At 37.5% G+C, this 141,126-nt stretch overlaps 17 protein-coding genes across 25 annotated transcripts in view; 9 read left to right on the top strand and 8 right to left on the bottom strand.

Moving 5' to 3' along the window:
* LOC139192663 (uncharacterized) overlaps window positions 1-279 on the bottom strand; it is a 1,551-nt gene extending 1,272 nt beyond the window's left edge. The window contains exon 1 of the mRNA XM_070814978.1: window positions 1-279. This exon is cut by the window's left edge and continues 1,272 nt beyond it. The gene's annotated coding sequence lies outside the window, so the exon portion shown is untranslated.
* Window positions 280-7,092: 6,813 nt separating this feature from the next.
* LOC139187653 (uncharacterized) lies at window positions 7,093-8,076 on the bottom strand. The gene has a single exon (XM_029095458.2). It carries the CDS (start codon window positions 8,074-8,076, stop codon window positions 7,093-7,095), a length of 984 nt encoding a protein of 327 aa, XP_028951291.2.
* Window positions 8,077-11,948: 3,872 nt separating this feature from the next.
* On the top strand, window positions 11,949-15,235 carry LOC103403002 (probable carotenoid cleavage dioxygenase 4, chloroplastic). Its single transcript, XM_008341797.4, has 2 exons — window positions 11,949-13,024; window positions 14,046-15,235. Exons 1-2 carry the CDS (start codon window positions 12,331-12,333, stop codon window positions 15,143-15,145), a joined length of 1,794 nt encoding a protein of 597 aa, XP_008340019.3. The 5' UTR covers window positions 11,949-12,330; the 3' UTR covers window positions 15,146-15,235.
* LOC103403004 (uncharacterized) lies at window positions 14,553-16,419 on the bottom strand. Its single transcript, XM_008341798.4, has one exon. It carries the CDS (start codon window positions 16,417-16,419, stop codon window positions 15,463-15,465), a length of 957 nt encoding a protein of 318 aa, XP_008340020.3. The 3' UTR covers window positions 14,553-15,462.
* Window positions 16,420-17,254: 835 nt separating this feature from the next.
* On the bottom strand, window positions 17,255-18,515 carry LOC103403005 (uncharacterized). Its single transcript, XM_008341799.4, has one exon. The coding sequence runs from the start codon at window positions 18,388-18,390 to the stop codon at window positions 17,395-17,397; it is 996 nt and encodes a 331-aa protein (XP_008340021.3). The 5' UTR covers window positions 18,391-18,515; the 3' UTR covers window positions 17,255-17,394.
* Window positions 18,516-31,886: 13,371 nt separating this feature from the next.
* LOC103431920 (uncharacterized) lies at window positions 31,887-32,936 on the bottom strand. The gene has a single exon (XM_017331350.3). It carries the CDS (start codon window positions 32,934-32,936, stop codon window positions 31,887-31,889), a length of 1,050 nt encoding a protein of 349 aa, XP_017186839.3.
* Window positions 32,937-41,495: 8,559 nt separating this feature from the next.
* Window positions 41,496-44,601, bottom strand: LOC103402999 (serine/arginine-rich splicing factor RSZ21-like). Of its 3 annotated transcripts, XR_011577009.1 has the most exons (7): window positions 44,251-44,601; window positions 43,978-44,080; window positions 43,775-43,863; window positions 43,351-43,585; window positions 42,855-42,983; window positions 42,498-42,698; window positions 41,496-42,368 (listed from the first exon to the last, which is right to left on the bottom strand). XR_011577009.1 is itself a non-coding variant. In XM_008341792.4 (6 exons), the coding sequence occupies exons 2-6, from the start codon at window positions 44,064-44,066 to the stop codon at window positions 42,692-42,694; spliced, it is 549 nt and encodes a 182-aa protein (XP_008340014.1). In that variant the 5' UTR covers window positions 44,067-44,080; window positions 44,251-44,601; the 3' UTR covers window positions 42,439-42,691. The 3 variants fall into 3 exon arrangements, 2 of the variants coding, with proteins under 2 accessions (XP_008340014.1, XP_008340015.1); XM_008341792.4 differs by lacking the exon at window positions 41,496-42,368 and having other exon boundaries at window positions 42,439-42,698; XM_008341793.4 differs by lacking the exons at window positions 41,496-42,368; window positions 42,498-42,698 and having other exon boundaries at window positions 42,851-42,983.
* Window positions 44,540-49,256, top strand: LOC103402998 (putative potassium transporter 12). The gene is made up of 9 exons (XM_008341791.4): window positions 44,540-45,202; window positions 45,673-45,901; window positions 46,008-46,256; window positions 46,561-46,611; window positions 46,768-47,028; window positions 47,150-47,202; window positions 47,297-47,411; window positions 47,540-47,794; window positions 48,056-49,256. Exons 1-9 carry the CDS (start codon window positions 44,942-44,944, stop codon window positions 49,114-49,116), a joined length of 2,535 nt encoding a protein of 844 aa, XP_008340013.2. The 5' UTR covers window positions 44,540-44,941; the 3' UTR covers window positions 49,117-49,256.
* A 13,313-nt stretch (window positions 49,257-62,569) lies between these two features.
* LOC103402997 (potassium transporter 6-like) lies at window positions 62,570-67,740 on the top strand. 3 transcript variants are annotated; one of them, XM_008341788.4, is made up of 9 exons: window positions 62,570-62,924; window positions 63,443-63,518; window positions 63,661-64,150; window positions 64,436-64,489; window positions 65,213-65,473; window positions 65,561-65,613; window positions 65,816-65,939; window positions 66,028-66,282; window positions 66,463-67,740. In XM_008341788.4, exons 2-9 carry the CDS (start codon window positions 63,480-63,482, stop codon window positions 67,515-67,517), a joined length of 2,331 nt encoding a protein of 776 aa, XP_008340010.3. In that variant the 5' UTR covers window positions 62,570-62,924; window positions 63,443-63,479; the 3' UTR covers window positions 67,518-67,740. The 3 variants fall into 3 exon arrangements, with proteins under 3 accessions (XP_008340010.3, XP_070671270.1, XP_008340011.3); XM_070815169.1 differs by having other exon boundaries at window positions 62,621-62,740; XM_008341789.4 differs by having other exon boundaries at window positions 62,689-63,062.
* Window positions 67,741-69,558: 1,818 nt separating this feature from the next.
* LOC139192969 (uncharacterized) lies at window positions 69,559-69,909 on the top strand. Its single transcript, XM_070815912.1, has one exon. It carries the CDS (start codon window positions 69,559-69,561, stop codon window positions 69,907-69,909), a length of 351 nt encoding a protein of 116 aa, XP_070672013.1.
* A 315-nt stretch (window positions 69,910-70,224) lies between these two features.
* Window positions 70,225-70,716, top strand: LOC139192968 (uncharacterized). The gene has a single exon (XM_070815911.1). The coding sequence runs from the start codon at window positions 70,225-70,227 to the stop codon at window positions 70,714-70,716; it is 492 nt and encodes a 163-aa protein (XP_070672012.1).
* Window positions 70,717-88,340: 17,624 nt separating this feature from the next.
* On the top strand, window positions 88,341-93,231 carry LOC103402996 (probable alpha,alpha-trehalose-phosphate synthase [UDP-forming] 9). The gene is made up of 5 exons (XM_008341786.4): window positions 88,341-88,536; window positions 88,868-88,941; window positions 90,049-92,118; window positions 92,237-92,510; window positions 92,614-93,231. The coding sequence occupies exons 3-5, from the start codon at window positions 90,134-90,136 to the stop codon at window positions 92,935-92,937; spliced, it is 2,583 nt and encodes an 860-aa protein (XP_008340008.3). The 5' UTR covers window positions 88,341-88,536; window positions 88,868-88,941; window positions 90,049-90,133; the 3' UTR covers window positions 92,938-93,231.
* A 1,642-nt stretch (window positions 93,232-94,873) lies between these two features.
* On the top strand, window positions 94,874-98,779 carry LOC103402994 (uncharacterized). 2 transcript variants are annotated; one of them, XM_017323794.3, is made up of 8 exons: window positions 95,012-95,515; window positions 95,846-95,926; window positions 96,037-96,213; window positions 96,758-96,928; window positions 97,224-97,436; window positions 97,525-97,613; window positions 97,903-98,363; window positions 98,438-98,779. In XM_017323794.3, exons 1-8 carry the CDS (start codon window positions 95,383-95,385, stop codon window positions 98,460-98,462), a joined length of 1,350 nt encoding a protein of 449 aa, XP_017179283.3. In that variant the 5' UTR covers window positions 95,012-95,382; the 3' UTR covers window positions 98,463-98,779. The 2 variants fall into 2 exon arrangements, with proteins under 2 accessions (XP_017179282.3, XP_017179283.3); XM_017323793.3 differs by having other exon boundaries at window positions 94,874-95,515; window positions 97,903-98,779.
* A 366-nt stretch (window positions 98,780-99,145) lies between these two features.
* Window positions 99,146-101,257, bottom strand: LOC103402993 (uncharacterized). Of its 4 annotated transcripts, none has more exons than XM_008341784.4 (6): window positions 101,021-101,257; window positions 100,748-100,924; window positions 100,504-100,671; window positions 100,210-100,407; window positions 100,026-100,123; window positions 99,146-99,928 (listed from the first exon to the last, which is right to left on the bottom strand). In XM_008341784.4, the coding sequence occupies exons 1-6, from the start codon at window positions 101,088-101,090 to the stop codon at window positions 99,332-99,334; spliced, it is 1,308 nt and encodes a 435-aa protein (XP_008340006.1). In that variant the 5' UTR covers window positions 101,091-101,257; the 3' UTR covers window positions 99,146-99,331. The 4 variants fall into 4 exon arrangements, with proteins under 4 accessions (XP_008340006.1, XP_008340007.1, XP_028952358.1 ...); XM_008341785.4 differs by having other exon boundaries at window positions 100,504-100,665; XM_029096525.2 differs by having other exon boundaries at window positions 99,146-99,932; window positions 100,504-100,665; window positions 101,021-101,254.
* Window positions 101,258-101,819: 562 nt separating this feature from the next.
* Window positions 101,820-112,821, top strand: LOC103402991 (AP-1 complex subunit gamma-2-like). The gene is made up of 18 exons (XM_029095408.2): window positions 101,820-102,222; window positions 104,458-104,760; window positions 104,931-105,072; window positions 105,997-106,170; window positions 106,669-106,848; window positions 107,298-107,452; window positions 107,747-107,837; window positions 107,984-108,147; window positions 108,378-108,432; window positions 108,642-108,764; window positions 109,021-109,116; window positions 109,642-109,769; window positions 109,910-110,014; window positions 110,080-110,339; window positions 110,910-111,152; window positions 111,245-111,420; window positions 111,836-111,940; window positions 112,309-112,821. The coding sequence occupies exons 1-18, from the start codon at window positions 102,191-102,193 to the stop codon at window positions 112,402-112,404; spliced, it is 2,628 nt and encodes an 875-aa protein (XP_028951241.2). The 5' UTR covers window positions 101,820-102,190; the 3' UTR covers window positions 112,405-112,821.
* Window positions 112,822-116,278: 3,457 nt separating this feature from the next.
* Window positions 116,279-117,960, bottom strand: LOC103402992 (RING-H2 finger protein ATL47-like). Its single transcript, XM_008341783.3, has one exon. It carries the CDS (start codon window positions 117,443-117,445, stop codon window positions 116,342-116,344), a length of 1,104 nt encoding a protein of 367 aa, XP_008340005.3. The 5' UTR covers window positions 117,446-117,960; the 3' UTR covers window positions 116,279-116,341.
* Window positions 117,961-134,488: 16,528 nt separating this feature from the next.
* Window positions 134,489-140,586, top strand: LOC103402989 (threonine--tRNA ligase, mitochondrial 1-like). The gene is made up of 20 exons (XM_008341781.4): window positions 134,489-134,881; window positions 134,979-135,216; window positions 135,299-135,358; window positions 135,830-135,919; window positions 136,143-136,217; window positions 136,350-136,478; window positions 136,576-136,665; window positions 136,945-137,033; window positions 137,122-137,218; window positions 137,296-137,382; window positions 137,756-137,840; window positions 138,139-138,233; window positions 138,459-138,491; window positions 138,586-138,672; window positions 138,787-138,879; window positions 139,240-139,332; window positions 139,431-139,655; window positions 139,853-139,924; window positions 140,170-140,241; window positions 140,353-140,586. Exons 1-20 carry the CDS (start codon window positions 134,757-134,759, stop codon window positions 140,446-140,448), a joined length of 2,031 nt encoding a protein of 676 aa, XP_008340003.3. The 5' UTR covers window positions 134,489-134,756; the 3' UTR covers window positions 140,449-140,586.
* Window positions 140,587-141,126: the final 540 nt, after the last annotated feature.

The raw sequence follows: 141,126 nt of genomic DNA, 5'->3' as shown, positions 1-141,126 counted from the left end.
CGTATTTGTTTTCAATCCAAATGCCGGAAATAAACAAGTATGCATGATTAAAAATGAAATTTACGGAAAGCACTTCTCATCTAAAAAGATTTATTGAGCAAGTCAATCACAATGGATTGAGAAGACTTGGTTTGGTTTCAACACAATGGGCATCAAGTCATTGGCTTGGTTGGTATTTGACAATGATACTATACCTGTTGGGTAATGAGGTTTCAGCTTCCACCCATTGACATTTGACTTAACATTGTCCGAAAAACGAAGGAAAAATTATTGAGAAACCGTTTTTTTAGACCATTAAGTGAAAGCAAATACAAAGGTTTACTTAGGAAGCACTTGAAATTTAACGTGGACCTTACAAAGCTCTTTTGGAGCGGCATGACGATTGGTATATAAGAATTGAGGAGCAAAGGAATGAGGGTGATGTCACAAGACTTTTACTGATGCATCATCTCTTGAAAGGGAGGGCCAACCAAGAACGTTGGTTTTTTAATTTCAAAATGTGGTTTTTCGTTAAAGTGAACAGTATAAGGACTATTTCGTTAAAGTTTCCTTAAATGAAAGGAAATCTTGAAATCCTACAGGTGGAGGTGGGATTCTTTATAGCCTTTTTTTTTATGCATATCAATATTCTGAAATCCTATAAAATCTCTTATTCAATGAAGTCCTTCAAAATATATGACTTTTTGAATATCTATAGATTTGTATGAACTCTTTAAAAGTCTTTTAGAATTCTAGTCAACTACACTTAGATTTCGATGCATTGATTGCACCATGATTTCAAAGTCTTTTAAAATCCTCCTTTGCAATCCTAGTTGACTGCACCATGGTTCTAAAAAATCTCTTTAAATCCTTCTAAATCATAATTTGAAGACACCCAATAAGGGTTTCAATATGCTTCTTAAAAAACACTTTTATGAACTTATGAGCATAGTTTTTTTCGACAGAAAAAGCCCCGAACGAGCCCTCAATCGTTAAAAGTTCTCTTAGGGGAGTAATTGTTAGGTTTAACTAATCAGAATGGTTCCACTTAGTACTAAGATTTAGTGGTATTTCTCTTCACTTGTAAGTGAGAGGTCTTAGGTTTGATTTTTGTCAAAGGTGAATTTGAACTACATTATTATTGCTTACCTATTGTGAGACTTAGCCCACACCGAGTTTAAATAATATCGTTTGTTCAAAAAAAACTAACCAGAATGGTGCATCACATTTTTAAATATATTAATATATTTATATTAAAACCTCTCACTTGTAAATGAAGAGAAATACTATTGAATCGTAATCCTGAGTGGTTGGTACATCACATCTTTAACATGGCTTTATTATTTGGTCATTTGTTGCCCGACTTCTGCATATTTGAGCCCAAAAGAAAACAGGTCTAATGATAAAGCCCAAAGTAAGAAATATGGTAGCCCATTTGTTTCCAAAGCATTCTGGACTAAGGAGGCCCAATGTGCTAACGTGGAATCTGAAACTCGTGATGAAAATACAGATCTTGAAGCTCCACTTCCAAATGAACTAAAAAGTTGCAGCAAAAATGTTAATACAATATATGGGAGAATAAATTAATTGTGATCTCGCAATTCACGATATTCAAACTTAAAACTTTTTATTTACAAGTAAAGAGAAATATCATTAGGCTGTATCTTTTCAGCTCATTAAATCCCACATTTTGCAGTTGCGTTACCAAATCACGTGTACAACCCACATGATCACAAGAAACACACAACCTTTTAAAAAAGAGAAAAAGTAATGAAAATAGCTTGAAAACTTTGAATTTTAATCAAAATGACAAAAAAGTGTTGTAAGTGAATAGTATCAGGAGTGACTTTTTAAAGTAAAAATGTTATTTTCGTTAAAAGTGAACAGTACCAGAAGTGTTTTGTTAAAATTCCCTTAAAAAAGTCCTTCCCTCCCGTTTGGGACCATTTTTTTCTTTTAAATTGAGTCTTCTTCTTTTTAAAATTGAAGTTTCAGTCCCTCACTCTACACGTGAGTATAGATTTACAAAGTGAAAACATAAGCACTTGCCGCTCGTAATATGTTTGGATGAGAGAAATAAACTTAAAATTTTAACAAAAGTCAGAATTTATGACTTGACATGTTCATAAATATAGAAATTTAGAATTTTCGCTTGAAAAAAAAGAAGTTGGAATTTGGAACCTCCAATTTCCAAGTTTATTCTATGTAAATAGTCGTTAATTCTAAACTTCTCTGAGAGAGAGTTTAAAAATAAAAAAAAATTATGTATTCAATTTTTAGAATGAACTGCAAAACATTAGGCAACAGGATCTTAAATGCACTAGATGATCATTACAGAAATATAAACTGCCTCACTTAAGTTGTCACTTCTTATTACATCCTTTCATTCAAATGTACGATAACAGAAGATCACAAGGCATTCTCTTATGATTTTTAGTGTCTCCCAATTTTATTTATTTTTATTAAAAGTATCTATTTGTCTGTTTCTCAAAAAAAAAAAAAAAAAAAAAACTAAAAAATCATAATCCAAGATCTAGAAAAGTTGATAAGAAAAGACCAAGATGAATGTGACACAAGTTCACCAAAATTCAAAATTAAATGCACTCTAGTGACACAGCAACTAATTGTATCCTTTACTGTTGTTTTCGCTTTCTATATCTGCAATCAATATCCTCTAATGCCGTTTTCACCTTTTATATTTTCCTTGAAGAGAAAGTTATGAGTTTAAATATAAAGATAATAAATAAAAGATTATATTTAAGATTTGTCCTGGCAAAGATTGTAGTGCCATTCAAAAAGGTTTATTGACAAACAAAATCATGCACAAGTTTTTCTTGGAATTTAGACCCATGGGTATCTGTTTGGACCCAAAATTACATCATCGGCCCGTGCAATCAAGATTGTTGAGTAAGCATAACTTTCAACCGTCGGATGGAAAAATGAAGATAATTTTGTTATTAAAGGATAATATTATGGTTTTTATCATAATAATTATCTTTTAATATGAATTGTCTTGGCATATTCTTAAACATGATAGATAAGATGCAAATTATATTTCCAAGCAAGCAGTATAGTTCAAATGGACTTGGGGTTCTTGTTATTAGATTGGAGCAGCATGGTGCAGGATGTATGGTTTTGGGATGATGACGAAGTCAAGATAATGATGCAAATTGGAATGTCATTGTTGCATGGGAATTTGGACTATAGAGATCCACATAAACTGCAATTTAGGCATTTAAATATTAAAACCAATCTTTGGATTAGATTGGTGCTATGCAAAAGATAAGGAAGGAGGACAATAGGCTAATAAAGTTTTACACAAACAGATGGATAAGTCCTCCAATAAAGCACGTAGCATTGAGGGAAGGATATGCATGGGGACAATAATTGGGTACTCCCTGGAGAATACTTAACTTACTGACTATCCTACATGGCCCAATACAAATTTAACACATGTCAAATGAATTTCACCCCAAACTCTTCCTATTTTCGTAACCAAACAAGCACCATCTTATTCCTCCCTTCTTGCCGTGTAGACAACCCACTCTCTTCTCCGGCAATTTCGCCTCTCTGCTCCCCGGTGAGACCAACACCTATCTTCTCTGGCGAGACCAACTTTAAATCCCTTAGTTCTCCGATGAGCCCACCCCAATCCCTTTCTTCTCAAGCGAGCCCACCCCCAAACCCTTTCTTCATCGGCGAGCTCGCTCAAATCCCTTACTTCCCCAACAACAAGGGGTGGGTTCAAAAAATCAAAAACGGAAAAAAATCAAAAACCAAACCAAACCGAAATCGAAAGAACCGAACCAAATTGAAAAAACCGAACTGAACCAAATTCTTTTGGTTCAGTTCAGTTTCGGTGGTCTGGAAACCGAACTGAACCAAACCAAATTAATTAAATTTTTATTATTTATTTAATTACATGTTTTGGGTATTATTTTCTAAACCCAAGTTGTAAGCCCAATGTGTTGCCAAACTTTAAGCCAAAAATATTAAAAAAAAAACCTTTAGAAACTCTAAACCCTAACCTATTATTTTTTTCTCCCTTCTTTTCTTTCACCCTAGTTTATTCAAGTGATTTTGCCAATATTCAAGCAATTTTATTCTCATGCACCAGTTGCTTTAAACTTTCCCTTAAATTTATTCACTGTTCTGTGTGATCTTATTTTACTTCCAAAGGAATATCTAGTGGAACACACAAGATTTTACAACAATTTGGATCCTCACAGCGTAAGCGTGAACTCCATAAAACCTAGGACACCAACTAGATTCCTTAGTTCACCACAATATTCATTGTTTTAATGGTTGAAGCACATTTAACAGTCAAATGTTTAAGTTGCTACACACTTTGAAGTTTCTAGAGGTAAAATTGGTGATGTTAAGGAGAGTAGCTACATCTTTATGCATTTGTCAAGTTTAACTTATGTTATGATTGTGTTGGAGATGTTAAAATTTTAAATTTCAATTTTTGAAAATAAAAAACCGAACCGAAAAAAACCGAAAAAAAAGAATCGAACCGAAATTTTGGTTTGGTTTCGGCAAAAAACGGAACCGATTTGAACCCTACCAGCAACCCTAACTCCACCCATATCTCATTCGACGACCTCAACTACCCCAACCATTCTATTCGTCGGTGAGTCCAACATCAACCGTCTCTTTGACGATGTCCCACCTAGTCCTCATTGACATCGATCCCACTCCAGTCCTTTTTGATAGGGTTGTTGTTGGGGTGCACGGAGAAAACAAAGCTTGAGGGTGAGGGAGATGATTGATGTTTGGTTACAAAGATAACCAATGTTTGGGATGGTTTTAGATAAGAGAGGTTGGCCTATCCTCATTGGCCCACATTATGAAGTCAGTAAATTGGGTACTCGCCAGTGAGTACCCAAGTATTGTCCTATGCATGGTACGATACCATCAAATATCAAAATTGTTTCTTGGGGCCATTATCACAAATGCATGTGGTCTACATCAAGGATTTGGGATTTTGATGTCGTATATTATGTGGAGAAGGTGGTAAAATCCCGATTGAACTTTACAAAGTTACTAGGCCGTGCTAGGCAAAAAATGAAACCTATAAATACAAAGGCAGTGGCAACGGGAAAGCCCCTCCAATTCAACACACAAACTGCCATGCACAAACTCTCGCTCTACGCGAAACCTCTCAACAATCTTGAGATTTTTATTTTCTTCTTCCCGTCGACACATCTTCAGTTTGGATAAACAACACTGTAAAGGCAACTGGCGACATCTTCAGTTTGGATAAACAACAATGGAACCGTAGAGTCAGCCGATTAAGGAGCATCTTTAGTTTGGATAAACAACATTGTTTCTCGGCCGATTGATTACCTATCCAAGTCTTGGTACAAGAATTTTTGAGTTCTTGTTAGTAGAGGTCATCTCATCAACATTCTCGGTGAAGTGAGGTGTTACTAGGTTACTACATTCGGCACATTGAAAATCGAATTTGATATTGAACTTCGCAAATCTAGTAGCCTTGTCTTTAGGCTCTAGAACCCGAAGGCCGAGACGTGTTCCTTCCTCAGTCGCAATTGCGAGATCAAGAAGTCAGCAGCGCGCTTAACGCAACATCAACACATTTTACTCCCCGGCCAAGCTTGGTCGATAAGTTGGCACGCCCAGCACACAACTGAATGACGTAGTTAGCTTATTAATTACTCGGCATGCGTGCCATGTAGGCTTGATAGTTTTTAGGATCAACAGTATCACAACACATTATTCCCAAGTAGAAGATTGATACTTAGATATTAGTCCAAGTATTATACAAAAATTGTTGATAAGAAAATGACCAAGATGAATGTGACAAGGGTGCCCCCCTAAATGCAATATGGTTTGTTGACACACTTAACCTGGCTACCATTCATTTTCCTTTCATGTATCTTTGATCCAAAGTAAATGGTCCCAAATCAGAATGAGATTTTTAAATTATGTTTGGTACTCTATTTGAATTCAGTTTTTTAAATTGAAAAACATCTTTCAAGTTTTAGGCTTTAAAAACTTGTTAGTTATGAATATTTTTAAAAACTGAACTCAAGTCTAACTTAAGAAAATAGTTTTTTTTTTTTTTTAACACCAAAAGCAAATTTTTAGAGTTTTTAAACGTAAAGCTCACTCTTTTTTTTTCTCCTTCCTTCTCACTCTGGATATCTATATCTCTTTTTTTTCTTCTTTCTCTCTCCACTTTGTCTCTCCCTCCTTTGATCTTCCCTCTTCATTCTCTTTCCTCCTCTCTATCTCCTATTTCTCTCCTCTGATCCTCTCTTCTTTTTTTTTTCTTTCTCTCCTGTCTCCTCTTTCTCCCTCTCCTCCGACTCCTTATCTTTGGATCTTTTTTACAGTTTAAGGTTTAAGATTTGAAATCATTTTAAATTTCATACCAAACAAGTTTTTGAAGTTGTTTCAATAGATGTTCTTAAAAAGTGCTTTCAGAAATGACGAAATTTTTGTAATAGGATACCAAACAGGTCCTTAGCTATCTCCGGTTGTATATTTTTTTGTTTTTGTCACCCTTATACGCTACTTAATCACATAACAAGAGAGATGAAATTAACTATCCTCATATGTATATTCTGACACGCTCCAAACCCGATATCCCCAAATATCAGGGCAGACACGTGCTGGCCGACACCCGAGGGTGACGAAGCCATTAAAAACATGCATACCGATAAACTATGTAACTAGAAAGAAATACACTAGTGCAGAATTGTGTTCAAAGCATTCAACTAATAAAAAATAAAGTGAAAGAATTATGATAGAAAGGTACTAACCTTCTTTTGCGAAGAAGGTGATTGACGCAAAAGCAAAGTGAGGAACACTTTCAGTAGCATCCAACAAGCAGATTTGTTGTTGCCGAGCACCTCCTTAAGCGTAGTTGAAATAGTTTAATCCAGAGCAATGGACCATGGAATAATTTGATATATGAATTGCTGTTCCCAATTGGGATTATTGGAGCTGCAGTAGTGATATCAACAGTGTTTTCGAAGATCGTCTTTCCTAATGACTAGTTACAGAGATGGTTATATATATGAAATCTTGTTTTTGCCTCCATTTAATCTTAAATTAGATCATATTTTCCTGCAAATGCGTGACTTTTCAACGGGTCCGGACATCAAGTCCGTCGTCTGGCGGAACACAAACCTCATACGCCGTTTTGGCATTCCAACCATTGTCTCCGAAAGCTTTACCGCCTCCTTTCCTCCACAAGCTCTGCCTTTTGCAGCTGTTGAAGTAAACCACGAAGACAACCCACTTCATCACATTCAAGATGCAGAAAACTCCCGCATGAGCAACAACTCCGTTCCTCCTTCCACAGCATGCGAAAAACCAGCACGACCCTCTTAAAGCGAGTCCGAAAACAGAGAAGACGAGTGAAATAACAAGTCCTTGACACCGTCGCCGCTCGCTACCTCTGATTAGAGAAGCTGAGAGCATCAATGCATTGGCTCCATGTTTATCCTCCAGTACTGAAATCACAATTGCCATGTTCCATATAGAGCTCCATTCTAAATATTTTGCCAGCAATGCCATACAAGCTGCCCTATAAAACACTCCAAAATACATATTATATTTACCCCCTAAGTTCCTCAGTATTACATAGTAGATTGATGCTAACCATGTTGATCCAAGTAGAGTACAAGTTGAGAAGAAAAGAACCCAGATGGACGAGACGACGGTGCCTCTCAAACCGGCTCCGGCTCTGATCGCCGGTTTTCGCTTTGGACGATGGCTCTTTGATGCCGAATCAACGGTGACATAAACGGAGCAAAGCTCTAGGAGATGAAAAGGCACAAGGTAGAGAATTCCCAGTTGGATCAAGTTGTTCGAAAATATAACGATCGTTCTTGTGGCTGTATGGAGCAGCGTTTGCCAATGGTACCCGAAGGAATCGGGGTGTTGATGGCGTACGAATTCCGAGATTCGGACCAGGGTTTTCTGGAGCAATAGTTCATAGTAGAGTAAGAAGCAGAAGAGAGGGAGAGAGGAGAGAAAGATGAGCAGAATAAAGTGGGTATTCTTGCAGGTTAAGTTAAGAGGTTGTTTCAGTATGTCAAAGAACCCTAACTTTTGCTTCACCATGATATGGTTGCTTTCCATATCAACAACCTTCACTAGCTACAAATTAAGCAGGGGAGGGGATGCTTCATTACTTATATGAAGAGGAAGTGATTTCCGTCCAAGCGCATTTGTTTTCAATTCAAATGCCGGAAATAAACAAGCGTACATGATTAAAAATGGGATTTGCGGAAAGCACTTCTCATGTAAAAAGATTTATTAAGTCAATCACAATGGATTGAGAAGACTTGGTTTGGTTTCCACACACTTGGCGTCAAGTCATCGGCTTGGTTGGTATTTGACAATGATACCATACCTGTTGGGGAATGAGGTTTCAGCTTCCACCCATTGACATTTGACTTAACATTGTCATAAAAACAAAGGAAAAATTCTTGGAAGACCGCCTGTTTAGACCATATTTTATAAACTGTATAAAGTGGCGGTTGATAATTGAATTCCATAAGTGAAAGCAAATACAAAGGTTTACTTAGGAAGCACTTGAAATTTAACGTGGACCTTACAAAGCTCTTTTGAAGCAGCATGACGATTGGTATATAAGAAATGAGGAGCAAAGGAATGAGGGTGATGTCACAAGACTTCTACTGATGCATCATCTCTTGAGAGGGAGGGCCAACCAAGAACGTTGGCCGCAGAGAATGATTGATATCCTCAGTGAAGAAGACTTCAGTGTGATTCAGAAAATAGAGGGATTAAATGAAGGGAAATCTTGAAATCCTACGGGTGGAGGTGGAATTCTTTATAGTCTGTTTTTATGCATCTTATTCAATGAAGTCCATCTAAATATATGACTTTTTGAATATCTATAGATTTGTATGAACTCTTTAAAAGTCTTTTAGAATCCTAGTCGACTACACTTGAATTTCGATGCATTGACTGCACCATGATTTCAAAGTTTTTTAAAAATTTCCTTTATAATCCTAGTTGTCCGCACCATGATTCTTAAATCTCTTAAAATCCTTCCAAATCGTAATTTGACTACGCCCAATAAGGGTTTCAATATACTTCTTAAAAAATACTTTTAGTGAACTCATGAGCAGAATTTTGTTCAACAGAAAAATCTCCGAATGAGTCCTCAATTGTTAAAAGTTCTCTTAGGGGAGTAATTGTTAGATTTAACTAACCAGAATGGTTCCACTTAGTATTAAGATCTAGTGACATTTCTCTTCACTTGTAAATGAAAAGTCTTAGGTTTGATTCTCGCCAAATGCGAATTTGAACTACATTATTATTGTTCACCTATTGTGAGACTTAGCACACACCTAGTTTAAATAATATCTTTCGTTAAAAAATAAATAAAAAAAACTAACCAGAATGGTGCATCACAATTTTTTTTAATATATTGATATATTTATATTAAAACCACTCACTTACAATTGAAGATAAATATTATTGAATCGTAATACTGAGTGTTTGGCATATCACATCTTTAACATGGCTTTATTATCTGGTCATTTGTTGCCCGATTTCTGCATTTTGAGCTCAAAAGAAAACAGGTCTAATGATAAAGCCCAAAGTAAGAAATATGGTAGCCCAATTGTATCCAAAGCATTCTCGACTAAGGAGGCCCAATGTGCTAATGTGGAATCTGAAACTCGTGATGAAAATACAGATCTTGAAGCTCCACTTCCAAATGAACAAAAAAGTTGCAGCAAAAATGTTAATACAATATATGAGAGAATAAATTAATTGTGATCTCGTCATTCACAATATTCAAGATCTCTTATTTACAAGTAAATAAAAATATCACTAGGTTGTATCTTTTCAGCTCTTTAAATCCACACATTTTGCAGTTGCGTTACCAAATCATGTGAACAACCCACGTGATCACGAGAAACACACAACCCTTTAAAAAAGAGAACTTTAACGAAAAACTCTCGGTACTGTTTACTTTAACGAAAAATCCATTTTTACACTAAAAAGTCAATCCTAGTACTATTCACTTTACCCTTTATTTTATCCTTGTCGTTAAAACTCAAAGTTTTCAAACCATTTTCATTAGTTTTCCTTTTAAAAAAAAGTTCTTGCCTCCCTTTTGGGACCATTTTTTTTCTTTTAAATTGAGTCTTCTTCTTTTTTAAATTGAAGTTTCAGTCCCTCACTCTACACGTGAGGAGAGATTTACAAAGTGAAAACATAAGCACTTGCCGCTCGTAATATGTTTAGATGAAAGAAATAAATTTGAAATTTTAACAAAAGTCAAAATTTATAACTTGACATGTTCATAAACAAAGAAATTTAGAATTTTCACTTGAAAAAAAAAAACTTAGAATTTGAAACCTCCAATTTCTAAGTTTATTCTATGTAAACAGTCATTATTTCTAAACTTCTCTGAGTGAGAGTTTAAAAATAAAAAATAAATAAATAATTATGTATTCAATTTCATTGTTCTTTTTTTAAAAATGAACTGCAAAACATTAGGCAACAAGGTCTTATATGCACTATATAATCATTACAAAAATATAAGGCATTCTCTCATCCAAATTTACGATAACAGAAGATCATAAGGCATTCTCTTATGATTTTTAGTGTCTCCCAATTTGATAAGAAAATACCAAGATGAATGTGACGCGAGTGCACCGAAATTCAAAAATTAAATGCACTTTGTTGACACAGCAACCAATTGTATTCCTTATTGTCGTTTTCGCTTTTTATATCTTCAACAATTAGTATCCTCTAATGTTGTTTTCACTTTTTGTATTTTCCTTGCGGAGAAAGTTACGAGAGTTTTAAATATAAAGTTAATAAATAAAAGATTATATTTAAAATTTGCCGTGTGGCAAAGATTGTAGTGCCATTCAAGAAGATTCATTGACAAACAAAATCCTGCACAAGTTTTTCTTAGAATTTAGACCCATGGGTATCACAACACATTATTCCCAAGTAGAAGACTGATACTTAGATATTAGTCCAAGTATTATACAAAAATTGTTGATAAGAAAATGACCAAGATGAACGTGACAAGGGTGCCCCTCTAAATTCAATGTGGTTTGTTGACACACGCAACCAGGCTACCATTCATTTTCCTTCATGTATCTTTGATCCAAAGTAAATGGTCCCAAAACAGAATGAGATTTTCAAAGCATGTTTGATACTTTACTTGAATTCAGCTTTTTAAATTCAAAAACATCTTTCAAGTTTTAAGCCTTAAAAACTTGTTGGTTCGGAATATTTTCAAAAACTGAACTCAAGTCTAACTTAAGAAAATAACCTATTTTTTGAAAACACCAAAAGCAGGTTTTTAGAATTTTTAAACTTAAAACTCACTTTTTTTTTTCCTTTCTCCTTCCGTCTCACTCTGGAGTCTGGATATCTATATATCTCTTTTTATTTCTTCTCCTTCTCTCCTCTAATCCTTTCTTTCTTTCTTTCTTTCTTTCTTTCTTTCTTTCATGTCTCCTCTTTCTCCCTCTCCTCCGACCCCTTATCTTTGGATCTTTTTTACAGTTTAAGTTTTAAGATTTGAAATAATTTTAAATTTCATATCAAACAAGTTTTTGACATTGTTTCAATAGATGTTCTTAAAAAGTGCTTTCAGAAATGATGAATTTTTTTGAATAGGATACCAAACAGGTCATTATCTATTTTCGGTTGTATATTTTTTTATTTTTGTCACCCTTATCACGTTACTTAATCACGTAACAAGAGAGATGAAATTAACTATCCTCATATGTATATTCCATGTGTCTACCACTCTCGTCAAGGTACTTAGTCATATAGTCACATAACTCTTATCACGTTATTTAGTCACGTAATGAGAGATATGAAATTAACTACTCTCATATGTATATTCTATGTGTCTACCGCTATTGTCAAGGTACTTAGTCACGTAGTCATCACAAAAGAGATGATATTAGCTATTCTCATACGTATAACTCATGTTTATTGCTCTCATTGCATTACTTAGTCACATATTAATTAGAAATAAACTCAACTATCCGACTATACATCCCATGTGACAAACGAAAATAATACACCATAAATTGTAGATTCTCTCCAAAGCACGGCAAAGGATATGAAATTATTACCTGGATATGGTTTGGTTTGAAGTGTCCTAGAACCATCCGTTTGGGAAGTGGCACATATATAGCAGAAATGTGGTCCCTCTACTGTACTTGTGGCCAGAAATGCTTTCGTCCTCACACACCATGGAAATATCCCAAGCTCCTAACACCCCTTATTTATTCCGACCTACAGATCTACCATTTCTCAGCAAAATCCAACTGTTGGGTTTTGTTGTGAAGATCAAAGATACCAGATATGGATGCCTTCTCTTCCTCCTTTCTGTCTACGTTTCCCACTCAAAGGATATCAATCTCTCCTGCCATAACATCCCCCAGGCTCAGCAGCATTTCTGCTGTCAGAATTGAAGAAAGACCCACCTCCCAACCACCAGCTTCAAGGCCGCCGCCGCCGCCGCCTCCGAAAAGCACTCCACAGCCTCCGCTAGAGGCGAAGACAGATCGTGCACTTCAAAACAATGCTTCAACTTTCACTGCGGCAAAACAACAAAGTTCTGCGCTACCCGCAGTGATCTTCAACGCTCTGGACGACTTCATCAACAACTTCATAGACCCTCCAGTGAAACCCTCAGTGGACCCCAGGCACGTGCTCTCCTACAACTTTGCTCCGGTTGAGGAACTTCCGCCCACGGAGTGCGAGATCATACAGGGCTCCCTGCCGCCGTGCCTCGACGGAGCCTACATTCGCAATGGCCCGAACCCGCAGTACCTTCCGCGTGGGCCCTACCACCTGTTCGACGGGGACGGAATGCTTCACTCCGTTAGGATCTCTGGAGGCCGGGCGGTGCTTTGCAGCAGATATGTCAAGACCTACAAGTACACCGTTGAGCGCGACGCCGGCCACCCTATTCTTCCCAACGTCTTCTCCGGCTTCAACGGCCTCACCGCTTCCGCTACACGTGGCGCTCTCTCCGCTGCCCGCGTCTTTACAGGCAGGGTCCGCAATACCTTATAACAAAAAATTTAATTTATATTTCTTTCTTTCACCAATAACACTAATATTTTTTGGACAATGGTAGATAAATTAAATTTATAGATTAAATTATTACTTAGGTTTTAATTGGGGTGCTTATTTTATATTAGTAACACATCATTTGATTTACAAATTTAGTACCTAATATTACATATTAAGAAGTAAAAACGTTAAACACTTAAGTAATAATTTAATCATTAACTTTTATGTTATTTAATTAATAAAATTTGACTACGAATTTAATCTTTTTGGCACTATCCGAAAAAATATGCATAAATAGAACTAAATATAATTTTGAGTGAAAATGTAAGAAGGAGTACACTAAATAGACAATAAATTGTGTAAATAAATAAATATAGTGTTATTCTATAATAAGAAACAAGCACGTTAATCGACATTTAATTAATAATTAAATCATCTACAACCACATCATTTACTTTGTAAATATAATTTAAAATTTTAATCTTCCTATATTATCCTCAAAAATAACATTTTTGGCCTGACAAGTTGTCCCTGCTATGTTTCTTGAAACGAAACGACGTTTTTTCTTTTCATCCCAGGTCAAAAAAAGGCCTTGTGTTTTTTGTTTTTTTCCTGAAAAACAAAAAGCACAGCACAACGCCCCAGCCGTCAAGCAAAGGGGCGGAATCTCGCTCCTAGGCTGGAGGTGCGGCCACCTCTGTTTTAGGGTAGTGATTGTAAAGCCTTCTTTATCTTTAATTCTTTGATTTAAATGTCACAAAACAAGAAATTAGTGCACCAAGAGAAAATGAAAGCGGGAAAATCACTTGCCACACTTTAATTACTCCATTACTAAGTTACTTATTAACACAAACTAAATTATGAACCTAATTCCTACTATGATTCAAGTGTATAGATTGAAGCTGTTACTGTCACACAAGTTTTTGGTCTTATTAACTTCGAACATTTTACACGTAATTTCTCTTGATACAAATATTAAAACGTTACTTTGTCTACAGGCCAATTCAATCCTGCAAATGGCATTGGTCTTGCAAACACAAGTTTGGCCTTCTTCGGCGACCGACTTTACGCTCTCGGCGAGTCCGATCTCCCGTACTCCCTCCGCCTGACGTCCGACGGAGACATCGAGACTCTGGGACGCCATGATTTCGACGGCAAGCTCTCCATGAGCATGACAGCTCATCCGAAGGTAGACCCAGAAACGGGGGAGGCATTCGCCTTCCGCTATGGCCCTATACCGCCGTTTCTAACCTACTTCCGCTTCGACTCGAATGGCGTGAAGCAGCCGGACGTGCCGATATTCTCCATGGTCACTCCATCGTTCCTCCATGACTTTGCAATCACAAAAAAATATGCCATATTTGCTGACATACAAATTGGGATGAACCTTATTGACATGATCACTAAAGGAGCCTCCCCTGTTGGTTTGGACCCTTCCAAAGTGCCGAGGATCGGAGTCATTCCGCGGTACGCGAAGGACGAGTCGGAGATGAGGTGGTTTGAGGTGCCGGGTTTCAACAACGTACATGCTATCAATGCATGGGATGAGGAGGATGCTATTGTGATGGTGGCACCAAACGTTTTGTCAGCAGAACACACAATGGAGAGAATGGAGCTTGTTCATTCTTTGGTTGAGAAGGTTCGGATTGATCTGAAGACGGGGATTGTGACGAGGCAGCCGATTTCAACTAGAAATCTGGATTTCGCCTTGATCAATCCGGCTTACTTGGGGAAGAAGAATCAGTATGTGTATGCAGCTGTGGGTGATCCCATGCCTAAGATATCAGGAGTTGTGAAATTGGATGTGTCTAATTCGGAGCACAAGGAGTCTATTGTGGCCAGCAGGATGTTTGGCCCGGGGTGCTACGGGGGCGAGCCGTTTTTCGTGGCCAGAGAGCCCGAGAATCCGGATGCGGATGAGGACGACGGGTATGTGGTGTCGTATGTTCACGATGAGAAGGCCGGGGAATCGAAGTTCTTGGTGATGGATGCCAAGTCTCCTCAGCTTGACATTGTGGCTGCTGTGAGGATGCCCCGGCGGGTGCCTTATGGCTTCCATGGACTCTTTGTGAAGGAAAGTGATCTCAACAAGTTGTAGTTTCATATGTCCCCACATTGCAACATAGTAAAATGCTACACAAACAATTATAAATATGGAATATATTGCACATCGTTTACCAAATACAAACAGTTGAGTGCTAATAACACCGATATCTTTTGGATAAAACCCTACACCTGAGCGGGACGATGTTGCACAACAGTAGTACAAGGGCAACTTAATTATATGAAACTTTTTCAATCAAAGTGATACATAAAACGATACAAATTGAGCCAGAAGACCTAGTTTATCTGCATAATGTGAAAACTGATGGATTGCTGTTCCTAACTGAGCTTTGGAGTTTCTGATCATGAAATTCATCCACAGTTTTCACGTGTCTTACCCTTCATCGCCAACTTCTTCTCGACAGCCCGGTTCTTGCAATCGCAGAAATATATCGTGCAGGCCACCCACTTCACCACATTCCCAAAACAGAACAAGCTAATCTCAGCAGCGAGAGCAACATAATTAGTCCTTTCGTAGAAGCCGATGTATATGCCAGGCAACCTTAAAATTGCTTCCCAAGCAAAGAAAACAAGCATCAAAAGAATCCCTTTCCACTCACTACCGCTGCTAAAATATATCGCTAGCGCAAACGCCTTGATTCCATGTGTCCCCTCCAACACTGAAATCACAAGACTCACATTCCACAAAACACTCCATGCTAAGTAAATCGTAAGCAGTGCTGTAAATGCCGGCCAGCACCAAACAGAAAAGTACAGTCCGTACATTATTGGCTGGAAGACAACACAGTATGTTGCGGCTAACCATATCAATCCGAGAAGCATACAGGTTGACCAGACAAGAACATAGACAGATGTAACAAAACTGCCCTTCAATCTTGTTTTGTCAAAGGGTATACGTAGCATTTCCTTGAGAGTCTTCGTTGGTCTCTCTTCTTCATAGATCTTCGATGCCAAATCAACGATCAAAAGCACGGTGCTGAGCTCTAGGAGATGGAGAGGCACAAGATAGAGAAGACTGAGATGAATGAACCCAGCAGAATAGTCTTTCATTTTTCTGGCTATGTCAAGAGGTACGAGCCAATAGAAGTCGAGATCATCGGGGTTTTGTTTTAGAATTTCTGAGATTTCGACCATGAATTTTTGGAGAACAGATTCATAGTAAATCATGAAACAGAAGAGAGGGAGGGAGGTGAGGATTGCGAAGACAAAAAAATTGGTGTTTTTGGCAGAGATTGCAAGAGCTTTTCGGAGAATTCCGAAGGCTTCTAGCTTCGGATTCTTCACCGTAAGGTTGCTTTCCATCTCCATACTTTCACTTCCAGGCTCAATCCACAGAGTTTCAAATACAACTGTGAGTTTCTAAATGAACATGAAGTCTTTCTGTAAGCAATTAGCAATGGGGACAAGTCCAAGTCAAGACTCAAGTCCACACAAACCAACCACCATCCACCGAAAGTCTCTTTCTTGATGGTTTCAGCCTATTGCATATTTGAAGGAGAGCCAATGGTGGACTTGACTTGTAGACTTTAAAGTTTCGTTTGTGACTGGTTTTGTAAAAAGCAGTTTTGTTCATAAGCGTTTTTCTAGAAATGCTTTTGATAGAAACATGTTGTAATTTTTATTAAAATTCAAGCACTTGGAAGTACTTCTACAGAAGGCTCCTCTGCTAGCCAAAAGCACTTTTATTTCAAGTTTTTCTGCCAAACTTCGAAACTCTTTTGATTACCAGAGTACTCTTTTAGCTCTTCTTGAAACACCCCCATTTGTTTCATGATTAATAAAAGTAATAATATCATGGCCCCAGAGCTGTTAATTTTCACATGTAGAGGAAGCCATTGGTTGATGACCTACTTTGTGGAAGAGCCACATTTCACCAGTTCTCACCCCTTTGCACTTCTGTGGAGACCTTATGCTGCACTTCATAACTCAGTCAGTGTAACAGTTTTGCAGTTACTAGTGCTGTAGTGATTGCTGGGTGCTTTGAAAATCTGATTAGACAATACATTCGCCTTAGCAACGAGGCTGCGAATGGCTAAATTCTTGCTATTTTTTACTCAACAGATTACTATCTGGCTTAGTTTGGCATCTCCTATCAGAAGGGAGCAGCTTGTACTACTTGCTGGAGAGTTTAAAAAATACATCATTTGATGGAAGAATGCATCCAGTTGAAATAGTATTTTTGAAAGATTGCAACATCTTCACAATTCCAAGAAACACATATTAACTAGTACCAACAAAAAGAAGTTACAAATTTAGCTACAAGACTTTGGATAATGAGGATATTCATCCAATGCTTTCACCTCTCTTCTTGGCCTGCATCTTCAATTTCTTCTCCAACGCCCGGTTCTTGCAATCGTAGAAATATACGATGCAGACAATCCACTTCAGCACATTCCCAAAGCAGAACAAGCAAACCTGCGCAAGAATACCACCAAAATAATGCCTGCTTTCGTAGCAGCCGAAATAGATGCAAGGCAGCCTCAAACTTGCTTCCCAGGCAAAGAAAATGAGCATCAAAATAAACCCCCTCCACTCGCTTCCGCTGCTCAAATATATCGCCTCTCCAAACACCTTGATTCCGCTCCCTCCCTCCAGTATCGAAATCACAATGCTCATGTTCCACACCGCACTCCATGCCGAAAACATTGCCAGAAGCCCTACAAATGCTGGCCAACACAGTACGGCATAGAACAAAGCATCGAAATGCTCGAAGTTGCGAAAGACAGCATAGTAGGTTATTCCCAACCATGTCAGCCCCAGCAGAGTACAACTTGACAACACAAGAACATAAAAATATGTTACAAAAGTTCCCTTCAGCCTTTTTTTGTCAAAGGGTTTTTTCACCATATCTTTGAGAGTCATCACTGGACTCTCTTCTGTGTGTATCTTGGATCCCAAGTAAACAATCGGAATCGCGGTTACGAGGTAGAGGATATGGAGAGGCACCAGATAGAGAAATTCCAGATAAAATAACTCATTGGGAAAATCTTGGTTCAACTTTCTTGATATGTCAATTGGTATTGACCAGCTCAAGTCGAAGTAAGTCAAGTAGCCGTTGATGTCGGCGTCTCGTGGGGGGTTTAGGATTTTCGAGGTTTCAACCATGATTTTTTGGAGATGGGGTTCATAGTAAGTCAAGAAACAGAAGAGAGGAAGGGAGGCGAGGATTGCGAAAATAAAGAATTTGATGTTTCTGGCAGGGATTATAAGAGCTTGCCTGAGAATGTCCGATGTTCCCAGCTTCTGATTCTTCATAACAAGATTGCTTTCCATCTCCATGGCTTCGCTTCCAAGCTCAATCCCCTCACAATGTAAAGTTTCTGATTGAGCTGTACACAAAAAGAGAGAGTTTCCGAGTGAGGGGGAAGTCTTTCTAGATGACGCGGATGATGACTAGTCAAAGGGTGGACTTGACTCGGACGACTTTTCATTATCCTTTTTTCTTTAAACAAACGAGGGGTACACGGCATGGCGTGAAACTGTGCTCTAACTTGCTTAATTATACCTATACCTACAAATTACTGGTCACATTTTATGATGTAGAACGAATAGTTGAGTGGATTGAAGACGAAATGGAGAGGGAAGGAAGACTAAGGGACACAATAAAAAATTTCAAATTTGACGGACGACTTTTCATTATCCTTTTTTCTTTAGACAAACAAGGGGTGCATGGCATGGCGTGAAACAGTGCTCTAACTTGCTTAACTACACCTATATCTACAAATGACTGGTCATATTTTATGATGTAGAACGAATGGTTGAGTGGATTGAAGACGAAATGGAGAGGGAAGGAAGACTAAGGGACGCAATGAAAATTTTCAAATTTTGCGTCTAAGCTCCGATTTGAGCCTATGATACCTTCCCATAACTTGTTCTTCAATGACTTATGCTTGTAAATGATTGTTAGCTTGTTCTGCGTTATTTTACTAAGAAAAATATACAAGTACATTCTTTTGACATGAGTGATATTAAGAAATGAGAGAATCAAATTCAAGACTTCATATACAACAAGGAATGGAATTAGTGAATGAGCTACAAGTCCGTCAAGATTCTTTTGAAATTAAGTAAATTAGGGGATTATAAAATCTAAATTTTTCTTATCCCCTGCCCCCAAGTTGCCAATTTTTCGGTTCTTAGCCATTGTTCGGTTAACCTTGATTTTGTTTCTTCTTTTTTTTACAAAGTAACCTTGATTTTGTGTCTTAAGCTTAATAATGATATCCCCGTTTTTCCTATACCCCCATGTCCTTGGCCTAGTTTGATGACACGTGTCTATACTTAACAGAACGTCACTTTGTCAAATGGTATTCTAGGTTCGAATTGCAGATACAAGAGTGCTACATTGAAGCCTATACCAAATTCATATGAACATTTCCAAGCAAATTCATACATCATCAACGAAAACAAAATAAAAAATCTTCGGAAATCGAGCCAAAAGACTTAATCAACACAACGTAGAAATAAGCAAAAGCAACAAAAAAAACTTCAACATAACGGATAAATTTATTGAGTGAAAGCCTATAATACATACATACGAAAATGCAGAAGAAATATTTTGACATAGATCTAGAGAAGACATCATTAAAATCTCTTAAAAGAGCTCAGAGGAATGGATCAACGCCCCACTACTAGTCAGACCGATATTGTTTCTCAACTTGCATCACACCATCTACATAGCACGGCAGATGTGAGGATGTCACTGCACAAGGACTCGGTGTAATTAAGGAACAGATCATTTTTTGTATAATGTAATTTATTTTGTCAATTCAGCAATGTGATATTTTCAATACGAACTGGAGACGTTGTTGCTTGATCTTCAGAATTTAGTAGGACAATCTTTTTGCAGTCGTAGTAATAAACTGTGAGAAGCTCCCAAGTAACCACCTTCCCCAAGCACCACAAGCTTGTTTCAAGGAAATAATATGCAATTATATTTCGATGATACTGAAATGTCCATCTGCCAAGGAAGCTTGGTAAATTGAACCTTCCAACAGAAAACAGAAGCATAAAAACCAACCACCCTCTTAGCATCTTTCCTTTGCTTAACTCTGATGAGGCTGTAATGGCTTCAAACAATCCTCTCTTCTCCTCTAAGACGGAAACTGATAAACCTAATTCGGATAAATCTCCAAACCCTAACGACCAGTCCACGTCAGCACCACCAACTCCACCACAACCTTCCCGCTGCAATCTGCAACCGGTGTCCTTGCTGCCCACGATGCAGCAACCAGAACACAAGGTGCAGAAACCATGTGATAGTCTTAGCTGTCAAGGAATGTTGTATCCATGTGCAACATTCTTTTTGTCCAAGTTGTACAGCTAGTCGGTTGCATATTGCAGCGGGAAGGTTGTGGTGGAATTGGTGGTGCTGACGTGGACTGGTCGTTAGGGTTTGGAGATTTATCCGAATTAGGTTTATCACGCCCCCTCAAGCTGACGGGGCGTTGACGAACATGAAGCTTGGAGATAAGATAATGGAAGCAGACAGACGACAAACCCTTGGTTAAAAAATCAGCAATTTGGTCTGTGGTAGCCACATAACCAACTTCTATTTCCTTGCGAATGACCTTGTCCCGGATGTAGTGATAATCCACTTCAACATGGCGCATGCGAGCTTGATAAACGGGATTGGAAGCAACATCAATGGCGCTGATATTGTCACACCAGAGACGAGGTGGCTGTAATGGAAGACATAAATCACGGAATAGATTGCGAAACCATGAGAGATGGGCAGAAGTATAGGCAAGTTGACGATACTCCGCCTCTGTGCTAGATCGGGACACTCCACGTTGCTTTTTCGAACTCCAGGAAATTAAATTATCGCCAAGAAATATGCAGTGACCGCCAGTGGAACGACGATTATCAGGGTCTCCAGCGTAGTCAGCGTCAGCGAAGGCAGTGAGAGTGAGAGGACTGGGTTTGTAAAGTAAGCCGTGATCATGTGTGCCTTTCAAATACCGTAAGATGCGTTTGACTGCAGCCCAATGCGCAGTAGTTGGAGAGTGCATGAACTGACACACTTGGTTGACAGCGTAAGCAATATCAGGACGTGTAAATAGAAGGTATTGAAGGGCGCCCACAACATTGCGAAAAGAAGATCCATCTGAGAGAGGCTCACCATCATATAAACTCAAGCGTTTACCACTGGGAACTGGCGTGGAGATGGGCTTGGCGTCAGCCATATTAGTTTTCTGTAGAAGCTCCAAAATATACTTGGATTGAGTGAGATAGAAGGCAGAAGGCGTCCGAGAAACCTCCATCCCCAAGTAGTGTAAGGGTGTTGGGAAGGGTAAATGAGTGATGGGGTGTGTGAATAAAAGAAATGCCAACATGAGAAATGTGCAAACCTGATCCATCCACCACGCCATTAACATTGTCAGTGCCATTGTAGGGACGAGGATTCGAAACTTGATTCAAATCATAAGTGATATGTGCATTGGCTCCAGAGTCAAAAAGCCAGTTTTGAATGCCAGAGGGAGAGGCAGATGCCGGAGACGGTGCAGCAGCAGCATAAGCTTAGAGACGTGGAGCAGGAACACGTCCTTCATAGGCCATATTGAGGCGATTGAAACAATCGATTGCAGAATGGCCGTGACGACGACATATTTGGCATTGGATACGGCCACCAGATTGGGTTGGAGAAGGATGAGCACCTAGAACGCCATTATGAGGGTGTCGGAGTGGAGGAGCATGGTGTTCCTGTCCTTGAGGACGAGGAGGAAACTGGCCACGGCCTCCATTGAAGTGACCACGTTCTCCGCGAGGAGCACCGCGACCACGGAAAGGTCCTGAACGACCTCTTCCAGCAGCAAGGGCAGTGGGCCCATTTTCAAACATAGTATAAAGCTTTTGACGTCTCTCGGCACCAAGAAGAAAAGCCTCCAAGGCACTGTAAGTGATGGCCTCATCCCGTGCTTGTGCAGAAGCAACAGTACTCTCATAAGCAGGCCCAACATTATTTAAAATAATGGCAACAAGATCAGAGTCAGTCACAGGAGAACCAGAGAGGGAGAGAGTGTCAGCAAGACAATTAATACGATCAAGAAACTCAACAATAGAGGAATCACCATGATGGGTATTCATAAGCTCACTACGCAATTGGAGGAGGCGGCCAGTAGACTGAGAAGCATACCTGTCACGTAAACAAGTCCATGCAGAAAGAGAACTTGTCTTACTAATAAGAGAGGCAAGAACTGTGGGATGGACCGAACTGTTGATCCAAGAGAGAACCATAGCATCTTGCTGAATCCATGCATCAAAGTCAGGATTGACTTTATCAGTGAGTTGGCCGACATCATCCTTCAAGAAGGCAGGAGGACATGAGTTGGTTCCATCGACAAAAGACACCAGATTCCTGCTGCGAAGCAAGGGCAACATCTGGGCATGCCATAGGGGATAGTTGGTACGATCCAACTTTATAGTCAGAAAATTGGAAGTATTTGGAAGAGAGGGAATAGCAATGGGATTTGAGGGACTTGAACTGGACGCCATGAGAGAAGAGAAAAAAAAAATTAAAGCTTTTGGTCGTTTAGACTGTTAGCTCTGTGATACCATAATGAACTTGGTATTCAATAATTGTTTTCACCTTACCATGCTGCAATGGACAACAGATTTTATATACATACATTGTTACATACGCATGCAATAAACAAATGAAATGCAAGTGGTGTCCTTGCTGCCCACGATGCAGCAACCAGAACACAAGGTGCAGAAACATGTGATAGTCTTAGTTGTCAAGGAATGTTGTATCCATGTGCAACATTCCTTTTGTCCAGGTTGTACAGCTAGTCGGTTGCAGATTGCAGCGGGAAGGTTGTGGTGGAATTGGTGGTGCTGACGTGGACTGGTCGTTAGGGTTTGGAGATTTATCCGAATTAGGTTTATCAGAAACAACAACGCTTAAGTTCCACCGCACGCTGTGCTCTAACCATTTCGCAATGGCCACACCGTAAACTATCCAATGCATGGTCAGGCCGGAAAGCCGGGAGTGCCTAGTTGGGCAACCCGATTGAACTAGCCGGAAATGCCTAGGTGGGCAGCACGATGGAACTAACGGCCTTGCGTAATGCCAATACTGAATAGCACTTAAAGAAAGAGAGCACAAGAGGGAAATATTGAACCATGTAACTGAATTTCGAAGAAGATTTTGCAGACCGGTCACTGACCTCACATTGCTAGTATAGATTGATGAGGCAGCATGGATGGTTGTGAGAACAATGAGGAAGTTAAGCAAGGTTAAAAAGGTAGATTTCTATACTTTTAATGGTTACATTTAGAGTCATTGCATGGTCAGAAAGACTTCTTAGCTGATCTATTGCCTCATAGATCAAAGTAGGCTGGTAGTCAAAGGGCAATTTTCGTAACAATGTCAGGCAGAATAGTGGAAAGGAAGTGATCAATGTTAAGATTATGAAATTGGGATTTCGAAATGGGATTTTCATGGCGGATTCGATGATACCAAAGGTGCCGAGAAAGCATCGCTTCATCTCAGAAAATCTTGGGTTCTCCATTCCCTCAGCTGCACCAGTGCAAAGTTGGAGGCTTGTGGATCTTGTATTGCTTCCTCTTCAATATATATGAGTATTAAATAAAATAAAAACAGTAAGTTTCCGGTTTTATTTCGATAATAGCGGTAGAAGTCTAGCTGGTGCATCTCATCTTATTTTTCGGGGTGATAATCCAAAGCACATCATATGGTAAATTAAACTTAAGCGTTCTTGAGTTTTGTAATGTCCCAAGAGTGAGGACAAAGAAATGACACCATTTTTTTTAGCACTTTTAACTTTTCTAAACACTTGCAATTATTTTAGTCTAAAGAAAGCATTGCAATTGGCACTGTTCTTGACTGTTCATTGTACCTGAATTTCACTTTATTTACGAGGCTGCCACTGAGTCTCTCTGCCGCTCATTTTCATGCCGCGTGTTGATGATCGTGGGAAGGCAGGGGTGCGATGGGTCTGTAGGGTTTCGAACGGGTTGGCTGGGTTAGAGACTTTCATTTCCTTTCTTTGTGAGCTGCAGTGGGACTCGATGAGAGCATGCCGTCGGGAGAGAGAGCGAGTGAGCAAAGAGAGAATAGAGACAGGGAGGGAGAGAGATAGAGATTTGGTGAGAGGAAGGCATGCGGCTTGCAGGCAAACAGAGTCACAGGGGGTGTACGATTGGAGGGAGAGAAAGGGGTTGGTTTCGAAAGCTCTACCTTAGGGTTTAGGGTTGTTCCTGCAAGATTTCAACAGCGTTTTCCCTCTTCTCCACTATTTTCCTTCATTCCCTTTTCTCTAAACCAGAAAACTAGATTCCTCTTCTGGAGTCTCTCCCAGTGTGGAACCCCCGCCACCACCAGGCGCCACAGCTGCGTCAAAGGTTTGCGTGTTGAATTTCACATCAACGGCATCTCCCTATAACCTAGGAGCTTGGTTCGGATCGGCCGATTCCGAAGGCCCTACCATCGAGGTTAGTCTGAAGCGATTCCTATCTTATTGACTTATTGCATGTCAAAATCTGCTTCAAATTTGTGATTTAATATAATTGGGCTTTAGAAAAAAATTTATGATTTTGTCTAATCCAATTGAATGATTAGAAAAATTTTCATTAAATTTTTGGGTTCCTGGGGGGTTCTAAATCGTGATGTTGAGAGAGCTTGGTTGCTTTAATTGCTAATGAAATTAGCTCCTAAACGTTCATAATTTGCCTTTTTTATGTTCATTCTATATTTTCTTTGAGTTCAGATATATTTGTGGTTTTTTTTTTTTTTTTTTTTGTGATATATTGCTGATGCCAAAATATTATATTTACAAGGACAAAGATAGCAAGGTTCTAAATCAAAATTTTATCCTGGTTCTGCTGCTGGGTTCACTATTAGTAAAAGGCACATGAAATATGGTATTGATTTCAGAGCCTTTGATTTCTCAGAATGTCTTCATATATCGAATGTCATATGAATTTAGTTGTAGTTAATTTGTCAAAGTTTGTTGTTGTTTAGCTTTTTCAAATGGCAGCCTTAGTATTTGCCCAGTATTATTTGTGAATTCCAAACTTTGCTTATAATTGTAGGTATGTAAAAGCTGCCAATTGGATTTGTTCCCCAGATGATAATGGCATACTAATGTAATGGTTGTTCTTTTGCTTTGATGTACGAGTAAGAAGATTGTTTTGCCCCTTATGTATCTTGCTTCTTTCTGTTCCACGAAGTTGCCAAGAAAAAAAGTACTTTGTGATCGTTTTATGGTGATGTGTAGAAAAATTTGTCTTTTTTTCTTTGTATTAGCAACCTATTACCCCTTCATGAGCATGTTCAGTTAAGAAACTTTAGATTTTTCTTCTGTTTAATTTCTCATCTGATAGTTTCAATATTAATAGAGTCCAATTAACATCCATATTGGAATGACAATCGAGAAATGCAATGACATACTTCTAATTCCATCCTCATTAAGTGTCTTGGTAACAATCAAGAATTGAATGACATGTTTCTCATTGTTTGTTTCTGTTACAGATCTACAAAGGATGATGAAAGCATTTCGTCATTGATCTTTGGAGAAACAGAGGCATGCATATAAAATATGTAATTACCCAGAACCTTTGTTTCAGTTGAAGCATGTCATCAAAGAGAGTAGTCAATTAACAGTTGCCAATTGATATTAGGTCTTAAATATAATTTTAGCTTTCATTTTTTTTTTTATAAATTAAAACTTTTTACAGAGTTTTATTTTTATGTAGATGGGTGAAATATATATATATATATATATATATATATATATATTGTAATATTACTTTGATTTGCAGATATGCCATTGCAGCAATAGTACATATATTTTCAATTTAAACATCCTATATATTTTCATACTGCATGTTGTCTGGGTAACCTCAAACAGATATGTCAAACATTTTTTTTCTAATTTGTTGTAGTGTTTCCATTTTTTGGTGCAGAGCTCCACGATTGGCTAGAGTGAATCTTGGTATCTTCATATGCATGCAATGTTCAGGGATCCACAGTAGTCTTGGGGTACATATATCAAAGGTATAATTTTCGGTTATGCAAAAACTTCAAATTCGTTTTTTTATTTGTATGGTACTCAATTCCATATTTTATGCGTTATGCTAATGAGTTTCGGTTCTATTTTTCCCTGCATTATTATGATGATTTGGATGCTTTTGTAGGTGAGATCTACCACTTTGGATACATGGCTCCCAGAGTAGGTTGCATATATCCAATGTAAGTACCAATGCTGTTTTACCAGCTTCTTTCCATTCTGGTAGTAAGGTCATTACTCTGTCAAGCAAGGTTGCACTGAGAGTGAGAACACCGAGGGCACACTCTCTTACCCTCACTGACCCACATTAAAAAAGAGGCACATTATGTTTGCACCCTATTTTCGCATATCTCTATAAATTTAGCTATTTTTTATCCAGTTTTTTTTTTTCGTTAAGCTTTCATCTTGCTGTTAATTTAGGTGTTTTCTATCTGTGTTGGTCCATCTACTTATACTTTTCAAATGTTGGTTCATCTTATGTTACATATGAAATGATAATTATCGCACGAGGAGAAGCAGAGGGCATTATTGCAAATGCAGTGGAGAGTTTTCGTAATAAGCCACAAGAGGGCCTAGAAGTGAATTCAAAGAAGGTTGGCTATACAATAGATTACTCTCTCTCTCTCTCTCTCTCTTCCCCCCCCCCCCCCCACAAACACAGATTAAATTACTATAAGTTGCTTACAATAGATTACTCTCTCTCTCTCTCTCTCTCTTCCCCCCCCCCCCCCCACAAACACAGATTAAATTACTATAAGTTGCTTAGTTGCAGTTGATTGGATGTATTGGTTAATCTTAATTTTAGTCCACATAAATTACTATGGCTGTGGAAATTGAACTAAAAAGTACATTTCTTTTTTAAAATTGAATTTTTTTTCCTATATAAGACTTTTCGTTTCTCGATACTAAGTCTAAAATAGAGATTTCAGAGCAAAACATTGATCCAGTATAAGTGAGTTGTGATTTTGTAGTTTATTTATGTTTCCAGATAAAATCTACGAGATTAGAAAGAGAAAAAGGGCAAAGGAAAGCTATGGTGACTCTCGGAAGATGGTTCAAGTCTCTGTTGGAGGTACATTGGATTTATGTTTATTACGTGTTTAGTACATTGTTTGGACTATAGATTTGGATTGAACTCAATGTTGTCCATGTATATAAATATATGTGCGTAAATATATTTTTGTGTGAATATATGTGTGCATATAGATTTATACATTGTTAGGACTAATAATGTTTGTGCTGTTGGGATTTTCGATTGGGATTGGGGGCTAACAAGGACTAGGGATGTTGGATAGCATCTTAATTTATATGGGAGTTGATCTTTTCTTCTCTGTGAATCAGGATTGACGATTTCATTTTGCACAGGCCATACTGATTAAAGATGCTATGGTGTTGTCAAAGATAAACCTGACATATAAAGTTGGATATTTCAAAGTTGCATGTTTTCTGTTTAACCATTTTGTTTTTCCTACTTCTTCAGTTTCAATCTTACTTTCGACTACTACTTTTAAGATGTTGTTTTGGCTAGACTTTTGGATGAGGCCAGTCCTGCAAATATATAATTTTCTCTTCTTTTACCTAAGATATTGATTTTTTTTGTCATTCATCGGTTTGAAGAATGCATTTGATCTGCTTGAGCATAATATTCTGATCTCAAACCACTTTCACAAAGCTGATTTATTATCTACACGTGTGCTATTTTCATTTCAAATTGTGACTGCTATTTTGCTTTTCCCATTCTCATATTCCTAACAAGTGACCTCTGAAATTTATTGCCTATATCTTTTCGAAGCGCTTCAGGTATAAATTCACCTCACACTTCCTTGACAGGGGAGAATCAGACCATTGAGTGGGCTATACGACTAACAGTTGCTCTGAACATTGCCAAAGCATTAGATCACTGCAGCAGCGAATGCCGCCCATTGTACCATGATTTAAATGCATATATGGATCTCTTTGATAAGGTGTTGTCTCAAATTTCCTTTCCCAAACGATAATTAATAAAATAGAGGACCAATTAAGTCTTTGAAAGACAAATTTCTTTGTCTACGTTGCTGAGTATTTGGAGCTTGCAACTTTCATTGGTTATTATATTTGATTGAGTTAAAGTTGGATTTCTGGATTTTGACTTTTCCATTTGTTTCTCTGTTGCAAAGTTGGCTTCATTTCAGTCCAGTAACTCTCTAAATAGGTCCAATAACTCACTAAATAGGCAAGTCAAGAAGAATTCAGCATTGCACGCCTTTTTTGGTATGCTGTTTAAATCTGTATGTCATTTTATTCATTCTTCATGTTTAACTTTGTTCTGCAGGCTTCCTATGGCTAACTTAAGCATTTAAGTTATTCATTTGTTAAAGATGTTAGCTATTTTGGAACAGTTTGAAAGTTAATGCATGACTCGATGATGACTTTTAGCTTGCCCCACTTTTCTTTCACGCTCTCACTTCATTCATGTGCTGAGTCATGGTTTAACTGTCTAAATTCAAGAACTTAAAATGGCCAGCAGGCTAAAAAGTGATTAGATTTTGAGATGCATTTTTTGGTTTCTCATTATTTCTTTGTTTTGTATTTTTCATTTATTAATGTTCTTTTGGCAGCTTATTTGATTGTATTTGTGGTTTCCCGGGGACGAACAAATCCTCTCCTTAAACGTCGATTCTAGAAGAATCACATTTCTGATGACCTCTGGGAGAGAATGATTAGTTGGAGGTTTAAGCTTTTGATAAGATACAAATTGAAACATTATTTTGTGTTTGTGTGTTTATCTCTATATATATTATTATACATATGTGTAATCATTTGCTGCTCTACTTAATCATCATATTTTTTATTTGGGTTTCTGAAGTTCCGGGACGAGTTCGCCGCGACCAAAATTGATGCCTTACTTCGATTCCAAACTCTCCAAAGCTGCCTTCTTTATAGATCATCAAAGCAGTGCTGAAATTCTGAGAAGGTATATTTAGAAACAATTATTGAGTTTTACCAAAAATTTTGCTCATTTTTTTTTCTTCATTTTCTTATGAAATTTAGGTTTTTTGAGTAATGGGTTAGGAATTAATTCTTAATCAATAATAGGTATTGTAGTTGAGCTGCAAATAGTGTTGAAAGTATTAGATGATCTTAGTTGCGTGAGATTATTGTGTTTCTAATCCACCTAATTCATTTCAAATAGTGGCGATTCTTGGTGTACCTGAATAACCCATACTAAGTTGAATGTATATAAAAAGCCAAGCTGCTTATCTTATCGACGTCATTCACTCATGTATCCCTCTGTTCATTCATGACAGTTGGTTCCCGCCGCAACGCGCGGGCTTATTATCTAGTTCTAATTCTATTTTAAGGTTAGGCTAGGGCAAAGTGTGCTCGCCCTTGCACCCAAGTTTGAAGCCCCTTCGCTATAGGTTAGAATAGAGTTGATTTATGGTAACACGTATATACAAAGACGCACAAATTCACGAGATGAGAAATGTTACTGGAAGTAATACATTGTTTTCACATAAATGAACGCAGAAAAAGGAGCATCTATAAAGTCTTGATTGCAGTTTCTAGTTCTTGCATGTAGTGCTCATTCCTCAACAGCTTCCACCTCTCTTCCTACTTCATCGCCAACAGTTTCGACATGCTTATCGTATTGCTCGCGAGTTTTCACTTCTCTTCCTACACCAACACATTTGACACATTCATTGTTCTCATTGAACGCTCGATTCTTGCAATCGTAGAAATATACCATGCAGACAACCCACACTTCAACACATTCCCCAAGCAGAACAAGCTAATCTGTGCAATGATCCCATTCTCCTTTTCATGCATGCCAAAGTACAAACATGGCAACCTTAAACTTAATCCCCAAGCAAAGAAAACAAGCATCAAACGAAGCCCCTGCCACTTGTTACCTCTGCTGTAAGAAATAGCCAGAGCTAATGCTTTAGTTCCATGAACCCCATCCAATATCGAAGCCACAAGACTCACGTTCCACACCGCACTCAGCGCCAGATACCGTGCTGAAGCGCCACCAATGCCAGAAAACACAGCACAGCAAACAATACATGGCACACAAAGTTCCTCAAAATAACAGTGTAGGTTGTTGGTGTACATATTAGTCCAAGTAAAGTAGAAGTTGATAAGAAGAGAACATAGAGATATGCCTTTGAGCGTTACGTTAGAAAAGGGTTTATTTACCATGTCCTTGAGAGTCATCGTTGGTGTCTCTTCCGTGTATATAGTCGATGCCAAGTCAAAGATCGCAATAATGCTTCCAAGAACTAGCCTCTAGGAGATGGAGAGGCACCAGATAAAGAAGACATAGCTGAATCAACTGATGAACAAGCTCTTTGTTCAGTCTACTGGTTATATTAGTTTTGCTGGGCCTGCTGGAAAAATGCTGTAGCGGTAAACTAGGGGTTGCTTTGCATTTTCCAAGATTTTGACCAGGAATTTTGGAAACAAATTTCATAGTAGACCATGAAACAGAACAAAGGGAGGGAGGTTAGAATCGTGAAGATGACGAAGTTTATGTTTCTGGTAGGGATTTATGTTACTTCGCCATAAGGCTGGTTTCTGTCTCCATGCTTTCGATTCATAGCTCTATCCAAATACAATGGAGAGACTTTGTCAAGGAATTCACATGAAGTCTTTCTTGATGGCGTTTAATTGAAATATTAAGATATAAAATTAGTAATAATTACAAGGAATGGTTCCTAAGAGCATAACACCTTGATATCCTCAAATTAACTCGGACGCAATAGCCAACAAGGATCTACAAAACATACATTCAAGAAGAAGAATTTTTTTTAATAGAAACTACTACATGTGTAGTTTTACGCATCACAATCTTCTGGACGAGAGATTCTTATTGCTTTTTTAAGAATTTATAGCGACCTTATTGTTGTGATGATTCTTGCAAATCGCAGTAGTAAACTGTGAGAGTCACCCAAGTTATAATCTTCCCCAAGCACAAGAAGCTTGTGTCAAGGAGATCATATGAAGGTATACATGTGGTAGTACTGATATGTCCATCTGGCAAGGAGGCTTGACAAATTGAAGCTCCAAGGAGAAAACAGAAGCATCAAAAGTAACCCTTTTAGCCTGTTTCCTTTGCTTAACTCTGATGATGCTGAAATGGCTTCAAACAATCATCTCTTCTCCTCTAAAATGGAAACAACAATGCTTAAGTTACACCTCGCGATGTACTCCAAACATTTCGCAATAGCCAAGCTGTAAACTATCCAATATATAGCCAGGGAAAGCTGGGAGGGTCCAGTTGGGTGGCCTGATGGAACTAACGGCCTTGTGTAACCCTCCACAGCACTTAGAGAAAGATAGCACAAGAGTGAAATAGACATCAATGTAAGCATACGCTCGTGCCACCTTTTTTTTATTGGTTACTGAATTTCGAAGAAGATTTCACAGACCGAACATTGTCCTCTCATTACTAGTATAAATTGTTGAGGCGGCATCAATGGTTGTGAGCACAATGAGGAAGTTAACAAGGGTAGAAAGGAAGACTTTCAGAATTTAAAAGGATAAATTTAGAGCCATGACAATTGATGGCATAGACATAGAGTGTGTGGTGCGGGAAATATGTATGTACAAAAAAGATGTGGTAAGACTAGCATTTCTCTTAAGAAATTGCTAGAAGAAAAAGCAGCAATTACAAACTTCGGAATCAGTGATCTTATTTCTTGATCTAAAAAACTAATGGCGAGCGGACTTCAAATTCCCCCAACAATTTAGCTTAAGTTTAGTTTAACGTAGAGTATTGCCTGTATCAAAAGAAGTCACGGCCGCGGCCTTTTGGTGACGGTTCTTACAATCGTAGTAATAAACTGTGAGAACCTCCCAAATGATAACATTCCCCAAGCACATGAAGATTGTGTCAAGGAAATAAAAAGCAAAGATAGTTGTAAATTCCCGAGCAACGAGGGCTGGAAAATTGAACTTTGCAACAGAATACAGAAGCATAAGAAAGAAGCCTCTTAGTCTGTTTCCTTTGGTTAACTCTGATGAGGCTGAAATGGCTTCAAATACTCCTACCTTCTCCTCTAAAATGGAAACAACAACGCTTAAGTTCCACCGTGCGCTGTAATCTAACCATATCGCAAAGGCCAGGCCGTAAACTATCCAATGTATCTTCCGGAAGAGCCGGAAGAACCTAGTAGGGCAGCCTATCGGGTATAACGGCCTTGCGTAATGCCAATAGACAACAGCAGCCGAAGAAAGATTGCACAGAAGGGAAATAGAGAAGAATGTAAGCATACGCTCGTGCCACCTTTTTTTCATCACTGAACTTCGAAGAAGATTTCGCAGACCAATCATTGACCTCTCATTGCTAGCATAGATTGTTGAGGCAGCATGGATGGTTGTGAGTACAATGAGGAAGTTACCGAGGGTAAAAAAATACACTTGCAGAATTTGAATGGCTACATCTAGAGCCCATGAAATATCAGAAATCATAGGGTTGGAGTGGTAAGAAAGACTCGTTCGCAGATTTATTGCGTGCACAATCAAACTAGGCTGGAAGTCATAAGGCAATTGGTGTATCAAGGTCAGAAAAAATAGTGGAAGGGAAGTAATCAATGTCAAGATTATGAAATTGGGATTTCGAAATGGGATTGTCAGGGCAGATTCAATGATACCAAACGTGCCGAGAATCCACTGCATCACCTCAGAAAATCTCGGGATCTTCATCCCCTCAGTTTCACAACTACAAAAGTTTGAAGATTGTGGATCTTGTGTTGCTTCATCCTCTATATGTACTAGTTTTTCGACAAAATCGAACGAGTCTAGCTGGTGCATCTCATCTTCTTTTTCGGGGTGATAAGCCAAAGCACGTCATATAGTAAATTAAACTTAAGCATTCTCGAGTATTGAAATGTCCACAGAGTAGAGGACAAAGAAATGACACCATTTTTCTTAGCCCCTTGTAAACGCCTGCAAATTTTAGTTATATTCTAAGGTTAGATCAGGACAGTGCCGTCCTGTCCCCTGTGCACAGTGGCAAGGAGGGTTGGCAACCGAAGCTCCAAACAGAATGCGGAGTTCTAAGTTTTACTTCGATTACACTGTTTAAGGGCTGGTTTGGTATTGCTGTGCTGTGAGAAGCTCATTTTTGCTGCTTCACGTTTTCAGCTTTTTTTTACCCAAAACTGTGAAAATAAGCTGTTTTTAAGTGTTTACCAAACAATTTTTTGAGCTCAGCTTTTTTTTATACCCACTTTTTATAAAAGCACATCAGTGCCAAACCAGTACTAAGTCTAGCCGGCTGACGCCTCCCATTTTCTTATTTGGGATTAAGAACCAAAGCATACTGGAGTCTCCACAAAGTACAGGACAAGTTGAAATACATAAGAACTATAAATCATACAAGCTACTTTGAGAAATACATAATTTACATCAATCTTCTTCTATCGACAACTTCGTATCCTCTATTCTCTTCTAGATAGGGCAATCTTTGTCGATCTCTGCGGCAATTCTTGCCATTATGATACTCCTTCCTCTTCAAGTTATAGGGTAGACCGGTATAGGTTTTAGTAACATTCTAGTTGACAATGGTACACGTTCGCTAATTAATCGATTTAAGCAGTTATCATCTTCCCCACACAGTGATTTTACTCTACGAGATCTTAGTGTTAAAATCCTAGGAATTTATGGCAACCCTTTGTGACGGTTCTTACAATCGTAGTAATAAACCGTGAGAACCACCCAATTCATAACCTTCCCCAAGCACAGGAAGCTTGTGTCAAGAACATCATATGCAATTACACTTGGAAAAGTGCATTTTGCAATGAGGGTCGGAAAACGGGAGCTCCAAACACAATACAAAAGCATCAAAACGAACCCTCTTCTTGTATTTCCTTCGCTCAACTCCGCTGCATCTGAAAAGGCTTCGAAACCTCTGTTATCCTTCTCTAAAATGGAAACCACAACACTCAGATTCCACCAAGCGCCGTACTCCACCCATTTATCAAAGGCCACAACAGGAACCACCATGTTTATAGCCTGCAATAACCTGTTTGAGCAGCTTGACGAAAGCAATGGCTTCGCGTGATGATGCCAATAGTAAACAGAACTTAAACAAATGTGTGACAAGAGGGACACAGTCAAGAATGTAAACATGGGCTCGCGCCACCTTGTTTTGGTTATTGAGTTTCGAAGAAGATCTCGGAGACTCACTTTCCACCTATCACTACTAATGTAGACTGTTGAAGCAGCATATATAGTTGTGAGTGCAGTGAAGAAACTAACAAGTTCAGAAAGGTACACTCTCAGAAGTTGAATCATGTGACCTTTGGGGTGGTGAGTAAGAACTCTTAGCTGAATTGCCGCCTCCTCCATGATCAAAGGAGGCTGGCTAGAAGGCAATCTTGGTACTAAAGTCATACAAAATAGTGGAAAGGAGGTAATCAGTACGAATGTTATGAAACTGGGATTTCGAAATGGGATGTTCGCGGCTGATCCGATCACGCCAATGGTGTCACGAAACCACAGCTTCATCTCGGAAAATCTTGGGATCTCCATTCCCTCCGTTTCGATACTATGAACTGCTTCCTCTTCAGTATATATGGAAGTCTTGGGTAGTGCTGTGATACAAAACGTAGGATAAAAAATCCAGTTTTATTCTCGATTGCAACGGGAGAAGTCTAGCTGTTGCTTCTCATTTTCTTAATTTGGGATGAAGATCCAAAGCAGATCATGTAAATAAAGTTGCTAATGCACTCTTAATTCACTGAAATGTCCAAAGAAGTAGAGGACAATGGGAGAACAGAGACAAACATAAGACGTAAGAAGGCAAAAGACACCAACTCGGAAAAACAAACACAAAATCCAAGAGAACCTAATGTCACGGGATGACTCTTTAAGCCTTCCGCCCGTGCGGCACTTAGACTTGAATACCTCGACGAACAAGCTAAGTAAGCCTTCGAAGCCTCGCTTCCCCGGATCGAATCACAAAGAAAGCTAAGATAGCTTGGAGAATGCTAAGATCACTTAGAAGATGGGAGAAAGGAAGCTTTGTATTGAAAGTTAAGAGAACTTTACAATTGCTTACAATTCTTGGATGGTTTGGCCAAATGGCCTTACCTCCTATTTATAGGCCTAAGTCACCTCCTCAATGGAGGGTTCTAGAATCCCCTACTTACATCCAAAAATATCTAGCATAGTTCTAGATACAACTTGCCTAATCTAGATTATTCTAGGTGAGGCTTAAATATGTACACTTGTGTGGAATGTTCCGGAATGCCCTAGATTATCTTGAATGCTCCGCCACGTTCTTGATTTCTCCGGGACGTTCCAGAAGCTTCCATGAAGACATGGCTTCATGGGCTTAGATATATGATGTCTTGGGCATTTTCTTTGTTTTTAACATGCGGCCCGTGACATCCTCCCCCACTTAAGCCGTCGACGTCCTCGTCGACTCTTGCCTCTCGAATGTCTGAATCAAGTCCTTATATTGCCATAAGGACATCTCCTTCTCCCATGTTGCTTCGGAGTATGGTAGCCCCTTCCATTTGACAAAGTACTCCACATGCTTTGGTTGTCTTGGTCGCACCACGACACGCTTGGCTTCAATGCTCTCCACTTCTTTGTCAAATGCCTCCGTCATCAAAGGGGGTGCTCGATGAGACTCACCTCGACTTGGTTCCTCATTGTCTGCATGATAAGGCTTCAAGTTGCTTACATGGAACACCGGGTGAAACTTGAGGCGGGGTGGGAGTTCCACAACATACGCGGCTTTGCCAACCTTCTTGATGATAGGGAATGGTCCCTCATATTTCCGCAACAAGCTCTTGTGCAAGCCACGAGTACTCTTGTGCTGAGACGCATTGAGCTTCACAAAGACTTGGTCGCCAGTTTGGAACTCCACATTCCTTCGCTTGCGATCCGCCCATTTTTTCATCTTCTTTGAAGCCTTCTCCAAATGAGCTCGAGCAAGTTCGTGGGCTAATTGCCACTCCTTAGCGGTTTTGAAAGCGGCTGGATTATTCCCCGTGTAGCCAGTCACGACCGTGTTCGGGGTCAAGGGTTGTTGCCCTATAGCCAACTCGAACGGACTTTTCCCCGTCGACTCCGAACGTTGCAAGTTATAAGAGAATTGGGCAACATCAAGTAACTTAGCCCAATCTCGTTGATTGGCACTAACATAGTGCCGCAAATAAGTCTCCAACAATGCATTAACCCGTTCCGTTTGTCCATCAGTTTGGGGATGAAAAGCTGTGGAGAAGTCTAACTTCGAGCCAAGTAGTTTGAAGAGCTCCTTCCAAAATCTACCCGTGAAGCGAGCATCTCGATCACTGACTATGCTCCTCGGAACACCCCAATACTTCACCACATGCTTTAGAAACAAGCGTGCAGCTACTTCGACTGTGCACTCCACAGGTGCAGGTATGAAAGTGGCATACTTGGTGAATCTATCGACCACGACGAAGATAGATCCACATCCATCAGACTTGGGCAAATGTGTGATGAAATCCATGGTTAAACATTCCCATGGTCTTGATGGGGTGGGAAGTGGTTCCAACAGTCCTCCCGGTTGCCTTTGTTCCACTTTGTCTTGTTGGCACATAAGACAAGTCTTCACGTATGAATCTACATCATCCCGCATTTGTGGCCAATAATAAGCATCGCTCACCAAAGCCAACGTGCGGTGAGTGCCAGGATGTCCTGCCCACATTGAGTCATGGCACTCCTTAAGGATTTCTTTCCTTAAGCTTCCCCACTTTGGGACATAGATCCGCTTGCCTTTGGTGTATAGCAAGCCGTCCTCAAGCCAAAACCTTCTTGTCTTCCCATCCTTGACAAACTCCACAATGTTCTTGGCTTGGACGTCATGTGATAAACCTTCTCGGACACGGCCCAAGAGATGGCTTTGCGGCTTGAGTACCGTAGCCATTAACTCTACTCGTCTACTTAGAGCATCGGCCACCACGTTCTCCTTTCCTTGCTTGTACTCTAGCTTGTAATCAAACTCCGCTAAGAACTCTTGCCACCTTGCTTGCTTAGGTGTGAGCTTTTGTTGGGTTTGAAAGTAGCTAGTGGCAACGTTGTCCGTCTTGATGACGAATGGGGTACCAAGCAAGTAATGCCTCCAAACTCTAAGGCAATGGACGATGGCGGTCATCTCCTTTTCATGGGTCGTGTACCTCTTCTCGGCATTGTTTAGCTTGCGACTTTCATAGGCTATCGGATGTCCCTCTTGCATCAACACTCCTCCTATGGCAAAGTCGGAAGCATCAGTGTGCAACTCGAATGGCTTACTAAGGTCGGGCAACCTTAGTACAGGCTCCTCCATTAGGGCCTTCTTCAACCTCTCAAAGGCCTCTTGACACCGGTCCGTCCATTCCCATGCCTTGTTTTTCTTAAGAAGGTCTGTTAAGGGTGCCGCTATAGCTGAATACCCTTTTATGAATCTCCGATAGTAGTTGGCTAGCCCCAGAAAGGATCGTAGTGTTGGTACCTTGGTCGGCGGTTCCCACTCTTGAATGGCCTTGATCTTGCCCTTTTCCATCATAAGTTTCCCCTCCTTTATCTTGTGGCCAAGAAATTCTACTTCTTTTGTGGCAAATGAGCATTTCTCCTTCTTGACATAGAGTTCATGCTCCCGAAGGGTCTTGAACACTATGCGCAAGTGCTTGACGTGCTCCTCCAATGTCTTGCTATAGACAACGATATCATCAATGTAAACCACGACAAACTTGTCAAGATAAGGATGGAATACCTTATTCATCAATGTGCAGAATGTTGCGGGGGCATTGGTTAGACCAAATGGCATGACTTTATACTCGAACGCTCCATATCTGGTCACCATCGCCGTCTTCGATTCGTCTCCAGGGGCTATCCTCACTTGGTAGTATCCCGATCGAAGATCTAATTTTGTGAAGTACCTTGCTTCACCAAGTTGATCGAATAAGTCGGCGATCAACGGAAGTGGGTACTTGTTCTTGATGGTAATCTTGTTCAATGCTCTATAGTCGATGCACAACCTTAGGCTACCTTCTTTCTTGCGTTGGAACAAGACAGGTGCACCATATGGGGACTTGGAGGGTTGGATGTAGCCAGCATCAAGCAGCTCGTTGAGTTGCTTCCTCAATTCCTCCAACTCGGGTGGCGACATCCTATAAGGTGATTTGGAGGGAGGCTTAGCACCAGGCTCCAACTCAATTGCATGGTCGACCTCTCTCCTTGGTGGCAACTTCTTTGGCAGTTCCTTAGGCATCACGTCCGCAAACTCCACAAGGACGTCTTCCACTTGTTTAGGCAAAGGCCCGTGCTTCTCCTCCCCTTCATTCAACATTAGGGTTGCAAGAAATGTGGCCTCGCCTTTCTTCCAAGACTTGGCAAATTGAATTGCCGACAAGTGCTGGGTACACTTCTTGGCTTGCCTTTCCAATGGCACCAAGCAAGGTTGTCTTCCGTCGGATAGGATACAGAAGACATTGTAGAATGGAATGGGAAAGGCTCGTACCTTGTCCATGAACTCTAACCCAATGACTACGCCATAGTCGTCCATCTTGACTACGGTGAAGTCGATTGTTCCCTTCCATGTGCCAATGTCTACGTGTACATTGCGCGCAACTCCAACAATGGGGGTGGCAGCGGAATTTACCGTCTTCACGCTACCGGGCTCCTTGGTGACTCGGAGGCCAAGCCTTGTGGCTTCCTCCGACGTCATGAAGTTGTGTGTTGCTCCCGTGTCCACCAACACACGCGTCGTCTTGTCACCAGTCTTGACGTCGACGAACAATGATCCTCCCCCAACTTGAGCCTTAGGTTGTGGGAGGGTTGTCTGGATGACATTCAGTAGACGGATGCATCCCATCGTTGCATCGTTACTCTCCTCGGCCTTATCCTCCTTGAAGGTCATGGCCTTAAGGGCCTTCTTTTGTGGGCAATCTCGCATCATGTGAGGGCCGTCGCATAGGTAACAAGTGGGTTGCCAAGGCTTACCTTTGCCTTTGTCATGCTTATCGGCTTTCTTCTCCTTCGGTTTGCTTGTCTCGGCCTTGTCATTCGGCTTGTGTTCTCCCCCACTTCTCTCATGGTTACCCCTCTTCCCCGTGGACTTGGAATCACCTTGGTGGCTTGATTTAAACTCAATCAAGGATTCGGCAGCGGCAATGGCATCAGACAATGTTTGCACGTGTCTCCTTTGTAGTTCGAGTTTTGCCCAATTTTGCAGTCCACTCATGAAGTACATGAGCTTGTCTTCCTCTAACATGTTGGGCACCTCGAATAACAAGCTCACGAAGGCGTTGACATAGTCTTTGACGTTCCCCGTTTGCTTGAGCCACCTTAGTTTCTCCTTGGCTTCGTACTTGGCATTTTGGGGATAGAAGTGCAACATAAGATCTTTCTTAAATTCATCCCAAGTGGTGAGAAAGAACGTACCTTGCTCAATCTCCATGCTCCGACGACGCCACCACATAAGGGCATTGTCAGCTAAGAACATGGTTGCCGTTGAGATTTTGGACTCGTCATCTTCAAGCTTCAGGTACTTGAAGTATCGCTCCACGTTCCACACGAATGTGTCGAGCTCCTTTGCTTCCCTCTTCCCATTATAGGATTTGGGTTTAAAGGAGTCGATTACCTTGGAGTCCAACGCCTTGATTTCCCTCGACCCTTGCACGAATTGCTTCACGACTGCTTCTTTACAAAACGCCACATCTCCCTTAAGTTCCCTTGTGTCCTTTATCTCTTCTTGAAGCATCACAAACCTTGCCTATATGTTGTCAAGGTGAACCTGGACTTCCCTCCGCATCTTGTCTGCCATGGTGTTGAGGGCGCCAAGGAGCTCATCTCGTAGCCCTTCCACCAAGCCACGCAGTTCATCCTTACCATTGTCCACCATGGTTTGGATTTCCTCCTTGTCAACAACGTCCTCATCAAGTCGAGTATCGAACTCGAGTATGGTTCGTTCCACCTTCTCGAGTCGCTCTTCCATGGTCTCCATCGATGCTTGCAAGTCCTTTAACTTTGGCTTGCTCTTGGCAACGTCTTGGACCTCGGCAGTACGCTCCCTTAGATCGGAGACTCCGGACACCATCTCTCCACTTGCCATATCCTACTTTCCTTCAAGTGATTCACGAGCTTGGCTCTGATACCAGCTGTCACGGGATGACTCTTTAAGCCTTCCGCCCGTGCGGCACTTAGACTTGAATACCTCGACGAACAAGCTAAGTAAGCCTTCGAAGCCTCGCTTCCCCGGATCGAATCACAAAGAAAGCTAAGATAGCTTGGAGAATGCTAAGATCACTTAGAAGATGGGAGAAAGGAAGCTTTGTATTGAAAGTTAAGAGAACTTTACAATTGCTTACAATTCTTGGATGGTTTGGCCAAATGGCCTTACCTCCTATTTATAGGCCTAAGTCACCTCCTCAATGGAGGGTTCTAGAATCCCCTACTTACATCCAAAAATATCTAGCATAGTTCTAGATACAACTTGCCTAATCTAGATTATTCTAGGTGAAGCTTAAATATGTACACTTGTGTGGAATGTTCCGGAATGCCCTAGATTATCTTGAATGCTCCGCCACGTTCTTGATTTCTCCGGGACGTTCCAGAAGCTTCCATGAAGACATGGCTTCATGGGCTTAGATATATGATGTCTTGGGCATTTTCTTTGTTTTTAACATGCGGCCCGTGACACTAAGACCCTTTGGGGCGAGAAATATTTTTTGCGTGACAGTAACACTACTACTTGGTGTGACTTATGAGTTTCAATCATTGCGACAGAATTTACGATGACCTCTTCCTAAGGCATATTTGGATCGATTACTTTGCATCCATCTTCTTGTACGGCAACATTCGTCTCTCTGACGAATTTTGCAATTATGGTAGTAACATGTGCAAACCACCCAATTCAAAACCTTCTCCAACGATGTATGAAGCTAATCATGCGTAAGTCTCCAATCATCAATCAGAGGAGAGGAAAGGAGGTGATGAAAGTGAGGGTTACGAAACTGGAGCTTTTGAAGCACGATTCCGATGGCTGATCTGATTCTATTGCAAGCACCGGATAAGAGTGGTTTCTTGGGATATTCCATGAAAATAATAAAATATAATACACATTCGATTCGTAATTATTTGCAACAGAAAGAGATCATCTCCGAATCTCTTCCACCAAAGCCACCAGATCAAGTGATCCGGGCATTGAAATTTCATCCAACGGCCCACCTGTTTGATCCCTTAAATGCTATAATAATTTTGGACTGTTTGATGAAATTTCAAAGGTCCGGATCACTTGATCTGATGGCCTTGGTGGAAGAGATCCGGAGAAGATCTCTTTCCATTTGCAACATCCACTAACATCTCAATGTTTTCTTTCACTAATTCCCATCTAAACAGTTTATGATTCCAAAATTCAAACTTTCAGGATCTTTTATCCACTCAATCTCAATCCGGATCATCAATTTACAAGAGTCATCCAACACAAAATAAATTAAAATAAAATTGGAAAACAATGACTTGATGGATGCAGGACACTATTTATCATGTCAACTTTGACAAAGTAGGCAAGCAGCTTTACCTGATGAGACATATTATGGTAAAATACTTGGTATCCTATATAGCCTAGCCGTGTGTGGTCGGTCGAAGCACAACCAGACGATTGCAGTGACGAGTCTGAGATGGTGATGAATGATGGGTGTGAAGGACTCCACAATTCACAGCAACTCAGTAGATTAACCAACCACACTAACTGCACTCTAAAATTACTACCATGGATGCTCTCAACTTTCAATTACCGACCGATAATCAGACTCGAGAGGGGGGAACACCAACAGGGCAACAGCTTCACCTTCTTCAAACAGCAATCAGCAAGTGGAGAACTAACAAGATAAGGCCTTACTATGATAGAAGCACTGCAGATGATGATGTTGATGACACTCTAACATGGTCAGATGCAGCCAAATTTCTCAATGAAAAAGAAGGAGACTAACGTGCAGGTAGATGTGCTGCAGAAGTGCTGAGATGGGGAAGGCGATAAAACAACTTCATCTTCTTGAACCGGCTAATAAAAAAAGTGTGTTCATGAAGCTTTGTTGTAGAAGAATGCAATAAAAAGTGTCGTGTGCAACCAAAGTACCAAAGGTTATGGATATTCCACTTCCACTGAACAATAGGCAGGGGCAACGACAAGAAGAAGACTTTGGTGGATGCAGAGCAGAGATAGGAACCGTGAGCTATAAGATGCAGTAAGTGGCGAAACGAAGCCGTTTTAAGCCGAAAATACACCTCAAATCAAAACAAACAAACTTTAGGAACATCTATTGCAAACAATGAAAATCCAACCACAAAGAAAGAGTTCACACAAAACCATATATAAACATATATAATATGGCAACTTCAAAGTAGGAAAGCAACCTCTCATTTTTAGTACGCTGAAGCAAGAAAGTCGACGCAAACTGGTGTCCAAGCCATCCAATCCAAGTTCCTAATAAAACCCATTGTGTCACAACATCAACATAACTAACATAATTCTTGTCAACCCTATTATAACTACAATATAGCAGAGATATCATCCTTTCAAGTAATCCAGCAGTTGCTCCAATTCCAGCTTAGTCCCTGCAGAGACAAATAAGCAGATGCACTAAGCTGTATCAACAAGAAAAGAAGTCACACAAAGCCCTAACACTTTCAAGTTTCAATCCAAATACACTCTACTTGTTTGAGCTTATATCTTTCACCATTTTGTAAAAACATTGTACAGCCATGACTTACCCATTGACATAAGGTGAAGCACGGCGAGCATGGCGATATGGAGGAGACCTGCTGTAGCTGCGTCCACGTCGAGGAGGTGTGACACTACGGCGTCGTGGAGGTGATCTTCTCCTACGTGGACTATAACTCCTGCCAAAAAAGAAATCATTTGTGTAACAATTTCAATCTTTTGTATCAAAACAAAACATTTTCAATTCCCAAGTCGAAAAACAGTAGGAATCTTTTGTTCCAGATCAAAAAACTTGGCAAGCACAAGGCAGTCAATGTATCGAATTCCCAGGTCGACAAACACTCAGGAACAATGTATCGAATTTTCCATAACTCTATTCTAAGTCAGCTGAGACACGCATACCAAGAATGATGCGGTGAATCAGGGTACAAGCAATCCTCATAACCATTGAAACCAACAAAAGCATAAAGTGGAAAGGCAACGGGTCATCAGAATACAGAAGCACAATTTTAACACAGTTGAGTTAAAAAAGAAAGATGATCACACCTGCGCCCATAGCCATCATAACTAGGACTTCTGCGGCGTCGAGGGGATGGACTTCGGCGCCTTCCACCACTCCCTCCTCGTGAACCAACACGCATGCGACATTCTCGAGCAAAATGGCCAGGTTCACCGCACTCATAACACTTTAAGTCATCTCCTCCACCGCGCCCACGTCCACCACCACGGCCTCCACTACCCTTAGAATTGTGGGAAAGCTCCACACGCCACCCATTTTTACCTGCAGACAAAAAATTGGGACATACGAACCCTTGCACTTTTACCAGAATAAATGAAGATATTACGATGATGCAAATGATAATGTGGATCATAAATAAGACACACAAACTCATAACTTAAAGTTGCAAAAGTTAAACTAAAAACAAATTAACACACACAAATACAGTTAGAGAGGGATAATTGGGCAAACCATCCAAAGCTTGAACCGCGTCTAGAGCATCCCTGCGATCGTCGAATTCAATAAATGCATATCCCGGCGGTCTTCGTGCAACCCATACACTGTCATCAATTTCATAAAAATAAACCTTAGCAACACAAATCTTTTCGAACCTTACAAAATTGATCGCGAGTCGTTAAGACAACGAAAAACAAGAGTAATGCAGCAGAAAATACTTGCGAAGAACACCGAACAGCCGAAATTCATCTTCCAGATCCCTCTCGTTCACTCGAGGATCCAAATTCCCAACATAAACCCGAGTCATCGTCGCAATACCACCTTCAACCCAACAAAATATACATATATAACGCACAAAATTAATCCAATAAAAACGATTTCTCATATAAATTCCAGAAAGAATCCAACTTTCCAGGAAAAAAAATCGAACATATGGAAAGTTTAATGATATAGGCGAAACGAAAAGCGGGAGACATATCGTTGAAAATTACCTTGAAAGAAACCCTAGAGTTTGTGAAAGTTGATCGATCGGAGCGACAGGGAAACGAATTGGGTGCTCTGCGCGTGGAATCGCAGAGCTCGAATAAACCCTAGAAACCAGAGCCTATTTCCCCGCGTGTTCTTCGTCGGCTTGCACATTCCTCTTTTAACCTTAATGGTGAATTTCCTCTTTCAACCTTGTCTGCGAGTTTCGAGTATTACAAGCCCAACGGGCCCATTATTGGGCTTATGTGTAGAGTTATCTGATATCGAGGCGCGTAGCACTTTCGTTTACACGATATACGATGAATAAATATGATTAGAAAATTTTCGAGATCGTCACATTCTCAGCCAAAGAATCCGATCAAAAGAAGCAAGATAGTACCTATAAAATATGAAAAACGCGAGTGAACCCATGATTATGGCCCAATAGAGATTAGAATCCATCTACTCATTCGGCTGAAAAGCCGAACCAAGATAAAAGAATGGTTTGTTGTCATCATGTTGGTGATGTACGTTTCGGTACTCGAACCCGCTGTCGCCGTACTCATCACTCCTCACTCCTCACTCATCCGCCAGGCTCAAACCTCGGCAGGCACGACTAATAACCCACAACAAATCATTCAATTTCCTGACCAATTGCTGAAGCTAGAGTAAAAAGATTGGATTTTTGCATGTGGGTTCTGAAGGACTTGTGCAAAAATGGCAGAAGAAGATGGGATTGTGGAGAGGAGTGAGAGATTGGCGGGAAGAAGTGGGAGTGGGGTCGGGAGTGACTCGAGGTGGGTGGATGGGAGCGAGGTGGACTCGGAGTCGGCGGCCTGGTCGTTGCCTTCTGAGAATGGAGGAGGCGAAGGTGGAGAAGGGTATGGAGGATCTCTCAGGAGGAGGCTTGTGAAGAAGCCCATTAGAGTTGATTCTCTTGATGTGGAAGCCATGGAGATTGCTGGTGCTGGTGGCCACGTAATACCACAATTACTTTCGTTTTTCTTCCATTTTTTGTGAAATTAGTGAAATTTATGTGCTTTTAGTGTTTTTCTTGTATGTGTTACTTACTTTTATATTCATCAAAGGGTGTAAGATTGATAATTTGGTATATTTGGAATGAAGTAGGTTACTTTGCAGACGTGGGTGTAGCCGCATCGACTAGAGCGGAGGTGCTTCCCTATGCACCCGAGTTTGAATCCTCGTCCTTGCAATTTAGATTAGTTTGGAGTAGAGTATCGTTTGCATCAAAAACATAATCTTTATAATATGGCATTTATGTTACAACGTGTGAACCCCTTCTTTAAGAAGTTGTATGTCAGCAGAATCATGATTTGCTACTCCATATTTGCTGACAAAATTACCTTGTCTCAATTCTGTAATGTAAAGAGTTAGAAAATGCTACTATAATACTATCCATGTAAGACTAACTTAAATTAATAAATCAGGATCATTCTGTTTGGAGCACTCTTCTGTTAGGATTCCAGACTCTTGGTGTGGTCTACGGTAACGTGGGAACGAGCCCTTTATATGTCTTTGCTGATGTGTTCAGCAGGGTGCCGATCGAATCAGATGTTGATGTCTTGGGAGCTTTGTCACTAGTGATGTACACAATTGCGCTTATACCTTTAGCAAAATATGTTTTCGTAGTTCTCAAGGCCAATGATAATGGAGAAGGTAGGCACTTTTTCGTTTCACAATTATTTTGTCCTTAGTTGCTTGGTAGTAATATGGTCACGTGAGTACTTGTTAACCTGTACACGATTCATGTTTCCAATTGTAGGAGGAACATTTGCATTGTACTCACTGATATGCAGGTATGCAAATGTTAATATGCTGCCAAATCGTCAGCCAGCTGATGAACACATCTCAAATTATAGGCTCAAATTGCCCACTCCAGCATTGAATAGGGCTTTGCGGATAAAAGAAACTTTAGAAAAGAGATCACTCTTGAAAACTATCCTCTTGTTGTTCGTTTTGATGGGAACGTCGATGGTTATAGGAGATGGTATTCTAACCCCAGCAATATCAGGTACATTACTCGACTGGGCTTGAGGTGGAAATTCATGATATACTTAGCCAACGAAAATATGTCTAAGCTGTAGTTACTGACATGAAATTACATTCCTGTTAACAGCCATGGATTTTTCTGGCATCGTTTTCAAGTACCTCTTCCTTAGACAGGAAACCATAATGAGGAAGTAGGACTTTTCGTTAAATCTGGCTGAAACTGTGATATTGTGCACAATCATTTTCATACATTACATACGAGTGTCTTCCATTGTATCTGTGTAGGAGAGTATACTGATGTACTTTCTTCTTTTTGGTTGTCATAGTGATGTCTGCTGTGAGTGGCCTGCAAGGTGAAGTGCCAGGTTTTGGTACAAGTGAGTATATTTTTCTTTGTCTGATTGAGAATCTGTGGTTCATTTGTTTACTGAACTATTTTTTTTACCTGGGATGGAATTGAAAGGGTAAAATAAAAATAATAACTAATGAGTTGTGGACATTATGACCCATTATCTGATTGATCTTTATTGCAGATGCTGTGGTTATTCTTTCGGTTGTAATTCTCCTACTATTGTTCAGCATACAGCAGTTTGGGACTGGTAAAGTGGGTGTCATGTTTTCTCCAATACTTGCTTTGTGGTTTTTCAGCCTGGCATCAATTGGAATCTACAATTTAGTGAAGTATGACATTACCGTCCTGAGGGCATTCAATCCTGCTTATATATATTTTTTCTTCAAGAAGAACGATAAGGAAGCGTGGTACGCTCTTGGTGGTTGTGTTCTGTGCATAACAGGTATATCTTTCCTTTAAAGCCTGTTAGGTTTTCTAATGAGAGCCATTTGTTTTTCCTTTTTTCAACTTCTCCTATGGATTATAGTAAAGAAAACTTCCCAAATGTGGTTATGCTATTTCAGGAGCCGAAGCTATGTTTGCTGATCTAGGACATTTCTCTGTGCGAGCCATTCAGGTTGGCCAATGCATACCTTCATCTCTCCCTTGAAGAATAGCTTCATACATTTTATTTTATCGAAAGCATCGTATAATCTATACATCTTGTGCAGGTTGCCTTCAGTTTTGTGGTGTTCCCCTGCCTTCTCTTAGCTTACATGGGCCAAGCTGCCTATCTGATGAAACACACAGATTCCTCGGCTAGAATATTCTATGATTCTGTGCCAGGTGACACTTTCCAACATCTTGGCTACCATTCTTCTCAACTCTACTCTTATTGTTCCGTAAAGGGGCATCTCTCTTTATTTGGTTCCTCAGTTTGAAACTTACGGTTCCTCAATCTTGTGAACAAACAGATAGTCTTTTCTGGCCAGTCTTTGTGGTAGCTACCCTTGCTGCGATGATTGCCAGCCAAGCGATGATATCTGCTACATTTTCATGTGTTAAGCAATCAATGGCTCTCGGATGCTTCCCAAGGCTAAAGATAGTTCACACCTCAAAGAGGCGAATGGGCCAAATTTACATCCCTATTATCAATTGGTTTTTAATGATCATGTGCATAGTTGTAGTTTCCATCTTTCAAAGCACCACAGAGATTGCCAATGCATATGGTGAACTATCCTTTTCCTCTCCTTCCTATAATATTTTCGATATGCAAAGATATTCCTATATTTGTAATGAACTTGGTTTAACATTCATATTCTGATTTTATCACATGAAATTCTATATGCCGCTAGGCAGGAATCTTGTGCTTATATTCTTCACAACAATATATATGAGATTTATTAGTCCAACAGGAGTTGAGCTAACAATATATCAACTATAAATGTGTACTGATAATTTTGCTAATACAATTATATTTATTCACGCAGGAATAGCTGAAGTCGGTGTCATGATGGTGAGCACAACCTTGGTGACACTTGTGATGCTTCTCATTTGGCAGACCAACTTGTTTCTGGCTTTGTGTTTCCCGCTCGTATTTGGATCGATAGAGTTTATCTACTTGTGTGCGGTTTTATCAAAAACCAAAGAGGGTGGCTGGCTGCCTCTTGCCTTCGCCTCTTGCTTCCTCTGTGTGATGTACACTTGGAACTATGGGAGTGTGTTGAAGTACCGAAGCGAGGTCAGGGAGAAGTTATCCATGGACTCCATGACCGATCTTGGCTCCACACTAGGGACTGTGAGAGTCCCGGGAATTGGATTGCTGTATAGTGAGCTTGTCCAAGGCATCCCATCCATTTTTGTGCAATTCCTTCTTAGCCTTCCAGCTATCCACTCCACTATAGTTTTCGTCTGCATTAAGTATGTCCCTGTCCCAGTGGTTCCTCAGGAACAAAGGTTTCTGTTTCGAAGAGTTTGCCCGAAAGACTACCATATGTTCCGCTGTGTAGCCCGATACGGTTACAAAGATATCCGGAAGGAAGATCACCATTCATTTGAACAACTTCTTGTTGAAAGCCTGGAGAAGTTTCTGAGGATGGAAGCTCAAGAGATTGCCTTGGAGAGCAATTTAAATGACTCAGACTTTGACAACGATTCTTCCAGCTCAAGGGATTCGGGAGTCCCAGGAGGCAATGAGATTGAGGAACTCAGGATTCCATTGATGCGCAATGGAAGATCACAAGGGGTAGGAGGAAGATCAACCTCAGAAGAAACTGCTGCCGCTGCAACATTGCCGTCCAGTGTGATGTCATCGGATGAAGACCCGAGTCTGGAGTATGAGCTCTCTGCACTTCGAGAAGCAATGGACTCAGGATTTACGTATTTGCTAGCGCACGGAGATGTGAGGGCAAAGAAGAAATCGTTTTTCTTCAAGAAGTTAGTCATAAACTACTTCTATGCATTCTTGAGGAGGAACTGCAGAGCAAGTCCTGCAAATATGAGTGTGCCTCACATGAACATCATGCGAGTGGGAATGACTTACATGGTCTGATTTATTTATTTTTACTTGCAGAATTTATCTCATTTTATTCAGATTACTCTACTGCATGTTGCAACCTCTATGCGAGACACTGTAACAGAATTATTACATCATAAACATTAACTACGACACTCAGGTGACGCTATCTCAAATCGACTCACCACACCATATATGGTTTCATGTGATTTGTTTGCGATACCGCCACCTTAACATGCCAGGTGAAAGTGATTTTTTTTTCTTCTGTCGGTCTCTTTGTGTTTCCTTCTCTTGGTTTTAGTTCCTTTTTTTAAACACCAACCAAAGTAGTTCTTGCCGTACAAGAAGACCACTGTTGGGTCAATTTTTCTTGTCGGCCTTTAGGCAAAAGCGGCAACTTCATTTTCTTGGTGGAAAAGTATCGACCTTTAGTATAAAAAATAAAGAATATATTTGTGGATAAATATATCAGAGCCACATTCTCTCACGGATCATATTTGGCTACTCAAAAGATAAGTAGAAACTCCTATTCAAAACTCTTAATGTTTTAATCACAGAGTTTTGTGCTTATGATTAGAACCGTTTACATTATAAATCACTGTAAATATCATATCTGCAAAAAATAAATTAAAACTAAGGTCATTTAGTCAATCTATTGTAGCAAATACATAGACGATTTGTAATGCTTTTACCAATATTGTTCATTTGTTTTTAAACAATTTGATGATTAAACGACCTTAGTTTTAATCAATTTTTTGTAAATACGATCTTTATAGGATTATTTATAATATGAACGGTTCTAATTATAAACACAAAGTTCTATTAATTGACAACGAACAATTTTGAAGAATTTTGAGTATGAGTTTTTACTCATCTTTGATAAGAAGGCGGACGTCAAAAATGGATTTTAATAAGGATTTTAATGTAGCATTTACAAGAGAAACACATGGATGCTACTTTATGATTCTTCTCATACAGTAGGGATTTAATAAGAAGGCCGACATCAAAAATGGATTTTAACAAGGGAACTTTAACGAAAAGCTCCTGGTACTGTTCACTTTAACGAAAAATCACATTTTTACACTAAAAAGTCAATCCTGGTACTATTCACTTTACCCTTTATTTTGTCCTTATCATTAAAACTCAAAGTTTTTAAGCCCTTTTCATTAGTTTTCCTTTTTAACAAGGCCAACTCAATGCAAGGGCTTGCTTGAGGTTTCTTATCGCAAACATTCATTTATATTCGTAAGAACTTTGGTTAAAAACGCTTTAGAAAAGCTACTTCTCAAAGAAACACTCGGCATAAGACTACTTGTTTGGGATTGCTTCAAGGTTTATTAAAGTGCTTCATAAAGTAGCATCCATGTGCTTCTCTCGTAAATGCTTCTAAGACCTATACTGATAGATTTTTCTGCCAAACCAGTTAGAAGCATTTTTTAATATTAGAAAACACTTTTAGTTCTTCTAAAAACAATCTCATTTCTAACTGTAAAAAGTATTTTAAAATCACAATCATATCAATTTGCTCTATCAAATGTTGTTTTTAATGCTTTCAGTTATTCTAAAAGCATCTTAAATAAACCGTCTTTAGTGGAGTTTACGCGTACTTAAAAAAGAATGAAAGTGGAGAGCATGTCGTAGATGGACAATAGACGAAGATGAGTCGGGTTTGCACTTTACATCATCAATTAGATTGGGGACCAGTATTGGACTCGTTCCCAGTCAATTAGATTGGAGAGCATGTCCTAAAACGTTACGAAAGCACACTTGAGAAACGTTAGATACTTAAAATTGTTTTCTTGTTGGTTTAATTTTCATCAGAAATTCCTGAAAACTATTTTTCTGAACTGAAATCCTTGAAAATTGTAAAGAATTATTGGCTGCACAAACTAATGTGACGCTGGTTACATATCAAACTCATGAGTTTAATAAAATTTTCAAATGAGATACAAGCAAAGCATTGTAAATAAGATAGTTACGCATACAAATTTTTTGGACAAGCTTATAGAAGGTAGACTTTGACAATGACTTCATAAAAAGATCGGCAAAGTTGTTTGGGTTCAGTTTGTTTGACTTCAATCTCCTAACGCTCTAATGATGTTATGTAGAGGCAATATGCTTGGTGTTGACTTCGTTGATGTACCATGTTTTGGTTTGGTTGATACATACATCATAGTATTCATGGATCGTCATTAAGACTCAACCATGGATGAAAAACTAATAGTACTTCGGACAATCTCAATAAGAGCTCTCAACCATGTCTCTCACGTGTACTGTAGTAAGGTGGGGTGAGTCTTGGAATAATTCAAAGATTTTGCAACTAAAGTCTATATCGTGGAACTCTAAGATATATAGTATCTCTAACGGTGAAGACATAACTATTTGGGAACGTACCTAGTGTGGGTTTAATAATTGCGTTAGCGTAACAAACAAGGCGAGCATCATTCTAAAGATCATGGGGGTTGGATCAGTTTGGAATGCTTAGGGATAATATAATTAAATGATATTAAATAAGGAAAACTAATGAAAATGACTTGAAAATTTTGAGTTTGAATGATAAGAACAAAATAAAGGGTTAAGTGAATAGTATCAGGATTGATTTTTTAATATAAAAATATGATTTTTCATTAAAGTAAACAGTACCATGAGCTTTTCGTTAAAGTTCGCTATTAAATAATGACTAATCCTTTTAGTTTATTTGAGAACCAACAGGCTACTGGATCCATCGCCATCCATGGACCACAAACATCTACAAACCCTAGGGTTTATTAGAGCTCGAACTAGTTAACTACTACTAATTTATTAATTAGTCAGATCCGGTGCTTCCTAACCTAATATGGTTGAGATTATACAGAATTAGGTTACTTAATTTATTATACGCATGCTATGGTGAAGGTTAAATCAAGCTACCTAATCACCCAGGCTGAATTGTACTAATTTAATTAATTTGATTCATGCATATTTGCTGCATATATAGCTTGAATTCTGGTTTTGATACCGACTCTTATTTTTTGTTAATCTTTCTCTCCCATTTAATACCTTGGGTTCCTCCCATGCAAATTAAAAATCCTAACTTCAAAATTCCTTGATATATAATAGTACTGTTATTGATTGTCATCTACTAAAGTAATTTGGATCAAGGTATAAAATATCGATGATATCAGAAATATCGGTAGTCCAAAAACACGGAAATATCGATAGAAATATCGAGATATTATCGATATCGATAAAAATTGAATAAAAACCACGGAAATTGTAAGAAAAACTTGGAATTTTTTATTGAAACTTTGCAGGATGTTTGTTTAGTCAATTATCTATTAGTTTATCACAAAAAAATGGAAGGAAATGCATTGCATGATAGATATAACTGATTTAAGTTGATTATATAGCGAGCTGTCAAACATTGTGAGTGTAGAAAATATGTAGTAATTAATTAAAGAAGTTTAAACACACCATAATCATTTATATATAATGAATTAGTACAATATTTTACACTTTATACATTGCATGGTAAGATACATGAGTGACTTAGCAAGGTCTAAAATATCGTTGATATCGGAAATATCGGTAGTCCAAAAAAATATCGGTAGTAAAAAAACACGGAAATTTCGATGAAAATATCAGGATATTATGGATATTTTAGACCATGATTTGGATAACCACCTAGTATGATAATAAATAAAATACTGTAACTTGCATATAAAAATGAGTTTTCAGTAGCTAAATGTTAAAGAATTTGTAGCTCAAGAATTTACGCGTATTTATCATTGGTTGACTTAAGATTTTCAAATAATAGGGTTATAATATCAATAAAAAAATTTCATTTGTCTATTTCATCAAGCACTAGTATCCACCTACCCATTCCTGCTAACATATGTCAAAAACTTATGCCAACATATGTCGATAAATACTATTATTTGTAGAGACTTGTATAGAGTGGATGTAAAATATTGTGGAGTAAAGATTGTCAAGACTTGTCAACTCAGATATTTCATCGAGCACATAGTATGCACAACAAAGTTGCACACAAGAAGAGGGAAGGAAAACAAAGATGATAAATAGAAGAAGTAGACAGAGGAGGTTGTAATTTAGTTTGTCTTAACTGTTTATAGGGTCAAATACAATACACATAAATATATGTGAAATTTTTTTTAGTTGTTATAATTAGAGGAAATCAATAAACCCAACAATTATTTTGTCTATGGCATACGTATGTGCAAATTGGAACATCATTCATTCAAAGAAAAAATAATGAAAATTGTTTGAAAATTTTAAGTTTTAATTAAAATAACAAAAATATGTTGTAAGTAAATAGTATCAGAAGTGACTTTTTAAAATAAAAATATCATTTTCGTTGAAAATAAATAGTATAAGAAATATTTCGTTAAAGCTCCCTCCATTCAAGTCGGTCATTTTGGCAACAATTCTGAATCCTAGTCAACGAGGAAAAATCACAAATGATGTCGTGCTTGAACAATATTATTGTACGAGTACATCAAATGATTTTTCACGTTCAAGTTTCAAATTAAACTTTCCACCTTTGTGGCTTGCCTCATCATATTTTGTAGAATTGCACCAACAACAACAGTAGAAAATTTATTCGAAGAAGATCCATACGACATGATGTCGCATTTACTCAACTGAAGACAAACGACCTATCAACGCTTCCAAATGTTCATACTTACCTCCCTCACACAAATGATAAAAAAACGTGAGCCATGCATGCATTCTCAAATTCCAACCATGCATGTGGGGCAAGTATTTGTTGAGGTGGTAAAAGCACGACACGTGTCTAGTTTATGCATCCGACTGGCCTTTCGAAAAGGAAAGGGATCCTCTGTATTTCATCAAATCTATCAATTCGGAACCTTGAAATTTGATCTAATGGTTAAAATTATTATAACTTTTAAATAGAGTCCTTATCTTTAACTGTTGGATCAAATTTTAAAGGTCCGAATTTATGAATTTGATGGATTTGGTGAAGGGATCCTCGGATCCCTTTCCCTTCAAAAATTCAAAAATACTACTCTTACCATCTATTTGTACAAATGATAATACAACTTAATGGTAAATGTAGCATTACCCCTGAAAATTTCTCTCTTTTCTTTACAAAGTGGTGCCATTCATACTCTTTTTTAGTTCCTACACACTCATGTGACTTTCTGTCGTTTGATTTTTTTCGACTCATTTAATCTGATAACCAAAATTGAAACAATGTATAAAAAAAAAATTAATAAAAATGTGTGGATAACATCTAAAAACAAAAAATTAGGTAAACCAAGCTGCAGTGTTGCATGCTCTGAAAAATGAGTGTGATTTTGCACTCTTCTTTTTAGATTTTGCATTTCTTTCTTTTTTCAACCATTGAATATAACTTTTCCAAAAAGAGACCATTGAATTTAACACTTTAAATAAAATTTAAAGGGACAAAAGTCTGCAAAAAAATCTAAAAGAAGAGTGTGGAAATTACCAACTTCACTACAAGAAAGCAACTCATCTACCAACCATCCTTCAAAAAGGCCAAAAAGGCCAAAAAGCAAAAGAAGAACCCTATTTGTTCACTTATTTTAGAAGAAGAAAAAAAAAACTATCTTTTTAAGAAAATGCTTTTGACAATTCACCGGTGATGTACGCCTGTAAACGACTACGTGTCGTATAAAATGCAAATACATTTTCGTTTATCAACAGTATATAATCGTGTTCAAATGCACGTACCAGCAAACCTCTTGCTTTGTTAAGGATTAAATTTTGTATGAAAAGGCTAGCTAGTTGTACATTCGGAGATATAAAGACCAGATTGATAATGATGATAATAGTGTAAGGTAAAATTAAATTAAATGAATCTTAACAAATGCCCATTAATAACTCCACAAGTTCATTTGTCACCTTTAAATATATCAAAGGAATCCTCTGGATTATTGTAGTTTATCGTTAATTACACTATTAATCCCTCGTTGTAGTCCTACTTCGACAAAGTGTATCATTATTTCCTATCCTGGGCTAATTTGGTTTCTAGACGCTTCCATCGTGTGTGCCTGATTAAGAGCTTGCCAACTGACACAGAACACATTGATTCTTGTCAACAACCATAGAATTGTCTAGAAAAAGAGTACAGACAAAGGAAACCACACTCCTTAAGCTAACTAATGTTTAATTAATTAAGTTACTTGCATGGATAACTCCACTCTCTAAATCCCCCCTCATCCTACTTAATTTGAAGTTTTCTCTCTTGTTTGCATGGTAATCCGTCTTATTCTCGGATTGAAAGTTCCGACAAGATTTTAACACAGCATTTACTTGTGCACCCTATTCTTATGTATACGATTTTGTTTCCATCATAAACGAATATTAATCACCTTCAAAAAAAGTTGACCCTAAGTTGCCTTCTGGATATATAAGTTCATTGCTTACAAATTAATATGATGAAAAACTATTATCATGAATAGGTAAAATTAATGAAATATAGAACGTAGTGACGTTAAAATTGGTTCTAAAGCAACATGTTTCTAGGGAGTAATTATTATTTTGTTCAAATACTTGGCAAGAGATCAGTGAACAACAATTGTCCATGTCACGTCACCAGATCGTCTAAATTTATTTCCACGTTAAAAGCTTAGAGTTACCCTTATTTATACCATATTTAGGGCCTCATATTTAGACCTCGTATAAATACTCGGGGGACTTAAATGTAATTATGTAATAAAGGAATGGGCAAATATGTAATAGGTGAGGAATCTTTATTCTATAAAATGACCCCTCACCCTCACAATTAGGAGATGCCATTTCTGGAGCCTTCTCACCCCTCTCACACCTCCTCTCATTACAGAGGTTCTCTCCCTCACCTCTCAGATAAATATACAATCAGTTTGGATGTAGCCCAAACCTTGGGGTGAACCACGATACATCTTGTGTCATTTACATTTCTTGCAAATTCATGGTCAAATTTACATTGTTCCAAGACCTCTGGTTTTGTGCATCAACATTTGGCGCCGTCTGTGGGAATTGCCCCAAAAAACTATGTCGGTTCTCTTTTATTTTTTCACCTCCATCGTGAATTTGTAAAACCCACACAAAAACACAAACTTTGCACACTTCATTACTCTACTCTGCACACCCATTTGGTTCGACCATTTCTTCTGCTCAAGGTGATGCCGTTTCAAGCAGCAACACCAGTAAAATCTCCAAAGACGACGCCTTTTTCTTCTGCTCGCCTCTCCAAACCCACAGATCTAAGCCACTCGAAGGTGTGGTGGTGAGTGAGAATTCCAAAAAGCTGAGAGAAAGCCCATTTGCCGATACAGAATTCCATTTGCCTTCTGAGTAGAGCCACATGTATAGGAAACACATCTTGGTCAAGGGCCTAGCCGTTTTTCTCCTGATGCACAAATCAGTTTGCAGGCCACACCGACTCCTCCGAATCAAACGATACCGTATCTCTCAGCCGCTGATCCATCGCAACACTTATGCAGCTCCTTATTCCCCTCCTTCTTCCTCTTTCTCCCGCCGCGAGATTCGACTTCAGAGGGAGCTCTGCTGGCTCGAACGGCTGGCTTCTTTCCTCACCATAGTACGCCAACGCTGACGGTACGGATTGATAGTAGCAGTTTTGTGGGGTGCATGTGCCTCTGCTGAACTTGTCCAAAGACTCATCGAGGCTCGGCGTAGTAAATGCCAGTAACGGCTTCAAAACGGCTTCGGAGAGTACCGTCTCGACCGCACCACCGACTGGCACACTTGCCAGTTCCTGCTCGACAGAAGCCCCACCACGACTACCGGCCTAATGTCCACTAGTATAACCAAGATTAATGGTTTGAGGCTGAAAGGCAAGTGTTGGTCTTCGTTTGTGGTGGGCAAGGTTGTGTCTTTGAAGCCGCAAACCATCGTTGAAGGTCTCAACATTGCCGAAGATGTCCCTCAGGTTGCACAGTTACGTTATCTCCAAGAAACTTCAGAAGATGATTCAAGCTGCAGATCCGCGATCGTGGATTGATTAATTGAACTTGACGATGGACGAGACGTTATCCCACGCAGGCGTCAGCGGTCGGACTTTACGTTACGGTCCACAAACACCGAACGTTACAGAGTTAGAAGCCATTACGGGGAAGGGAGATATTCATAACTGCTCCGAAAAGGAAAACTTGGAGCTGTTTTCCAACGCACTTGGCGGACTCGGTCAGTTCGGTATCATCACCAAAGCTAGGGTTTTTCTGCAACCCGCCCCGAACATGATGAGATGGACAGCTGGGCTGTGCTTCAGTCTCACTTGCTTTCGCAGGTCGAGAACGCCTCCTCCATCATCCAGAGGTTGCAGTTTTCCAAGTTTTGATGGTTTTGAGTCTTTTGGCCATATCATGCATGGCCTAGGCCCCAGGAGCTGCACCCACAGCCTCGCCGCCAACCGCCACCGTCATCCACCACAAAGCTAATCCAGTCTACCTCAATACAAATGGTTCTGCTTTACGGTTCCGACCCGGCCATAATCAAAGCCCTGACGAACACCGGCGTTGAAATCATCATCGGAACGACGAACGGCGACATCCCGGGTCTCGCATCCGACTTGAATTTTGCCAAGAGCTGAGTTGACGTCAACGTGTCCCTATTTTACCCAGCAAACAACATTATCCTCATCACCGTCGGCAACGAGGTGTTGACATCCAGCAACCCGAAACCAGAGACACTTGCTTTTTGCCTATTCCAAAAGGGTAAGGAAACACCATACATTGCTTGGATCGAGATGGGAAGAATTGTGCCATTGTCAAAGCACGTTGAAGTTATCCTTACTGAAGAAAATGTATGTTTTCAAGTTATCCTTACTGAAGAAAAGCAGAAAGGTTTCCCTGAAGTTGCTCTTCAGTTCCCGCGCCAAGTCCCTCACAGACCCCATCGTCCAGCCCCACCAACTTGTTAATCAGGATGTTAAACCCACATTCAAAAAAGGGAATTTTTGCTCTACAAGAGCACATGGGAACAAAAGCAAAAGCAGAAAGTGGTTAACAAAAAAAAAATTAAAGAAAGCAAAAGGAGAAATCTGTGCAAGCGGTTTCATGGAGGTGAGAAAGCAAAAGGATAAAGCATGTGAAATTATTTTATGAGAAAGTGAAAAGAGAACGACAAAAGCAAAAGAGGGAGGTGCAAGTTGTCACCCCTATTCGTCGGTTCAAGCGAGTCAAGCTTCAAAGTTGCAGAGAGAACACAAAAGCAAAAGAAAGGTGCGGTGAAAAAGAGAAAAGCAAAAATAAGGAATAAACACCCACACTTCAAAAGCAAGGAATAAACACCCCACCAGAATGATGTGATTTACTTTCCTTATTTTTGAATGATGTAATTTATTTTCCTTATCTTTCAGAAACATATGTATAAACCCCATCAGAGGGTAATAAAAAAACAAAAAACAAAAACGGCAAAGCCCAAAATAAATGGGCTAGAATGTTGTGTAGAGGGCGAAGGCCCATAAGCCCAAAATAGCTCTAACCAGGTAATCAAAAGTACGCCCAGTACTCCATAATTATTCGGCAACTCGCCGCTATTACTACCAACCAGGTGATTAAAAGTACGTACAGTACTACACAATTATTCGGTAACCCGCCGCTATTACCACCAACCAGGTGATGAAATGTACAACCCGTACTCCCTTCATGCCACCAACCAGGTGATCAAAAGTACGTCTAGTACTTCATATTATACATGAGCATTACTCATGTCAATCATACATAAACATTCATGAGCATTACTCATATCAATCATACATAAACATTCATGAGCATCACTCATATCAACATTTGTAAGCATCACTCATGTTAACATCCATGAGCATCACTCATGTCAATCAGCTTCAAAAGCTTCATTTACAAAAGCTCCATTTACAAAAGCTCTAGCTTCAAAAGCTTCATTTACATAGCTACAGCTTCAAAAGCTTCATTTACAAAAGCTCTAGCTTCGAAAGCTTCATTTACAGAGCTACAGCTTCAAAAGCTTCATTTACAAAAGCTCTAGCTTCAAAAGCCTCATTTACAGAGCTCCAGCTTCAAAGCTTCACTTACAAAGCTTCAGTGCAGAGTATACAAATACCGCCTCCGAACAACCGCCACTTCAGCCCATACATGGATTCAATTTGAAGTCTCTAGCCAACAGACTATATTGACCGAAGACTTGGGAGACTACATTATGTACCATATATTAAGCCTCAACTGGGCCTCATGAAAATACTCGGGGGACTTAGCCTATTACTTATGTATTGAGGAATGAGCCCTTATTCTATAAAAGGGACTCTCTCACTTTCATTAGAGAGCACCCATTGTCCATGTACTGAGGAGCGAGCCCTTATCCTTATTTTATAAAAGGGACTCATTCACCATCATTAGAGAGCAACGTCGTCAGCTGAGCAACCGCCTCGCCGCGAGCATCACTCATAACCCATCACTTATGTATTGAGGAGCGAGCCCTTATTCTATAAAAGGACTCCCTCACCAACATTAGAGAACATCGCCGCCTACTGAGCAATCGCCTCGCCGCGAGCATCAACTGTAGCCCATCAATTATGTATTGAGGAACGAACCCTTATTCTATAAAATTGACTCTCTCGCCATCATTAGATAGCATTAACTCTAGCCCATCATTCATGTATTGAGGAGCGAGCCCTTATTCTATAAAGGGACTCTCTCACCTTCAACGCCACAAGCCGAGCCAACCAAGGCAAACATAAGCCACGAGCCTCGCAGCCTCGCAGCCTCGCAGCATGTGCTACTTCTAGTTGAGCATCATTTCAAATTAAGTACCGCCTCATATCGAACATCAGTTCAAGATAACATCTAGTTACTTCGGCCCACACATGGATTGAATGTCAATTCTCCAGCCAAAAAACTCTCTTGACTGAAGACTTGGGGGACTACTATTTATACCATATTTAGGGCCTCATATTTAGACCTCGTATAAATACTCGGGGACTTAAATGTAATTATGTAATAAAGGAAGGGGTAAATATGTAATAAGTGAGGAGTCCTTGTTCTATAAAAGGACCCATCACCCTCACAATTAGGAAAGGCCATTTCTGGAGCCTTCCCACCCCTATCACACCTCCTCTCATTACAGAGGTTCTCTCCCTCACCTCTCAGATAAATATACAATCAGTGTGGACGTAGGCCAAACCTTGGGATGAACCACGATACATCTTGTGTCATTTACATTTCTTGCAAATTCACGGTCGGATTTACGTTGTTCCAAGACCTCCGGTTTTGTGCATCAATAACCCTTAAAAACCAGAGAAACTGTAGTTATGGTCCCTTAACTTAACTCAATTGAAGCAATGATCCCTCAACTAAAAGTCTGTTACCATTAGTCCCTCAACTCGTCAAAACGTGCAGCTATGGTCCCTCAACTAAAAATCCATTACCATTGGTCTCTCAACTTTAATTAAACTAGAGAAATGGCCTCTTAACTTTAACATAATTGTAGCAACGGTCATTCCAACATAACTCGTTTTGACAAAAATTTTGACGTAGTTGACGAAAATGACCATAATTACACACTTTAATGAGTTGAGAGACCCTAATTATATAAATGGTTATTCCAACATAACTTATTTTGACAAAATTTTGACGAAATTGATAAAAATGACTATAGCTACATATTTTGACAAGTTGATGGACCAATGGTAATAGATTTTTAGTTGAGAAACCATTGCTCTAATTTAATTAAAGTTGAAGGACCATTGCTACAATTTACTCTAAAAACCACTTGGGCAAATAAGCCAATAAAGTTCCAACAAAGTTGTTGCAAACTTGCAGTGATAGCAAGCCCTTTTAATTTGGTAGTTATCTACAAATTAGTCAATCGAGCTAGTAGCATAACTGTTTCTCTCAATCATCGATTTCAACTTTAATTTTTGTGGTGGGAGGGAAAGACAACTAAAGGACCTTCCCAAATGGAGGCAGAATTATTCCGTGTAAGATTCCGAGTGGTAGGAAATTAGGAATGTTCCTTATTAACACACTTTGCCTTTGCTTATTAGTGATAGCCTATCAAACACTACACGTACGTCTTGAGTTTTAGTCAAAATCCTACTTCAAATTTGTTGGCTTTTTTCAAATAATCACACACCAAAGGCTCAAAAGCTCCCTGCTTTTTCCATTATTTATCAATTTATTATGGAGTAACGTTCTTTCTCTTTCTGATAGATTTTTTTAATATGCCCAGAACCTAGAATATGCCATTATACACGTAAAAATAAAAATTTTCAAGTGTCATTTCATTGTATAATAACATATGACGTATATGTTGTGTTCAGAATACTCTGAAAGATCTCTCATCTTCTCTCCTCCAAATCCTATATTTTCCCCTTCTTTTCTCTCTTACTTTTCTTTTTGCCTCTCTTTATAAGAAAGTAAAGATAAAATATTACGTGAGTTAATTGTTATCGTTCAAATAAAAATGATTAAAAAAATATTAGAAGGAAGAGACCCTACCCCATATTATTGAGCTTCAACTTTCTGAACCCACCACAAAAATTGCGTACGAGATTTGAAATCGTGAGAGATCTAGAGAGATGATAAAATCCCAAAATTATGAGCCAATTAAAAAACTTTTCAACTAAAAATATCAAGACAGTCAAAATTCATATTCGGTGGCTGCCAAAAGAAGCAGACAAATTGTATTCCGTAAAGTAAGTGACTTGTGTACTTGGCATTCACACAAAGATCACAATAATAATGTGTTCTTCCTTTTTTTTTTTTTCTGTTTTATAATAAAGCTTCCAAAAGATTTGGTTCGCTTAGTTCCATTTTTACAAAAACGAATTTCTTATCCATTCTCTAAGAAAGGAAATTCAAATTTGATTGCAAAGAAGCGAACATATTATCTTGATTATTTACCTTAATCAATAACAGTCATTGCTAAGTCTAATTTATGAAACGGGGATATTCTCACACAAACTTTCTCGTTTCATTTACGCAACTCTTTTTTAACATGCAATTTATTAGGTAATAAGAACCGTGTAAAAACTTTGTCACGATTTAAAGATTAACTATGCAAAAAAAAAAAACAATATATTATAAATTTTAACTATTCGATTAATGTTTTCATAATATCAGTTTTTTAGTGAAAAATATGATTCATCTATATAATTAATAGCAGTTAAATAATTAAATATTTTCAGATTTAATTAATTTTTGCATAAATAATCTTTAAAATTTGATCGAAAAAATCGTCATGCAACAATGCAACAAAGTAAAAAAGAGAGCTGGAAAAGTAAAATAAGAAAATATCCATATGTGATAGTTGCTATGATTTTCCTTTACAGAAGATCAGATTGGAACACTTAATCGCAAGATCTGATTTTTATGGCGTACATAATTACTTTGCGAAATTAATTTTAATGCGTTATTGAGCTGCCGATGACTGAGAAGTGTCAGTTATATATCTTTCAACAGTGCCATTTCTGAGTCAAACCACCAGAAATTTAGAGAAAAAAAGCATTGGATTTGGAAAAAACCCCATCACAACTCCTAACTTTTCTGCTGGAAATCGGAAGAAACTGCCACTTCGACACTCTCTCCGTCTCAACAGCCACCAAGCGGTCTATAAATTACTTCCCCAAAGAAAACGCAGAAATCCACCAACTTCAACAACAAATAATACAAAAACAAGGAATTGGATCCTCTCCGAGGTAAACTCTTGGGATTCTTCTGATCGAGATTAGTGGGCCGTTGAAATTTTATTCAACGTTTCCAATTATTATAATTTGAGAGACTCTTTATTTGTAACTGTTTGATAAAAATCCAACGGTTAATTAACACCGGTCAGGAGAATCCGAGGGGTTGCCTCGGAGAGTCTCCAATTCCCAGAAACAAGTCAGCTCCCTCCCTCTCTCTCTCTCTCTCTCTCTCTCTCTCTCTGATATAAGCTTAAAGCCAAATACTCTAATTTTTTTAACAGAACTGACTAGTGAATAAAAGGAAGGCACCACCGTCTTTGTTCTCCATTTTCTGGTTGTTCACCTGCCGTCTACATTTCCCTCTCTACTTTTTATTATATTTCAACTCTTATTAAATCTACGGAGACAATCTTTCTCTCTCGCCCTCGTTAATTACAAACCAATTTTCGTGTTCCTCTAACGCTGCTTTTTTTTTACTCTGTGTTTTCCAAACCCCTTTCTGGGGAGGCGTTTTCTGCAGAAACTGCTTGTTTTTGCAGAGTTTTTCTTCTGTTTCTCTAGGTTTCTTTTTCCGCGATTCGGAATCAAATTAAACAATCAATTTCATCTTTTAGCAATTTAATGAACACCAAAAGAATGTGACTTTTCTCTGCATATAAACTCCGGGAGGCTGTTTTTGCTAAATGGGTTTCGTTTTCTCTCTCCAATCTGAAGCAAAACTGGTTCTACTCGATCACTGAAGCGACCCGCCATGGATCTGGAAACTGGGGTTTATCAGAACCATATAAAGGTACAGTATTTTTGTGTATTTTCACATTGAGTAAAACGGTAAAACCCAATTGAATTTTGTGATCAAATTGTTGTCTTTCTTTACATTGAAGGAAACCCAATTGAGTTTTGTGATCAAATTGCTTTATTTTTTGGTGTTGCAGAAAGCGTCATGGAGGACAATTCTGACTCTGGCTTACCAGAGCCTCGGCGTCGTCTATGGCGATTTAAGCACTTCGCCTCTGTACGTTTACAAAAGCACATTTGCTGAAGATATCGAGCAGTCAGAGACCAACGAAGAAATCTTCGGCGTCTTGTCCTTCGTCTTCTGGACCCTCACTCTCGTCCCCCTTCTCAAATACGTGTTTATTGTGCTCAAAGCCGACGACAATGGCGAGGGAGGAACATTCGCCTTGTACTCGCTGCTGTGTCGACACGCCCGACTCAGCTCGCTGCCCAACTGCCAGTCCGCCGACGAGGAGCTCTCCGATTACAAGAAGGAACGCGCCGACACGGCGCTGCAGTCGAGCTTCAGGGCGAGGTTGAAGTCGACGTTGGAGAGGCACAGGGTGCTGCAAAGATTTTTGCTTGTTCTTGCTTTGATTGGAACTTGCATGGTGATTGGTGACGGTGTTCTCACACCAGCTCTTTCTGGTAATTTTGGATTTTAATTTGGAAAATTGGCCAAAATGATCGTTTTTTCAAATCCAAATTGCTAAAATGATCAGCTTTACAGTGTGTCATCGGTATCTGATCGCAATATCGTCAATCGTGGATATTTAATTTTGATCAATTCTACAGTTAGAATTTGATTTCTGACCATTTTAGCCAATTTCCCTTTAATTTTGTGCTTTTGGGTTTTTTTTTTTTGTCAATTGGAAAGTTGGAATTTTTTGTGTTTTCAGAGACTAACTTGAATTTTGCTTTAAATTGGTGCAGTATTTTCTGCGGTTTCAGGGCTGGAGTTTTCCATGTCCGAAAAGCATCATAAATGTAAGATGCTTAACTTTTTTTCCCATTCAGCTTTCGAGCTTTAGCAGTTGTTAAGAGCTTGGATATAAGTAGAGATCTTTTACTAGTATACTTTTCCTTTGAATGTCTGGAATTGAAGGTATATAAATCGGTCCAGTTTGTTCCAACTCGGATTTCCTAAGAGTTAAATCGAATAACCGAGTTTTGCACCTTAATACACCAACTATTTTCCTCTTTCCGGAACTCTGCAGTGTATCTCATCTTTACCAATCATAATTTCCTTGTATTTCAAGCTAATCGTGATCATATCCGTACTTTAGTTGTATGGAATTTTCTAGTTGTCATCCCTCGATTGCCTGTAATGCTATTCTCCTTAAGTCATTGCAGATGCTTCTCAAGTCTGAAGTGGCACCTTTAGACTTGGATGTTGTGTTATTGGCACTTCCAGTACAGTAAATTTTCAAAGATCCAAGTAGTACTCGTATAGGTTAACAAATCATCATTGTTCTTGCCTTCTTGGTCAACTAAAATATCTGCGAAATTTTTGGATTACAGGTGTTGGAATATTATTTTTCAGAAGAAATGTGTTGTCCTCTTGTTGGTCTTTAACTTGATAAGGTTTTTTTCTTAAATTGTCCGCCCTTCATAGATCTCGTCGTGTAATTGAGTGGACAATTTGATTTTACTCTATCAATGCTTTTTGCCTTTATACTTCCTCCTGAAATTGTGATAATCTTTTTGCAGTTGTAGAAGTTCCAATTGCATGCCTCATTTTGATAGGCCTGTTTGCACTTCAACATTATGGAACTCACAGGGTCGGGTTCTTGTTTGCTCCTATAGTTCTGACATGGCTTCTATGCATCGGTGCGATCGGTGTTTATAATATACTTCACTTCAATCCGAGTGTGTACAAAGCACTTTCTCCATACTATATGTACAAATTTTTAAGGAAAACTCAGAAAGGGGGCTGGATGTCCCTCGGCGGAATTTTGTTGTGTATAACAGGTAAGTATGCATGTATAGGATTGACTTACATCGTCACAAGCAAAAATGGTTTTGCTTGTTTCTCTAATACACAACTCAACTTTTCAGGTTCAGAAGCCATGTTTGCTGATCTTGGACACTTTTCACAATTGTCAATTCAGGTATATATTTTAGAAATCACAAACTGCAATTCAGTTTGATTATATTATTTTTGCATGGCTTGTTATAGTATCCGGAAAGCGTTCATATGGCAGTATTGATAATGATTGTATAAATTTGATTCGGCACTTCAGTAGTAAAACTTTAGTCGGGTACGATTCTCAACACAATTGCTTTGCCTGATAAATATTCACGTTTTTGCAGATTGCGTTCACCTCTTTGGTTTATCCAGCTTTGGTTCTAGCATATATGGGACAGGCTGCCTATATATCTTCACACCACAATGTTGGGAAAAATTCTCAGATTGGATTTTATCCATCTGTACCAGGTAGATAGCTTGATTTGTTTAGCAAGAAGTTTCTAGGTTTCAAAGATATGCAACTTCTTGGCTAATCTAGCAACCCCGCCCTCCTCAGAAAAATTGAGATGGCCCGTCCTGGTAATAGCTGTACTTGCTGCCGTAGTAGGAAGCCAGGCCATCATCACTGGAACTTTCTCAATCATCAAGCAATGTTCTGCTCTGGATTGCTTCCCAAGAGTCAAAATAGTCCATACATCATCCAAAATTCATGGTCAAATTTATATCCCGGAAATCAATTGGATCTTGATGGTGTTGTGTTTGGCTGTTACTATTGGTTTCAGAGACACCAAGCGCATGGGTAATGCTTCAGGTATGACATTGTTCACAAATTTGTAAACCCATTCATGTTCGATATTTCATTTTAGAAATTAGTAAACCCTAAAACCCTAATGCTTCTGCATGCATCGGCTGGATTTTAACATTTAGTTATCGCTTATGTGTTGATGCTTTCGTGTGACAGTTAATTAAACTAAAGATTTATTTCGAACAGGTTTTGCAGTTATCTCGGTGATGCTGGTCACCACGTGCTTAATGTCCCTAGTTATCGTCCTATGCTGGCAGCAGAGTGTCTTTGTTGCGATTGGCTTTGTGGCCTTTTTCGGCACAATTGAAGCTCTTTACTTCTCGGCTTCTCTTGTAAAGTTTCCTGAAGGAGCCTGGTTTCCCGTTGCTCTTGCTTTCTGTTTTTTCTTGGTCATGTATGTTTGGCATTACGGCACGATCAAGAAGTACGATTTTGAAGTCCAAAACAAGGTCTCCATTAACTGGCTGCTTAGCCTTGGTCCCAGCCTTGGCTTTGTACGTGTCCGTGGGATTGGCCTCATACACACTGATCTTGTATCTGGAATTCCGGCCATCTTCTCCCACTTTGTCACCAACCTTCCGGCCTTCCACCATGTCCTAATTTTCCTCTGTATCAAATCCGTCCCAGTCCCCCATGTTAGACCTGAGGAACGGTTTCTGGTGGGCCAAATTGGCCCTAAAGAGTACCGGCTCTACAGGTGCATTGTGAGATATGGATATCGCGACATCCACAAAGATGACATGGAATTTGAGAACGATCTTATGTGTAGCATAGCAGAGTTCATACGCTCAGGAAGCACCGAATCCAATCTTTCAATTGAAGATGCAGGGAAGGAAGATGATAAAATGACGGTAGTTGGCACACGTTCCACTCATGCAGATGGAATTCAGATGAGCGAGGACAGTCCAAACGTAGAAATGAGCCCATCAGTGCAGAGAGAAGAAAGATCGCCGCCGGTTGCCCAACGAAGGAAGAAGGTAAGATTCATTGTCCCGGAGAGTCCAAAGATCAACACGGGCGTAAGGGAGGAACTGCGGGAGCTAACGGAAGCTCGGGAAGCCGGAATAGCTTACATACTTGGAAACACATACATGAAAGCAAAGAAAGGATCCAGTTTGATGAGAAGGTTTGCGATCGACTACGGATATGAATTCTTGAGAAGGAATAGCAGGACATCCAGCTACGCGTTCAGTGTACCGCACGCGTCTACGCTGGAGGTAGGGATGATCTACCATGTATGATTCGGATCATACGATGAATTTATAGTGTAAATTCGACATCTTTTAACGTTGTGCAGTAGCTACAGCTGACAGTAGATGCAAAAGATATCCAGAAACTGAGTCATTTTCTTGGTGCAGGGTCTTGTTCGTCATCCTCCATTTTGGTTTTGTGATGTGAGAGGATGAACCGGTTTTTTTTTTTTGGTCTCAGATTAAATAGATACCCAAATTTCTTACACTATAATCTCTCTTGTTTGTCTTTGTTCGAGCGACATTCTAATATATCTTGAACCAGTAAAATGGGGTTCGAACTTGAGTGCAGAAGGATGAGCGACATTCTAATAGATCTGTTGTACACAACTGTATCAAAATTTCTTATCACATGACCAGTCACATAATCGGAAATAAACACGGTACTTGTATACAATTGTTGACACTCGAGAATCTCTTCCATCTTGTCTATAAACTATAAAGATCGCCGAAGGAAAATATTTAGAGGAATGCCTTGTTATGAATACGTTGGGCCAATTTATGGGCCATTTATAAGCAGGCCTGTTCGTATTGCATTTTTAATGGGTAGTCTTGAAGCACTTGGAAACTCTTTTCGCTTAGGCCCATTGGAAAATGGAAACCCACAACATTTGAAGTTGTAGGTGGGCCTGTGCTCCAGTAGAGGTTGCTCTTTGGAGAGTTAAACAAAAGTTGTCGAAGAGTACAAGAATCTCATATCGAAAAATCAATAAAATTAAATATATCTTATATTAAGAGGTTCAACATTTAATTATAGTGAGGTATTTTGTGAAATTTTTTTTAGAAATATCTTTATGTGTACGTAATAAGATGAAAAGTTGAAGGACAGTATCCATGTGGCTCATTTCTCTTGAATCTTGACATAGGTGTGGGTAGTGGAACGGGGAATCGCTCGGTTATTCTTTTTTTTTTTTTTTTTTTGGTGGAAAATAGAAATATGAGACCAATCTAGCAAAATTGAACTAGTGAATAGAGAAAACCAGTCAAGCTGGAGTGAACTAATCAATCTGAATTGGTTCCGACTCTCGTATAGTTAGTCCAACTTCTTATAAGCATATGCAAGTTTTCTTATTTCTCCGGTGTAAGATTCATACTCTTAACACGTGCTCTCTCGTGTGGCAAATTTTCAAGCTAAACAGGCGGATAATACATATTATGTGACATGGAGAAGACGTGTGGTCATTAGGTATTACACGTGAAACAACCCACTCTAATATAACAAACGAAATGAATGAAGTTAAGAGCAAAATCTAGTGGAAAAGGGCAAGGGCTAGAGGCTAGAGGCTTTGGTTGGCCTCTCAATGCCATTATTCATGAAAGTTACCAATTTCTAATGGTGTACGAGGTCAAGGGCTAAGGCTATCTCAAATCGAGGGCTGGCCAAATGGCTCGTTTTAGCCCTCTGGCCCTCCAAGATTCCCCAAGATATTAATATTTTAATGAACAGTACAGGGCCATATTGGCATCCGTCTCCAACCGAGGGTCAAAGGGCCAGAGGGCTCGTTTTAGCCCTGTCACAAAAAACTGTCTCCAACCAAGGGCCAAAGGGCCATAGGGCCAAACATAATTTATTATTTAAAAACTACAATTTAAATTCAAATCTAACGGCTAAGTGACGTCAACATGATGTCAGCTAGCCGTTGGTAGCTGACATCATGCTGACGTCAGCTAACTGTTGGATTTGAATTTTTTTTTGCTATAAATAGGGTGGATATTGGGCTATAATCCACACAACTTTAAATTCAATCTATTTCAATTCAATCTCTTGCAATTCAATCTCTTTCAATTCAAGTTTGCAATGAATTCCAACTTTGGATCTTCATCCAATTCCAATTGGGGGTCCTCATCCAATTCCAAATTGGAAGCAAAATGGGCGCAAATGAGACGAGAAGATGAGGAGTCTGATGAAGAAGTTCAAGTAAGGCGCAATAAACAAAACATGGCTGCGGCCATGGTGTGTCAGCTAACTGAGGAACAACCTCAATGTGGTGGCTCTGTTGCTGGTCGCTCTTACAAACCATGAAACAGAGCGATGGCGCATGCCAATCTGATGAACAACTACTTCAACCCCAACTCGGTGTACACAGAAGAGGATTTCAGACGTCGCTTCCTGATGAGGCGTCATGTCTTCGAGCGTTTACTTCATGATGTCCAGCAGGTCAATCCATACTTTCGACAGAAGCGGGACAGAGCAGGCCGCCCTGGTTTCTCACCTCATCAGAAGGTTACTGTTGCACTCCGAATGATGGCATATGGCTCATCAGCTGATTCGATGGATGAAACCCATAGTATGTCTGAGTCTACATGCCTTAATACTTTTGAAGAATTTTGTAACACAATTGTTCAGGTTTACAAAGACGAGTACCTCCGAGAGCCAAATTAAGAAGATCTGAATCGACTTATTCACAAAGCTGAAGACCGTGGGTTTCCGGGCATGATAGGGTCATTAGACTGCATGCATTGGGATTGGAAGAACTATCCCACTGGATGGCAAGGAGGCTTTAGCGGAAGGTCGAGAAAGCCAACTGTTGTGTTAGAAGCAGTTGCCTCATATGACACATGGATCTAACATGCTTTCTTTGGAGTCCCTAGATCCCAAAATGACATTACAGTTCTTTGGCGTTCACCCCTCTTCAATAACTTGACGGAAGGTAAAGCACCTCAACTTGACTACTACATCAACGGCCGTGAATACAATATGGGGTATTACTTGGCAGATGGCATCTACCCAAAGTGGGCGACATTTGTCCAAGCAAATCCAAACCCTAGGAATGATGCAGAAAAGTTGTTTACCTTACACCAAGAGGCATACCGGAAAGATGTTGAGAGAGCTTTCAGTATTCTACAAGCATGGTGGAAGATTATCAGCGAACCGGCAAGAGGGTGGAGTCGAGAAAATTTGAACTCCATCATGATGTCTTGCATCATATTACACAATATGATAGTGGAGGATGAGCGAGATGGGTATATTGATGGAGAGTCCGATGATGACCAAGAAGATCCAAATAGGTCAAGAATGGCTCTAGCAAAAATATATGATGGGCCTAATTTGCCTTTCAATCCAAGAACTGGTAGTATCTCTATAAATGAGTATATGAGGCGTTATAGAATGATACGTTCTTGTGCCACAAATAAGTACCTACAACAAGATCTTGTTGCACATCTTTGGGCCAAAAGAAGCATGGAGTAGGCTTTTAAGTTTTATGTTGTTAAATGTTTTTAAAAATGTTGTTTAAGTTTCATGTTGTTAAATGTTTTTTTATGTTGTATAATTTGTATGTTGGTTAATGTTATTTAATGTTGTTTCATATTGTTTAATGTTGTTTCATGTTACTTAATTTAATTTAATGTTGTATAAATGGCCTAGGAAGTTATAGGAAAAAAATAGAATTGAAAAAAAATATGAAACAAATTTTGTGAAACAGAAGTTATAGGAAAAAAAATGGAATTTAAAAAAATATGAAACAAATTTTGTAAAATAGAAGTTATATGAAAAAAAATATGAATCAAATTTTGTAAAATAGAAGTTATAGGAAAAAAATAGAATTTAAAAAAAAATTGAAACAAATTTTGTGAAATAAAAGTTATAGGAAAAAAATGGACTTTAAAAAAAATATGAAACAAATTTTGTAAAATAGAAGTTATAGGAAAAAAAATAGAATTTAAAAAAAAATTGAAACAAATTTTGTAAAATAGAATTGAAAAAAAATATGAAACAAAATTTGATTCATATGAAAAGGAAAAAAAAGGGAAAAAAAGAAGTTTAAATTCATAAAAAAAAAAAAAAAAGTTAATACAACGGCTACTAGCCGTTATATTCAAAAAAATTCAAACTATTAGTGTCGGTTATAACCGACACTAATAGTAATTAAAAATAAAAATTTTGCTTTTGAATAACTATTACTATCGGTTATAACCGACAGTATTAAAAAATTCTTCTTTAATGCTGTCGGTTATAACCGACAGCAATAGGAAAACATTAAAAAAAAAATAGCCAGCCCTTCAACCCTCCAGCCCTCTCTGATCCCGTGGGACCCTCCCAGATTCCAGAGCCCTCTGGCCTAGCCTTCGGTTGGAGACGGTTTTAGGTGCTATTTTCGACCCTCTGACCCTCTGGGCCATTCGGTTAGAGATGGCCTAAACTGTGTTACTAGGCTAGTTTTCATCACATTTCTTCCTAAGTTGACCGTTCAAGAACCTTAGGTAAGATATGGGGCTAAACAGCCTAAACTGGACCCTTGGGGAGCCATGGGCTATTTATGGTATGGTTTGGGGTTGAGGTGATTTTAAAAAAAAAATTGGTATGAAAAAAACTAGGATGGTTTTTTATGTTTTGGTAAACACCCCCAAACCAGCTTTTTTTTCAAAGTTTCAGATGAAAAAAAAAGCTAAAAGTGGGAAGCTGCAAAATGCAGCTTCAGAAATCAGCTTCTTGTGAAAACACGAAGCTACATTGATTTTATTAATGAAACTTCCAAATTCTCAAACCTACCCTCACTTTCTGGTTCGAACTCCCTTTCTCTAGCTTTCTCTCTCCGTTCAAGCTCGATCTCTCCCTCTCATCTGGTTCGAGCACTCTTCTTCAATAAAAAGGTAAATTTCCTTTTTTCAACCTTTATTTTTGGGTAATTGGAATATTGAATTGAATAATTGGAAGGTAGAATTGGAAGATTTGGATTTCTAGGTAATCTAGGTTTCGGAGTGATGCAGCCGGCGACGATGGACTTCTTCAACGACATGGAAGACCACGGCTGGAAGTGCAAACCCGACTGCCCCAACAAAACCTAGAGCTTGAAGTTCCCCATAACAGTCCGTTGGCTGCCGAAACTAAAATTCAAACCTCATAAAATTTCAACAACAACTCCTCCACTAGCGAAGAGAAAACCTGTAAGTTTGAAGCCAATGATGACCTCGAAGACGAAGACGAGGAGGAAGATTACGAAGAAGACGATGAAAAGTCTAATGGGAAGGCGGATGTGGATCGCAAGGGGAAGGGGATTTGAGAGATGACAAGGGCAAAGGGAATAAAAAATTCTGATTCCATAATAAAAGAAAACATAAAGAGTAAGACCATCTCCAAACCTGGGCTAAAAGCCAAATTACCCCCCCCCCCCAAACACTCTCCAACCCATGTTAAAATTTTAGGCTAAATGCCAAATGTTATGTCTAGGTCAAATACCCCCTAGCTTTCCCCCCGGGCTAAATGCCAAATGTTTATTGGAATTTAAATTTTTTTAGATTAAAATGTTCATAAAATTAATTTACAATAATCTACATATTTATTTATTTTTTTTTAAATTGATTTAAGAAAAAAAATAGCCTAAGTTCATTCTTTAATAATTCCGGGCTAAAATTTTAGGGCAGAAGGGTTGGAGCAGAAAAGATGTTTCTGGGCTAAAAGCCAAAATTTTCGGGCTAAAAAATTTGGCTTTTAGCCCAAGGGTTGGAGATGGTCTAATAGTTGTATAGTAAATAGATATTTTAAATGCTGAATTATATGTTGAATGTTGGATTATGATTTATTGTTAAACGCTGGATTATATGTTTAAGATAAAGTTTATAAATATTTTTCTTTTAAAAATAAAGTATATATAGTAATTCACCTTTATTTGATAAGAAAATTAAATTAATAGCACATCTAGTAGTATATCTTTTTTGGTCATTTCACACAGTCACAGTTGTTTTACAAAAAAGTTTACCAAACACTATCATACTGCTTTTTATTCAAAAACACTTTTACAAAAAAGTTTACCAAACACTCTGCTGCTTATTCTCACAGCACAACAGAATCAGTTTTTTTTCAAAATACAACAATACTAAATCAGCCCCTTGGGAGCCATGGGCTATTTATGCTCTAAGATTACGCCAAAAATCAACTGAAAATAAGTAAGATCTCTTTTTTCTCTGACGTTGATTTCATACTCTTGAAAAACTATACTAGTAGCTAGTTCGTATCGATACTTGTGAATATCGCAAAAAGTTTATTTACATATACTTTTCCAACGGAATGTGCGCCAACTTTTTAACTTGTTTGTTCATAATGTCATTCAACATTGTGGATCCCCTTAACTTCCATCTTAAGTTTGCTGTTTCCTTCTGGAAGTTTATGTATTTTGCTTTTTAGTTGGGCTGGTTTTCGTATGCTTTGTTTTACGTCCCGTAATGTTTTATCAACAACGTGTCTTTAAATAAAACGCAGTTTTAGTTCCTAATGGAGTTACAAAATACTAATTCAACTTTGGTTTTGGAGGGAGGCACGAGTGTTGTGATTGTAGCAATGAGTCGTTCAGAGAATGATTGTTCCTTCTTGGGACATGTAATTAACGACATCAAAGAAGCTATACAAAGCATGGATGGAACATCGTTGAACTTCGTGCGTCGGGAAGCAAACAATGTAGCTCATAGGCTAGCTCGTGTTGGCTTGGGTGTTTCAAGTGAAAATAGGTGGGTTGAATTTCTCCCATATTTGATTTTAGATGCCTTGTTAAAAGATAATCAAATGTAATCTTTACGTTATGGTGAGGATAGCTATTAGTGCAGAACAATATTTTTCCTTTAGATTGGCTAAAATTTCTGACAAGATTTTTTATCAAAACCCCTATAAGCACTTTATTATCTCTTTGTACGTGTTTTTCGTATTAATGAATATCGTACTTTCTTAAAAAATTGGGATAGATTTTTCTAACCTTTTTACTATTTACGTTGTCCAATAATTGTATTTATTCAATAAACTTCCATCACAGGGTTAATCGCTTAGTTGGGAGAAATCTTATTACTACCACATTTCAAATACGCATAAACTACTTTCGCACATTAAATAATAAAAAATAGAAAAATTTGTCGATAAACCAATCACACAACTCATAGCTCACTCTTAATGAGATAGGATTTTCATCGGATCCTCTTTGTGAGGATTCCAGGAATCCTTCAATTACATCCGTTTATCGTATATTGTGCAGTCAGTTTTCGTCATGTACTGTTTATATTCAATTTTAGATAAAAAAAATTACAATGATTTCTAACCGTACGATGTATGATAAACGAATGTGATTGGAGAATCCCCGGATCCTCACAAAGACAATTTGGCGAGAATCCTCTCTCACGCTTAACTACCCCAATTTATTATTTTCATTAAATAAAAATGTTGCACTATCCGACACCATAAAAATAGATAATATATATATATTTTTTAAATATCTAAAACTTCTCATACAAGTGATTTTAACATATATCTAATATTAAAAAATAAATATAAAAAATTTCTTCCCACCCCACCCTCTCTCTCCCTCCCTCCCTACTTAAAAACAAAACTAAAAATGTTTATACACACATTGTGTAGGCAGATGCCAGTATAAATAAAAGTATTCAAGAAAACGGAAAATTCAGTTATTGATTTAGTGTGATGCTATCCACAAACTCATTTACGAACATCTATCAATTTTTAACCGTCAAATTGAATAAATTAAATAACAGAAATTAACAAAGAGTGTGTGGATAACACTACTTTTGTTTAATGTTTTTGGAGTTCGATAGCGTGAAAGACACATTTGAAACATTATAGAAGATGGGGTGCTCTAGACTCCACAAGAGCTGAAACTCACGCGCATCACTCTATTTGTCATTGTTAAATGAATTTATTTTTAAAATTCGTGTAATGAACATACACTAATACAATGGGCTAATATTATGAACTGTTATTAGCATTCTAAAAATCTCATTCTACACTCTTTATAAATGTAAATTTCTTACTAATAATAGAAAATTTAGAATACAAAATAAAATTTATAGAATATCAATAACAATTTTACTTACATTATCTTAAAAAAATTGCTTACTAATAAAATTTATAGAATATCAATAACAATTTCACTTACATTATCTTAAAAAAATTGCACCCTCTTTTAAAATCTCACTGCGTTTAGAAAAACCCGAGCCCACAGAAAGCTCCACTTGTTTAACTTAGATCTCACGTGACGGACGCGTGTCTCGAGCGCGCTCCCTGTCGGTTTCGGGAGTTGGGCGACGTGGAAGACTGACACGGGACGGTGGTGGTGGGAGGATGGCGGTGGGTCCCGTCCGGGTTAGGTCGTCGTGGTGGCCCCTCGCTGGGGACAGTTTTGAGTGCTCCACGTGTCGATGGGGTCCGTACTGGGACGAGGAAAATGGTAAGTGGGGGAACAGTTGGAGAACATCCCTGTCTGCTTGATTTTATCTACCTTGAGGCTAGGCCATTAAAAGACAACACCTCGTCTTGAGTATAATTACGTGCATGCCATTGTTTTTTCTTTTTTTTTTTTGGGGGGGGGGGGGTGAATTGACCTGAAATAGTTACAATTGTGTGAAGCACGTCCGAGATTATAACTAGGACATTATCTTTTCCAAAATTACCTTGAAAGGGAAGTATTTGGTAACCTTTTAAGACTCCTAGAATATGATGATGTGATCCAATTAAGATTGGCTGTCATTATCGGGAAAGGATCCTCTCCGGACCCAATTCCACCGGATCCTCCGGATCCATCTTCTTAAGGGCCGGTTCGGCATCGTGGCTTCCTTGGAGTCGGCGTCGTGCTTCCCCTGAGTCGCCGTCTGCCCGAAGTCGGCTTTGTGGCCTACGCGGAGCTAATTGTCGACAACACCGTAATAGTCGTCGACGAATCGCCGTTCTAAAGTTTCCCATAAACAAACAAAAAAAGTGAAGAAGAAGACTCATAATTGAAGAAGAAGAATTGAAGGAGACGAGGAAGTAGAAGAAAAATGAAGAAGAAGGAGGATCCGGTGGGATTGGGTCCGGAGAGGATCCTATCCAATCATTATCTATGTTTTTATACCATTCAATTCACGTGTTTTTCAGGTAAAAATTTCGTATTTTGAAGGCAACTACAGTATAAACTATCTTAACTAATGAGAAAAGAGACTTGAATTTGAGTACAAAGAGACAAAAAATGTTACTAAAATCAAAGTAATCTAACACCATAAAAATCATTTTAAACAAGTTTCTACAATTGTGCTCATATTATTCAACGATACCATATGATTGCTTATACAAAAATATATGCGTATGAAACTCCTTTTCTATGTTCTGAAAGGAGCATTAAAATATAATTATTGGTGTTTATAGCACATAAAACTAAAGGAATTTTAACGAAAAACTCTCGGTACTGTTCACTTTAACGAGAAACCACATTTTTACACTAAAAAGTCAATCATAATACTATTCACTTAACCCTTTATTTTGTCCTTATCGTTAAAACTCAAAGTTTTCAAGTTATTTTCATTAGTTTTCTTTAAAACTAACTTACATTAGAGAGATAATAATTCATATATTGGCAGTATATCTTACACAATAATTCATGATTGACTTATTATATGGTCTACCGGTATCTTTTTTTCCTAAATTTTTTTACTTTTATAAAAGGAGATGAGAGAGTTCGAGACTATTAGATAATTTAAAAGAGAGTGAGTTTCAAACCCGGAACGTATGGATAAAAACTCAATACCCTACCTACTAGGATATTGAACCACATGCAAAACTAAAAATAATTCGCCGTCTATTGGAATCGAACCCACTCATTTAAGGTATCTCATTGCATGCAAATTCTCCAATATCATAATGCTTACTTAAAATGAAAAAAATCATCAATAAAAATAAAGGAAGACTAATGAAAATGGCTTGAAAACTTTGAGTTTCAACAATAATGACAAAATAAAGGGTAAAGTGAATAGTACCAGGATTGACTATTTAGTGTAAAAATGTGGTTTTTCGTTAAAGTGAATAGTACCATAAGTTTTTCGTTAAAATTTCCTAAAAATAAGGCATAATCGGATAAATAGTCATCATGGTGATAAGGTAACCGGAAGATAACTTTCATGATATAAAAAAAAAATATATATATATATATATATAAAGTGAATAGTACCATAAGTTTTTCGTTAAAATTTCCTAAAAATAAGGCATAATCGGATAAATAGTCATCATGGTGATAAGGTAACCGGAAGATAACTTTCATGATATAAAAAAAAAAAATATATATATATATATATATATATATATATATATATATTAGATTTAAACCCTCGTTCTGTAGTTCGTTAGCAAATTTAGTCCAAAAGTAATTTTTCTGTTAAATGTCCGTTAAATGCAAGGATAAAAATGTACTTTAACATGTGTACACCTTCTTCTTCCTCGTCCCTCTGCTATGTTTGTAATTTGCATTTTCAGTCTTCCATTTCAGGATGTTGTACTTGCATTATCAGCACCTTCTTCCCCAAAATAAAATGTCACATCCCGGCCCGGGGCGAATCACTTCTTGGGCCCGCTCCACCACCGTAGCACGATATTGTCCGTTTTGGGCTTACCATTCCCTTACGGTTTTGTTTTTGGGAACTCACGAGCAACCAAAACAGGCCTGACTTGGAAACTAGTAAGAAAAGATTCTCATAAGGTCGGGTGACGCCCTTCGACTTATCAGTGAGTGGACAGTTATTTTCTGTTATTACCTATATACTATTGATTTTCCCATAAATTGAATTTAAATGAAAGTATGTTTTCAAATGTCATGCATGCATATTATGAATTATATGAATTAGTAATTGATGCATATATATATATGAATTGGTGCTGTGGACGCACAAGTGAGTAGCATGTGAGTTTTATGTTATTTATGTGAATCGTTGATGATGTGAATTATGTTAAGAGCTCATAACCTGCACCTTGGTGTTAATGCTTATAGTATTCATCGCACCGCATGCTCACCTTGGATCCAAGTAGGTGCATGTCGTACAGACCATGAGAGGGTTCCGACATGCTAGTCGTACAGATCACTAGAGGTGGTTCCGACTGATAGGTGACCTTAGATTATGTGTACAGATGATTGATGAGAGAAGCACTAGAGCGTATTATTACACCATCCTTGTTGTATAGACTACTTCAGGTAGTTCCGACTTATGTGCAGAGTAGTGTCGTATAAGTCACCGTGGTGACTCCGGTTGGTTTGGATATTGAGCTATGGAATTAACCGTATAGGACCAACTGCAGGGTCTCCGGTTGATTCATTATATCACTTGTTATATTGATGCATTCTTAATCTGTTATTGACACTTATGGCATGACATATTTTATGGAATTGATAAAGATTGATGATTTGAGATATATGAGGAATTATTTACTATTATGTTATTTTCTGGGAAAGTATACATGTTTTACAGCAAGGGGTTAGAATTGTTTTTGATGAAATGTTTTCGAAAAGCTTTGGTTTTACTGACCCATTCAATTTTGTTTTGCGCCCCTCCAGGTTCTAGTTAGCAGCGTTGGTGGCCCATGAGGATTCCCACGGCGTACTGACATACTACATAAATGTAGGACTCATATGCGGGTGTTGTATTTTAGTTATGGTCCTACTTGACTGCACATAGTTCTTATGCTCTGAATTTGTGTGTTTCACACTTAAACTTACTCTAGCACGTTACTTGGTTAATATTGCTAGTATTTGGTTTTTGTTTATTCGTATTTCTCTTATCTTTTGCTTCCGCGTCGCACTTTTGGTTACGTCACACTCACGTGACGGCCAGCACGCCTTAATTCTAGGATCGGGGTGTGTCACAAAATATCCTGCAAACCCACAACTATTAACACAAAACCTACTTTAGAATTTCAATCAAAACCCATAATTTGAACAAAAATCAACCAAAGTTTTCACCTTTTTGTAAGCGAGTATGAAGAGCCTCTCAATAAAAGCAACCACAAACAAGTCAAAAAGCCATGGAGTCACGTCGAGGGTGGCCCAGAAATACGACAGGGCGTCCAGAATCAGAACAGCACGGGGGCTGTCAGTGTCAAGCCATCGGATTTGGGGACTACTGCTTCTATATACGATGTTGCCACACTTCATCACCGTGCATAGCAGCCTTAACCCCACACCCAGAAATATGTCGTGGACGACATGGATCAACTCGTTGCCACCGGACATGAAGACCAGCAGCGTTTTGGAGTTTGAAATTGTGATTCTTGGTGAACTAGGTAGCTGGGATTTAAATGAGGGTTTGATTTTGAGTTTTCTGTTGAGAAATGAAGAGATGGGTTTTGATTAGTGAGGACGGAGCTTGGCCACTCCGATAAAATGGTCCATGTGCTGGTCCAATTGAAGAAATCCATGTGATTGCTGATGTGCAAGATGCAAAATACATCATCTCGAAATGGAAGAAAGTGAAATTACAGAAAAGGAAGAGGATGGGGTACGGGTCAAATTACATTTTTATCCTGTATTTAATGGACATTTAACGGTAAATTACTTTTGGACTAAATTTATTAACATAGTAACACCACGAGGGTTTAAGTTCTAATTATTTTTTTATCGCCAAGCTTATGTTCCGATTACTTTAGCACCACGATGATCGTTTATTCGATTAGGCTTAAAAATAAGGAAAACTAATGAAAATGACTTGAAAACTTTAAGTTTTAACGATAAGGACAAAATAAAGGGTAAAGTAAATAGTACCAGGATTAACTTTTTAGTGTAAAAATATAGTTTTTCGTTAAAGTGAACAGTACCGAGAGCTTTTCGTTAAAATTCCCTTAAAAATAAGGGAGTTTTACTATTCACTTTTAACGAATAAAACATTTTTACTCTAAAAAGTCACTCATAATACTATTTACTTACAACACATTTTTATCTTTTTTATTAAAACTCAAAATTTTAAAATCATTCTTAATAGTGTTTCTTAAAAATAATACCTAATCCCGTTAAAAGTGAAAAGGATAATGGTAATTTGGTAAAAGCGTGGGTCATGTGTCCCATTTTAACCTTATCCTCAAGCGAAAATGCCAGCCATGAAAGTGGCGTAGTGTACACCAGGTCACGCACGCAAAAAGCATAAAGTTAATCAAAATTAAAAATAACAATACGACGTTTCAGAGTTTTCGAATTCTTATGGGGAACCGCAACGCGAAGCCGCGAACCGACCCAGCTGTCATTTATTAACGCACAGCTCATTTCGGTCCACTTTTCAACGTATATTTTCTATAAAAATATTTATAAAAAAATGTTCTTTGGGTGTCTCTCTTGAATTTAATATTTCTAATGAAGGATAAATGAACCTGTTTTTAGTGTTTTAATCTTTTACCAGCCGATTAATATTAAGTTCAAAATGGTAAGTAATCATATTTTGATCATTAAATGAGCATAATAAGGAGACTTTGAGTTTATAATCTTAATTAGTTTAATATGTTGCAATTTTAATTAGTGTTTTTTTTTTTTTTAATTTTGCATGATTTGATCGTTGAGACCTCATTTTTCAATCTGTTTTTCGGGTTGATATTTGCAGAAAATTTAGTATACTTGTTAATAATTTGACATCTCAATTGTAGATAATCTTATTTTATCTTGAACATGTTAGTTAATTTTTTTAATTTGGAGAGATTTTTTGACGTGCTATGAAACACAAGTAGATACACTATATGTCGTTTTACAGTAGAATAACATTATTTTTTTTTAAATCTCAACTTAAATAATGACTTATAACGTACCACGACGTATTTCGGTATTCGAGAAGATCTCTCGTTGATTTGAAATCATATTTATTTCTTGTTGTTGGGGGGAAGTACATGAACCTCTCAAGGTTAACTGAACATTGCAAAAAGCCTTTTCATGCGCGGATTATCGCAACCCAGTCACTACTGGTGTCCACATAAAGATAAAAAATAAAAAGTCGTGGGTTATTGTGTTAATTTAATTACTAATTCAGTGTCTTAATGAAAGCCGAGTTCAATTTAATAAACAAGTTATTAACATTTTCAAAAGAGATGTCAAGTCATTTAATCAAATTTGAAGGCAATAACAAACTCCAAACGATATGCCAATCGTATGTGGTTTGACATATGAGTTTTCACATGTCAAATTTGACATATGAAAAAATATAATGTCAAATAATTTTTAAATATTTTATTGTTTGGATCTTATTAATGCACAAATTATAGATCTTAAAATTTTATTTTAATTGATTTCTTTTTAAAATGGGTCAACATATATCATTTATAACCAAAAAACTTATCGGTTGAAAAAAAAGAAAAATTTGACATTGCCACATCAACTATCAAATTAACATTTAACATCTATCTTTTGGCATCTCCATTATAAATGCTCCAAGGACACTTTGTACACGATTAAATCTAAACAAGCAGTATAAAAAATTAGTATGTGATTAGGGAAATATTAAATTACAGTATTGGAGGATAATATTAATTAATAAAAATTGTGGAAATGCTTAACCAAAAGGTGTTTAGGTTAATCATGCTGGAACTGGATCCTCTCATGAGTTCAGGATGGGAATTCTCATGAGCAGCCCATCCTAATCGTTCAAACTTGATCTAACGGCTGCAATTATTATAACTTTTAGAGGGGCTCCTTGTTTAGAACTGTTTGATCAAATTTTAACGATCTGGATGGGCTTATCGGGAAGATCCCCATCCTGAGCTCAGGAGAGGATCCAGTTCCAATCATGCTAACCGTTTTGGTTTGGTGACGGAATTGCCTCACCTACGCGGCTACACTCACCAAATATTGTATCTCTGGTTAAATTTAGGTTGCCTTGAATTTGAAAATGGGCAACCAACAAACCAACAAGTGACAAGATTTAATCTTTATAGTTATGAACTAGATGTGATAAGTCTAATAGCGGCGCGGTTTCAAGTGGCAACGATAGTGCTTATTATATTAGGTAAATGTGTTTTCTTAGACCATCTCCAATGATGACCTAAAACCTAAATATATTTAACCCAGAAAATTTAGGTTTTAGCCCAAAAATAGCTTTTCTGCTCCAACCATTCTGGCCTAAAATTTTACCCCGAGATTATTAAAGAATAAATTAAGGCTAATTTTTTTTAAATTAACTTTAAAAAAAATTATGTAGACTATCCTAAATTAATTATATGAACATTTTAACCTAAAAATATTTAAATTCCGATAAATTTTGAAAAATTGCTAAATTAATACATGAAAATCATGATAAACCACATAAACTTAATACAAATGACATTTAATAAATCACATAAACTGAATACAAATGACAATTAATAAACCACATAAACTTAATACAATCGAAAACTCATAAACTACATAAACTTAATAATGATATCCACCATCTTGACTTGGTGATGGACTTGGGTGATAGTCTTGAGATGAATCATCATCTTGAAATATACTTCTTGTGGCATTCCTTCGTAAAATGTCATTTTGCTTACCACGTAAGTATTTCTTCATCTCTAGAGTGTATTTGTCGAGGTCATCCATCATCAAATTAACTTCGAACCTTTCTTACTCCCTATCCCCTTCTTCCTTCATGGCCAAACGCATTTGGGCCGATTCTTCTTGCTAAAAAAATGGTTTTCGTTCAATCGTATCATCTCGCTAGCAAATTGTGCACGTATCGGATCTTGGGACTTCCCTTTTTTCTTTGCTTCCTTTTGCTTATCTCTACCCAAGGGCTTTGCAAAAGAAGAAGTTGGGATCATTTGTTCGACACCCTTATTGTCGGCAAAATTCACACCTTCATTGACATCATTTAGGGGTGGTGCTTCACTATGAAATAATCTTCCACATTGTTGGTTTGCATCGGTTCCCCACCTCAGACAATCCTTAAGGATGTTCCAAGCATGATGCAAGCTTGATTTTTTGGTGTAGTTCTTGTCTTGTAAATTGCCATTGCTTTGCCTCCTTATGCAACAAATACATAAAAACAATTAGTTGCGAAATACTATTATGTACATGACAACTAAAATATCAACAAAGAAACTCACAATTTCTGAGGCGCCCCTTCCATTAGGCATGTTAACCGTGACTTTCTCAAGCTTCCATTTCACAAAGTGCACACTTTGTTGATAATCTTCCACCGATCATAAACACCACCAACTTCCCTTCGACCGGTGTTGAAGTTTTCATGGAACTTATCAACGATTTTACCCCACAAAACCTTTCTATTTTGATTCGTGCCGACGGCACCATCTTCGCTAATAGAAATCCATGCCAAACATAAAGCAATATCTTCGTCAAATGTCTAATTACGACCTCAAACATGCTCTTTTGCCATCTTGAAAATTTTGGAAATGAAAATAAATGGTAGAAAGAAAAATTGGAAGAATTGTAGGAGAAAAGTGAGTTTTGTGTGGATGTTTGAACAAATACATAGGTGTTTATAGAGTTTTTGGTTGAATTTTAAGTTAAATAAATTTTTTTTTAAAATTATTTTAGCGGTTGGATTTAAATTTGGACCGTTAGATCTTTTTTTTACCGTTAGATTTGATTATATTCGATCTAAGCCGTTTGATTCAATAAATATATAAATATAAAACTAAAAAAAATTAATAATTTGAACCTGGACCGTTGGATTAACCAACGACCCATTTAATGAAGACCCTTGGATGATAAAATATAGCCGTTGGGCTACTTATTACTTTGACAACCAGGGGAACACCCCCACGTGGGGTTGTCACCCTTTTAGCAAAGCCTAGTGCGTGCAACGCGTAGGCGAGTTGGATTTGGGAAGTGGGCTTCACATCCCTGGTTTCAGTCTCAGTTAGTGGGCCCCATTTTGCTTTGTGGCCTAAAATTGGGTCAGAATTTGACTCATATTTAGGTTTTAGGTTTATTTTAGGTCATGGGTTGGAGTGGATTTTGGGAGGGAAGGGAAATTTTAGGTTTTAGCCCACTATTGGAGATGGTCTTAGGGTTTGATTCATTGGAGTTATGGGCTTGGCTTGTGTTAGTGCTTAATTTTGGTGACATGGACTTTCAAATCACTATTTTGACAAAATTAAAAACTTTTGATCACGTCATTTCCTTGATTTGTTCCACATTTTTTTTTCAACTTTTCTTTTGTTTTTACTAAAGTCGTTGCTTTAATAGTTGTCTATTCTTCGTCGCATGACGGCTCGAACAAATAAGACATGTTTTTTATATGTATATAATTGAACTTTAGATCTCATGTACAGAAGTAATGCTTTTAAACACTCAAGTTACAAAGTACTTTGTAGCAAAATATGACTTGTTAAATTGAGTTTCGAGTTAAGTTGAATAATTGTTTATGAGGTGTAGTTAGTCATAAAATATTTAATAGTTGGTCGTAAAATATTTATAAGAGTTATCCAACATTTATTTATTAACAATTAAACGTGGTGCAAAATTTGACAAAATGTGCAAAATGATCTTCTGCACCAAGACTCTCAGGAACTTATCTCATTTGTTGATACCTAACCGTTCAGTTAAACTCCATTTAACAATGTTAAGTATTCAACTTATCTTCTCAATAAACAGATTAAAAACTAATGATAAGTTAAGTTAAAAGGATACGTGTCACTCAAATAAATAGGTCACAAAGAATCACACAGCGTTTTGGCCGCAAAAGATTTGAACTCTGATAACATCTAAACTACATATTAATAAAACACTCATTGTCAACCAAAATCCTATTAAATTACCAGTTTAACTCTTTAATTAAAATTGAACATGAATAAGAAATATGGGCAGAAATTTAATTTCACACAACAAAAATTTTGCTTTTTTTTTCTTTCCTACATGTAGTTCTAACATATATTTAATAAAAAAACTTAAAAAACTAAAAATAAAAAATAAAGCCTCTCCCCGCTCCCACATTCTCTATGAGTCTCTTCCTATCTCCTTCTACTTCAAAAACAAAAAAACAAAAAAAATTTCACACACACTTTGTGTGCGCCCATATACTAGTATGTAAAATATAAAAAGGCTTAATAGGATTATTAGTCCCTGTAGTGATAGGGTAGTTGGAAGATAACCCATATGGTAAAAAAAAGGATTTAAGCCCTTGTGGTGAAGTTTGTTAAGATTTAGGCTAAAAATTGAAAATTTCGTCAACTCTCCGTTAATTGAAGGTTCATATGTGAGATTAAAAAGATAAAGTTAGCCTCACATGTAGCCCCATATGCTAACTAGTCTAATATGTGTGGCTCTCGTGCTAATAATTAATGGAGAGTTGACGGAAATTTCAAAATTTTTGGCATAAATCCTAACATACTTCACCACAACGACTTAAATCCTAATTTTTTTTATCACATGGGTTATCTTCCAATTATCCGATCATCACGAGACTAATAATAATCCAATTATGCCAAGATAAGAAATTAATTATTGTCAATGATATTAGGATTAGCTTGTAATTATCTATTTTCCTTATTTGGTTCAACAGGATAGGGTTGAGTTGAGTGGTTCCACTCTCATATTCAACCAGATGGGGATCCCATAACGAAAGCAAAACAAAGGTACGGAGGATGTTGAGGTTTTAAATGTTTGGTGGTTTGTTGAAATGAAAAAAAAATTGAAAAAGTGTTATCCTTATCCACAACATCAAAGAAAACTTTCCAGAAAAAATATATAAAGACAGATGCGCACCGTATTAGGAAAAAAAAATTATGTACAGATAAACATATCCATAAAACGCTTCTTATAAAGTGAAATTTTTTTGGCTATCCAACCGACTTAATGTATTTTCTATTTAATATAAGGGTTGCTTTATTTACAAGAAATCCTATTGAATATCTGGTAGCATATTAGGAAAATAAATTAAGAGGCTCGTTTGATAACTATTTTGTTTTTAATTTTAATTTTTTTTAAATTTAAACTAAAATCTGGTAGCTACTAGACCTACTTTATTGTCTTATTTTCCTATCCACGTTATAATCACACCCATCTTAAAAAGTTAAAAAATTAAAAAGCTATTTCCCCACCCACTATTATTCCCAAAATAACCTTTAATATATACATACATATGAAATTATAAAATTGTCTCTTAAAAAATATAACAAATAATATGTAAATGAAAACCACTAAGGTCTGCAAATTCAAATGGAAACGGCATAGGTATCCAAATTCAAAAAAAATCGACAACAACAAATTTAAAAATACGATGGACAAATTCAAATGACCTACACACAAATTATTCTTCTACCATTTCAATGGAAACATAATCTTCTACCTCTTCCGTAAAATCGTCATCTTCTACCTGTTTAATGAAAAAGTCATCTTCTAAGTCCATTGCTATTTTTTTTATTTCTCAGAATGAAAGGATATGAAAATATGAATTAGAGTTTAAGGTAGACAAATTGTCTCCCATGCCCAACTTTTTTTTTTTAAAAAATTAATCAAAACAAGATCATTAATGTCCTTATCAATCTTTTTGTAAATGGACAAATTTGTAATTAAAAAATTCATTAAAAGGTGGGTGGGAAGATAAGACATTGGGATGAGAATAATATCACTCGAAATATGGGGTAGAAATGTAATTTCACACAACCAAATTTTTCTGTTTTTTTTTTCCAAAGGCTCACCTATCCTAACATATCTCTAATTAAAAAAAAAACTTCCCACTTCCACATTCTCTATCACTCTCTTCCTCTCTCCTTCTATTTCAAAAAAAAAAAAAAAAAAAAAAATTCTCACACTTTGTATGTGCCCATATGCTAGTTTTAATTAAAAAAAGACTGAAAATCAAAATGGCAAACTTAAAAAATTAAAAAAAAAGGTTTTATTTTCCTTCTCTAAAACAATTAATAAAAATTAAAAACTAAAAATAATTATTAAAAAATTAATAAAACAATCATTATCAACCAAAATTCTATGAAATTACCTGTTTAACCCTGTAATTAAAACATAATACGAATAAGAAATATGGGGCAAAAATGTAATTTCACACAACCAAATTTTGCTTATTTTTTTTCAAAGCCTCACTTACATGTAATTCTAACATATCTCTAATTAAAAAAAAAAAAAAAACTTCCCACTCCCACATTCTATTTCAAAAACAAAAAAAAAAAAATTTTCTCACACACTTTGTGTGTGCCCATATGCTAGTTTTAATTAAAAAAAGACTGAAAATCAAAAAGTAAAAACTAAATGCCAAACTTAAAAAATTAAAAAAAAAGTTTTATTTTCTTTTTCTAAACAATTAATCAAAATTAAAAACTGAAAAATAATTATTAAAAAATTTGAATTTTTAAGAATAAACACAAAATTTCTACTAATTAATAAAACACTAATTGTCAATCAAAATCCTACGAAATTACCAGTTTAACCCTCTAATTAAAACAAAACTTGAATAAGAAATATGGGGCAGAAATGTAATTTCACACAACCAAATTTTTCTGTTTTTTTTCAAAGTCTCACCTACATGTAATCATAATATATCTCTAATTAAAAAAAAAATATTCTCACTCCCACATTCTCTATCACTCTATTCCTCTCTCCTTCTATTTCAAAAAAAAAAAAAAAAAATTTATCACACACTTTTTGTGTGCCCATATGCTACTAGTTATTAAACAGCTTCAAAATTGAAAAAGATAATATTTAATTTTCAATTTTTAAAACAAAAAAAATAATTATTAAAAGCTCCAAAGAAAATCAAAACTGAAAAAACTGTAACAGTACGTACCAAGGGCATTATAGTAATTGTAAGAGTTGGAATTCTGAACACTATCCAAAATAAAGGAGGTGGATTGTCTGCCCTTCCATTTCCATACTCTTTCCATCCTCTCCTGTTTGTGTGATTATGGTTAAGCTACGTAAACATTATATATTGATTTTTCTATAAAAATAATAAAACAAAAAATAATAAGAATATAAAATGTTGACGTAATTTAATCGTAACTACACAAAACAGAATGGGATAGGAAGAGTATGGAAATGGGCAGACAATCAACCTTCCAAAATAAAACCGAACCGAAAGCCAATAGTTAAAATAATATAACCGCGGTAAAAATAAAAAAATAAAATAAAAAAGCTCACTGGACCCTTATCCTCTCTCTCTAAAACTTTCTTACTTTGGTTATATTTTAACATTCCGATCGTTCTCTCATTCTTTATTGCTTGTAACACCCAACGCAGCCCCTCTCTCTCTCTCTCTCTCTCTCTCAACTCCCAACTCCCAACGCTTATAACCATTTCGCCGTTCTCCGATATCCAACTGACTCCGATCGCCGGACCTCACCGGAGAGGTAAGCTTTCGTCTTCCCTCTCTGATCCGCTGCTCTCTCGTTGCGAGTCGGCTCCTTGAATTTTCCTTGCGGTCTGTTTGGTTCCCGAGAATTTGTGTGAGAAAACCATGACAATTACGAGTCTTGATCTCAGTTTCCTGAATTCACGCTCTTCACTCGTCTTCACACCACTACTCGCGGCCTTGTCCCGTTGCTTGCGAGCTTTTTATTTTCCCGAACTGTTTTATTTTCTGCGGAACCAAACAGACGGTACAAAGGTTAAAACCGAAATGATTTTTCTTCCGGCCGTTTGGTTTATTGAAATTTTGTATTTTTTTAATGATTTTTACAGGTTTTGGAAGGAAGTTGTTGATTGAAGCTTCGTACGGGACTCTTAATTTCACATGTAAATTTAATTTGATTCAGGTATTGCTCACGCCTTTTTTTTAAATATATATATATATATATTTTTTTTTCTTATCACTTCGATCTCCGTTTACTTGTAATTGTAGCGTATGGCTTTCAGAACGTACTGTTTGTGCAATTTTTTGGTTTATAAATTATTATTTTTTCGTTTCGAAAACAAAAAAGATTAGAATTTGAAACATTGCTTCTTTTTTTTTGTCTGAAAACTAATTTTAGGAATTTAGAAGAAAGGTAATTTACTGTGCCGGAGACAATGTCGCCGAATTCGACGGGCCGGGATTTTATCTGTTGAATTTGTAGTGATTTGTGATTGATCATTGATCTTCTTTTGGGTTACTTTTGTAATATGGAATATTTTGACTTGGTTGGATATTGCTGCCATCCTGAAAAGGAACAAAGAAAGAAATTAGTTCTTGTATGCTAGTGTGTGTTGTTTAACGTTGGTCAAATTTCGGCATCGGATTCAAATAGTACTTGGAGAATGAATTCGGGATAGGACAGTTGTTAATGTCCAATGGTACAACAGCATTCTTGAAATGTATAATTATACTTTTCGTATGCACGTATAACTGTCGTTGGTTGATTAGAAGAAAATTATCTTCGCGGCGTAATATCTTTTTTACTCTACCCGGATGCTAATGTGCCAGATGTTGCGTTTCTCCTTCGCTTATTCATCTACTAAAGGTGTTTGTGCAATGGATGCATGGTTACTAGTTACGTTCTACCTTTTGTGTCCCTACTTTTTTATTTTAAGATATAGAATCGAAAATGGTGTATGCAAACATCGGATTCAATTTTCATTGGATGAGAAAGGTATTCTAACATGGAAGTAAGTTGACCATGCTTGTTAAATTAATCTGCTTTCATATTCAGTATGTTAACTAGTGAATAAATTTTTTGTCTTGCTTCTGTCGAACATAAAATGTGAGAATTAGTGAGCCAAAGCATGCTCAGTGGATCATCATTACTTTGATTCTGTTGACCAGCAATGAAAACTGGAATGGGTATTTTTAATGCTTTATTTGTCGTAGGCGTGGAAATGGATTTATTCGGTGGCAGCTATTCAATGATATGATCACTCTTTCATTTTTTTTTTGTTGTGTGTAGGTTTGTAGACTACTCTGACAGTTGAAAATCTCATCTTGTACTGTGTTAATCTGTATGATTCAAGTAAGAAGGAATTGTAGCAGTCATGGCGTCAAGATCTTGCACAAACCTTTTTGATTTGGCATCTGGAGGCCTTTTGGATATTCCTTATACTCCAAGGGCTCTTCCAAGGGTGATGACTGTTCCTGGTATTATATCTGATGTGGATGGTAATAGCAATGGTGACGATTCAGATGCTAGTTCATCTGCCTGTCGTGAGAGGAAAATTGTTGTGGCAAATATGTTACCATTACATGCTAAAAGGGATCCACAAACGAAGAAATGGTGTTTCAGTTTGGATGAGGATTCAATTTTGTTACATTTGAAGGATGGGTTTTCATCTAAAAATGAGGTTGTTTATGTGGGGTCTCTCAAGGCTGAAATTGATACCAGTGAACAAGAAGAAGTCGCACAGAAACTGCTGGAGGAGTTCAATTGTGTACCAACGTTTTTGCCCAGTGATCTCCAGAAGAAGTTTTATTTGGGGTTCTGCAAGCAGCAATTATGGCCTCTTTTTCATTACATGCTGCCCATGTGCCCAGACCATGGCGATCGATTTGACCGCTCACTGTGGCAGGCCTATGTATCTGCAAACAAAATATTTGCAGACAAGGTGATGGAAGTTATTAATCCCGAGGACGATTGTATCTGGGTTCATGACTATCACTTGATGGTTCTCCCAACATTTTTGAGGAAGCGGTACTATCGAGTAAAGCTAGGATTCTTCCTTCACAGCCCATTTCCATCATCTGAAATTTATAGAACTTTGCCGGTCCGTGATGAAATTTTGAGGGGTTTGCTAAACTGCGATCTCATTGGGTTTCATACATTTGATTATGCACGTCACTTCCTCTCATGCTGCAGTAGAATGATGGGGCTGGACTATGAATCAAAGCGAGGACATATTGGGCTTGATTATTTTGGCCGCACAGTGTACATTAAAATTCTGCCTGTTGGTGTTCATATGGGTCGGCTTGAATCTGTGTTGAATCTTCCAGATACAACTTCCAAAATTAAAGAGATTCAAGAGCAGTACAAGGGGAAAAAATTGATTCTTGGTATTGATGACATGGATATATTTAAAGGAATCAGCTTAAAATTTATAGCTTTGGAACAACTCTTGCAGCAGAATCCAGAATTGCAGGGCAACGTAGTCCTTGTTCAAATTATAAATCCCGCAAGGGGATCGGGGAAAGATGTACAGGAAGCAAAGAGTGAGACATACTTAACTGCCAGAAGGATAAATGAGGTTTATGGTTCACCTAATTATGAACCAGTGGTTCTGATTGATCGACATGTTCCTCAATACGAGAAGACAGCGTATTATGCTGTAGCAGAATGTTGTATAGTGAATGCTGTGAGGGATGGAATGAACTTAGTTCCTTACAAATATATTGTTTGCCGGCAGGGAACTCCACCCATGAATAAAGCTTTAGGCATGACAGCAGATTCTCCTCAGACAAGCATGCTTGTCGTGTCTGAATTTATTGGCTGCTCACCTTCTTTAAGTGGAGCAATCAGGGTTAACCCTTGGGACACTGATGCCGTGGCTGATGCCTTGAACTTGGCGATCACCATGTCTAAATCAGAGCAGCAGTTACGTCATGAAAAACACTATCGTTATGTTAGTTCTCATGATGTGGCTTATTGGGCGCGAAGCTTTGCACATGACTTGGATAGAGCATGCCAAGATCATTATAGTAAACGGTGTTGGGGCATTGGATTGGGCTTGAGGTTCAGAGTTGTTTCCCTTTCTCCGAACTTTAGAAAGTTGTCTATAGACCATATTGTTTCAGCATACAAAAGAACAAATAGAAGGGCCATATTTCTGGACTATGATGGTACCGTTATTCCTGAAGCTTCCATTATTAAGTCTCCAAGCCCAGAAGTCCTTGCTCTTCTGAATTCCCTGTGCAAGGATCCGAAGAACACAGTTTTCATTGTTAGTGGGAGGGGAAGGAGTTCTCTGAGCGATTGGTTTGCCTCGTGTGAGACACTTGGAATTGCTGCTGAACATGGGTACTTTCTAAGGTATGTTTGTAATATGCTATGTTCTGAATATTCAATATGCTATGTTCTGAATATTCATCTATCCCTTCGATAGGTTTTCAAACTGAACTATGTAATTTTGCTCTGTTCTTTGGTGTAGGCGGAATAGAAGTTCCGAGTGGGAGACCAGTCCTGTTGGTGCCGATCTTGATTGGAAAGAAATTGTGGAGCCTGTGATGAGATTGTATACAGAGGCAACAGATGGCTCCAACATAGAAAGTAAAGAAAGCGCTTTGGTATGGCATCACCAAGATGCAGACCCCGACTTTGGATCCTGTCAAGCCAAGGAATTGTTGGATCATCTGGAAAATGTTCTTTCGAACGAACCAGCAGTTGTTAAGAGGGGCCAGCATATAGTTGAAGTTAAGCCACAGGTAAAACTGTTTTCACACGGTCTCTCCCCTCACATGCACATGTACACTTACACAAACACAATCCCGGTGTAATTTGTTTCTCCAATGCCTTGTTACATGCCAGGGAGTAAGCAAAGGATTGGTTGCTGAAAAAATTCTTTCGAGAATGGTCAACGATGGGAAGGCCCCCGATTTTGTGATGTGCGTTGGGGATGACAGATCTGACGAGGACATGTTCGAGAGCATACTAAGCACGGTCTCTAGTCCATCTTTGCCTTCACCACCCGAGATATTTGCCTGCACTGTCGGAACAAAGCCAAGCAAGGCCAAGTACTATCTCGATGATGTCAGTGATGTCGTGAAGCTACTTCAAGGCCTTGCAACTGCTTCGACCCCAAAGCCGAAACATCTCCCCCATATCCAGGTCTCTTTCGAAAGTGTCTATTGATTTGAACACTCACTGCATACTTGAAGTTCAGGAGGAAGTTTGGGATTCTCTTTAACCTCGGAATTGGTTCGATGCGGATGTGAAGACGGTAACTTTTGAGTATATGTCGGGATCACGGACTTTACCAATCTTGTTTTGTACATGGTGAGTGGTGACATACTATGGTATTTATCGGTGCCCGGTTAAACAGAGTAACCAGATGTTTACTGTTTTTCATCATTTGTGGGCACCATTTAACTTGTATAGATACAATGTTTTGGTCGCAATAGTAATGTCTGGTTCGATCCATCCTAATGATAATCCTCAATGCTAATTGTTAAATTCAGTTTCAGTTATTTCAAAATGTCTCCCCTTTCGAATGGAGTTTGTACATTGTAAGTATCGTTTGGTATGCAGACGGAACAGAATAGAATGGGACGGGACGGAACGGAGAGGGAGCAAAGATAGCCTCGGATGGAAACAAGGAGGAAGAAGGAGACGGAGATGTTATAATTTTGTGTTCCACTTATGTGGAACAAGTCGTTCTAGGGGGTGAGGTGAAACGAAAATTCATCCAAAACTTGTTCCGTGGAACAGCGCGTTCCATCCGTTTTAAGCGCATCAAACATAGGACGGAATGCCTCGTCCCATTCCGTTCCAACCCGTCTCACGTACCAAACGGTACGTATAGGACCGGTTGAATGTACGCTTAAGAATTTATGAATTTGTTGACCCGATTGAATGTACGAGAGAGGGTTAATTGGAGCCACCAACTGCCATACGTGTATATGATAGAATACGCATTGGACGCGGTCGACAGTGAAATATGAGGATGATATTTGTGACACGAAATTGAAAAGTTAGGTTCTCAAATAGCGACAAACTCTAAAGACAGGAAGAGGACAACCCAGCCTGTATCCTGAAGGTATCTGCCTTCCAAATCACCGGTCCAATCTTCAAAATTAATGACGGGAAAGTTAGGTGGTCAGAGAAACATTTTGGGCGGTGCTATCTTCATACACATTTTCATTGTTTAATCACTTTTTATTAGTTTAATTTATTTGACCCGACAGACAAAAAAATTAATAAAGATGTATATAAAAAGTAAAATAGGAGATGTGAATAGTAACATCCAACGTTTAAGAAAGATCCAACCTAACCTTCACTTTTTACTTTTTAGGAGTCGGAATACAAAGTATGGTCGACAGTCCATCACAATTATTTCTTTTCTCATAGAAACATCAAACTTCGAATACATAAATAAATGTTATTAACCACTTAAACTACCCATCTTCAAATTTTTAACCCTACGTTTGGTGGGCTGCCTAGTCCTCGACCTCCCTAAAGTTGTAGGACTGTTGGATTCAAGCACAAGGCTGGGTAGGTGAAGATTTCCATTTGCCAATCTAACATTGTTGGGCCCGAAATGGGCCTATGTTTCCTTAGAAGAGTTGGTGACATCAGCCCGTCAATATATTAATTGCAGTCACATCTTTTTGTAGCAATAATGTTTAAATTATAATTACAACACTAAACAAACATTAATAATAACAAGTAAACTACAAACAACGATAATAACATGTCGGATCTGATTACTAAAAAATTATTTTGTAAGAAAGGGACGTGGAGGGGATTTTAGGTGGAGAATAAATGTTGCATGATTAGTTGTATTTATAAAAAGAAAAAAAGAAGAAAAAAAAACTATTTATGTTACAGTGTTAATTTAGTTAAGAATATTATTGTGTAAATTTTATTGGAATTCTGTAACATTTTTTAGATAGTTTCCTGTTTTAGATATATTACTTGAAAGACAAGAATCTTTCTTTCGGATTATTATAAATAAAGATACAACGGGTGAGATAATTCACCTTCTCTCTCCTCCCTTGCCGCCGCACCATCACCCTCTCTCTCCCTTTATAATTCTTCAGTTAAATAAGCTTACAATACAGAAAGTAATGACACATGATATGTTTAAGATACTTTTTGACACTTCCGTTTTAGATGAGTTATCACGATTAAATCTCTCCAGCTGGACAACGTAACATGTCATATCTTAGGGTCGAATAAATTAAAGTATTTCAATGAAAAAATAGTAAAATAATATTTCCATGACACAATCACTCTCACATTCTTTCACACTCTCAGACCGTTCGCTCTTTAGTCCCCACCCCCCTCTCCCCACTGAGGCATTGAGCGATTCGGATTCAGTGACCCTCACTGCATCTCTGCTTTTTCAATTCTTTCCTTCTTTGTTTCTCTACCCCTTTGCCTTTTTCCTCTCTCCTTTTTCATCCTCGTCTCTTTCATCCTTTCACACACGGGCGATTTTGCACTCGCGAGGAGCACACTGGGTTTTGCTCCAAACCCAGAAACCATCTGAGGAAAAAGCATCCCTCGCCTCTTACCGCCCACATTTTGCAAAAACCCGGATAGGATTTAGGGTTTCTCACAATGCTGGCAGCTTGAATGTTTCAGCTTTTTGGTGTTGTGGGCTCCACTGGAAGAACAGGAGTGATGGGTCGGAGTTTCTTGGCGGCGACTCTCATCGTTTTGGTTCTGTTTGGCGACGTATCGTCCGCTGCCCCTACTGCCCCAGCTAGTAAGCGACTTCTGAGTTTATGTATGATTGTTTATATACTGTGCTCTCCAGACTTTCTATATTTAGAAAGAAAATGCTCGAGTGGACAATTAGATTGTTACAGTACCAATAATAGTATGTGTGTGCGTATATATATATAAAGATATATGTGATTCTGCTCAGCTTCTGTACGATCTGCTTTTGGTTGTGAAATTTTGGTTTGTTTTTATTAAAAAATATATATATGTATGTGACTCTGCTCAGCTTCTGTACGATCTGCTTTTGGTTGTGGAATTTTGGTTTGTTTTTATTAAAAAATGGCTTCTTTTTTGTTTGTTTGTATGTTTTCAGAGATTGTTGGTGGGTTTTTCTCAAATGCTGCGTCTGCTTTCATGAAACGGGTGTGGTCACTCAAAGCAACTACCAAAACAGGTCTAGATCTCTGAAGCTACCCACATTTTATTGTTTATTTTTTAGCTTTAGAGGGTTTATTGTGTTGCAATCTGAAATGTTGGGGATTTATGAAAATTTTCCATGTGCAGCGGTTTCGGGCCGTCCGGTGATGAAGTTTGAGAGTGGGTTTAACGTGGAGACGGTGTTTGATGGAAGCAAGCTTGGTATTGAGCCTTACACTGTGGAGGTTTTGCCAAGTGGGGAGCTTCTGATTTTGGATTCTGCTAATAGCAACCTTTATAGGATCTCTTCCTCTCTGTCTCTGTGTAAGTTGGTTTTGTCCTGTGCAATGCCTTGAAAAATTGCTTTGTTGTTTTAATTGAACTTGCAATCTATGAAGTATTTTCGCACAATCTGCTGTCAGGCCGAGTTACTGAGGGACTCACATTTTACGAATTTTGTATACTTGAGTGGATCTTTGAAGCCAGTGGTCTGGATTGACAAGTATTTGCGCATTGTTCGAATGCAATTTTCTTTTATTATGTTTGCTGTTTACTTTGATTCATGGTTTTACTTCCCGGGTGCAATATTACTAAAATGTGTTCTGGATCCAAAAAGTACAGAACATCCTGCTTTTATATTGATATCGTATTCCCTAAACTGGAGATTGCCTTGATCTTTATTGGAAGCATGCTATATTGTGTTGATGTCTTCAGTCTACTCCATGCTACAAACATTATTAAATTTAAACATTTGAAAGCAAGCTTCTCCTCATGAAAATCGGCTCCTGGATTCCTGTTTTGATACATTGAACTGTTTAGAGCTTGCATATCTCTAATATGTTTACTCTATTTCATCGGAACAATGCAGACAGCAGACCAAAGCTGGTTGCAGGATCCTCTGATGGAAACCCGGGACATGTAGATGGAAGGACCAGAGAGGCAAGAATGAACCACCCAAGGGGGCTTACAGTTGATGACAGTGGAAACATTTATGTTGCAGACACAATGAATATGGCAATCAGGAAGATAAGCAATGCCGGTAATTTCTATATTAGATTTGTTTAAGAATTGGTTTATTTATTTATGTTCAGCATATCATTATAAAGCAGATTTGCTTCCTCTTTCTTCATTGTTTCCTTCTGACAGATACTAGTGTAGTATATCCCAGTTATATTTGTATGTATAAATATACACATATATGCTTGTTCTCGCAAGAATCGTTACAATAGTTTGTTATTTTAGTACCCGCCACCATCAACATTATAAGATTTGTTTTCCAATAAAGTTAGGAGGAAGATGTTTAATTTTGATGCCATTGAAATTTCCGCTGTTAGGGGTTACAACAATAGCAGGAGGGAAATCGGGCCGTGGGGGAAGCCATGTGGATGGACCAAGTGAAGATGCAAAGTTTTCTGACGACTTTGATGTGGTTTACATTGGAAGCAGCTGCTCCTTGCTCGTCATAGACAGAGGAAATAGAGCAATCAGGGAGATCCAACTACATTTCGATGACTGTGCTTATCAATATGGAAGTGGTTTCCCCCTTGGTAACTTATTTTACCCTAATCTTTTCTCTTGAACGTTGCAAATAATAAATATGTAGAAATACATGGGTACTGATTTGCATCATTGCAGGGATTGCAATGCTTATTGGGGCTGGCTTCTTTGGTTATATGTTAGCATTGCTACAACGTAGAGTTGGTACAATTGTCTCTTCCCAAAATGTGAGTACTCAGTCTTTCCATCTATTTACTTTAGTGACATCTACTTCTGGGGTAGATGTTGGCTCTGTGTAGTTTGCGCCCGTCATTCTCGTAGGAATGTATGCGGACTAGGGATTTAAAATTGTGAAGTAGTATTGATACTTGAGAGAAAACTCTTTGTGCACTACCTTCCTGACATTGCAACTTCCACGCATGGTTTCGGCCATTTAACATCAAAGATCAAGATTTGTAGTATCTTGTATGATAGCATGAAACATTCTCTCATACCTTTTATATTGCATTTTTGAAGGATCACGAACCAATGAAGACAAGCATTCCTCCAAGTTCATACCAGAAGCCTCTGACATCAGTCAGGCCACCTTTGATTCCTGAAGATGAGCAGGAGAAGCAAGAAGAAGGCTTCTTAGGATCTCTTGGGAATCTTTTGGTCAATGCCGGGGCATGTGGTATGGAAATTCTGGGGGCTATATTTCCAGGTTTCAGGAAAAAGCATCTGAACTATCAATACCAAAGTCAGCAACAGAAGCACCCAAATTCCTGGCCTGTGCAAGATAGCTATGTGATACCAGATGAGGATGAGCCACCTTCCATTGAAACCCGAACTTCCACCCCTCGCAAAACCTACCCATTCATGGCCAAGGATGCAGAAACAATCCATCAGTTGCGGCAAAGTCGAGTTTTCTATAATGGGTGGGATAATCTTCAGCAACAACAGCAGCAGCAAAAACAACCGCAACAGCACTATCATCGGTACCAATCATCAACCCCAAATACTTTCTACGAGCAGAGTAGTGAGAATACCACTGAGGTTGTGTTTGGTGCAGTTCAGGAGCAGGATGGGAAGGGTGAAGCTGTGGTCATAAAGCCTATTGACTACGGAGCTCCCATGTTCAATCACCACAGTTTCCGCTCCCGAATCAATCCGAACGGCTATACCCATGGCTATTATTGATCATATACATAAGAGAGAAGCATAGTTTTGACCTTGTTATATTCTTAATATAAATCCTTAAAATTTAGGTTATAGGCAGTACCATATTCCTTGTAAGTTTTATGTGGAAGGTTTTCAGTTTTTTTGCAATGTGAGGTATCTCACTCTGGTCAAATATTGAGGACCTTCTGTTCAAGAATATTTGCCCTCTAATATAATTCCTCTTCTTATTCAAGGAATGTTGTCTTCTTTTTTAATATTTTTTGTTCGAGTGGGAGGGAAATCCAAATTTGGGTGTAGAAGCGTAGCACATTGCTTTAGCAAACTTGATTATGCTGATAAATGTGATATTCTTTTATGCTTTACTAAGTGCTTGTTTGAGGTGATTTCTGAAAGGGTCATAAATGCGATAAACAACAAAATTGTTTCCGACTAGTTTGCCAGAAAACTTGAAAGTGCTTTTAAGTCAGGAGAAATGCTTTTTAGGAGGAAGCAGATCCAGGTGCTTTTCATGTTTATGAAACACTTGGATTTTAATAAATTTTTTAACGTGTTTCTAATTAGAACACTCGGCTTTCCATGGACCAAGAAACACCGAGAATATCCTATACTCCAGAGCATCGTAGAATTTATGGAGATCAAACAGAGTTTCTCAAAATAGAAGCAATGGACCTAAATGGTTGGTCGCACATAATGACTAACATGCCATAAGCCAGACTTATAACTGACAAAAACAGATTCAAAACATACACAAGCCTCTAAATATACATGAAACATATGTCTTTCTTCAAGTTTTTTCACTTCGTCTCCTTTTAACTAAACCCGAATTACCGCCCAAAGCCCCATCCACCAGAAGAGTTTCTTTAGCTCCCTCCACAAATCCCACAATATTACTGTCCATCATACCCTCTATTCTTCCATGAGAGCCAGATAACACACCACTCCTCCCATCATTACCTTCTCCTTCCTTCATGCTACGCAGCTCCAGGCTTCCATCGAAACCCACCAGTTCCTTAAGCTGATCCACATACTTGGAGGACGACGACGACTCTGTTATCTCAAAACAACTACTACTACTGTTATCAACATCGGAATCAAGCAAAGACACACACTCCTTAGGTGAAACCCAGGACTCCTCTACGTAGTTAATCCTAAACATAAGAGAAAGATGGGACATGCCCAACAGATACAGCCGCCTCAACAGCGACGAAACAGGGGCTGAGCTAGCAGTTGCGCTTCTGACGGCGAAGCAAAGTGTCTGTACTAATTGCTTCCCCAGATTGATTCGGCAGCGCTTCCAGGCGAAGCAAAGTGTCTGTGACACTTGCTTCCCCAGATAGATTCGGCAGCGCTTCGATGTCGCGCGGGAGCCGAGCCGCTTGTCCTGTCTAACAAGTTCCAGTTAACAACATTAGACACATTGCGATAAAAGTTACGATCTTGAAATTCAAATCACCACAAACAAGCAATCAAACACTTACATTGCGTAAAATATAAGGCCGAATCACAATCCCAACAACAATTCCAAAAACACACGACAATCCGATACCCATAATCCAGACCGAAACGGCACCAAGCTCTGCAAATTGCATAACATAATGATTGTATTGTTAAAATAAAACCAAATCCCCAAATGAACTACTGCAACAGCAAGAAAAAACTCACTGGACGAAGAAGTCCCGTAGCAATCCTCCGGCTTGAGACGAATCAACCGGACCAACTGATTCCCGCGATCAGAGACCAGCAGCATGCACTGATCAGCAGCAAAAGCCAGCTCAATATCCGGCGAAAACGTTGCGTTTTGAGCAGGGCCGTCCTCGCGCCCAGGCTTCTGCGAGTACCCTCCGGCAATCGTGCTCACACCTACACACGCAGCAGCAAAAAACAAAGAATTGAGTGAGTATTCACGATTATGCCACGCTAGTTAAACCCTAGAAAAAAGAGAGATTCTCAGGTCACCTGAAGCGCTTATCTTTCGGATGACGCCATTGCCCTTATCGGCGACGAAGACGATTCCTTTCGGACTCACGGCGAAGCTCCGGGGCTTCTTGAACCGGGCCGAACCCGACTCCCCATCCGAATATCCGTCGCCGTTGCCGGATAACCGTTTAATCACACTCTCTGAAACTTTACGACTCGTCGTTAAACGTAAACACATGGAAATTGGAAGCCGACAGTTTTACTTTTACTGTTTCGAACTTACCTTGGGATCCGGGCGTGGGAAATGGTACGGTGTAGACGGCACTACCGGAAGAGTCGAGGACGAGAAGATCGGACGATCCAGGGCGAGCAAGCACAGAGTGCGGGTTGACGCCGAGTTTGTGGCCGTCGATCGCCGTCGTGACGGTGTACCCGTCTTCAAGCACCACGTCGGCGGAGACTGAAACGGAAACACATGGAAATTGAGGGAGTGAAACGCAAATAAAAATACTTTCGTTTAATTTCGGAGCTTTTAGTTGAGAAATTACTGTTTTACCTTGAGGTGAGGCGAGGCTGAGGAGGAAGACGAAGAGAGCGGCGGCGGAGGACTGGCAGTGTAACGCCATTGATCGTGACAGAAGTGGCAGCGGAAACTTTGCCGAACTAGGTGGGTGAAGACTTCACCGTGAAGTAGAATGGGACATATAGAGGGCAACCGCTCATCCAGACCGTCGGATGATTAGGCCCGGATTCGCGCCACGTCACCCTAAGTTCCATAGTTATCGCGCCAATCAAATCCATTGAAAAGGAAGAACTATAATATATGCATATATAAATGAAAGGGGTAAATTACATTTTGCACCCTCGTGATTTTGTGTCTTATAACAATTTCATCCATGTTTTCAAAATTTTAAATCTATCCTTTTAAATTTACAAATTGTTACAATATTGGCTTCTTTTTTGTTTAAGATTCATATTATAAGTAGTCGACGTGAAGAACTCAACTGCTGACTACCTAATGCACTCTTTCCTTCTCTTTATCAGAGTTTGAGATCGATAGTGTAAGATAAATTTACATATACGAAGTTAAGAAGACAAGAGATTATAAGAAAAGATATGAAGTGTTTAAAATTAATGAAAGACTTTATGTAAAACTGAACGTAATGATGTTTTATAATTCATATAGCAGATCTCATTTAGTGAATGATGATTGTTGTTATTGTATTAGCAACCGAGAAATGTCCATCTACTGAATGCCAAAGGCGAGGGTGACCCATCCAACTCACAACAGCGCGTAACTCTATCGCTACTCGCAGACAATTGACGTGCGCAGTTTATAATATAAGTTCTTTTTTGGTGCACATTTTTATTAATTTTTTTTATTTTCTGTTTTACAAAGAAAAAAAAAGGAGCATTTTCATGGTAAAAAAAAAGGAAAAAAAAAGGGAGCATTTTCATGGTAAGTGGAAGGAAGAGACCCTGAAACAAGAGAGAAAAACTCGTCACAAAATACTCTCTCTCTCTCTCAGATCCGAATCTCTCTTCCTCTCTCTCTCTACACTTCGTCCCCAGATCTCTCAGATAACTTATTCGGATCCCGTATTCCGAATTCGGACTGTCCAATTTGCCGTCCGAATCAGTTGGTTGATCGCCTGCTGCTGCTAGGTTTGCCTGCCATTTGCGGATCCGATAGAGCTTTCCCGGAGCTTCAACCACGGACCCAATCATGAATCCCTTCTCGTCCGGAACACGCCTGAGGTAACAATCCACCAAACCCTTACTTATTTCCCAATTGTCAGATCACTTCTTGAATTTCAAATACGAATGTATTCATTCTTTAATTCTGTGAAATTCGGTTCGTTTTCGATGCTATTTTTCGAGATTCGGGAGGATTCGGCATCGCCGCTGGGTAATTGTGTAGTTAGGAGTCCATTGGAGCCGAAATTACTGGCTTACGATTCGGTTCTATGATCTATCAATTTTAGTAGGGTTGGTCCAACTAGCTGGGAGCTGCTTCTATTGCGAAATGCGTGTTGGGGTTCATTTCTCCATCAGGGGTGGTTAGTTTAAATTACCTAAGTAAATGTTGGAATGTGTGGACTTGTGCACTACGTAGCTAATTGTATTGTTCTTTGGTGTGTGTAATCTTTTGCGGCATCATAGGCTGGTGTTTGCCTCTTTGGAAGGAGAATACCTGATCTTTAGTTCTTAGGAATTTCTCAGAAGGTGTAGAAGCGCCGGGTTTGTTCTTGTGAAGATTCTTATTAGAAGGAGCAAAAGTGTCGACAAGGTGATTGTCCAAGTTCGTTTAGTGTAAACTCTATGTTAGGGAAGCATAGTTCTACTCTGCAGTTCCATTGGGATGTAGTATATTAAAGGGCGTTCGGCCTTGTCAAAGGGGGTAGGTTCTTCTTGTGGAGTGGTCTATTTTGGCTTTCTGCCTTAGTACATAGATATGACTCATGAGTAAAACGATGCATGGGACATCAAGGTTTTTGTATTTTGAGAAAATCTTGTAAATTTCAGAGCTCATCAAGTGCTAGAATTTTACCATTTTTTCATTAATACCACTTAGAAGTGTGAACCCTATTTTTATGTTGGAAGTAATACATTATTAGCAATGTGGTACCTCTTAACATCATCAGAGACTCATGAATCATGGTGTAGCTTGATAGAAGGATTCCATGGCACTCTGATGGTTCCAGTGCTTGAAGGGTGATCAGCTGCCACTAGGGAACTAATTACTGTTCTGAATTAGGTTTGCGATCCTAAAGCAATGTCAATAGTATTAGCTACGCAAGGTGGCACATATTAGCTGTTGAAATTTCAACGTGATCTTTGATAGATTCCAGAAAAAAATTGAACACTAAGTGAAATTGCGATGTCAGAGTTCTAACATATCTCAGATTCCACCTTATCTCTCTTTACTAAGAACTAGCTATTATGATATTATTTTCATTCAGAATAGTTCAGTAGAAAGCTTGAAAGAAATGAAAACTAATAGTCAGCTGAAGTTAATGGCCTTTAGGTCCATGAAGGCACAATGTTGAAGTATTTAAGTTACAATGTGTCAAAACTTCTCATTCCTCTTAGAAACTAGGATTGGCTGGAAAATGAAGGGTCTGTTTGGTACTTTACTTGAATCCAACTTTTTCAACTCAAAAACAATTTTCAAGTTTTGGGCCTTAAAAACTTGTTTGGTATAACTATTTTCAAAAATTGAACTTAAGACTAACTAAAAAATATAGTTTATTCTCTAAAAACATAAAAAGTGAGTTTTTAGAGTTTTTAAACTTAAACTCACTCCTTTCTTTTCTCTCCCTCCCCCCCCCCTTCTCACTCCAAAATCTCTCTCTCTTTTCTTCTTTCTCTCTCCTCTTTTTTTTTTTTTTTTTTTACCTTTCTCGTCTTTCCTCCAATCCACTTCATTCTTTCGGTTCTTTCTCTAACTCCTCTTCCTCTCTATCTCGTCCGATCCTCTCTCTTCTTTCTCTTTCCTTCAATCATCTCTTACTTTCTTTCCTCCTCTCTCCTCTTTCTACCTCTCCTGCGACCCCTCTTTTTAGATCTCTTTGTTTTGTTTAAGTCGTAAGATTTAAAAATTTTAAATCGCAAACCAATCAAGTTTTTGAGTCTTAAGAAAATTGTTTTCAAGAAATGTTCGTAAGAAATGATAAAAAATTTCAAATAGGATACCAAACAGACCCGAAGTGATTTCAAATATCCAAGTCTTGTAGAAGGAATTGCTTTCTGGATCTCACAACCTATATAGTTTCCAAATCATAGAATTTCTTGTTCTACTTTTTAATCTATTTTCATGAAGTTTGTTAAAGGAACTTCATATTGTTTATGAATGATGTACCCAAAACAGTAAATACTAAATAGTTATCACCTTGTTAGGATATTTTCCTTAATGCAAGATGATTGACATGCATAAATGTTAACCTAATAACACGTGTAATATGTTATGTGGCACTTACTGTCCAAATGCAGGGACATGATTCGGGCTATACGTGCTTGCAAAACTGCGGCAGAGGAACGTGCTGTTGTAAGAAAAGAATGTGCTGCAATCCGTGCAGCTATAAACGAAAATGATCATGACTACAGGCATCGTAACCTTGCTAAGCTCATGTTTATCCACATGTTGGGTTATCCCACCCATTTTGGTCAAATGGAGTGCCTGAAGTTGATTGCATCTGCTGGTTTTCCTGAGAAGAGAATAGGGTATCTTGGCCTCATGCTGCTTCTTGATGAAAGACAAGAAGTTCTGATGTTGGTCACAAACTCATTGAAACAGTATCCAACTCTTAAATGACTATTTCATTAGAAAAAGCATTTCTCACTCTGACCTGCTTTTCCCCCCGCTTTAATATCAATGAATAAGTCGTCAAAGATACAGTACTCTCACAAGCACACAAGATAGTGTAAATTTGTATTTCCTGGTAGCAACCTTAACTGATATGCAGAGATCTCAATCACACAAACCAATATATTGTGGGACTTGCTCTTTGTGCTCTGGGAAATATTTGTTCAGCCGAAATGGCTCGTGATCTTGCACCAGAAGTGGAAAGGTTGCTGCAATTTCGAGATCCAAATATCCGGAAAAAGGTACTAATATACTTTCATGGATTCAGGCCAAGATTTTGTTGTTTTTGAAACTCGTGTATGGCATCATATGTTAACTTCACAAGATTGGAAATATGGAAGGGAGAAGGAATGGCCATAACTATTCTAACCCTTGAAATTAGTTTTACCATTCTGGAAAGTGTTGATAATGACATTCTTTGAGTTCCCTTTTTCATAAAATTTCTTGTATAAAAATTGTTTAGGTCATGGGCAGTAAACCAGAAACCATGTCATGGTTGCCTTATCAAATTATTTCATTACTAGATGCAAGAACTATATCATATGATTTAATCTTCAAGGTTCTTTCCTTGAACGATGCCAAGATTCTGCACCGTTTATTATGCACATGGCTGAATTTCTTACATATTGTTTTGTTCAGGAAGGAAACTAAATGTCCTGTTATGGATATCTGCTACATATTTAGTTAATGTCTAATATTAGTTCTTATGGTCTGCAAACACTTAAACTATCTGGTCATTGAGTTTCTGTGCAAACCAGCTTTTTTGTTGTGATGGTCTGCTTTTGGAATTTGCTTTTACAAATTTTTAGTCCGTCTCTTATGCACCTAAAATGCAACTGTCTGAAGCTGTACTAAATAAATATATGCAAGCTAGAATTTCTTATGCAGCAGAAGTTTGATCCCAAATTAGCCAACTCTAAATTTGTTGTACATATCATCTTTTTCTGGTGGCTACTCGTTCTTTTTGAAGGACAAAAACTAGTCAAAGTGTTGAAATTTGACATTTGGATCTTGTTTGGGAAAATTTACGCGTGTTTTTTTCCCTCAAATTGTGTGATAATTTCGCTTTTATCTTTTGTTTCTTTCCTTATGTTTCTTGTATCAATTTTTTTTTTTTTAAATTTTTTTTTTATAGTTTGAGCTGACTACACTCCCGTCAAATGTAGGCAGCATTGTGCTCTATAAGGATTATAAGGAAAGTCCCTGAGCTGGCGGAAAATTTCATTAATCCTGCTGCCACCTTACTTAAAGAAAAGCATCATGGCGTTTTAATAACAGGGGTTCAACTTTGTACAGATCTTTGTAAAGTCAGTGAAGAAGCCCTTGAATATTTCAGAAAGGTAATTTGACTATGGCCTATAATTGATCTTCTGTACAACTTAAAAGGATGTAAAATTCCTCGCAGAATTGGAGTTCTTATGCAATATGATTGTTGTAATTGGGATTACTATTGCAATGTTAATTAATAGTCTGTTTTTTATGCCTTCTTGTAAATTGTACAGTGTTCATATGGGAGACTATGCATACAACTAGAAAGATCTTTATCATGTTGATTCCTTGAGCAAGATAATTTAGCTTTACCATTCACCCGTTCGTATTGTGCCACAGTACTGATTCTACTTTCATGATTTTTGTAGCAGATTGAAATTTTGAGTGGTTAACTTTGGTTAATCTAGAACATATGAACTCTAGCACGTAGCAGTTATATGTTATGGATGCTCCTATAGGGAGTTGTGTACTATTTTAATTTGAATGTGTTATTTTAAGGAACTTTTGAAAAATAACTGAAAATGTGAATTGTGTTGTTTTCTATTAACTTTTCCTAATTGTGAATGCAGAAATGTACCGAGGGATTGGTCAAAACACTAAAGGACGTAGTGAATAGTCCATATGCCCCTGAGTATGACATTGCTGGGATCACGGATCCTTTCCTACACATTAGATTGCTAAAGCTTTTACGTGTGTTGGGCCAAGGAGATGCAGATGCTAGTGAATGCATGAATGACATACTTGCCCAGGTAAGTTGCGACCAAGTTTATTTCATGTTATCTTTGCTATTAGCCATTGTAAACTATTAATCTTTATTTATCACTGCTGTAAAAATATTTCAACTTCAACAATACCTACAAAAGAAAATTTTCAACCTCACTTGTGTACATGATAACAAAGGATGAAAGGAAAGAAAGATACAAAATAAGTCACAACTTGCATGTCATAAGCTACTTTTTCAATATTGAGTTCGGGCTGTGAGAACTGTGGAAAAACGATCACATATCTAGTCCATGTTTCGGCAACCATTAATCTTTTGTTATTAATGTTGTAAAATTATTTCAACTTCAACATTACCTACGAAAGAAAAACTCCAGTGAGAATATTCCCAAAACTATTAGCTTCATTACCTTTGTGTTTCATAATTCGAATTACTTTTTTTATTTTCTTTCTAAAGTTGATTGTTATTTTTTCCTAGGTGGCGACAAAAACCGAGTCAAACAAAAATGCAGGAAATGCAATCCTATATGAATGTGTTGAAACTATCATGAGCATTGAAGATAGTGGTGGCTTACGTGTGCTTGCCATCAATATCTTGGGAAGATTCTTATCAAATCGTGACAACAATATCAGGTCCTTTTATGATACTTTAACTCATGCAAATTTTATTCCAAACAGTAAGCGATTCAGCGTCAATATCTTGTGTTGAATTTTCCGAACTTTGGCAGTTGTTTAGACATTACATCTTAGTGCATTGTGGTTCTCAACTTGGTTTGTCCACTTAACTCTGAATTGCTAACTGTTTGGAATAAAATTGGACAAACCATTATTTAAGCTTTCTGATCATTTGACTTTATTATGTTCTTGCTCAGCTGTTTTCCTGTTTTGTTATTTCGTTGTAATTTTTTGGTCTTTTATTCCTTTCAGATATGTTGCATTAAATATGCTGATGAAGGCTATTACAGTTGATGCTCAAGCTGTGCAGAGGCATCGGGCAACTATCTTGGAATGTGTAAAGGTATACTGTTTGCTTATGTTTTGCGAGAATTAAGAAGGCCTCTTTTTCCATTAAATGTTGACTCAAATGCCTTGTTATTGAACTCTTCTTTAGGATTACATGTGCTAATGTACAACTAAAATCTTGTGACTTGAATGTTCTTTCAGGATTCAGATGCCTCAATTCGGAAAAGGGCCCTTGAGCTTGTTTATGTGCTTGTGAATGAGAGCAATGTGAAGCCTCTAACAAAAGAGCTAATTGACTATTTGGAAGTAAGTGATCAAGAATTCAAGGGAGATCTTACTGCAAAAATTTGCTCCATTGTTACAAAGTAAGATATGCACTTTATTCATATAAAAGAAAAACTTATGCAGTTTAAGTTTGGAATGGGTTTTTTCTTTTTAAATTTAGTGAAAGAGTTCATCGACTATTGGGGGGAAGGGTGGGGTTGTGATGCTGCCCCATATTGTTAGATTATTTTACAACGACAAGGTTCAGCATTTCATTGGATTTTTGTTTTAGCAATTATTGTTTAATGTACATTCACCTCTCACGATTTAGGTTTTCCCCCGAGAAGATTTGGTACATTGACCAGATGCTAAAGGTTCTCTCTGAGGTATAAATCCAAATGAAGTGTTGTCAGTGTTAATTAAGTTGCATTTGTGATGGTCTTCGATCTTGCACATGGTTTTGGCATGTTATACCTAATGTTTACTTGTTGAATTTCTCCATTTACTTGATGGTTATTTCTACTTTTATTTCTTTAAAATTCTGAACTGGGAATTTGTTTCAAAGAAGTACTGATCTTTATGTTGTGCTTAGTAGGCTGGAAATTTTGTAAAAGATGAAGTATGGCACGCGCTTATTGTTGTGATTAGCAATGCTTCTGATCTCCATGGATATACAGTTAGGGCGTTATACCGAGCATTCCAATTATCAGCTGAACAGGTGATCATTGTCTTACTTTGATAGGATTAATTCTCAATTGGGTGGTGCTATCCACACGCCCCTTTTTACCTTCCACACACACCTCTCAACTTTTGGCCGTCAAATCAAATGAATTAAAGAGGATCAAAGGATAGAAATTAACATGGGTGTGTGGGAGGTAAAAAGAGGTGTGGATAACACCACCCTTTTAAAATCCCTATTATCTCGAGTATCCAGATGCATGTCATTGGTGTTTTAAGTATAATATTTTACACAGGAAAGTCTTGTTCGAGTAGCAATTTGGTGCATTGGAGAATATGGTGACATGTTGGTTAACAATGTTGGCATGCTCGATATAGAGGACCCAATGACAGTGAGTGCGCCCTCTCCATGTGTTTCATTCATCTCACCTTTCTGCGTTCATCTTTTCTTTGTATAAAGTTCATGCAGCATCTGCATTTAGCAATTGTTATATATTTTAACATGAAAAGCATAAAGAATCTGTGCATGCCCTCGTATGCTCAATATATGAGCTCTTAGTAGCCAGGCCGTCTTTTATTTATTGAAAACTTTTCTGAGGTCATCTTTCTTGCATTAGCATACAATTAATAAAAGACTGCACTGTTGTAATATGTTGAAACAGTGATTCAAGATCTGTGATTATATGAATGCCTTTTCTACAAAGTGTTTGTTGATCTTTTCAAGACTAGAAGATTAAACTATCTACATTAGCCATTTTCTGATTTGAAATGATGGCATAGTTAAACACTTCATATTTGATTGAAATCTCAAATTTTTAGCTGGTAGCAAAAGTTGGTAGGGAATTGTGTCTTGTTAGTTTGCATCCTTTTATGTTTTCTTCCACAGTTTCCTGACAAATTTATTTATTTGTTAACAGGTAACAGAGTCTGACGCTGTGGATATTATAGAGGTTGCAATTAAGCACCATACCTCGGATCTGACTACCAAAGCAATGGGTTTAATTGCTCTGTTGAAGCTATCTTCACGTTTCCCATCTTGTTCAGAGTATGTTTTTTTTCTTGTAAAAAAATTCTGTTCAATTGTTTATGAATTTTTCCCAAATAATGTGACATGGCGTTAAATGTATTAATCTTAGTTTTCTCTCATGACACAAAGCATGATTGTTATCTGAATGACTTATGTAGGAGGATCAAGGATATAGTTGTTCAATACAAAGGAAGCCTTGTCCTCGAATTGCAGCAAAGATCCCTTGAATTGAACTCTATTATTGCGAAGCATCAGAACATTAGGTATTTCTCACCATGCACCAGTAGCATTTTCATTAAACATGAAAGCTGACAACGTGTTTGTGCAGATCTACACTGGTTGAACGGATGCCAGTTTTGGATGAGGCAACTTTCATTGGAAAGAAGGCTGGTTCAATGCAATCTACTGTTTCTTCTCCTTCTGGTGCTTCAATCAATCTACCAAATGGAGTTGCCAAACCTTCTGCAGCTCCTCTTGTGGATCTACTTGATCTAGGTTCGGATGATGTGCCAGCCCCTAGCTCCTCTGGTGGTGATTTGCTTCATGATCTTCTTGGTGTTGATTTGGCACCAGCTTCGAAACAATCTGGTTAGTTTGGGAAAGATTATGTCACTTTATTATGTAACTTTATGGCCAGAAGTACTTAACTGAACCACTATCCTGATTCATCGTCATTACACGTGGTGTATCTTATATTATGTTTAGCCAAAATGTTAGCAAGTGGTAAAAACATAAAAGGATTTAACACAGTTGAAGCATAAGTAAAGACTTTATTTAAATCAGACATAATATCCCCTAACTAGGTACTTTATTTTTGGGCATTGTAGTGCATTGAAATGAAATACTTAATTCTACCAAACCTCTCTCTGGTCCGTTCTTGTCTCTGAAATTTTGGTTTAGTTCTATGAATGGTGCAAGAGAAAATTAAACTTATGAAGGATAATGCTTCCCAGCAACCCATAATTAACTGTAATATTCTTCGTCGTAAATTGAATCTGTTTCTTGTTGTGGTGATATCAGGAAGAATTTATATAGGGGTCTCAAATTGTTTTGGTTTTGCATTATACATATACCTATAGACAAAAGCGAAAGAAGAATTAAGTGTTTGCATTATGTCTCTATTCTCAAATCTCAATCCGTGTAAATTTATTCTCTTAGGTGTAAATCATTCTCCAAATAATGGCACCGATGTTCTACTGGATCTCTTGTCTATTGGTTCGCCTACGCCAAGCAGCTCATCTCTACCAGATATGTTATCTTCCAGTGAAGGAAACAAAACACCTGTTTCGCCATTAGGACTGACATTTCCATCTTCAAATTCAACACAAGCCACTTCTTCTGTGGGAGCTGCCCCTGTGATTGATTTGTTGGACGGCTTTCCTGCCAGCACCCCAAAACATGGTAAAGTTTGATAAACCTTGAGAAATTATTTTGCAGATATCATTGGGTTTATTTCGTCATATCTTTTTCTTTTTCTTTTTTCAAATAAACAGAAAACAATGGCACAGCTTATCCATCTGTAGTGGCATTTGAGAGCAGCAACTTGAAGATGGTTTTCAACTTCTCAAAGCAGCCTGGAAATCCACAAACAACAGTGATCGAGGCTACATTCACGAATTTGTCCACTAATGTCTATACAGATTTTATTTTTCAGGCAGCTGTTCCAAAGGTGATTTTGGTTACTTATATGTACACTGTTTATTGTTCTTTCTTTTTTGTCTGTTTTCCAATGGGGTTCCCCACTCTCTGGTAGTTTAGGTGCAAAGTTGAATGTCTCTTCTAGAATTCACAGAACTCAACAACTTGAACCTTTCCTTGGTATCCGGTTAATGAAAAAAGAGAAAACTTGCTTGCGCTAGTAGATTCAGTCATGAGTGAAGCCCGAGTGGTCCTGTATAGATTCCCACATCGTACTCACAAAATTACATAGTGCTTTGTTATTGTATTCCTCTAATGGTATGGTGACCACTGAAAATTTGCCCACGATTTTTAGTTGAAAACTTGGATGTTCTTGTGGATTCAGTTTCTTTGTTGTTAATTTCAACTTGCTGTTCTGATTTTTTCTATGTGCTTCCAATCTGCAGTTTCTTCAATTGCACTTAGAACCAGCAAGTGGCAATACTCTGCCCGCAAGTGATAATGGGTCCATCACACAAACTTTGAGAGTTACCAACAGCCAACATGGAAAGGTATGAATCTTGGCCGAATAAATGCTTAGTTTATGTTCTGAACTTGACTGCTGCATGTCAAAAAGCGAAAGCATATCATTTCGTTTTAATTATTCCCGTCCTTTGAGAGTTACCAGTGATAACAAAATTTCCTTGTTAAGTAATTATTGTTTTTACTTTGTTCCGTCCATTCCCCTTCTGTTCCTCGTCTTGCATTATGAGATGCATATACCCGATAGAGCCAGTCATCCGTAGGAGCTGGAGCATGGATAGAGCTAATGTTTTATTTCTTTTAAGCTTGATCCACATCTTCGCCTTTGTCGTTTCCCTTTCCCCTTCAACTTTTGGTGGATATTGTGGATAGTTAAGAAAATTCACATCCTTTTCAGAAATCGCTTGTCATGCGCATACGGATAGCTTACAAGATGAACAACAAAGATGTCTTGGAGGAAGGTCAAATCAACAAATTTCCTCCCGGTTTATGAGGTTGAGTAGTTTGCATAGATGGTAAAGACAGAGATTCAAACGGACCGTGATGTCAGTGCAGTGTTTTTCTCTTTTTCATTTGCTCAATTTAGGGTGGCATGTTATGTGGCTGTCGGGAACGATTTTTCTTCGGAGCGGGGTTTTATCGAGGGGCTCGGTACCTTCCCCGTTCCCATCCCTCGTAGGAGGTTTTATGTACATTATTACAAATTATTCCTGTACGAAATTGTGGGAATTAAATTTTGCTTTCGATGCACGAGAGGAGGATATAATGTCGAGATCTTGAGGTGCTCTTCTTACATTTTTTTTAGCTTGGATTTGCTCTCGATTAACGTTATTGTTTGAGATCATGGTTGTTTTTGAGCAACCAAATCAGTTTATATATATTCGATTTAAATGTAACGATTTTCATTAAATGAAGGCTTATTTTGTTTGTTGTTTTTTTTTTTTTTTTCTGTTGTGCTCCATTTGTTAATTTAATCCGTTTATTTCATTTATATTTAAATTGTCATGGGAAATAATTAGTTTCTTTTTTTTGTTTTCGTATTTTTCTCCTCACCCTTTTTTTCTCTAACCTGTGGGTGCAATTGTTGGCCCAAAGAAAATGCCCAATTGTTGGGTTGTTGTATTTCTAATTAGGTAGTGAAGTCATGGTTACATGAGACGGTGACATTGAAGAATCGCTTTGAAAGTGTTTTTAAAATTATTAGAAGCATTTTTAGTGAAGATGTTTTTTAAACAATTTTTAATAAAAATTCAAGTGAATCATGAAAATGTACCTTAGCGCTTTCTACAAGAAGTGCATATCTGGTGCTTTTTATGAAATCCAAAATCAATTTCATGAAAACCGTTTTTAGTCATTTTGTAATGCCATCTCCAACCAAGGGCTGGTTAGAGGGCTCGTTTTAGCCCTCTAGCCCTCCAAGATATTAATATTTTAATGAACTGGTAGTATATCTATAAATGAGTACATGAGGCACTATAGAATGATATTTTCTTGTGCCACAAACAAGTACCTACAACAGAATCTTGTTGCACGTCTTTGGGCCAAAAGAAGCCTGGAGTAGGTGTTTAAGTTTTATGTTGTTAAAAGTTTTTAAAAATATTGTTTAAGTTTCATGTTGTTAAATGTTTTTTTTTATGTTGTATAATTTGTATGTTGGTTAATGTTATTTAATGTTGTTTCATGTTACTTAATTTAATTTAATGTTGTATAATGGCTTAGGAATTTATAGGAAAAAATATATAATTTAAAAAAAATATACGAAACAAATTTTGTGAAATAGAAGTTATAGGAAAAAAATAGAATTTAAAATAAAATGAAACAAATTTTGTGAAATAGAAGTTATAGGAAAAAATGGAATTTAAAAAAATATATGAAACAAATTTTGTAAAATAAAAGCTATAAAAAAATAGAATTTAAAAAAAAATGAAAAATAGAAGTTATAAGAAAAAATTTGTAAATAAAAAATAAATAAAAAACTATAAAAAAAATTCAAATGCAACGGCTAGCTGATCAGCTAGCCGTTGCATTTGAATTTTAGCTTAAGGATTCCTTCGGTTATAACTGACAGGAATAATAATTTTTCTGGCCAGCCCGGGGTTGGCTGGCTGGCTGCATGTAGCCAGCCCTCCAACCCTTTCAGATTTCGTGGAGTCCTCTCAGATTCCACGAGCCATCTGGCCTAGCCCTCGATTGGAGACGGTTTTCGGGCTATTTTCGGCCCTCTGGCCCTCTAGATCTTTCGGTTGGAGATGGCCTAAACACTTCCAAACGAGGCCTAAAGCACTTTTTGGTTCAAAGATGCTTCTAACTATGTTTGTGACAACTAATTATTATTAGTTGCCCAAGTCGTCTCATTGGTTAAGATAATGCTATGGAGACCAAATTTTTAGACCAAATTTGTTAAATCATGTGATGTGGTTGTTGACGATTAGATTACTACTTAAGTATTGATTAACGTGTTTATATCTTATTAATGATGTATCACATAATTTACAAATTTAGTCTATCTAATATTTTCCCATTTTTTAATCTAAAAATCATCGTAATCTTAACCTTTTAATACCTATAATCAAACACATGAAACGGCCTTGGATTCTCCCAATTCGCCACAAATGTTAATCACCACCTATTAACAATATAGGTGATATTAGAGAGATCAAAATTTTAGATCATCTTTTGTAGACAACATAAGTGACAGTTGATTTTTGAACTCCTTTAAATTATTAAAAAATAAGTTCAACCATTATCCGTCACATCATATAGTGTACAAAAAAAAATGATCTAAAAAAAGAGAGGATCTTCGCTGGGTCCTCTTTGTAAGGATCCCAGGGATCCTCCAATCACATCCGTTCATGTACATTGTGCGACCAATTTGCGTCAGGTACTGTTTATATTCAATTTTAAATAAAAAAATTTACAATAATTTCTGACCGTATAATGTATGATAAACGAATATAATTTGACAATCTCTAGAATCTTCACAAAGATGATCTGACGAGAATCCTCGCTCGTCTAAAAATTTGATGTTCCTAGCACCTTCCTAGCGAGGTTCAACTGTTGATTTCTGTTGGCTTTGTTTTGATTTGTATCTTGTCGAGTTGCACCGACCAGACCATCATTCAAATTCTTTTTCTTTGTACATCATTTGGTGGTGGCATCGGGGCTACAAAATAATCATCCCTAACCAATCCAACTTCACATCTCGTGGTCCCTCTTACATCAAGTGATCGAATATTCAAGATTATTCTAATTTATCATAGATCTAAACTTAAATGTAAAAAAACAGACGCACTGCATAATACAAATTAAACTTGAAACAAAACTCATCTCATCTAAATTCGTAGGTACGTTTTAAATTTTTAAATGTTACAACACTTTCCTAGAGCAGTCACATTATTACATTAATAGAAATGCATGTAAAATTATTAGAATCAGTCGCATCTCTAATTAATTCATACTTACAAAATACAAAAAACAAAAACGGTCAGAATTAACTCACGAGCAATTGTGAACTCATCCTAAGGCTGCTCTTATATATTATGTGTTTATGACCCCACATTCCACTTGCTCTTGTTAACGTTTCAATTTTAGCAGCAGGCACACCCTCATCGATCATAAAAACCACGAGTCCCTCTCTCATGAGAGATTTTTTATTGTACTGAAAACACGATTTGATATACCAAATATGATAATATAAGTGATTTGATACTTGAGAAATAAAAATTCTAATCTCTTATATTATGATACTTGATTTACTAGGACCGTATTTCAAACATATTGAATCAAGTACTTCCTAGGAAAGGGACTGTGACATGACTCCCCTCGATTTCCTACGCACAAGTATGCATGTGAAAAGGTTTCTGTTTCCTTTATGCTTTTCTCTTTTTCTTTTTCTGTGTATAAAGACATCGCATGGCTTGATGAGATCTCATACTTTCGAAGAAAGGACTGTTTCAAATGCTGTGGAACTTGGAAGGTAAGGTTTCACATTTTTACAACGCATTATCAACCTAACGAGAAAGATTTGGCTGTCATCGGAATATATCCCTTCCACTCGTCATGCACATAACGAGAGGATATATTCCTAGTTCTCATGTGACGAGTGCTATAAGAAGACGGTATTTTATTCCCATTCGTATGCAAGAATCCCTAACCTAACATGTGAACTGAAATGAACCGAAGCATTGGCTCTCCAAGCATAAAGTTTAAGGTAAAGTAAAAGCATTTCTCAAAGTCACACGTCTGAATCGAATTTTACTGAAAAGATGAAGTGCTTCTGCAGCATCACGGCAGGAAAGACATGGAAATTTCTGGGAGAAAAGCAAAAGCCAAAACCTCTTTTTTGGAAAAACAAAAACAAAAAAATGTAAAAAAAATAGATATCATTGATATATTGAGAAGGAAAATACATATCAGAGTGTAATATTTCATCATGTACCCTGAGATCTATCACTCCATGGCAAACCCACAGTAAGAGAGGAATTACCCACATGGCCCACATGGGTTTCTGCAGAACTTGGAAATTTACCCTTCTTAGGCCACATCCAAATCTTGGATACAGAAAAGCTATCACCTTTACTTGCACTGTTAATTTTCTTCCCCTCAGCATCTCCACCACCAACACTGTAATTACTAGAATTCCCATTTTGTCCCACTCTCCCTCTCACAAGCCTCACACTCTCACCTGCCCTTTTTGGCCTCAAAGCCACCTGCAGCTCCAAATCTGCCACCACATATTGGTACGATCCCATTGAGTAACATCTCCTTGCATCCAAATTGCTTCTGCTGGTTTCTCCCTCTACTCTCTCTCCTCCGCCGCCGCCACCACCAACTCCCTCCTCATTTGTGCTTCTAAATTTCCCAAGTCTCACAGAAAACACCATCTCACCCGCGATCTCATTATCTGCAGACTTTTGACCGGCAAGAACCCCACTTCCTCCATTCCCAAAAGAACCACCTTCTTCCATCAGATCACCAAAATCGAAAACCGGGTTTTCGATAGCAATACCTGGAGTGTAGAGGGTCCCTCTACAAAGAGGGCAAGTCGAATTAGACAACAACCATGTGTCAATGCAATCAATGTGAAAAGCATGACTACAAATTGGGAGCAATCTCAGCCGATCCTTCTCACAAAACTCACACAGACAAACTGGACAATCAAATGGTTCTTTCAGACCCTTAATCTCTTTGTAAAGGAACACAGGGAGAGCATCAATGAAAGCTTGATCCAAGCCGGAATCGTGGAGATGGAAGAGCTGCTGCAATTGTCTCTGGAAAACTTCAGAGCCAGACATTTCTGGGTATCTATTGGATCCAGATATGGATGAAGATCTATGCTTTGTGAGAAATCTAACAAGCAGGTGGAGGATTCCGGATACAAAAAATATAACAGCTAGAACAATTATGATAAATAGAACTGATGGGGCAAGTTTACCCCCAGAGGATGATGACGGTGAAGAGGAAAGCAAACTTCTTTGCCTGAATTGAGCTTGATTCCAAGACATTTCAGGGTAGTGGCACACTAAATTCACCATCAAATTGTAGTATTTTCTCAGAAACCAAACACCCTACAACTTTCAAGTTCCAACCTTTTTTTTTTTTTTTAGTTAAAACCAAGAAAATCAGATTCCTTGCTTGTGTTCAGATCAAACCCAACTCATACTTTTCAGTAAACAACAGAACAAGCAACAGGCTCATTATTTTTTGTAATCCCGATAAACCCAATGCAGATTTAGTCAACAATGTGCAGAAAAATGTAAACTTTGACCCAATTCAGAAGCCTACCAACTGCCACTGGTTCTAGAAACACCACCACCTCCGTGTTTTCTGAACTTTCAGTTCAGAAATGCAACTAAACACTTTTGTTGAAGTTGAAGAATGTAAAAAGAGAAGTCAGGAGCAGTCCAGTTTGCAGTGAACCTACCTGAAAACTGGAAAATCTGCCATTAATTCGACATGTGCTTCTTGTCTTGGACTTGGACAGTGTTGCAGGTGATGAGAAATAAAAAAACCCTAAATAATTATGATTTGGGCGGTACTCATTTAGATTTGAGGTGGGGTTTTCCTTTAATTTATCTTGGAAAGTAGTGTGGTTAGCTGCAACAAAGAGAGCAAGTCCGAGGGTAAATTTGTCATTTTGGAATGCAAGGACAGAGACCTCAGACGTGTGCACATGAAGGACCAAGTTTTGGGAAAAGGATTATGGGATCCGGGAGATCTGTGATCATGTCTGTTTATCATATATCTCGAGCAGTTAGAAATTATTTTAAATTTAAAATTAAGTATAAATAGTACTTAACAAAAAGAATACATAATATATAATAAACAGATACGATTACAAAATCTCCTGAATCCCAGGTAAAAAAATCTGCCGAGAATCCTTTTCCCAAGTTTTAGTGAATTTGTCACAATCTTTAGATTTTTGCCAGCTTTCTGCTACATTATGCAGGATTTTGTTGCAACTTTACTGTGCAAGTTTGGCAGCTCTCGGTTGGCTTTTACGAAAGAGAAAGACAAGACTCCTGGATTGAGGAATCTTTCCTTAAAACACATCACGGCTTATTTATAAAACTTTGCAGTTATAATCGGAATCGTTTATGTTATATATCATTATGTAAAGATAATACCTACAAAATTATACTTGTGATCGGTTGGCTTTTTCGAAGGGGATGCGTTACTTGTGATGGCAGCTCTTCAACAGGATCACTCCGTTCAGAAATATTCTAAATGATACTTGCTTGATGATTATTGCATTGCCCTAATGGAAAGTTGGTTTTAGCGGTAGGGAAACGAATAAAGTGGCACACAGATTAACACGAATGAGTCTGAGTTGTGATAATCATATTCTTTGGTTTGAAGAACCTCCTGATATAATTGTGGATATTATCTTTGAGGATAGTAATTCCTAATTTGTTTGGTGCGGGACACTCTTTTTCCTTTCGACCAAGTTGAAATTCCCGACAAGGTTTTATCGAGGCCCACTGTATGCACCCAATCCTCATTGGTTGTACGTATTTCTATCATTAAGGAATATCGTACATTTTCTAAAAAATACCTACACAAGAATCATTTTGACACCGAACTGTATAAAAACAAAAAGACGGATTCGGTAAAAGCATTATAATTCGTCTAACTATTTGCTATAATTGATTGACCAAACGATTTTAGTTTTAATTGATTTTTATAGAGATAATCTTTATAGATTAATTTATAATATGAACAATTTTGATTACAAATACGAAAATTTGTGAATGAACTACGAAGTATTTTGAAGAACTCTTTTTAAAGAGTGAAGCTCTTCTCTTTATTAAAAACTAGTAGATGAGCACACACTCTATGTGTGTGAACAATTTCATTTTAGTTTTTGTTATTGATTAAGGATTGTGATTAGTTTTTAAAATTTTAAAAAGAGTATGGGATAATGATGATGAGACAATTTTTCGTAATAAGTGTATATTTTTTCTTAATATTACATAATTACTATTTTGTCATAGGAAAAATAGGTATATGATTGTCATTTTGTCAAAAGGGACAAAATTAAAGCCTCTTCAACTGTCCACCTCCTCCCACGTTCGCCTCAAGTGCAACCGCTTTAGTTCATTCAAATTATCCAAAAAATATGATGATTTCACTTACCGCTTTAGTTCATTCAAACTATCAAAAAACCATCATGATTTCACTTACGTGTATAAAAAATGATGGTGGGACAATTTCTCTTAATAAGTGCAAATTTTTAATCTTATGTAAATATTTTGATACAAAATTACTATTTTACCCTTCTTATGTAAATATTGTGTATCAAAAGTGAGGGCAAAATAGGAAAAAAGGAGAAAAAGTTCAAATGATACAAAATTACTATTTTTCCCTCCTCATGTCAACATTGTGTATTAAAAAATGAGGGCAAAATTGGAAAAAAGGGGGCAAAAAGTTGACAAGCTCTCCTCTTAATAGAATACTAGCATATGGGCACACAAAGTGTGAGAAAATTTTTTATTTTTTGTTTTTGAAATAGAAGGAGAGAGGAAGAGAGTGATAGAGAATGTGGAAGTGGGAAGGTTTTTTTTTTAATAAATTAGAGATATGTTATGATTACATGTAAGTGAGGCTTTGAAAAAAAAACAACAAAATTTGGTTTTGTGAAATTACATTTCTGTCCCATATTTCTTATTCATATTCTGTTTTAATTAGAGGGTTAAACTGATAATTTCATAGAATTTTGGTTGACAATGAGTGTTTTATTAATTAGTAGAGATATAATATAATAGACGAAAAGGATGGCTTTTACCAACCATCGTGATTGGATGGTGCCCGTTTCTTTGTGGGTCCGCAAATATTTGGTCCATGGACTTTTAGTAGTCCAATGTGAGGACCTTGCAAGTTGAAATGGGGCACAAAAGCCCAATTATTAAATGCACGTGCCTAAAAGGCTAAACCCACTCTATTTTTTGTTGTTATTTTTTTATATTTTTGGTTTTTACACCATTAAAGTTGGTTTATGTATTATTTAATTTAAATAAATTTGTGTCAAGCTCTTCATTCACAAAAGTAGAACGAAAGTTATATTTGTTGCTATTTAAGTTTATACTTCAATTATGACGAGTATACAATAATTGGTATCGTTCTGATTTTTGGCTTCCTTGCATGTTAAAACACGTAAAGAAAAAAGACATCGGTGGATGACAGATTAAATTTTGTAACTAAACAACCAAATATCAGATCAACCACAGAGAAGTAGTTGATAACTTTTTTCAGTTTCAAATAAGTAAAATCATGCATCTAACAAATCAGTGCTACCAGAGGCCATAGCGATGGACATGGTGGCTGATTAATATGTCTCCAAAACTGAAGGGATAAGAACAAGCAGAGAAGCCAGTTGTTGCAACACTTATTAAAATGGGTGTGTGGTAAGTCAAAGGTTCTCTTATATTCCAACAGGCTCCATCCTCTTCAGTTATAGGCACATTGGGACCAAGGTGTTCCAGGAACACCCAGAGACCTATAAATAAGCATGTGAAGGTCTTTTGGGAATCTTCTAAATGTTTTATAGGGTCTTTTTTGTGCCTATTAAGTGTCAATTAGTGTAAGGCAAGGGCAAAAGCATGTAAGTTGCCCTTGCTATTCACTCTAAACAATACTTATCTTTGTGCAACTCCACCCGTTTGAAGAGGGCAAGGGCAAGTAAATATTTTTTATTTTTTAGGTTTTGAAAGTAAAACAATTGTAGCAAGTGGTCCTCCACCACTTGCCCTTGATTTTGTGGACTACTGGAGGAGTTTTTTGAGGTTGAGGGTAACATTGTTGCCTTTATCCTTGCTTTTCACCAATTAGCGGAGATGCTCTACATGTTTGATGTAATTTCTATTAGGTATATCTCAGTAGGTTGCGTCGACAACACTCGATAAATGCTCTGGATAGCACTCATTAGATTGCTTCAACAAATGTTGTATGTTGCCATCTACGCAACATGTTTCATCTAAAGACAACAAGCCTATCAAGTGTTCGACAAAGAAAGAGAAAGATGGAGAGGCCTTGGTTATTTTCAGTTTGAAAATTTTATTTATTAAAATAATTTATGTTGAGTTTATTTTATTTTCCATGTCACTACCACGTCATTTATGAGCACAATTATTTTAATTTTTAATTAGGACTTTAGATATAATTATATCAAGAGTTAGTTAAGAGTGTAAAAAGTGTTTGTCAAAACATTTTTCCCGATCCTAACCCATGCATTTGAGTGCTTAATGATATCTCATAGTAAATGTAGAGAGATATAGAGAGACTCAAATAGTTCCATGCACCTTCACGGATGAAATGACAGTCTTTAAGTATGACTCACACCACTACATGATATTAACAACTCACTTGTATTATTCTACTTATAACGATTCACTTGTATTCATGCATTAGTAAAATGACGTGCTGATTTGGCCATTGCACCGAAAAATTTCTCGATGTGGACCCCAGCCAATTATTAGAATCATGTAAAGCTCAAGCGTGGCATGGTCTTTGGTTAACCGAAATATGAAGTCGTTGCTACTGTGTATCTGAAAAATGAATGAATCAGTTCAGGACACATATGGCTGGAAATTAATGATGAAGCTTGTGACGATGGTAGGCCATGGAATACCACGTTCTTTGGTCTGGCATTTGTATCTTTTATGCCAAATACTTGCTAGCCAGTAAAAACCATGAAACTGAGTACTTTAAGTGATGAACTGTAACTAGTTTTTTTTCCTTTTCACGTTAAGTTACTTTTGTTACACAATTTATGTAGAACATGTGTTCTTACATGTAGAGTTTGGATACACACCAAACTGGGTAGAAGTAAATTGCTCCTTACAGACAATCTTGGCCACTTTAGGAATGTTGCATTTTCAAACCTCACAGACTTTAAATTAATCTGCTTCAGTTAAAAGTAGATGCGGATTACGCTAGTTGGGTACTACAGTGTGTTCGACTCTTTGTATTCAAGCTCGAATTTTCCATTCCAATAAATTTCTTTAATTTAGAACATTGCGCTTTAATAGAAAATAATGGGGATTGGGCACATTTACTTTTCACATGCCACTTGCTGAAATGATTTGAGTTAGTATATATCGTGGATATTTGATCATTGTGTCGTCAATTATTGACAGCTACCTTGTTGGTATCCAATAGTTAAATCACTGATATTTAATTTTAATCAATTCAACAATTAAGATTTAATTTTCGATCATTTCAACTGATGTCCTCAAAAGTAACTGACTTTATGGAAACCAAGTTAGGAATTAATGTAGGAATTGTGGTGGCAGGTATTACAACCAAAATAGAGACATTAACTTCCCAACTGCTTTAGAAGTTTCTTTCATAAGATTCATAAATATATGGTGTTGGGTACGTTTACTCTTCTAAGTGACTTGTTGACGAGGGAACAAAAATTAGCCTCAAAATCTATCTATCTTTTTGTGTTTTAGCCTCAAACATGTTGTCCAGGTTAGCCAATCTAAGTAGATAAAATAAAATCTTATATATTGCACTAAATTTTCACTTAGACAAGCAGTTAAAACTCAAAGGCCCATCGAATTCCACTCAAAAATTGCTCAAACTCTTCATAGTAGCAACGACAGAATGCTACCAAAAGGATAAAAATAAACATTCCAAAATCTATAAAATGTGCAGTATAATTAAGGTTCACATTTCACGCATTAACGTGGGGTTTCAATCTACTGAAGAATTCAACTCGGATTCAGTCAGCCTTATTCGCCGTGGATGCAGATTACCTGTGCTAATACTTATTAATCTGCAGCAGATTATCTGTGGCTTCCTCTTTCGAGGGATCAGATGTACGATACCTATGGCGTTGAGATGATAAAAGCCAGCATTGTACTGTGAACTGTAGAAATCTGTGGCTTTTGTCGATTTTTCTAGAGATTACATAGTAATTAAGCTGAGATGAGATAATTATAGTCCTCTCCTCCCTTGATTAGGAGCTTATATATGTCCTAAATGTTGATTGAAATGGCTTAAATTTACAACCAGTAGCATTGCGTGCAGGGAAATATATGTTAAATTTGAAGAGGTGGATCAGTTCATGGTGATTAGGATAAAGTCTCAGGCTCTTAAAAAAGAAAACCCTAGAAATATTACAAGCTGCAGCCAGCAGTGGAAGAGAAGAAACACAATTCGATGATTATATAGAAAAATATCCTACTTAAAAAAACCAAGAAATTATATGGAACCAAATGGCATCAAGGCCATACATATATATATAGCAGGCCCGGTGGAAATTAATATAATTAAGTGAAAGAACATACATTTAATTACCATCATACATAATTTAATAAACTGATTAAGATCGAAATGCATGGCATCACAATTCACAAGTAGACGCATCTCATAGCTTGTAAATCTTGGAAAGCGCTTGCAAAACATTAACCTGCAACCTCAGCTGGAGTATATAATCTGCGGTCTGAAGAAAAAGCCGGTCCGCCTTCAACCCTCTCCCTCCTGGAATCAACATTTGCAGCTTCTTCACCTTCACCTGCACCGTCGACCTGCCTCCTCCACTGCGGCCCCTCGCCACCTGCCTCCGCCTCTGCCTCCTCCTCATCTTCATCGTCTTCATCTTAGATGAAAAAGAAGAAGAAGAAGAATAGCCTCCCAGGCCATGAAAATTATTCAAAGAATAATTATTCATATTATATGGTGTTTTCCAAGGTTTGCTAGCTAGTACAAATAATGTAACACAAAGGCAAAGGCAGTACAAAAATTGCCAAAAAACCAGAGAAAGAATGATTTGTTGAAAGTTTGGTTCTAAAATTGAGAGAGATGATGAATGGTGGGAGGGCTAGGCTAATGCAGTGCTCTATAAATGAAGGCAAAACTACTAAACAGGACGACGGGCCATGTGAGCCGAGCCATTCATGTTTGTGTTTGTAATTTGGCTTTTTGGACTTGTATGGGCTGGGGACACCCTTGAATTTTCTCTCACGAGCACAATTTTGATGTCGTTTTTGCATATGGGGCATCCCCTATGGACCCCTTTAGCCTTCACCTTCAAAAAGACTCATGCACGTGTTTGCCAACTCTCTAGGTTTTGAGTATGATTGTTACACCGCTACATGTGAATTATATATATACAAGGATTTTTATAGTGGTTTATATTCTATTTTTAATTGCATCAAGAATGTTTGTTAAAAAACCTTGCACATATATACATTGAGGTTTTATAATGATGCCTCACACCTAGTGTAATATTGCAAATGTAGTTAAGTTAAGAACAATATAAATGTGATTAGTAGGGAGTTTTTTATTTGTCTTTTAAAATTTTGACATCATGTAGTATTAGTTATCTACTCAGGACTCAAGTGGATTGATTTATTAAGAGAATCGTGAATCTTGAGACTCCAAAAATTTTTTTTGCGACTCATCAAGGAAGAATGTATGATGTTTTTAATACTCTAGATTAAAATTTTTGTTAGGTTAATATATAACATATGAGTAATGTTAGGTAGACCAAAAGTTTAAATTAAATTTTATAAATTATGTGATGTGTCACTAATAAGAAATAAACACATTAATCAACAATTAAGTAATAATTCAATCACCTACAACCACGATATATAATTTAAAAAATTAGTATCCTTAACATTCTCCGTAACATATAAGATTTAGGTTAGCATGAGTCACATAATTGCATGTAATTAGTGATACGAGGGATTTCTCTCTCACCACACTCCAGTAGGGTATTAAACTTGTATCCAGGAGAATCCTATCCGGATCCTTCAATTACATCCGTTCATCGTACATCGTGCGGTCAGAAATCATTATAATTTTTTTATTTAAAATTGAATATAAACAGTACCTAACAAAACTGGCCATATGAAGTACGATGAACAAATATAATTAAAAGATCTTCAGAATCTCCACAAAGAGGATCCGGCGAGGATCCTCTCTCAACTTGTATTACCACATCTGTCCTCGTAATCCCTGAATCCCGGCAGTTGCCGTCCTCACACGTGTGCAGATGTGATTCTCCACGTCATCCTTTCCTCAAACTCATATCTCGCGGCTCATAATCCATCACACACTTTATGACACCACTGTAGGAGTTTATCATTTAGTGTGTTATCCATCCTACGCACGAGTGATCAAATATTAGGAGGATATAGGCGCATAACTTGCGAGATTTACAACCGTTGGATTCATTTGGTGATACATTATATTCTTGTACAATATTTGCTTTAAGGAAAGTAAATTAATTAACTAATTTGTGCCATATTGTGTTGTGTTGTCTGGCGAAATTTGAATTAAAAGGTAACCAATTTGGATGGATAATTGTATAAAGTGGGTTTTGTAACGTGGTTGGACCCAATAGGGCATGTTACCTCCTCATTGTGTTCATATATCCATCTTCTTTTCCAAATAGACTATGGTAGATGAGGGAACATGTGTTATGTGATCAACCATATTTTTCTTATTCAGGTAAATGATGATTATAATTAGCTGTATGTATGAATGGAAGGAAGGAAGTATGGGCACCATTTTTGCCAACTTGTCCAATGTTCTTGATGATGAATAATTTTAGCAAACAATACTTAATGTTTTAGACATATCAATTTTAGTATCGCATGGTCTGAAAAGTCGTGGTTTGTACATTATCTTATCAAATCTTAATGTATGTATACATATGTTATTTATATACATATATCACTTGCTTCATTGCATGATATTAAAATGTGATACAAAAATGCAGTATGTTCAATTATGAAGAAAAAAATTTGTTGTATTTATGTATGTTAAAATTTCTCTGCCGGCTTGTAAGATACACAACATGACCTAAACCCTAACCCCGTAATATGTGATGAAAGACTACCGTTGTATATCACATTTTAATACCTCATTATGTGTACGTAAATGTCGGTTCATGAATTTCTCTCATTACGTAGTAGCTAGTTCCATATATCGTTTATTGCATAATATGATGTGACACATTATTCTGAATTTTTTTTTCTCAATATGGATGATTGTAATAGAACTTTTTTTTATAAAACAAAGAGTAGTGTTATTCACACACCTTTATTAATTTTTGTTCATTTATCTTTTTTCAATTCATTCGATTCAAATGCCGGAACTTGAAAGAGGTGAGTGAAGGGTAAAAAGGGGCATGTAAATAGCATAACCCTAAAACAAAATGCATGATTAATCTTAACTTTTTAAAGTAGGACGATGTAGATGTGAAACGTCCATCCTTACACCCGAAGGCAAATGGTCTCATACCCTATGGGAGCCTGCCGCCCCGTGTATAAGAATCTACCAAGGCCAACCCTAGCAAAATGGTTCGTATTTTGGTGAACCCCTCTAGCTAGCCTATGGATTGCGTAAAAACAAATATCTGTGAAAAGATGAACTAGCACACCAGCTATTTCAGCATGTATGACCTAGCGGTCCCCTACAGGCCGATCGGAAAAATTTCCAGGGTTTAAGAGCGACATCGAACCTAGGCCTGTGAGGTATGAAGAAGACATATATATATATATATATACACACGCACCCACACACTACATGAGCACACCCACACACACACACATGTAAATACACCCGTATTCTACACATACATTAATGCATGCAAATGCAGTTAATTAAGGGCAACCCAAGCCAACAAAGCTCTCCACTTTGCGAAGTCGAAGAGGAACGTCTATCATACGCAACCTTAAGCTTGCATTAATGCATGCATATGCAATTAATTATTAAAAATTAAGGCTCATGGTATCATATTTGTGATTATATATATGCACGCACATGTAAATTTTTGAGATATATATATATATATATATATATATATATATATGCACACACACACGTGGCTCGTGGGTTGAGTTAATGCAAAGAAGAAAATGATGGGATATTGAAGAAATCATATGCATTGTCGCAGAGAGAAGCCAACTATTAATATTTGACGTGCATGCTTGCTGGCAATAATCAGGATTTATATCAAATACAGCGTTCGAAAATAGATGTTTTCGATTGCATTGACATTACTTGACATCTAATCTCGACCAACTAAGTAATGGATCGGGTAGGCACGTCATGTCAACTACGTGGTGGTTGCTTACGATCGATAGCCATTTGATGTTGGCTATTCATATTAATTGGGTCAGTTTGAAGTGCGGTTGATCAAATATACTTGTTTGCATGAATAAAGTGAAATTGAGCCAGAATTTGTGCTTTTTATGCATTGAGATTTGAACATAATGCAAAAGTATCATGTAAACTACCAGCTCTTTGTAATACAAGAGTTATGTATTTATATAATCATCTATTACACAAGCGATATTATTAATTTGGCGCAATAGGTTTAAAAAATATGTCATATTTACTAGAGCAATACACCACTTATTGCAATATAGTTAAAAAAATGAATATAATCGACTTTATTTGTATATAATGCACGGCCAAAAGCTTTGACATGATTTTTTGGAGATCAACTTGATGGCCACTTACATTCTGCACTCGATATATATGCATGTGGCATGTCAACTCTTTGATCTGTTGTCACTATTGATTCCATATGTATGGCCACAAAAAGATGTTGTCAACAGTAAATTAACCTAAAAATATGATCATTGACATCATAATATTTGGTTTAGAATTTTCCAATGAGTATGTTGCAAACATTCCATCGAGTCAATATTAATTGGTCAGGTGAAAACCAAATGAGTATAATATATAGAAATAATTTGACTCCTTATAAATAGAGAGGTTTGTTGTGTAGCTAAATTATTTATGAACTTTATTTTTATGATTTTTTTAATACATGAGGTATTTCAACCATCGTGGGATGGCTCAATGGCTAGAGATAAATTTCAAGCCCGTATTTCATACGGCACGTCCTGAGTTTGGTTTCTGGCACTATGAATTGCACAATGGTGGCCAATGGGAGGTTGAAATGCCTTTCTGAGTCTTCCTAGCCCCCGAAAAAGGTGGACTGCCATGGCGAAGCCCATCAGCTTGTCCCATTTTAAGAAATACAGATACATGAGGTGTTTCATCAAATATTGGTGACAAATTGATCTCCTCCAATGCAGTTGTGGTAATAAATTATTTCACATATATATCAAATCGTGTTTTAGAATTTTAATCATGTGGTTCTCATTAGTCTATTATATTAGCCCACCTCACACAAATAAAAAATCCGAATCTCTTATTCTCTCATTTCAACGGCCGGATTTTTGAGTCTTTAAGCTCTGAACATAGTGATTCGGAGACGATCTCAACTCGCTTTGGTATAACATAAAGACTAGTGCGTGACTCCTACTTTAATGAACTACATACTGTAGACACACCACGTTCCAGTGAAACAACGTTATGGAAATAGAGAGATCGAGGTACACGTGATGCTGATCCACATGAATAAAAACCAAAAACACAGTCACATGAGCAGGCGCGATCGGGTAGGGGACCTCGTCTAATATCAATTACAAATCCACATGAGACTGAGTCAAGTAGGGTACGTAGTAGTAGTAGTAGTGGACCGATCAAGCTAGACTTAGACTGAGAGTGGTGGTCGAGGTCTTCAAAAGAGTCTCTTTGTCCACCTACCCATGTAGGTCTGGCTATAGATAAGCTAAGCTTAGTTTGTCCCTCTAAGTTGGTTGATAGGATTTGACCAAAAATTGTATGAAAGGTACCCAAAACTCACAAGTGTGTATTGAACTTGATTAGAAGGGAGGATGGCAAATTTTTAATACATTGGATTACATTTGATTGGAAACGATACCGTTAGCCGATTTCTCTATTTCATATAACGAGTGACTAATTAAGAGGTTGGATTCGAGTTTGACTTCGTGTGCTATAGGTTCGGGGAGCTGAATTATAGGCTCTACTACCATTTATATTACATAAAATGTATGTCATCAAACTTGTGCAAGATTATATTTTATCCAATCCATATTTGCTTTTGAGTATAAAATATGTAAGATTGTAGTAATCAATAGACACAACTTGACACTTGCCGTTCCTTTTTTATTGACAACGTGGCATCATTTATTGTATAAACTTCATAATCAATATTGTTTATTGTCTTTATCATTGTATAAAAATTATATTTTTTTTAAAAAATGAGAAATTATTCATACTTCATTGATTAAAACCTTATGCATTTTCAATTTTTAATCGAGGTCCTTAAGTTTTGATACATGTCATTAATTATTTCAATAATAAAATATTTACATGACAAGATAATTAAATTTTATTTCTTTTCAATTAAATTGTATTTCTAAATATATTCATGGAGTGTTAGAAACGTTACATTTGGTATATTTATATTTATAGCTAAACTTTATATCATATATTTCTATTTGTACCCATTTTCAATTTGCAACCCTTTTTTAAATTATACCAATTTTTTTTTTCAGTTTTAATTTGTACTCATATATTAATTTAAACTTTTATTTGTACTCATAATTTTTTTAACATTTTATTTGCACCTGTAATTTATTTATAATGGACCCATTTTTCTTTAAAATTGTACCAGTTTGTTATATGCAAAATATATCAAATTTTTTGTTTTGTAAGTACCATTCTTTTAATGTAAAATGTACCCCCTTTTTTTAATGTAAAATCTATTTATTTTTTAATCTAAAAATGTACCCATTGGTTTTTTTTTATATATAAAATGTACCCATTATGTGAAATGTACCCACATTTTTATATGAATGTACCAATTTTTTGTATGTAAAATGTACCCAAATTTTATTATATAAATGTACGCATATTTTGTGAAAAAAATGGACTCTTTTTATAATCTAGAACCCATAATCAATTTATTTTGTTGAAACCATAAGCAAATTTCAATAATTAAATTGGTAGTGTAAATGAAAGCAAAATAACGGTTTGAGTCTTTATTGGTATTATTGCATCTCTTTTATTATTATGTCATTTATTTGGCATGAGAGGAAATTCAATAAAAAATTTAAAATACATAAAGTTTGAATCTATAACAGTCATAAATCAAGAACAAGAACAGCAACTAAACTATTCCTAAAAAAATTCATTCGATCATGATATTTATACGTGGTTACTAAACAATGAATGATTGAAGCCATAGGCCTGAGAAGTGTTGGTCCTTAAACTTATCCAACCCTACTAGGGTACTGCCTATCCTGTCCAGCAAAAATGTGGATCCTCTCCGGATCCTCTTTGAGAGGATCCCGAAGATCCTCCAATCACATATGTTAATCATAGATCGTGCGGCTAGAAATCATTGTCAATTTTTTTATTTAAAATTAAATATAATGAATAATGTGATTGGAGGATATTCGAAATCCTCACAAAGAGGATCCGGTGAGGATCCTCATTAGTCCAGCAAAGGTGAAGCTATAAGTAGCTAGCTATCTAGTGGTAGTATAGTGGGTGCCGTAGCAATTTGGTACATAGCTGGAGTAGCCTTTGTGGTGGGAACGGAACGCACATGGTTGCACATGTGTCCATACTGATGTACTCCGTTGCGACGAAACCCCGTAGACCCACGCCATGACAACTTGGTCTTTTGATTTGGTGCAGCCAAATCCCAATACATGACTTTATTTCTTACCATCAAAGCTTTTGCGGACGGTGACTTTATTTCTTACCATCAAAGATTTTGCGGACGGTGGAATCCTTCCAAGTTTATCATTGGTCTTGGGTTCCGAGATCGGCTAATTTGACGGTGTACTTTTTGACATCGAGAAGCAATACGGAGATTTGTAGGTTAACTTGGATTAATACTCCTCAATCTTCGTTGGTTCATGTACTGAACAAGATGGGCTTCCTTGCCCTCCATAATATTTTTTTGTTCTCCCTGCAGTGGAGGGGGCGACGCCTTGCTCTAGGTGCATCGTATGATACTTATGTACCCTCATCTTTTGTTTTATGTTTGTTTTTCCCTGTGTTGTCCCATCTCTGTGGGCTTCCTATTTCTTTGGCTTCGGTCCGGGTTATGCAATATTTCCAATCTTCAAAAAAAAAAAAAAATGTTCCAAAAGGTAATTTGAGGTAATTTGTTTGATGCCCCACTTCAAATTTTAGCATGCATTTGTTTGCCCAAATTCCGCTAGTCCTTTTAGGTTTCGGCCTTATGATTGCACAAGTCCAATCTTCCCAATTCTTTCACGTGGGAAGTCATCATCATCATGAATTGTGAATGGACCTTTCTCATGGTGTTAATCAGTGATGAAGTCAAGAATTCTTGAGGAAGGGGCAAAATTTAAAAGACCCTCACCACTGCTGACGTATGCTTGTATTGCAGAAAAAGGTTGTAATTTGCAAATTTCTATTGGTCATTCCTACAATATCTACTTATTTGAGTCGTGCGTCAACTCTTATACTACAAAACTTTGTAGCTGATTATTCATCCTCAGCAACTTCAACACAAACATGTTAAGACCAAAAGCACTCAAATCGCTACAACATATTTGTTAAGTGTTTGCCTCACAAACAATTAGTTTTGTTTTGTAATACATCTTTTCGAGCACATTTTCGATATCCAGGGTTATATACATCGTGCATCAATGCTACTTCTATCTTTTTTCGTACTAGCACTTGCTTTTTCAAGATACTTGATAATACACAGTTATCCCACCAAGTGTTTATCCAATGAAGTACAACCCTAACCGTAAATGAAATTATCTCGTACGAAAAGCATCGTTCATTAAAGGCCGATATAGCTACAAAACTTCTGGCAGGATTTCAACAATCTACACTAGTGCCACTTGGGGATATTTTTTTTTGAACAAATGATATTATCTACACTGAGAGGGAATGAGTGGATTTAGTCTTACAATAGGCTAGCAATAATGTGGTTTAAATTCGTCTTTGCCGTAAATCGAACATAAAACCTCTTACTTACAAATGAAGATGAATACTATTAGACCGTAGTATCAAGTGGCTAATATTATACTAGAATAATACTTTTTCTAACAAATACTATAAAAAGGACCTATTAAATTATTATTTTAAGGGTACCCTTATTTTAAGGGAACTTTAACGAAAAGCTTTCGATACTTCAACGAAGAATCATATTTTTACACTAAAAAATAAATCCTGTTACTATTTACTTTATCCTTTATTTTGTCCTTATCATTAAAACAAAAAAATTTTCAAGTCATTTTCATTAGTTTTTCTTTATTTTAATACCATTTTTCATTTTAATCAATCCGTAATGTGACACGAACCTCAATCTAAAAACGAGGCCCAAAATACAAAATGGGCCAGCATACAGAGCCCACATTAAGTCGCGCATTTTTAGCCGACTCAGGTCAACAGATCCAATCCTTTTTCCAAATAGTGGAAAAAGTAAAAAGACAAAAAGGTTAAAAGGTCAAAACACGCGGCATTGCATAGCTTGACGTCCACGCACGCCTCATTGCTTGACGTCCACGCCCTCCGTTCGGGAGAAACATATATTCCAATTCCAAAATGGCCAATCCCGTGAAGCCCAACTGGCCACCATCAGCAGCTCTCACTTTCTTTTTCCCGCCGTAACTCCTAATATCGGTTTGGAAATGCTTTAAAATCAACCTTGTCATCAGGATGCAACTTGGGTTGAACTAACCTGAACTCGTCAATATTTAACTTGATTTTAAACCCGGATAAGCAGATTTTTTTTAGTTATAACTTGTTCGAACCCAATCTAATTTCAACCCTTTTATTGATTGGGTTGAGTTGAGTTGATCATTTGTCCAACCCAACTTAACCCAACTCAACTTGATTAACCAAACCCAACCCAACTCGATTAACCAAACCCGATTCGGTTGAGATGTGCAACATGCTTCTCAATGACCTTTGCACCTTCGTGGAGGATTCACTAGTGACCTTTGGATGGATTATGATAGAAAAGTGCATGGAGTTGCAGAAAGCAAATGTTTTTATAGGCAACCACACTTTGATTTTTGCTTGAATGAGGCTTGTAATCTATGTCCGATTGGGTACTAGCTTTGTTTTTCTGCAGGAGCTTCGAAGAAAAAGATTTGAGCTGGGTACTAGCTTTGGACAATGAAGTGTTCCTCTTTTTTGTTTTTCTTCTTCTTTTGGTACTAGCTTTGGTATTTATTGTATTTTAATTCAAACTTTGCATGAACTCAATTAAAACTTGAAAAAGTTGGGCAACCCGAATCCAACCCAAGTAAACCCAAACCCGAGCTCGAACGAACCCGATTAAAACCCAACCCGAACTTGATCTCGACTTGTAAAAGTTGGGTTAAGATTGGGTTGACCTTCCAACCCGTCCGAGTTGCACCCCTAATTGTGATGGTTTCAGAATCGAGTCGTCAATGTTATTGTCATATGTTGTTTAAGATTCTATTAGGAAAGTTAAGATGCACAAATTCTCATTTTTAAAAAATTAGAAAATAATACGATTAAATTAGAAATTTTAAACGCATAATTAAAAAAGTATCCTGCAATTAAATTAGGAATCCTAAAAGTAGAATTGAAATAGGCAAGAAAGTGTCATTTACGGAGTAGGGATGGAAAATGATGGTAATAGGAGGGGAGATAATACTACTTCTTCATTTACTGGCTCAAATAGGAATACGAAATGTAATTATATTATAGGAGTGTAAGAATATCTCCAAAGGAAATGTCAAATTATAAGAGTTAAATTACAATTAATGACTGATGTAGCAATATGAAGCCTTATGCCAAATTTTATTTTCTCCAACCAAATTGTCAAATATTATTTTATTATTTAAATAAAGCTTGAAATAGTTGTAATTATTAAAAAAATGTTGAAACAAATTTTTTATAAGTTGAAATATTAGTGGAATAAGGACCTACCATTACAATGAATTAAAAATAAGAGTAATGGTAAGGAAACTTAATTTGTAGACTGAATTTGCAAACTAAATGATGTGTCATCGATAAAAATAAAGACGTTAATTAGTACTTAAGTACTAATCCAATAATCAATTTTCATGTCATTTAGTCTTCCTAGCATTATACTAATAATGAATTTGACGCTAAATCACAAAGCCTTCAAATCTAGTCAGCAAATAACATTTCGATTGAAGAGACTTTTAATGTCAAACATGCACACATTTCAATTAATATTTTGACATTTCTTTTGGAGATGCTGGAAGACGGCCCTAAAAGCAAAACCGGAATAGGAGAGAAATCAGGAAGCGTAATCAGATTTTAGGAATGTAAACCCCATCGTATATAAATATATAGGGTGCGGCGATGGTTGAAAGGACAGACAGCCGAGAGAGATTAGTTCTGGAGTTTGCACTCTGTTGTTAAGCCGTGATTTTTCTGTGCCTCTGTAACTCCTACTCCCCCTTCTCCTCACTATCCGCTCCTCCTCCTCAGCATCCTACAACCAGCGCCGCCATGGTGCCCCATCCGAAAGACGACGCGTATCTCGAGGCCGTAATCCCGAAGCGCATTAAGCTCTTCGAGGCCATACAGGCCCAGCAGCTCGCCCACCGCCAGTCCCTCCCCTCCGATCCCATCAAGTAAGCCATAAACCCTAACTCTAAACTCCGCCTTTCGGTGTTTTTTGCTACGGAATGTACATGTGTTTGGATTTTGATTTTGTTTGGGGTTTTGTAGGATTACACTGCCGGGTGGACAGGAGAAGGAAGGGAAGAGGTGGGTGACTTCGCCATTCGACATTGCCAAGGATATTTCCAAGAGCTTGGCTTCCAGCGCTGTGATTGCGAAGGTCAATGGGGACCTTTGGGACATGGCCAGGCCGCTGGAGTTTGACTGTGAGCTCAAGCTCTTCAAATTTGAAGACGATGAAGGACGTGATACTTTCTGGCATTCCAGCGCTCACATTCTTGGACAGGTAGCCGGAGTTGGCGAATTTGTAGTTTGTTGGATTACAATTTGAGCGTTTTGTTGTGTATTTGACTTTCGATACGTTGCAGGCACTTGAGGTTGAGTATGGATGCAAGCTCTGCATTGGTCCGTGCACTACAAGAGGAGAGGTCAATTATTTACCTTTGAGTTTGAGTTTTTCAGTTATTGGTTTGTTTATGCTATGTTATCATATGTTTTCGTTTAATTTTGCTACGTCTGTTCGATCATTGTCTGATATTGTATGACTTTTGCTTAATCGGTTATCATTCGGGATTATGCTAGTTTCTTCAAATACTGCGTAAACTTTTTTGGTGAAAAGTAATTGTCTTGGAGATGATTTCATTAACATTTTAATTTCAATTTAATGTGCAATGTATCTTACCATGATATAATAACTGGTTTCTGTTGTCTGTACATGTGTCTGTTGTACTCTCTGGTTGACAGTGTTGTTGGGATGGAGTTCTTTGTTGTTCTTTTCATGTGTAATTTATCACTTGGATATTGTAATTTTGTAATCCTAGTATTTGAAATGAATTTGTATACAGTTCATTTCAGTTTCTGGATTACTCATTTGGGTCCCTTATGAAATTCAATGACAGGGTTTCTATTACGATGCTTTCTATGGTGATTTGGGGTTGAATGATGAACACTTCAAGGACATTGCATCAGCGGCAGATAAGGCTGTAAAGGTATGGTTTATTCTCTTGTAGAATAGTTAAAATATATTTTAAAATGTATTCCTTTTGTATGGAGGAATTTCTTGATCCTTCACCGTTTGCAAAATTTATAAGTTGGTTCAACATTTTTGTGTTTCTTGTTGAGATTCCTTGACTGATTGTAGATTGATGCTTCAGTATTTTACTCTTGCTTGTTAAAACTCCTTTGACCGGTTTGTTGCATCTTTATCCCCAGGCTAAACAGCCTTTTGAGCGTATCGAAGTAACACGTGAACAGGCACTTGAGATATTTTCTGATAATCAATTCAAGGTAAGTGAAGACGTTCATTTTTTTTTTCTCATCAATAAATGACTGTTATCTACTTATTTTATGTGCATTCCATACTCTCAAAGAGTCAAAATCAATCTCAGATGTGTTTATTTTTTCACTAATTTTGATCAGGTTGAAATCATAAATGATCTTCCGGCAGACAAAACTATCACAGTATATAGATGTGGCCCCTTGGTTGACTTGTGCCGTGGACCCCATATACCAAATACATCCTTTGTCAAAGCATTTGCATGTTTGAAGGTATGTGTTCCCCTGGCATTTTAGAGCTGTAGATTATATATCATCTTGTATGCATGTATTGTCTGCGTATATTTAACTTATGAATATGTAATATCAGGCTTCTTCAGCCTACTGGAGGGGAAATAAAGATCGTGAAAGTTTACAGAGAGTTTATGGAATATCATATCCTGATAAGAAAAGTTTGCAGGTGATGTTTTATTTTCTACTTTTTATGGGGTTTTGGTTTTTCTTAGCAGTATCTGAAATCTTTTCTCTGTCATGTTTTAAAATTGTATTTGGTGGCTCTAGTACCTTGTATTGAAGTACAAATACCATAATCAAAAGATGTGGCTTATTATATTTATAAAAATTGACAAGCATTCAGGTTATGAATTGTGATGGAACAAGACTGCAACCTATGCCAATATCTTCTACTGGACGTTGGTCTTGGGATTATTTCACTTACCACATCAACCTTTTTCTGCAGATATACATCCAGAAGCTGGAAGAAGCAAAAAAGTATGACCACAGACTGTTGGGTACAAAGCAGGAGCTCTTTTTTTGTCACCCACTTAGGTATGTATGGAGCTAATACTTCTTCATTATATAATCGATCAAGATTCCCCATGATTTCCATTTGATTATTTCTTCTTGTCAAATTCAGTCCAGGAAGTTGGTTCTTCCTCCCTAATGGGACTCGGATTTATAACAAACTAATGGAGTTCATAAAGAATCAATACAGAGAACGAGGCTATAAAGAGGTGACATTTAATGTTCTGTTTTTACATCATTCTACTAATCTTAAATAATTTTCTCCTAATTTGCTTTTCTTTGGTAGGTTATATCACCAAACATGTACAATATGCAACTTTGGGAAACATCTGGTCATGCTGCAAATTACAAAGAGAATATGTTTGTTTTTGAGGTGAGTTTTGACATGATACTATAGGGATCAGCTGTATCATCTTTATGCTTAAACTTAAAAGCAATCAAACTTACGAAGACATATTTATATTTTTCTGGATATGAATGAATAGTGAATACCAAATGTTGGCTATGTATATATTAATCTGTTGATAGCTAATCCTGTGCCACCTAAGCGTGTCTGATTCTTTTTGGGAACTTTGTTTACCTGCTACCATGAAGGGGTCTCTTACAGATGATTGAGATTTCCGTTTAGTTATTCTGTGTGAAAAGAACAGGGCTATATTTAACTATGAGAATGAGACCATTACAAAGTTGTTATGCTTGGAAATGAAGAATATGTTTAACCTGCTGGATTTTGCATTTTCTTGCAGATTGAGAAACAAGAATTTGGATTGAAGCCAATGAATTGCCCAGGGCATTGTTTGATGTTTCAGCATAGGGTTCGTTCTTATAGAGGTATGCCTTTAAACATAATTTTCTTGACCTTTTACTCTTTTATATTGCTCAATAGGAAAGTCATTCTGTATATGGAGGTCATTTTATGGATGTCCACTTGGTCTTTGATCTCTTGGATTGGCCTTGTGGGCTTCTTAGGCCAGTCTCTCGGTATGAGTTGTGTGTTGCATTTTTCTGGGTTTTTTTTTTGGTGTAACATGACTATTAAAGAACTAGAATTGTTACTTTATTTGACATTTTTGCGCCATACTCATTTTAATGTCTCTTTTTTTTTTTTCCTTTTAAACCTTGACGACAGAACTTCCACTTAGACTCGCTGATTTTGGTGTTTTGCATCGCAATGAGGCCAGTGGTGCACTGACTGGATTAACACGCGTACGGAGATTCCAGCAGGTATACTTCCACAGCCTTGGTTTAGCTTTAATTTAGGTGTCTCATGTTTGTCATCAACTGGTTTGTTAGTTCATTAGGAGCTCATATTTCTAATATGCTTGTCAGTGACCTTAATGATGCACTTTATTACCAGAAGATTTATATTTTTTGTCATTCTTTTCTTCTATTAATTTTCTGGTTACATGTATACCTTTCTGACAAGTTTTAGTCCAAAATATGCTACAGGATGATGCCCATATCTTTTGCAGGGAATCCCAAGTGAGTCGAGGTTAAATGAAATGTACATAACTGTCTAAATTTTTTGGTTTTGTTTTGTTCTTAAGCCTTTTGTATTTTGTGCTTCTATTGTCAGGTAAAAGATGAAGTGAAGGGTGTCTTGGATTTTATCCAGTATGCCTATAATGTTTTTGGCTTTTCTTTTGAACTGAAGCTATCAACAGTAAGATTCTTGCTACCTATGGTTAAAGCTTCAAACCTCTTGACTTCATTACTCAAGGATGCAAATTTCATATTTGTTGTGTTGCACCGCATTTGATGGGTATTTCCATTGCAGATGCCAGAAAAACACATGGGAGATTTGGCAACATGGGAGAAAGCTGAGGCTGCCCTTGCAGACGCATTAAATGAGTTTGGCAAGCCCTGGCAGGTACTTTTACTTATATGCAGTATGATAGTAAAATTTATACAACTTTCATTGTTTCATTGTAGTGGAACCAGGGTAGTCATATTTATTTTTTAGCTCAGTCCAAAATAGGTTCAAAACTCATTGTAGCTGAGCAGCATTTTTTAAATAAAGCACGTTGAGCTGAATTGATAGATTTGACCCATAAACCATTATCTACTCCACCGTTTTACCATTGACATAGATTGAACTGACAAATTTCTGTAATTGTTCGGTTGCCAATCTGGTCCATTATCTGTGCTTTGTTTTCTTAAGCTGTACATTAGGCCCCCCTGAATTTCTTGTTTGTGTCTGGATGCTTACTTTGTTAGTTGTGCTGCACAGATAAATGAAGGGGATGGTGCTTTTTATGGACCAAAGATAGATATCAGTGTCTCTGATGCATTGAACAGAAAATATCAGTGTGCAACACTACAGGTATCTGATGATCAGTTCCCTTATGTTTTATGCCGCTTTCATTTTGTTTTTGGTTGCTGTGTAACTACTGACTGTCATTGAAAATATTGTGGTTGCAGCTTGATTTTCAGCTTCCTCAGAAGTTCGAGCTGTATTACTCAGCAGAGGGGGAAGAAGGCAAGTTGGAGAGACCCGTTATGATACACAGAGCTGTTTTAGGTTCTGTTGAGCGTATGTTTGCTATATTGTTGGAGAACTACAAAGGGAAATGGCCCTTCTGGCTTAGTCCACGTCAAGCAATTGTTTGCCCCGTCTCGGACAAATCCCAACCTTACGCTCAGGAGGTAGTATGATAGTGCTTTTCTGGTTTTTATTGGTTGACCACTATGAGGTTGTATGAACTTTTTGTCATGCCCCTTTTTGGATATGGGATCCATATAAATGCAGTAAATGGCATACACACTTTCCGGCTTTGATAGTTAGGTTAAATTATTCTGTATTGTTAAGTCATGTATAAGGTATTGTTGTTGCAATTTTGTAGGTTCGGGACCGTATCCACGAAGCTGGTTATTATGTGGATGTTGACACAAGTGATAGAACCATCCAAAAGAAGGTAAGAAATCACTGTTGTCCTCTGCATCACATTTTTGGTTTCATTTTGTTTGTTATTTTATGAATTATTAGATGTCCATTGGGTTTAGTGGTTCCAAAATGGGAGCTGGCTCTCTCCCATCTCATAAACCCGGACAACTCCGGTGAAAACAGAATTGGATTCGAGGCTCTTTGATATTCTGTTTAACCATAATACCTTTTGTCCGACAGATTGTTCATTGTTGCCTGATTGTGTTTGTCCTGCAGGTGCGAGAAGCTCAGATAGCGCAGTACAACTACATTTTAGTTGTTGGCGAGGAGGAAGTCAAGACTGGGCAGGTTCTCTTCTTTTCTTGTTCTCTAATTCATTCATGTTATATTTCACGCTAGTTCAACCGTCTTATATATTATTTGGTTGAGAAGTTAAATCTTTGATCCGTATTGTTCCAGGTGAGCTTACGAGTTCGAGACCACGGAGACGTCACGGTAATGACAATGGAAAATCTACTCCAGCACTTCAAGGCTGAAGTTGAAGCTTTCCATTAGAGATGGAATGGCAACGGTGAAGCTGTGTCTCTACTGATGAATACAATCTTACATGTTAATGGATTCGATAAAAATTATATCTTCCACAAGTTTGATGTCAAAGATTGAAATTCAATTAAATTTTGGTGTTAGATTGTCTTTTGATGTGTACAATTTTCGTTGAATGTCTCGTTAAATATTTGAACTTATTAATACACATTTTAAGTGATTAAATCATTAGTTACATTTGGATTTGGTGAATTGAACGGGGTTATGGGTGGCCTCTCATTTTGGCTTATTTAAATAATTAATTTTTTGTTTTATATATATATATTTTTTTTATTGGGAAATTTTATTTAAACCCATTAATCCTCTTTTCACACCCAACTTTGAAATTTTGTTCCGCAAACTTATCATTTTACCCTCAAACACAAAATTTACATACTTGAAAAAAATTACACAAACACGTAAACCCACCTAACCACCTACCCTGGTAGCAACCAGACTTGATTCTGGTCGTTATTCCAAAAACTATCGCCACCGATCTGCTCTTTATCTCGTCGTTTTTCAATTCTTCGTGCCCAATTACTTGGGGTTGGATTTTGGTCTGACTATTATCTCCTTAAACCTCAATGAACTAATTATAAAAACCCAGCAAATTGTAGCTCAAAAGACCAGTGCAGTCTTGCAAATCCTAAA

This window comes from Malus domestica, chromosome 16 (assembly GCF_042453785.1).
Source record: "Malus domestica chromosome 16, GDT2T_hap1".
Classification (NCBI taxonomy): domain Eukaryota; kingdom Viridiplantae; phylum Streptophyta; class Magnoliopsida; order Rosales; family Rosaceae; genus Malus; species Malus domestica.
This window is presented reverse-complemented; position numbering and strand designations above follow the sequence as displayed.

Excerpts from the sequence above, each read along its gene's own strand:
- LOC139187653 (XM_029095458.2), bottom strand. The coding sequence starts at position 8,076 with ATGGTGAAGCAAAAGTTAGGGTTCTTTGACATACTGAAACAACCTCTT.
- LOC103403002 (XM_008341797.4), top strand. The coding sequence starts at position 12,331 with ATGGATGCCTTCTCTTCCTCCTTTCTGTCTACGTTTCCCACTCAAAGG. Across the intron at positions 13,025-14,045 it reads CGCTGCCCGCGTCTTTACAG|GCCAATTCAATCCTGCAAAT; the intron begins GCAGGGTCCGCA and ends CTTTGTCTACAG.
- LOC103403004 (XM_008341798.4), bottom strand. The coding sequence starts at position 16,419 with ATGGAGATGGAAAGCAACCTTACGGTGAAGAATCCGAAGCTAGAAGCC.
- LOC103403005 (XM_008341799.4), bottom strand. The coding sequence starts at position 18,390 with ATGGAGATGGAAAGCAATCTTGTTATGAAGAATCAGAAGCTGGGAACA.
- LOC103431920 (XM_017331350.3), bottom strand. The coding sequence starts at position 32,936 with ATGCACCAGCTAGACTCGTTCGATTTTGTCGAAAAACTAGTACATATA.
- LOC103402999 (XM_008341792.4), bottom strand. The coding sequence starts at position 44,066 with ATGACTCGGGTTTATGTTGGGAATTTGGATCCTCGAGTGAACGAGAGG. Across the intron at positions 43,864-43,977 it reads CTGTTCGGTGTTCTTCGCAA|TGTATGGGTTGCACGAAGAC; the intron begins GTATTTTCTGCT and ends AATTGATGACAG. Across the intron at positions 42,984-43,350 it reads TATGATGGCTATGGGCGCAG|GAGTTATAGTCCACGTAGGA; the intron begins GTGTGATCATCT and ends CTTTTTTGGCAG.
- LOC103402998 (XM_008341791.4), top strand. The coding sequence starts at position 44,942 with ATGGCAGAAGAAGATGGGATTGTGGAGAGGAGTGAGAGATTGGCGGGA. Across the intron at positions 46,612-46,767 it reads AGTGCCAGGTTTTGGTACAA|ATGCTGTGGTTATTCTTTCG; the intron begins GTGAGTATATTT and ends TCTTTATTGCAG. Across the intron at positions 47,203-47,296 it reads TCTCTGTGCGAGCCATTCAG|GTTGCCTTCAGTTTTGTGGT; the intron begins GTTGGCCAATGC and ends CATCTTGTGCAG.
- LOC103402997 (XM_008341788.4), top strand. The coding sequence starts at position 63,480 with ATGGATCTGGAAACTGGGGTTTATCAGAACCATATAAAG. Across the intron at positions 64,490-65,212 it reads GTCCGAAAAGCATCATAAAT|TTGTAGAAGTTCCAATTGCA; the intron begins GTAAGATGCTTA and ends ATCTTTTTGCAG. Across the intron at positions 65,614-65,815 it reads TTTCACAATTGTCAATTCAG|ATTGCGTTCACCTCTTTGGT; the intron begins GTATATATTTTA and ends ACGTTTTTGCAG.
- LOC139192969 (XM_070815912.1), top strand. The coding sequence starts at position 69,559 with ATGGCGCATGCCAATCTGATGAACAACTACTTCAACCCCAACTCGGTG.
- LOC139192968 (XM_070815911.1), top strand. The coding sequence starts at position 70,225 with ATGGGGTATTACTTGGCAGATGGCATCTACCCAAAGTGGGCGACATTT.
- LOC103402996 (XM_008341786.4), top strand. The coding sequence starts at position 90,134 with ATGGCGTCAAGATCTTGCACAAACCTTTTTGATTTGGCATCTGGAGGC. Across the intron at positions 92,119-92,236 it reads GAACATGGGTACTTTCTAAG|GCGGAATAGAAGTTCCGAGT; the intron begins GTATGTTTGTAA and ends TCTTTGGTGTAG. Across the intron at positions 92,511-92,613 it reads TAGTTGAAGTTAAGCCACAG|GGAGTAAGCAAAGGATTGGT; the intron begins GTAAAACTGTTT and ends GTTACATGCCAG.
- LOC103402994 (XM_017323793.3), top strand. The coding sequence starts at position 95,383 with ATGTTTCAGCTTTTTGGTGTTGTGGGCTCCACTGGAAGAACAGGAGTG. Across the intron at positions 95,516-95,845 it reads TGCCCCTACTGCCCCAGCTA|AGATTGTTGGTGGGTTTTTC; the intron begins GTAAGCGACTTC and ends GTATGTTTTCAG. Across the intron at positions 97,437-97,524 it reads TGGAAGTGGTTTCCCCCTTG|GGATTGCAATGCTTATTGGG; the intron begins GTAACTTATTTT and ends GCATCATTGCAG.
- LOC103402993 (XM_008341784.4), bottom strand. The coding sequence starts at position 101,090 with ATGGCGTTACACTGCCAGTCCTCCGCCGCCGCTCTCTTCGTCTTCCTC. Across the intron at positions 100,925-101,020 it reads CAGCCTCGCCTCACCTCAAG|TCTCCGCCGACGTGGTGCTT; the intron begins GTAAAACAGTAA and ends TTTCCGTTTCAG. Across the intron at positions 100,408-100,503 it reads CCGAAAGATAAGCGCTTCAG|GTGTGAGCACGATTGCCGGA; the intron begins GTGACCTGAGAA and ends CTGCGTGTGTAG.
- LOC103402991 (XM_029095408.2), top strand. The coding sequence starts at position 102,191 with ATGAATCCCTTCTCGTCCGGAACACGCCTGAG. Across the intron at positions 111,421-111,835 it reads TTCAGGCAGCTGTTCCAAAG|TTTCTTCAATTGCACTTAGA; the intron begins GTGATTTTGGTT and ends TCCAATCTGCAG. Across the intron at positions 111,941-112,308 it reads CCAACAGCCAACATGGAAAG|AAATCGCTTGTCATGCGCAT; the intron begins GTATGAATCTTG and ends CATCCTTTTCAG.
- LOC103402992 (XM_008341783.3), bottom strand. The coding sequence starts at position 117,445 with ATGGTGAATTTAGTGTGCCACTACCCTGAAATGTCTTGGAATCAAGCT.
- LOC103402989 (XM_008341781.4), top strand. The coding sequence starts at position 134,757 with ATGGTGCCCCATCCGAAAGACGACGCGTATCTCGAGGCCGTAATCCCG. Across the intron at positions 137,383-137,755 it reads AGAATATGTTTGTTTTTGAG|ATTGAGAAACAAGAATTTGG; the intron begins GTGAGTTTTGAC and ends ATTTTCTTGCAG. Across the intron at positions 138,492-138,585 it reads TCTTTTGCAGGGAATCCCAA|GTAAAAGATGAAGTGAAGGG; the intron begins GTGAGTCGAGGT and ends TTCTATTGTCAG.